This window comes from Opisthocomus hoazin, chromosome 3 (genome assembly GCF_030867145.1).
Source record: "Opisthocomus hoazin isolate bOpiHoa1 chromosome 3, bOpiHoa1.hap1, whole genome shotgun sequence".
Lineage (NCBI taxonomy): Eukaryota > Metazoa > Chordata > Aves > Opisthocomiformes > Opisthocomidae > Opisthocomus > Opisthocomus hoazin.
The window spans coordinates 14,254,160-14,393,965 of NC_134416.1; the positions used below are offsets into that span (position 1 = coordinate 14,254,160).

At 46.6% G+C, this 139,806-nt stretch overlaps 5 protein-coding genes across 14 annotated transcripts; 4 read left to right on the plus strand and 1 right to left on the minus strand.

Moving 5' to 3' along the window:
* Positions 1-2,068: 2,068 nt before the first annotated feature.
* On the plus strand, positions 2,069-26,211 carry FBXO32 (F-box protein 32). Its single transcript, XM_075415601.1, has 9 exons — positions 2,069-2,295; positions 4,898-5,010; positions 6,713-6,762; positions 7,419-7,511; positions 14,050-14,143; positions 15,023-15,207; positions 18,809-18,991; positions 20,170-20,313; positions 21,013-26,211. The coding sequence occupies exons 1-9, from the start codon at positions 2,174-2,176 to the stop codon at positions 21,100-21,102; spliced, it is 1,074 nt and encodes a 357-aa protein (XP_075271716.1). The 5' UTR covers positions 2,069-2,173; the 3' UTR covers positions 21,103-26,211.
* A 12,787-nt stretch (positions 26,212-38,998) lies between these two features.
* On the minus strand, positions 38,999-52,121 carry NTAQ1 (N-terminal glutamine amidase 1). 2 transcript variants are annotated; one of them, XM_075415602.1, is made up of 6 exons: positions 51,831-52,121; positions 51,409-51,508; positions 50,554-50,604; positions 48,550-48,698; positions 48,080-48,204; positions 38,999-39,300 (listed from the first exon to the last, which is right to left on the minus strand). In XM_075415602.1, the coding sequence occupies exons 1-6, from the start codon at positions 51,902-51,904 to the stop codon at positions 39,167-39,169; spliced, it is 633 nt and encodes a 210-aa protein (XP_075271717.1). In that variant the 5' UTR covers positions 51,905-52,121; the 3' UTR covers positions 38,999-39,166. The 2 variants fall into 2 exon arrangements, with proteins under 2 accessions (XP_075271717.1, XP_075271718.1); XM_075415603.1 differs by lacking the exon at positions 51,831-52,121 and having other exon boundaries at positions 51,465-51,823.
* Positions 52,122-52,452: 331 nt separating this feature from the next.
* ATAD2 (ATPase family AAA domain containing 2) lies at positions 52,453-85,873 on the plus strand. Its single transcript, XM_075415604.1, has 28 exons — positions 52,453-52,710; positions 57,055-57,197; positions 57,721-57,770; positions 59,183-59,336; positions 60,487-60,583; positions 61,592-61,664; positions 64,445-64,555; positions 65,003-65,111; positions 65,966-66,073; positions 66,978-67,086; positions 67,296-67,411; positions 68,395-68,569; positions 69,212-69,300; positions 69,638-69,797; positions 71,088-71,178; positions 71,614-71,928; positions 73,244-73,370; positions 74,729-74,912; positions 75,865-76,050; positions 77,348-77,483; positions 77,627-77,826; positions 79,094-79,253; positions 79,610-79,732; positions 79,830-79,992; positions 80,339-80,739; positions 81,553-81,677; positions 83,514-83,642; positions 84,393-85,873. Exons 1-28 carry the CDS (start codon positions 52,498-52,500, stop codon positions 84,432-84,434), a joined length of 4,089 nt encoding a protein of 1,362 aa, XP_075271719.1. The 5' UTR covers positions 52,453-52,497; the 3' UTR covers positions 84,435-85,873.
* Positions 85,874-86,973: 1,100 nt separating this feature from the next.
* Positions 86,974-115,067, plus strand: ZHX1 (zinc fingers and homeoboxes 1). Of its 9 annotated transcripts, none has more exons than XR_012763379.1 (4): positions 87,466-87,822; positions 87,919-88,024; positions 104,386-108,193; positions 114,206-115,067. XR_012763379.1 is itself a non-coding variant. In XM_075415608.1 (3 exons), the coding sequence occupies exon 3, from the start codon at positions 104,601-104,603 to the stop codon at positions 107,223-107,225; it is 2,625 nt and encodes an 874-aa protein (XP_075271723.1). In that variant the 5' UTR covers positions 86,974-87,091; positions 87,919-88,024; positions 104,386-104,600; the 3' UTR covers positions 107,226-115,067. The 9 variants fall into 9 exon arrangements, 5 of the variants coding, with proteins under 5 accessions (XP_075271723.1, XP_075271724.1, XP_075271722.1 ...); XR_012763381.1 differs by having other exon boundaries at positions 114,709-115,067; XR_012763380.1 differs by having other exon boundaries at positions 104,386-107,763.
* A 7,088-nt stretch (positions 115,068-122,155) lies between these two features.
* C3H8orf76 (chromosome 3 C8orf76 homolog) lies at positions 122,156-130,468 on the plus strand. Its single transcript, XM_075415611.1, has 6 exons — positions 122,156-122,322; positions 122,412-122,507; positions 125,215-125,358; positions 126,126-126,643; positions 128,941-129,073; positions 130,181-130,468. The coding sequence occupies exons 1-6, from the start codon at positions 122,209-122,211 to the stop codon at positions 130,382-130,384; spliced, it is 1,209 nt and encodes a 402-aa protein (XP_075271726.1). The 5' UTR covers positions 122,156-122,208; the 3' UTR covers positions 130,385-130,468.
* The last annotated feature ends 9,338 nt before the right edge of the window (positions 130,469-139,806 follow it).

Consider the following 139,806-nt stretch of genomic DNA (forward strand, 5'->3'; position numbering starts at 1 on the left):
CTCCGTGCCGACCACGGCCGCTGCGCCCGGCCGGTGGGAGTGGAGCAGCTCGGACGCGAGTGGGTCTGTTTTGGTCTCCGGGAAAGCGTCCGTGCTCCGGAGCAGCAGCTCCAGTTTCTATCTGCGCCACCGTTTCTAAAATGCCGGTGCCTGCGGCGGGACCAGCCCGCCTGACCCTGGCTCTGCACCCGCAAGAGCTTCACCCTTGGTTTTCTGTTGTTTTTTCAATCATAAAATTTTTTAGCTTGGGTTCAGGCTGCCCGACAGTGCCGATGGCAGCAGCTGTCCTGCCACACCGTGTTAAAATCTCCAGAAGCTTTACCACTCCCCGGTCATATCGGCGGCTCTTGCCAGCTCACAGTCTGACGCAGTGCTGCCAATCCGCCTGCCACAGACTGACAGTGGCTCCCTGGCTGCTCGTGGGGGTGTGACGGTGCTCGCAGGGCTTCGCACCATTCACGACAGCTTTTAAAAGAGATGGGACAGGTCAGTCCCTGCACCTGCCTTCTGTGGCACTCATTTCTCTCTCCACCCCCTTCTGCAGACCAGAACCTACCTGCACTTCAGAGCAATCCTCATTAGAGGGATGAAGGTATTTCCAGTGACATAGATCTGCCCGGCTTAGCCCAGTCGGCAGGGCAGGACGCGGGGATGGGCAGCCGCAGCCTTCTGGGGACAACCGAGCTGTGACACCATCAGGAGGTGGCCTCACCCCAAGCAGCTCCGTCGCTCCAGACCTGGTCCCCCCCGGGGTCTCCTGGCACGAGGAGGGCGGTGTCGCCTGCAGCAACTGGAGCGCTTGGTTTTATTAGGGTTTTTTCTGTTTTTTGAGGGTGAAGACGTAGCAGCGTTGCTCGCAAGTGCCAGATGTTACCGAGTGCCCCATGGCAGAGGTAGCGCAGCCGGGGAGCGGCTGGCGACGTGACCGGGGTTAGGGCAGCGCACCTCGGCCCGCAGCCAGCCACTCGCCATGTCTGTGCTCATCGGCCCTCGGCCCCGAGTGCTGGCCAGGCGAGGCCAATGGCCGCCCCAACCCCGCAGCCCGACGGCCACGCACCCCTCCCCCAGGACGGGAGCTTCCCTGGGGACGCCCCTCGTGCCCCGGCCCCGAGTGACAGCGAGCTGGCAGCAGGGACATCAGCGTACTGAGACACGGGCACGCACGCTGTGGTCCTCGTGCAAAGTGTCCTGTATTTACGAAATGAGCTATAGCGCATTCCTGGCTGGGAACGCAACACCTCAGCCTGGGCCTGAGTGCAAAAAAACCATGTTTTTAATATTCAATACATAAGAGCTTCTATAACACCTACCAGTGCATGCACTCAGTGAGCGACATTTATGTTATACATATTTTCATACATAATACTGCTTTATATATGTTTATCTGTCATGCATATTTACCTATATTTTAAAATAGCGTTAAATAGAAGAACATCATGCACGTAAAAGCACATGCATATAGAAAACACAGACATAAATCACGATATATGTGCATAAAACACTACACAGATATAAAATATATAGGAACCATACATTTAGAAAACATCCTATATATAATATTCTCTTTATATATCATGTTTTCTATATAAAACCACTTAAAACATTCTGTATGTTTTTACAACGCTATGTGTTCAGATTGTTTCTATTTGTAATATACAAATATCTAAGACGTGCTTGTGTCTTATAAGCATAAGCAAACATGCCTGTGTAAATATTTACATTATTTATACCGATGAATCGGCTATAGGAGCTGTGTCTGGAATTGAAGTGTGCATAAAATGTTGGTTTTATGGGGTTTTTTTATATTTAACATTTCCTATACACAACGCAAACGCACAGAAGTGCTTTTACGGGCCCTGTATAGAATCCCGCCTCGTGCCCAGGCCGTTTGACCGCGCACCCCGCAAACGGCCCACGCACCGGCTTCACGGCTGCCCACGCCACCTCACTGGCCCCGCCCCTCGGCCGCCTGGCCCCGCCTCAGGCCCCGCCCCGCGGAGGGCGGGCTCGGCGCCGATAAACACTGCCACGTGCGGCGCGGCGGGGGCGGGGGCGGGGCCAGCCCCGCGCTTCCGGCAACACGCCGCCCAGCCGCCGCATAAATAGCGCGGAGCCGCGCGGCGCCTGCAGCCCCGCCGCCGCCGCGCTCCGCTCCGCGCCATCTCATCCCGCCATGCCGTTCCTGGGGCAGGACTGGCGCTCGCCCGGGCAGAGCTGGGTGAAGACGGCCGACGGCTGGACGCGCTTCCTGGACGAGAAGAGCAGCGGCGGCGGCTACGTCGGCGACATCAGCAGGTACCGGCGGCTCGGTGCCGCCCCCGCCTCCAGGGGGCGCCGCGGCGCGGCCGTGTCCCCCCTCACCGCCCTTCCCCCGGCTCTGAGGGCGGCGGCCCGGAGCCCTGCATCCCTCCGGCCCGCCAGCCACGGCCCTGGCGCCAAGCTGGGCTGACCGGGCCGCCGGGCGACAGCGAAGGCCCCGGGGCGGCGGAGCGGGGCCTCGCGGGCGGGAGGCCTCGGCCTCGGCGCGGGTGCGGTGGCTCTGGGCGCGTCGAGACCGAGCTCTGCCCGCGGAGCTGCGCCTTGGTTTCGGCTGTGGGCGGGCGCGTTTGGGTTTGCTGCGGCCGATGTCTGCCCCTTGCCCTCTCCCACGAGAGCTGTGAGTAGAAATCAAGCTTAGAGCCCAGAGCATCTGGCCTGTAGGTAGGCGGGAGGCTGGCTGGCGGTGGAGTGATTGTGCTGGGAACGCTGAGCCTGGCATGGCTTTCTGTGTCCCTTTTCCCTTTAAAAAGTGAGAAGGTGACATACTGCCCTGGACTGAGGTCCTTGCGGTGCTGGGTCCCGCTGTCCGACTGTTCAACCTGTCAGGATGCCGTGGAGAAGCGTGTGGAAGCCTGGGGGTGCGTAAGGGAGGGAATAATGTGCCTCCCGTACGGGAATCCCTCGGCTGCTGCTGTTGTGAGGGCTGCAGGTGAGAGCTGTTCAGTGGGAAGTCAGCAGTCGGGGGTGTGCTGTTGGTGTGTGGGGTTTGAAGCAGATCTGTCTTGGGCTCGGATTCGGCCACAGCGTGGGACGTGTTAACCTGGCCCACCACTGATTTTGTGCAACCCTGATTAAAATATGAGCTTGAACATCTCAAAAATGCTTCTTCTGTACTGCCGTACTCCGTTCTCGGGTTTTGGTCCCCCTGGCAGAAAGCCGCGTGGCCAGGGGGAATGTGCAGCTGAGATGTTCTGCTCTCAGGTCTAGGTTCTCCTGAGCCAGATCCTGCTGGCTGAAGTGTCTGGTTCCCTGAGCTGTTGTTGCTGTGAGCGTTGCCTGCTGCTGCTCCCCCTCCATGGCGCTGTGAAGCCTACAGGAGCGGTGCCCTGCCAGGGGGGATGTGGAGCGGGAAGGGGGACCCAAGCCTTGTGGTGCCCTGCAGCAGAGGGAGGCTTCTTCCACCTCTAGGGCTGTGTGCGGGTGCCACACCAGAACACCCAGTTGGACCCTGCTGGAGGAGGTCTGGGTCCCTCACGAAGCTGAAGCTCTGAGGTGGCCGCTCAAATTCTGCGCCTGCTGGTGGCGTGGCCATGCTGACTGACAGCAAATGTCCCTCTCCTGGCTGTGGGCCTGAGCTGTGTATTGGTAGGGGCAAGACAAGGAGACTCGTCCTGCTGGCTGCATTCCTTTGCAGGAGCCAGTGCTGAGTAGCTGTTGGAGGTGTGAGTCGGTCTGCTGCTCGTGCTGGTTTTTTTGAGGCGAAACAGTGTAAACATAAGGTCTGTAGAGGAAGCAGCCTGGCTGTGTAAGGGTTCTCATGGCTGCTGCACAGGAAGCTTGCCTGGTGCTGCGAGCAGTGGCATGTTCGAGTGCCTGCAGCAGCTCCGGAGGTGTCCTGGACCCATGCTGCCACAGCAGCCGAGAGGTGTGGCGAGGTGCCTGGCACCCTTCTTTTAGACAGCCACTCTCCCATCCCTAGCCAGCTGCTAGAGCCATGGGAGTGGCTCTTGTTGTTCTGGATGCATCGCCTGTCTTCTCCGCAGCACCTGGGAGGCATCCCTGCAGCTCTGGGCAGCAGGCTGTGGGCAGGGGGGCCTCTGCCGAGAGCTGCTGGGGGCTGCTGCCTTCCTCTGCCAGCCCCGGGGGTCTGCGCCGCAGCCCTGTGCCTGCCCAGGGGCTGCTCAGTTTTGCATTGTGGCTCGGGCCTGCCGGTGTGCAGGTCTGCACAACGTGGAGATGTTGGTGCACAGGCTGTTTATAGACAGTCTTTCATTGCCCTCAAAGAAAATAAGGGGTTATAGCTGCCTTCACTAATAGTATAGTTACAGCAGAGCTCCAGGAAAAGCAGAGGATGGGCACCCTTGGACAAGAGATCCTAGCTGTTAATTTGTACAGTCACTACTATGTGGGGTTTGGAAAGCCACCAGCCAAGTCTGAATCTCAACTGAGCTCTTCCTGTAAGCTTGAAAGAATGTTTTGTAGGGATTCTTTTGTTAATAAATATTTTGAGTGCCTATATATGTCTTCAGAGATGTCTAAATATGTCCTTCCGTAGAAGTCTGACTGGCTCAGAGGAATCTACCACCTACAGTAGGAGGATGTAGTGTTATTTAAGGATAGAAACAGGTTAAAGGGAGGAGAAGAATACTGCCCAGCAGTGTCCCAGCGCCAGCTGTGGAATCTGTATTACCTGCTCCCAACTGTCATGGGTATCTTAGCACAGGGATGAGACACCAGAGGCTCATTTAAAAATACTGTTACTGGATGCAAAAGCTGCATGCAGACTTCTCAAGAGCAGCCTGCAAGGAGGCAGGTTTGGGGCTCACAGTGATAAACCTGTGTGTTTTCTCTCCTCGCAGGAAACAGTGTTTGGCAGACTGCAGAAATAAACAGAATCCTTACTTTGTGTTATTCACAGCTTTTGTAAAAAGGACGATCACAACAAAGAGAATCTCTTCAACAGCCTGAACTATGATATTGCTGCCAAGAAGAGAAAAAAAGACCTGCTGAATAACAAAGCCAAGACTCAATGTAAGATATCTATTTGGGCTTTTTAAAATAAAAGTTGCTGCAGGAGAATGGAAAATGCTTCATATCTATGGCTTTTGCACAGTGCATGAGGAGTCTTCCAGAGTGTCTTGAAGGGCTTTGCGCCTGTGTTTGACCTAAGTAGAGAACTTGGATGCAGTTTAATGTGAAGATTTATGCCCCTGTTAGTAATCCCTGCTCTGAGGAGTTGTGCTTGTAGTGTTCAGATTTTTGTCATTTGTGTTTGTCAGAAGGAGGGTAATTTTTTCCTATGGTACATTCAAATGAACCAGTTCCAGTTTTTTCCCCCCCTGTAGACTTCCTTGTGCACAACAGGCTAAATTTATTCTTCCTTCCATATGCATGTTGAGCACTAATCTACATTACTGGAGGCTAGAAGCCTGAATGTGAGCTTTGATCCTATCTCTGTGCGTGGAGTGCATGAAAAATGAAATGAGGTTTCAGCTTGCTGAAAACAATGGAAGGTTTGAAATCTTCCTGTATGCACAGCGAGCAGCCGGGGTCTCGAGTGGCAGGCACACTGTGGGAGGGCTCTGGGGAGCCTGCAGGGACAGCAAGGTCTGTGCTGGTCTGATGGCAAGATAGGTACTGGAGTTAGATGTGAAGGCTACAAATGTAAACATACACAGAGGAAATGAGTTACAATTCCCACACTACTATTAGCTCATTGTGCATCCCCCAGGATTTTGAAAACTGATGCCAAAAGTTGGCCCCTCGGTGCATTCGGTTTTCTGAACAAACAAATGTTGCCATGACAGTTTTTGGCTGGATTCTGTGTTGACCTACTATTTAAAAGGGCTTGATGCAGGGTCTACATGCCTGTAACTGAGACTGGGTTTGTCCTTGGGCTTGCAGTACCAGGCAGGAGTACATTGCTGCATCCTTGGGTGGAAAAAGACCCCAGGAGCACGATATTTCTTTTAAGGAAAGGAGTCTAGTAGGATGGGGAGAGGAATATTCCTTACTAGCTGTTGAATTGCTGGTGTGTGGTAGAAGTAGGGTCAAAAGCCTGTGGGAGAGGGATTGAGCAGTGTAACTGCTTACAGCGAAGGCTCTTCTGCAAACTGAGTTAGCAGCATGTGGTGGGTACAGAGAAGCTATTTGGGGAGTGGGACCACTCCCCTTTCTGAGGGGAGGGAGGGGCAATTAGAAATAGGAAAATTTTGGTCCCAGATAGGTTTTTCTTTTTAGCAAGTTAGCTGCAAGCACAAGCATGCTCCTTTGAGCCTGACCTCACTGCTGAAAGCTCTCTCCCACATGCCTGGTGTCTCATGACACTTTTACTCAACTTCAAATTTGACATTCAATCCCAAGCCTGTAACCAAGGTAATGAATAGTTAATAAAATCAATAACAACAAAACCTGGCTGTCAGCCACTCTTACTGTCTGGGACCAAAGAAGAGGAGGTGCTATGGTGTATCTGTGGCTGGCAGATTAAACATTTACAGTCTTGAGCTGTGTCACTGAAACAGAAGCTGTTCCTAAGGCTCAGGGCTGTGGTCTCAAATGAAGCAGTATGGAAACAAAGCAGCTCAGCAGGTTGCTAGTTTTGGTTTCAAGTGTGGTGGTGTAAACACAACATAACTTCATCTGTACTAAAAGGGCAGTTAGTTTGACGAGCAGAAGATATCCAGCCCTCTGCAAAGTGGAGGATTAACTGAGCAAAATGTCTTTGTCCAAACAGATTTCCACCAGGAGAAGTGGATTTATGTTCACAAGGGGAGCACAAAAGAGGTGAGTGCCTCCATAGGTTCTTTGTTCCCTTTCTACTGTTTTTTCCAAGCAGTGGAAGATCCTGTGCTGATATAAATCAGCAGAAGCTCTTAAGAGATAAGTGGAAGATCTGGCTTGTGGTTGGAATTTCAGTAATGATTTTAAGCCCTGATCAGGGAGCCAGGGCTTGCTGTACAAGGCTTTGTACATGTGTTTAAAATATGACTTGTTTGCTTCCCTCAGTTAAAAAAAAAAAAACCAGCCATTTTCAGACCAAGCCATAATACTGTTCTTGGCTCTTACCCAGCACAGTCCTAACATGGAAAATTATTGGCATTCAGTACAACAGCTTGCTTGCGCTCATGGAGAGAAGCGGCCGTACAAGACCACTCTGAACTCCCATGTATATTGAACCCCAGGAATGCGCAGCTTGTTCTCACCCATGAATTGAGCTTGGGTCACTCTTGGGAAACTACCATAACCTACACTGGGCCATGCCCACTCTTGATGTCAATGAGTGTGGCTCTGGGAGACAGGCCTGCTTCCTCTGGCTGTGAGCTGGTCCCATGATTTGTACCCATTGGCTTGCTAAATTGAGTTGCCCTGGGTCACGTCTTCCTTTTGCTGTCTGGACTCATGTCTGCCAAAACATGACCCAGACTGTTTTTTCTTCTCAGCGCCATGGTTACTGCACCTTGGGAGAAGCCTTCAACCGACTTGACTTCTCCAGTGCTATCCTGGACTCCAGGCGATTCAACTATGTCGTGAGGGTGAGTGAAAGGCCAGGGTTTATTTTGCTGTGGTGGTGGAGGCTTTGAACTGGGCACCAGTTGGGTGGTGGGAAGCACTTGTAAAGAGGTCCAAGCATGCAACTGAGGGTGTTGGGCCTTGCTGCATGAAGTAATTGATGGAACCTGTAAGTTCTCAGTTCAGCTTCTAAATGTGATTCCTGGGGCCCCAGAGGGAGCATGGGCTCTCTACAGAGGCCAAGGAGCAGGGGGGACCTCTGCACAGGAGGCTCCAGCTCCACGAGGGTTGTGGAGCTTTGTCTCCTTTTAAGTGATGGAGAGACTCTAAGGAGCTGAGTGTTCTGGGAATGAGGTGATGGGCTGAACCTCTTGAAGGCATTGATCTTAACTTCTCTGTTAAGGATCATGGTTGCTCTTAATCCTGTGTGACTGGCAGTGGTATCAGTGGGTGAAGCATCTGGTTAGTCCTGACACCATTAGTTGGTAGGAAGGAGTCATCAGCCATCAGCCCCAAGTTCCATGTGCTCTGGCTTTGCATAACAGATCAGGGCATCTCTTTTGGCTCTGAGTGGCCAATGGCAGTGGTAGTGGTTGGGGGAGCTACTGTCCTGAGAGATCTATGTTTATGGGCATGTGATCTGCAAATTGATCTCGAATTTCAGAATGGTTATCAAGGTTTGGAATTCAATAAGCTTAAAATCTGTTATTAACTTGAGGCTGTTTATAAACAGCTCCTTTTAACATCTTGTCAGCAGTTGGTCACTGATGAGGCACCAGCTGTTCAGGTTTTAGGTTGTGGAGCAAGCAGCATTGGTATTGCTTTCCCTTTGAGTCAAATGTCATGAAAAGTGTTTAAGAAATGATCTGAGCAGGTTCATCTTGGTTTGTTCACCTAGGTGAACATCTGTCATCTAGGTGACAGAGCCTGTGAAAATGTCTGTCACCCTGGGAAGGGTACAGACTTTGGGGGTGATCACCCACCTGCTGTGCAGAAAGGGCACTGGCAATCACTTGGATGTCCCACTGCAGGAGAGGTGGCAGGGAGCAGAGGTGCTGGAGGAGGCAAAGCAGGATACAAGTCTGTGGAAACTCGGGCTGTCCTAGCTCTGCTGGTCCTGGGACAACTTGTTTTCCTGGTTGTGGAGAAAAGGTGATTGCCAGCACTGAGCTGCTCAGTGTCTTCTGATAACTGGGTATCCACACACAGCTGACATCTTCAGGGGGAGTATTGTGGAAGGAATAGTGCTTGCCAAGGCTGTAACCCTTTAGTCAAATATAAGGGAGGAAGATAAAATAAAGCTTGTATTTGCTGCAGAGATCCCTTTGGCAGACTTTGTCTTACAACAACGAAGAACTCCACAGGACTGCTAAGCATGGCTTCAGGTCACACTATGCCACGTGATGGGCTTCTGTTCAGCCCAGTGTGATGGGTGTCTCATGGGTCTAAAGTGATTGAGCAGAAGTCCTATTAAATTTTTTGAAGAGCAAACTCAAATTTCAGTGAAGTTGATGTGGTCCGGTGGGGAGACTCTGGCTGACCTTCCCCTTTCTTCCTGTGAGGATTTCATAAGAGCATCCCAAATCTGCGGTGTACCTGAAATAGCAGTGTTCTGTATGGAAGTCGGCATGTATTCTTGTTTTGACAAATTACCTCTCTTCTAAGCTTTTAAGGGTAGTTTCCCAACCAGTAGTTTTAAGGATACTGCACTACTGAGAAGCATGAAGCTTTCTAATTGAGGCTGACTTGTGGTTTGGCAGATTAAAGAAGATATTAAACCTGGTACCATGGATCAAACACAAAACTGACTTCTTAAAATGAAGGGCTTGTATCGGCCAAGTCTCCGGTGGATAGTAGCTCGTAAAATGCCTTATGTGCCAGACCTACTCATGAAAAGCTCTGCCTAGATGTGGATCTTGTTTGTGGTCCTTCGCAAATCGCAGGCCTTCTAGAGCACACAGATGAGCAATCTGTCACATGGAAAATGCCTTGAACATTGGCAGGCAAAGCATTTTTCCCTTCCCTCCCTCTCCCTCTCTCCTTGTTCTCTTGAGTTCCACCCGTTGCTCGGGGTATCTGAGTAATGTCACACCACTTAGTTCATCAAGCAAGTGCTTTCCAAGGAGGGAAGTTTAGAGTTGGAGGTTGGGGGAGAATATGAGGATGTCTGTAGGGGAAGAACAGAGTAATAGCTGCAGGCTTGGGATTCTGCTGGCTACACCCAAATTTACCCTATAGAGAAGTAAGCTACATCACTGCTGATAGCAACATGAGCTTTCAGGCTGAGCATCAGCTTGCCTTTCTCAAAGTGTTCCTTTCTGAATTTCTGTGAACTTAACTGCTGCAGTGTTTTCAGTGCTAATTTTTTGTCACAGAAGTGTCTGCTGCTTAAGATATACCCAGACTAAGTTCTTGGAGTTCCTAATGGTGCACTGATAAATTGGGCACCTCCTGCAAGTGAGGTGGAGGTGTGAGCTGTAAGAAGCTTGGCAGGTATTTTTCATGGGCAAATACCATCAGCTGTAGCGAGTGAGTTGATGTAAACTGGAGGAAAACTTCTGCTTCAATCTTGTCTCGACAATCTGCTGGTATAGTGCTGGAAGTGCTAAGTGTAAGTATTGGTGCCATGTCTTGGTCCTTGCTGATCTTTCAAACTATAGCATCTTCTTGTGTGTTACAGGACAACGTTCCCTGTTTAGACCTAGTAAGCAAGTGTCGGACCCAGAGGACCCAAATGGTTCCTGGTCTTGAAGCAGCCCTGGTTTCTCTGGTCTGACAGATTTAATGAAAAGACTGGAAGTGTTCTGTAAGCGTAAGTAACACGAGCAGAGACAAAAGTGCCTGTAGCCCAGAAGTTGTTGGTTCTCCTTCGGGAACACTCTGTTCAGATGACAGTGAGGTTTTGCAGGCTGCTTCCTTCAGAAAGATTTGTCATATGATGGCTGTGTAGTCATGTCTCAAGGGAAGGTGCTGTTTCTGATCATAAAAGCTTAGGTCAGGTTAAGCTGCATGGGCACAGCTCTGCTGGAATAACAGTGTGCAGCCTGCTAAAGTAGTCTCTTAAATTTGTTTCTTAAGTTTTTATAGCAGTTAGCTCCAGGAGTCCTGGATTTATGCTGTGCTGAAAGAATATCAGCTCAATGCTGTCTCCTGGAGATCTGTCAGCACCTGCACTGTAAATTATTATAACTTGCCTTGCTCTTGCTCCCAGCCAAAAGCCAATGTGACATTTCAGCCACAGAAAGTGAAGGGCTGTGAGAGCAAGGGGGGGGTGCTGGAGGAGGAATTTTTCATTGCAATATGTTTCTCTAAGCAGTCCAGATGTGAGGAGCCACATCCCCAGCCAGGAGGAGCTTATGGATCCCCACAGGGTGCAGTCCAGCTTCCCTGTAGCTGGTTTGGGGTATTCAAAGGGGGATTTACACTTCAGTAGTTTGAGACTTCCGATTTCAATCATCACAAAGCATTTCCCTTTTTGAGGTAAGGTTACTGTCTCCTGCTTGGTGCAGCAGGGTTCCTGAGCATATTTTGGCTCTGTGTGCTGTAAGCCCCTAGCTGTGGGTTATTTGGGGTATGGATTGCCCACATACCCCAGTGCTGAACCCAGACAGCGGCAGAAGTGCCATCTGAGTGTAGCAGGGCTAAGCAGCGCTGCGCACAGGAGTCACGGGTGCAGAGTGGCGTGTTTTTGTGGCCCTGAAACAGGGGCCGTTGTTCCCTGCCACGTGGCACTGTTCTGTTTGTCTTTTGCCTTGTGCTGATGGGAGGAGGACCTGCTCTGCTCCTGGAGCAAGCGGCTCATTGCACCGACTGCTAGTGGGGTTTGAGCAGGAGCCCCATCATGCTGGTGGGGGAAGCAGGCAGATTATTGTCCTGCTGCAGAAGATGCTGCCTCCTGCAAGCTTTGCAGAGATCACTGAGTGTTTTTGAAAAGCAGGCCTTTTAAAATTGCTCTTAACCTTTCCCTGTGCACTCTCTCTTGCCATCTGTCCCCCTCAGTTGAGCGTGGGCTGGACTTAATGCAACCGCGTCACAACACATGCTTGCAGCTCTCCAGCCTTTTTACCCTACTCAGCATTAATCTGAATTCATCAGTCTGCTTTTAGTCTGTTATGCAAGTGACAACACTGATTTATTTTTTCATAATGCTGTAGACCCTGATTTTTCCAGTCTGTTAACTGAGACCACGCTCTGGGTCTGTGCCAACACTGAAAGACCCTCCATACACTGGAGCATGTGGGGCATGGGTGAACTGTATTGCTTACCTGTTCTTTTGTGTATTATATGAGCACAGAAGAATAAAAAATATCGTTTGATTTGGAGGGCCAGCAGTCCCTGGGGTGCGGAGTAGTCCTAGAAGCATTCACAACGTAGTTTTCGTATGGAATTTCATCCCATGTTTATTGCTGCAGGGGAAGGGAGGTGACATGTGATATCTGAGCTGGTTCACTCAACATAAATTGAACCTTGATAAGCACAGACAAGGCAAATTTAAATCTGTTCCTTTGGCTGAATTAATTTTGTACCCATTTAGCATTCTTCAAGCAGCTGAGATTTTTATCCTTGTTTCTCTGAAAAGAATGGCCTTGGCATCTAGCTCTTAGGGTATTGCATTACATGATGCTTATCACTGGGTGCATTTTGGTGTTTTCAGTAACGGGCACAACACCGCTGACACCCAGCCTGGAGCAAGCTGTCTCTGTGCTAGTTCCAGAACACTGCAGTCTGGAGACAGCAGTTGTTTATGCACAGAAGAGCGGATCTGGGTGCACGTGTGGTTAATGTACAGATGGAGTCTGGCAAATTGATCGCTGTAATCAAAGGTCTGAAGGCTAAATAGTTTAATGTAAGCAGAGTGTTAGACTGCTTTGGGACACTGATTTTTTTTTTTCCCTACTTATTTGTGCAGTATTTCAAAAAATGAAGAAAAGACTTTTTATAAAACTTCTCAAACATCTTGCAGACTGCCTTGTTTTTAAGAGTATCTAGTTATTGTGGTCTCAGCTTAGCTGCTACATCAAGAAGATCCACTGATGCCTGTGTACCAAATATCACCCAACTGTCCTGCATCTCTTGTTTCCCCCAAATGAGCCAAGAAAACAGGCAGCCTGCCCTTCACAGGAGTTAGCGCAGGTCTTTTTTCATCTTGTTTTCTTTCGGTCATGCGAGGTGCAAGACATTAATAGGATGTAAACTCAAAGCCATCTGATGATGGTGTGTTGGCCTGGAAATCAAACGGAAGAAGAGCTCGGTTACTCTAGGCGACTTCAGTGCTCTGAAGTGGCCGTCACATGCCAGCATCCCAGATGAGCAGGGCAGGCGAAGGGCTGCAGGAATACCTCTCCCTGAGCTCCCAGCTTCATGGCAAGCTGCCGGTGACTTTGTGGATACATTCCTGTCATTCTTATAGCGGGGCAAACAGTTCAGCTCATGACTTATCAAGTCTTGTCAAGAGCAGTCTTAGTTACTTGACACAAGTAGTTGCACCTTCTCTGGACTCTCTGCAGTGCCAGCAATGGGATACTGTAGCTGCAGGTGATAAAGGATTATTAAGCCAGTCATGTGGTAATGTGTTGATTGATTTGTAGCATAAAAGGTTTTTCCTTTCGTTTCTAAATTAAAACAGAAGGCTATGTACATCCAAAACAAATGGACTGACACGTGGATGGTCTGTGTATTTATATAATGCTGGGGGAAGGGAGGAAGGCTTGGAAGATCACCGGCCACATGTTCTGCAGAGCATGATCCATAGGAAACTTCCGCAGCTGTTCTCGTGGTGGTAGAGAGCTGGGGAGGAGAGGGCATCTTCCTGGTGGGAAGTGCTTCCTTTAGCAACTGCAGCCCAAATTCAGTGTTCAGCTTGTACATGAGTCAGGAGGTCAGTGGTGGGAAGCAAATCCTAATTGAAAGTAAAAGCAAGATTTCCATTAGGGAAGGTTAACAAGTAAACAGGGAAAGGTGGTTTGGTGTTGCCGCTGTAAGAGCTGAAGAGGGAAGGAAACCTTGGGGGAATCGGGGTTTGTTGGGGGGGAGGGTTTGTTTTTAATACAGTGCTTAACCTTTCTGCCGTGGCGACAGCACTCTGACAAAACCCAGGAGTTTGACGTAAATTGTGGAGTCTGATTCTCATTAATGCTCCATCAATAATGTCACCATCCAAACAGGCATTTGCTCGTGTTCCCTTATGACACTGCTTGTTTATGCCCCAGTGAAGGACGGTGACGCTGACTGTTTGTTGTTCCCTTGGTGTGAATAGAGGCTGTCAGGCTGAACACTGCTCTGTGGTTTCTCTGCATCTCTAAACCATGAAATCAAGTTTGGTTTTTTCTCACCATGAAGATCATTAGAATGCCTTTTTTCCACCCCTTTCGATGTGTGTTTAATTATTTGTCTTCTGCTCTGCTCCCCCTTTGCATTAGTTTGCTCTGTCGTTCTGTCTCCCTTTTATTTTCGAGCAGCAAACAAGTCTCTGGACTGTTTTGCTGTGTCACATGACCAGGAGTCAAGATTAGAAAGGTATCTCTGTGCTGTAAGGCTTGCAACTTCTATTTTTATCCACAGCTGTTGGAGCTGATAGCAAAGTCTCAGCTGACGTCACTGAGTGGCATTGCCCAGAAAAACTACATGAACATTTTGGAAAAAGTGGTGCAGAAAGGTAAGAAACGGAAACAGTGAGGGGGAGGAGGAGGAGTCTGATTTAATCTGGTGTACTCCGGGTGAACCACATCCTCAAGAACAGTCAGGCAATGCAAGATGGGTGAAGAGAGGCACTACTGCTTATTTCTGTAGTGCAGTTCCACTCTCCTTTCCCTCGGTGAAGGACTACGTGGGGGGGAGTGGGAAGAAATGTCTGTATTCTGGTAGGTATTTGAGAAGCAATTCCTCCTTCTCCAACTTTCCTCACTACCACCCCTTCTGCATCCCACCGAGTCCTATTTCTGACTGCACAAGAGATGGTGACTCCTGCCTCCAAGCCTGGCACATCTGCAGTTGTCAGTTTGCTGCATCATTGAGTGCTCCCACTGCTCCGGAGGAATGGAGAGCTCGAGAGGTGTCTTCACCTGCCAGGGGGGCTGAATTGTGGCTGAGATGTGGCATGTCCCTCTGATGCTTTAGCTCTGGCTGAAGCCTGGGAATTGAGAGGACCCTGTTAGTGCGTGTAGACATAATGAGAAAGGAGATCCTCGGCTGGCTCCCTGCCCATCAGCTGGGGTAGATGGGGAAGAGGTGCATGTAGATAACCTCTTGCATGTATCTGAGGGGAAAACTGGCTGGTTGCCAGCGGCTGGAAATGGGAAGTGCTGCAGAAAGGGCAGATACCTCATCTGCTTATCCTGGGAGGATCTCTTTCCATCTGCTGTCTAACCTGCTGTGCCTGGCTAATGTTTAAGTGCTTTCCTCTAAAAAGAAAAGCTCAGGCTGGCTCTCTTGGACTGTGAGGTAGTAGCAAATAACTTGACTTGCCTGAGAAACATGTAGATTCAGAAAAGGATTTGGGCAGTTCCCATTTTTAACCTTTTCTCTTCTTCCAAAGTCCTCGAAGATCAGCAGAACATCAGGCTAATACGGGAATTGCTGCAGACCCTCTACACATCCCTCTGCACGTTAGTTCAACGGGTCGGCAAGTCTGTCCTGGTTGGAAACATCAACATGTGGGTGCACAGGATGGAGAGTATTCTCCACTGGCAGCAGCAACTGAACAACATTCAGATCACCAGGGTAAGCACAAATCCTGAAAGCAAAAAATAAGGTGGCTGCTTCATGAAACCTTGTCATGTAGCAGCTCTCATTTGGGTGACTGCATCCCACTCTACTCCCAGTGCAAGCACAGAGTGCTGGGGAAGCACCTGGAGTTGCCAAAATAACTGGGTGCATTCCTAGCATTATGTGTGTCCCTTAATTCAAACTCAACGTACACAACCCAGGATCATGCTCACTGTTACTGGTCACAGACTGTGGCTTGACTCCTTAATGGCCGTGAACTGCTGTGCAAACAGAGCTGTGCAGGAAACCATCTTCTCTTGAGAGTCTCAACTTGGTCTTTCTCAGACTGAGAAATTGCCTTTAAACCTTGTTTTGTCAGATAGTTCAGCTTTTTAGATTTGTTTAATCTGTAATTTAAATGCAAATTTCTGAATAGCTGCATAACTTCATGTTTCCTGGCTGAAAATATTAGTGATTCTTCCAGTAGTCTGGAGCTGCCTGTTCAAGCCAGACCAGTCCTGCTTTCACAACATCTGTTTTTTTCAACAGCATCTGCAGGGATGGGGAAGATGTATTAGTTGATAAATTCCTATTTCCATGTGGGAATCGGATCTGAGCTTGCTGTGCTTCACAGAATTGCAGAAGGGTGGAGGCTGGAAGGGACCTCTTGAGATCATTTGGTCTAACCCTCCCCTGCTCAAGCAGCGGCACCTATGACCAGTTGCCCAGACCATGTCTAGACTTTTTTTTTCCCCACCTCAAATGGATACTTGCTCCATAGAAATGCGAAAGCTGTCCCCTGGTGCTGATCTCTGCGCTGGTGTGCCCCTTGTAGGACTTCTCTGCAGTGAGTTGGACTGTGAAATTCCCACTTGGGCAGACCAAGGCATGGCCCAAGGGAATATAAAGAGCACCTTTTTCCCTGGTGGGTTAACCAGACAGATGTTTGCAAAGGATTAAGCAAAGGGCCTGCTTTCATTGTTTTGCATGGCTGTATTCTCTGGGAACACCAGGAAACCATTTCTAGCTCTTCAGTCAGAGTAACACAGGCAACGGGATGCAGGAGATGATGAACTGTGGGAGGCAGGGAGTTTGAAGAGCTGGAAAAGCAGCAGTGCCTTATCTGATGGTGGTTGCTGCTCCACCTCTGCTGTCCCTCCTGTTGTCCAGCTCATGGGGTGGGCTGTAGCTCCCTTTACTGTGTAGGGGAGGCACTGGCCCAACTGTGGGGTGACTCCTGGGGCACAGCAGGTCTGCGAGCTGGGGAGTTGCCTTGTGCCTGGGCACTGCCAGGGTCAGCTCCAGCTGGGTATCTGCTGCCCCAAGGGCACCACAGGTCAGGACCTACCTCCTGCTGCTTGACTCAGTAGTACAACCTGCATTTTTCCCTCTACTTCATGGACTTACAAAACACAGACAAAAGCATTTTGAAAAACTCTGCCTATCCAGACAAAAGGGCAATAAAATATTGCTCATGAACAGAACTGCCTTCTATGCATACTTATGTGTAGGTTTGCAGACACTTTTCTGAAATAAATGTTGAACTTGCAAAGAAAAAAAATTCACACCAGGGGAGATGACTTCAGGGCAAGCTAGAACAAAACCAGCTGAGTTTAGAGGAAGGAAGAAAGAACAAGCTCAGCTCTGTGCAGCCAGTTGCTTACAGTGCACTGAGTGCTTCTGGTGGTTTTTTTTTTTGGGGGGGTATGCTGGAGATGCTTTAGTAAAAAACAACTCTGTCCAGAAAGTGACAGCACTCTGATTTGATCTGTTCTTTCTCCAAAAAAAGTAATGTTAGAAAAGTCCTGGAAAGGAGTTCTGAGGGAAAAGAAGTAGCAGATAAGTCTTTGGCCCTGACTCTGAAAACCTGTAAGGATTTGCTTGAGTCACACTGGTTGCTTCAGAATTTGGGATTTTTTTGACTCAAGAGCCTCTGAGCTTTGTCTTGCCTGTTGTGCCCTAGCAAAGCTTACATCTAGAGAGAGTGCAGGAGAATGCAAAAGGTGGGCTGGCAAGGGAGATCACCAGGAGGTGGTCCAAGGCTCCAGTGCATTCTTCCTACCCCAAAATATGACCTCAGTTTGCACTCATGGGCAGGAATACAGAGTCTGGACTTGTGGAAACATCTACTTGTAACCAGGCAGTGCGCTTACAGCTTCACTCTCAGCATGCAGCATTGAAGCTGTCATGGGAAGAAATGTCCTCTGGAGATGGCAGAGACAGGTCACTGCTTCTGGAGGGGTTGTTTCAGGCCTGTCTTGCTGGTGGAGATGGCCAAGAACTATGTCTTGGCTGAAAAGCTGTGGTCCTTGCCGGTACTGGGCAGTGCTGCTTAGGCTGGGCACTGAAGGGCGGATGGGAGCTGTTTGTGCACAGACATGCTTGTTGTGCCTGCAGAGTTTCACAGGCAGTGGGACAGCTGGAGATGGGACCATATGATTAAAAGCAGCCTCATGCAGTGTTCCCCTGCTGATGGTGGTCCGTGTGCTTCTTGTTTGAAATGGTTAATTGCTCTGCCAATTGCAAGATGAGTGCTGTGACTCTGTGACTTAAAATAGCAGCATCTCTGTGCAGGGTAAATGATAAACTTGGCACATCTGTCTAACATTGTTTCTTCTTTGGGGCCCAATCCTAAAAGCTGCTGTTTGCCTTAATAAGGCTGGGGCTGGTTTTGGAGCAGCCGGAGCCCAGGTTGTGGTCCTTGCTCCCATGTGTGCCTTGGATTTCCCCCATGTGCAGGACCTGCAGATCCATCACGGATGTGCCAGAGCTGTGCTGCCATGTGGACTTGCAAAACAGTCCCAGACCCCGTGTAGATCATGCAAAGGTGGATGGGAGGTGAAGGTGGCTTTTGGCTCTTCAAGCTAGGATGCGCTTTGGTGTGGCTGAACAGGCTGGAAAACTGTGGCTGCAGCTGATGGGAAAGGGGCAAGTTCTTCAAGCATTCACAGAGGGAAAATTAGCCTTGCCAGCAGTGACCTGGGAAGCCACGCAGGGAGAATCCTGCTGTGGATACTCATCAGCCTCTGCAGTGGTTACAGCAGGATCCTGTGACAATATAAGCTGAAACACATGGCAGAAGAGCATGAGATTCCCAGCAGCGTGTGTAACAGGAGGCTGAACTTGAGAAACAATGCCAGTGTCTCATGCTGGAGAGAGCTGGGTGGTTAATAGCTGATATCATGACATAGCCAATGTCCTGCTGTGGTGAAAGCTGGTGGTGGTGCTTCTGGGAGCAGAGTCTCACGAGTATGGATGTGGGGTGGGCAAGAATAGGAGAAGGAGGCTTGGACTAGATGACCCACAGAGGTCCCTTCCAACCCCTACCATTCTGTGATTCTGTGACCACACCTCTGCTTTGAACTACTGTTAATATAAATACACTACTGTAATACAAATACACATCCCCTTCCTTGAGGATATCTCAAACAACTGTTCTGGGGCAGAAAGTCAAATATCTCCATGTAAAATGTCTCCTTATTCAGAAGAGGGAGCTTATTATTGCTGCTTAATTTCTATGTGAAGAGCAATGCATATAGAGCAGTAACTCTGTTGCAAGCTAGAATTGCTTGGGTTTTCAGCTTCCTATGAGCTCCATTTTGTCTGTCTCTTCCAGCCTGCCTTTAAAGGAACCACTCTCACAGACCTGCCGTTGTGTTTACAACTGAACATCATGCAGCGACTGAGTGATGGGAGAGACCTGGTTAGCCTCGGTCAGGTGGCTCCTGACCTGCAAGTGCTTAGCGAAGACCGGCTGCTGTGGAAGAAACTCTGCCAGTACCACTTTACAGACAGACAGGTACAAGCAGGGATGCAAAGTGCCATTAGTTGTTGGTTGTAACCCATCAGCAAGTGAACAAACACGGGTAGGATGCTCTTACTTGACTGTCTCTGGATCTAAGGGCTGTGCCACAGGCTGAGAATACAGGCTGGCATGAGAATGGCTGTGAAGATGATTTACGTAGAGGGTTTTGCATGCCACAGCAATGATTCCTGAAATAGGAGCCTGAGGAATTAGTCATACGGTGAACTTCTTCAACCCTAATCTAGGTGGAAACAACTGCAAGTCATGCAGTTGCTCCTCGCCCCACGTGTGCGGGGAGAACGTGTAGGCAGGCTCCAGCAATCACCCTGATGTCCCAGGGACTGACGCTCTCGCAGAGAATCTCTGTGGATGCGGTCCATGAGTGATGAGTCGTACGTACTCTCTTGCCCTTTAGAGCAAGAAATCCCCTCTGAGCTGTTTCCGTGAGTGACAGGACTGTATGTGGAAAACAGCCCTGCCGCTACCCACACTGTACCTGTTAAAAATCTTTGGCAGGCTGGTAATCATCTGGGGTCTTCCAAACTTAAAAACCAACAAAAATCCCTCTCTCGGTTTATGGGTGAATGTCTGGGGTGTTTATACCAGACTTCTGCACTTCAGGGACCACGTGCCAGTTTCCTCTGCTGACTCGGCTTTATTTGCTCACTCTGGATCTGATTTTGGAAGTCACTCTGGGGAAGTTACTTCTATTAACAAGTATATTCAAACCCAGTCTCTGCAGCTGGTGAGCCCTAAGAGACAGACAGGTGTTTCCCAACCTGATGTGACAAATCACTGGCTCTTTCATTGGAGTCAATGAAAAGGCAAAATACTTCAGCTTCTGAAATTGTTAAATGCTTGCTGTCCCACCTGCCAGAAACACTGGCTAAAACAGTGTGAGATAGCTGCCAGGATTTCAGGCTTTCATACAGTAATATTCATGAAATGGAGACAGCTTGACCATGGTATTGGGCAAGGCTGTTGCCATCAGGATGCTGGTTATGGCTGGGTATTCAGAGCAGAAGTTTTCTTGATGTTACAAGGGAACAGTTACGGGACTGGCAAGGATGATAAGTATGTGAGGGAGAGGACAACAACAGGAGCTGAAGAAGAAAAGAAAAAAAAAAAACATTATTTGACTTGCTACAGTTCTGATAATTTTTTTCTTTCAGATTCGCAAACGGCTGATCTTATCCGACAAGGGACAGCTGGATTGGAAAAAGATGTACTTCAAGCTCATAAGGTGTTACCCACGGAAGGAGCAGTATGGTGACACACTGCAGCTGTGCAGGCACTGCCACATCCTCTCCTGGAAGGTACGAGGTGCTGGTGGGACAAACTCAGTTGTGGCACAAGCCACGGGGCACTCGGTGCTTCCTCTGATGGCAGCTGGTTTAGGGTGCTGCAGTTCCTTTGCCTGCACAACCTAGTGTTTTCCTATATCCTAATCCTCCCTCAACTATTAAGACCCTTTCTCCTCTGTGCTTCAAAGAGCCCATCTTCTCTGCACTGAATGAGAGTACTGGCCATCAAGGCCAGAGGGGAGGGAGACGGGCATCCCGTAGGGCTGCCTGCAGTAGATCATCTTAGTGCTGCCAGCAAGTCCTGCCGCCTGTCATGCGGAGGCAGAGGTCTTGGCAGCAGGATTAGCTGGAGTGACAGCTGATGGCTACAAAATCTGCTGGCCACTGTGGCAATATCCACAGCACGGCTTGGGAGTTAAACTCCTGTGGCTGGTGGTAGGCTTTAGCCTCTCCTCCTTCAGAGAAGGGAGGAAAAGAGTGAATTGGATCTTTGCTGGTTTTATTTCCCTTGACTTGTCAGTAGCCCCTAAAATCTGAAGCCCAGTTCTGAGCTGCCTGCTTTGACGAGAGTGGAAATGTTATTCTGGGCTCTGCTCTATCTGTTTGCGAGCGGGACGTCTGGCAGAGGGGCAGCGCTGAGCTGGCTGGTGGCTGGTGCTCTGGCACCCTCTACGCAGTCTCTCTAAATGGAGTTGTTTTCTCCTTTCCCAGGGCACTGATCACCCTTGCACAGCCAACAACCCGGAGACTTGCTCCACCTCTCTCTCGCCGCAAGACTTTATCAACTTGTTCAGGTTCTGAACTTGGGTCACCGCAGCTTACGCGATTCTTATGGGACACTTTATGCCACTGAGCTTGGACACTCCGTTTGTAAATAGTGTAAATATTCATGTTTGTTCAAAGCTCCTGAGTCAAGGAAGAAGAGGATCTTGGAGATATGAAAGGTGAAATCGCTCACTGGTGTGCAGCACTTAAGGAATACAGACTTCCGTAGGACTGGTGTATAAATGCAGCATGTTGTACAGAGTCCCTTTTTTATGATCAGAGTACGAGATACAGGGCAAACAACTTCATTTTTTTTTTTGTTTTTAGAAGTTAAAAATGAATTTGCCCCACAACCATGAGAACTCTTTGGTTTGTTTCTAATAGAGAGAAAGCAATATGAGGCTAGGACTGTTGAACTGTTTCTCCATCTGGTTTTATTTAGCATACATATTTATAAAGATTATGTTTTAAAAATATTTATGAAAAATATCCCTGTGACAAGTTTAATAATACTTTTACGTTTTTAAAAAGGAGACATTCTGAAATACTTAGCATATAACTCTAGCCTACTTGCAAAAGAGAATCGCACCATACCACTTTCTACCTCTAATAGATTGAGTACCTTTCAAACAAAAATCCACTGTACAATGTGAACTTTTGTATTTTGTACAATGATTTAAAGGGAAATTTTGTGATAGTAAGCATCTTTTCTTGTATTAATGCTTACCTCTTTCCATTAGTTTTCTTGCTCTACTCAGTGCTTGAATGCCTAGATGATAGGCACTGTATAAATACCTAAGATTTTACTCCATCCTCTTTTAATTTGTTGGGTTTATGAAAGACTAAGCAAAAGGGAAGAGAGAAGCCACAAGAATGAAGATTATCTAAAAGGGAGGAAGTTCTGTTATAAAAAAACAAAGGACTGGATTTAATCTCACAGTGTAAATTCATATCAGCTCCACTAGGTTAATTGCTCTGGTTGAAATCCCAAGTGAGGTTAGAATCTGGTTCTTCAAGCCTGTGTTTTTTCCTAGTTTTCCAACACATACACTGCTCTGCATTCCCACTGCTGTCAAGTGAATTCTGTCATCTTGGAGCTGGTAAAACATAGGGAGAACTGGGCCATTGAACACAGTGAAATGATGCAGTTTTTCCTCACTGGAAGACTGGCAGCATCGTGTTTAATTTGAGACTACTGAAGTTTAGGGTGATGAGCAAGACAGCGTGAAGAAGTAAGTCAGCATTTTCCTAACCGCGGCGGTCAGGACTGGGGCAAGCAAGGGGTTTCCAACATGGCACTTGACATCTTTGGTTATTTCTCTGTGCCAAGGATGTGGCAAAGACCCAGCCCAGTCCCTTCCGCTTCCAGTGCTGACCACCTATATGGGGTCTTCTAACGCTAGCCTAGAGCTACATTTTCAGTCCTGTGGAGTAAGCGGCCAAACTCCTAACTTCGCAGTGGCCATGATCTGGCTCACCGTCTCCTCTGTTGCATACAGGGCTTCACTTTCCCATACAGCGGACCTAGAAGAATCCAGCTCATGTGTAACAATTTGAAAACCTGCAGTGGAGAGTTTTTGCTGTTTGTCAGATTTCCTGTATAGCACTTTCTCTGTGCAGGATATAAGCAGGGTGCCTCGGAAGGGTAAATACCGAGTGGGTTGTGTGTGACTATGTACAAAGAATTGTGAGGAAGAGGAGTACTCAGGACAATTCAGGAAGAACTACTTGAGTTAATTATTGTTAAATATTCTGTTCCTTTTTTTACATTTTTATAACTGACTTTCAACACTTTTCTGCAGCTGTTTGTATTTTAAAAAATTGACAGTATTTGCATTTTTGCAAACTAAATCACTTTGCATACTCTTGTAAGAGATGCAAAAAGGGAAAAAAGCTGCCTCTAGACAGAGCAGTGAGGAAGCAGGGAGGAAGCCTGGGAAGGAGAAAACTGGGAAAATGCTGACAAGAACTGCCTTTCTCCTGCCTTCCAACAGCAGACCCAAGCTTTTGCTCTTCCAGATAGCTCTGTGAGCCTGTTCCATCCTTAGCCATGGCCTGGAGCTTGGCATCTGCCAGAGATGAGGAGAAACCATGTGCGGGATAGGGAGCTTTGTCTTGGTGTTGATGCCCCATCCATCAGTTTGACTGCCGGGGGAGGGCATAAGCCTGCTGGTTGTGTTCATGTCAACTGAAAGTGATTTAAAAGCTGTTACCTTGGAAAAATGAACTTGTGCTTGTTTGGGGGGATATTTGTGAGCGAGGGAGGCCAGTTTCTGGTTTCGTTCCCACGTTGATGGCAGTGGGTGGACGAGGCTAAAATCTGGCTTGGCGAATGAGAACATTAAGGACAGAAACCCGCAAGTGAAGTCAGTGAAGCATTGCCACTGTATTTGGAGATTCCTGTAGCTCCTTTTTTTGGCAGTGAGATGGCCTGTGCCCCTTGGCGCCTTCCGTTTCCAGCTCTGACTTGGGGTGGGTTTGGTTTGTAGTCTTGCCTCTGCCACCCATCGTGAGCCAACTGGTTGTGATGGGGAGGCAGCAGTATTTTGGTGTGAAAAAAAAGTCTGGATCCGTGCTTCGCAGATGACACTTATCTTCTATGAGATTGTGTCACTGGGTGAATTTTAAGCTCAGGTTTGAATCCGGCCTAGGGCATTCCCAGCACAGCAAGACAAAAAAATCCCAGTGTTGAGCTGCGATTCAGGAACGCCTCGGTTCTAGCCATAGCCTCTATCAGCCCTTCACTGGTCTTGAGCAAAGAGTTTATTCTGTGTCTTCTGCCCAGAGAGCATGAGTCACGCCGACAGCATACTTCACAGTGTGCAGCTGAGGCTCCTATTTATAAAGCCTACTTCAATTAGTGGTTTTATTATTTCTTAATATTGTGTAGATCTTAAAGGGTCAAAGTGCTGAAGATGATTTGTTAATACACAGAAACTCGTCTGTTGCTCGGGCAGGGTCCCAGGATATTGCTGTCAGTGTCCAAAGCAGCAGAAAACCAAGCAGCTACAGTACTGGACCACAAAACAGACTAAACAAAAAGAAACAGAAAAAGCCTCGTTCAGTCACTGCCTCAGCCATTACCGTCCTGCGACAGCAACTGTCAAATAAGAGCCTGATGTCTCCGGGAGACTGGTTGCTTCTCAAGTGGCTGGTGGTGGGAGATGTTGTGGCGAATGCAATACTCTTGTTTTGCATTTAAAATGAAATGCTGTGGCATCCAAACACCTTAGTCTAAAGGTTATAAACAAAGGGATCAGTATTTTAGCAGCGCAAAGGCACCTGCTTGGCTGAGGATGGCAGAGTAACAAGAGCAGCCGTGGTAATAGGGCCTTCCTGGCAGGATGGTGTGAGGCTGCTCTCGCGCAAAAAGGAGCTCTTTATTCTAGGACTGTTGTGGCAAAGCTGTCATGAAGGGAAAACAGGCTTTTACTTGTGTTTTGGAAACAGAATGGCATTTCACCTTCCAGTTAGTTGATGCATTCCCGTTAGAAATGCATCAGTTCTTCTAGGAGAGGAGCGGTTTTTCTCTCTTCGGGGTTTTCTCCTGCCAGCATCCAGAGAAATCTCATTATCTTCCAAGGATAGATTCCACACCAGTGCAACAGTGTGCAACGTGGTGCCGTGAAGAGGAAAAATAGATCCATGCAGGGGAGGAGCCTTAGGGAGGGAGAGATTCCGGAGATATTTGTTTCAGCTTTCTAGAAGAGGCAGGTATTTGGAGTTCGGTTTAACGTGATAGCCACTTCAAGAGGCACAATTTCAGCTGTACGTACCTTAAGCCATTTATACTAACTATGGTATGGTAAAGTTTGATCATAGAATGTGTGCACCTCCTCTTATATTGTTTGGGTTTCTTTTTTTTTTAATTGTGGGAGTTTCTAGATACTTTTATTTTGTACAGTGATTAGGAAAACTTGTATTGCTCTGAAGACATTGCTTTGTATGTAAACATTTAATTGCACCCTGCCACTTTCTGTATATGGGAATATCTTTTTTTATTATTTTTCTTTGTCCCCAGGTTTTGAACTGTTTGTGTTCCCATTTCTGTTTCACTTCAATTACTCTTGCAAAGCTATCACCTTGTAGAACATATGCAGGTACTGAACCAGCTTTTCCTGCCTAGAAAATTCCTTGGCTCTTAGTAGCTAAGATTTGATTTAGAGCAGGAACATTTCAAATGCTTTTATGTAGCTAATAAATCAGACGTGCTGTTTCACGCTTATCTCCTGCTCGGTACAGCAAACCAGCGTTGTCCTCTGGGGTTGTTCTTACAAACCCGTTGCACAGCTTCCCCATAGATCAGCACCTTGCCAAAAAGACATAGCTTTAAATTAAAATGCCACTCCTCCTAGCTGGCCTGTTTGTAGAAACATAGACCCCGCAGAGCTGATGGCTGATCAGGTTGATAAAAGCCTCCCTGTTACAAGGTTAGGGACTCTGCTTGTGCTGCTTTTCTCAGCTCATTGCTTACAATGGTGCTTGTTAAAGGCTCCGCAGACGTGGGCAGCCATCCCCACAGCTGTCAGCGTGCGGCTGCCCAGCTGCCCGAGTCTCTTCACCAGCGCTCGATTTCTACCCTGCGTCTTCCTCCAGTGATTTCGTTGGCAGCAAATCGGCTTTGCAGGATCTGGGCCTAGGGAGAGCAAATCCATCTTGTCCTTGACACATGCAGTCTCTAGTGCACTAATACCTTGAACACCTGCAAGATTCCCCCTCCGCTGACCAAGCAGTGCCTCAGGGCCACTGAGGGCATTTCTTTAGCCGTGATGTGCTGCACAGAATGCTAACCAGTCAGCTACCAAGAGAACATTTTAATTTGAAATAGCAAATATGCTCGTCTTTAGGAACTACTCTACAGTAATTATAAAGACCTACTTGTATATGGAAGAGAGTGTGTGTTCTGTTTTGCTTTTCCTTAAAGTTGTAACTAGAGATGATATGAAGTGAAAGGCATCCCTCGTATAGTAAGATTTCTGTTTAATATTATTGTGTGGTTAAAATCCTTCCATTATAAATTTGCACACTTCTTCCCTTGCATGTTCAACTCCAATTTTTACAGCTGTTCTGTGCAACCAGTAATGTATTTTTGTAAAACATTTTTGACACTGAATTGCAATAAATGTTCAAGCAATGCGAACCACAGAGCTGGTTGTCTGATTGCTTCCAAGTTGGTGACCTTACCAGCCTTGAGCTTCTGGTGGCTGTGAGCAGAGACTCTCCTGCAGGAACATCCAGAACTTGGGTTGTCGTGGCAGTAGATCACATGGAGAATACCCAGGAGAGAGCTGTTGCTTCCTTGTACCTCAAAGGAAAATGAGGTGAATGGAGCCCTCACTTCCAGCAAAAACAGTGCTCACGTGGAGCTTGTGCTGATGAATCCGTATCCTTCCCAAAGCACGGGGGTGTTTTTTGCCCCAGAAGCGATCACCAGTGCTTTCACTGGTCTGATAGCTTCAAGTCCAACTTGCAGCTTATGGAAATCTTGTTTTTTTCTGGACAAGTTATACAAGTGACTTTGCTTTTTATCTTTTTTCAGTTACAATTGTATCTGGTTAAGAGTTAGGACCACAACAGTCTGATCCGGGCTCCTGCTCAGAGGGAGTGCGAGTAGGAGCCCACTGAAGGGACTCCCAGTAAATTGGGGAAATGCAGCTGAAAAGGCAAATGAAATGTCTCTCAGGCCAGAACAGGAGACGTGACCTTGGTCAAACAGGATGACTTGCCTCAGAAAGCTATGCCAGCTATGAAAATAAACACAAAATGGAGATGCTTTGGTTTTAATTTCATTCACACTGTGATGTAAGGTATGTTTAAGTTGTTTCATAAGTCTTTTTGTAGTTATGCCATGCCTCAGGAATATAGTTAGAGGGTTGCACCCCCAGAAGCAAGTCTCTGGAAACATGGTACAGTCTACAAGGTCACCAGAGCCTCTTCCAGAAAGGGTAAGACAGCCATTTTCAAGATACATTTCTTGCTCAAACTTCCTTGAATAGTCTACTTATTTTAACAGACTAAATCGTTGAAGGGGAATACTTGATCCTTCTAAGAGTGCATTGGGTGGGTCTGTGAGGTCTGTCTATAATCCTTCCCATTTTCCTGGTACTGCCGCTAACGCCTCCGCCCTTTCAAGGGCACTGGGGATGGATGGTGCAGCAGCCTGAAGCATGGATAAGGGTCCTGCCTTGATCCATGACAACAAGTCACCCTCTAGAATTCCTTCAAGTGCCCTCACTGGCTGTCTTGGAGCCTAATAAAGAAGTAGAGTTCAGGCAAAAAGCATATTGAAAACTACTTGCACAACAAATGTTATGACTCAGCTTTGCTGCAACCTTCCCTCTTCCTCAGCTCTGCTGCTCTCCTTTACCAGGGACGTGGGGCGAACCCCAGTCAATCGCGTAGGGGGTTGCTTTATTTGTGACAAAACCTGAGCTGCTCCTGTCCTACAAATCGCAGAAATGGGAGCGTACTGTTTTCTAAAGGCTCCGTAAATAACTTGCGTGGGTTCAAAGGCCTTCCCTAAGCTGGAAAGATGCCAGTTCACCCCTCACAACTCTCGATGCGTAGTATGCTCTGCTTTTTAGTAGAAAACAAACAAACTAATGTCTTTTTAATATGTTTTCCTTGGATGGTTCCGGTCTGGGTCAGAAGAGGCCTTGAATGGAGGAGGCAGCGCCCACGGGTTTCGGGGCCAAGGTGGCAGGTCTGGCCCATGGCTGCCTTCGAGTGACTGCTGAAAACAGGCAGTGGGACAGGACAGGAGAGGAGAGACGAGAGGAGACAGCCACTCCCAGTTTCACGGGATAAATAAACAAACAGCCCTGCCACGTTCGTGTTTCTAGACGGAGAAATGCATCAGCACAGGAAACGCGAGTTCCTCTTCTTCATGGCATGCCATGAATTTTGACTTACTTTAACAGGGGTTTTGAGTGTTAAGCTTATTCAGACATATTTTTATTCGTAGAGTACATAAAAAAGCGTGTCTCTGTGGGCAATCTGTGATGGGGATGGTGGGTGACAAACGGTCAGCGACAGCCCAGAAGCTGCCTCGTTCCCCGCCTGCGCCCAGCACCGGGCTGCAGTGGGCTGCAGTTTTGTGTACCCCTTGCTCTTCCTCCATCTGCAAAACTCGCGTTACAGCCCAGAGACCTCTCTCTCTCCTTCCTCCCGCCCTGGTGCAGCAGCCCAGCCTGTGGGAAGTGTCAGAGGAGGCCATGCACCCGCAGGGCCATGGCTGGCTTCACCCAGGGCCGACATCCAACCCAGCCATGACGCAGCTTGAGCTGAGGAGCGTCCCGTTGGGTCTGGTTGTGACTGAACAGGCGTTTGAACACACTGGAGGGTTGGGACCTGACGCGCGGTGGCCTTGCCCTCCCAACGTGAGGTGCCTCTTGGTACCACAGCCATCGCTGGGGCACCTCCGCAGCTGGGCCTGGGGGACATTTTGTCTGTGGGTCTCCCACCAGAACCTGACCACGTTTCTCAACATGGGTTATCTCCTAAATGACTTTCTCCCGGTCTTTTTATAGCCCTCCCGCTGAAGTGGAATTTATTCTTTCTTTTCTGGATATAGCTGGAGGTGTAAATCCAGACGAGCATAACTGCTGGAGGGGGATCAGCCTGCCCGTAGCACGGCTCCGCAGCGCCTGCAGTGCCGCTGGTGTAGATAAAGCAGCGAGGCTCCTTTGAAAACCGCGGAAACTGAAGTCATTTCATTTGTTTTTTTCTTGCTTATAGACAATGAAATGGTTCTCCTTTAGAAGAGCTGGCTCCTGGCAGTAGGTAGAAACCTACAATCTTTCTCTCACCACACACTTTTCTATTTAAAGCCTCTATTTTTAACCCGATGGTGGGATTCAGGGTTAATGCTCGCTCGATCTGTGTCTAGACAGTTGTGAAAAACAGGAAATGAATGACATTATAGGACGGAAGGAGAATTTAACCTCTTCTCTCCTCGCTCACACATGTGGCTGGGGAAAATATGTTACAGCAGAGTATTCTGGAAAGTTTAAAGAAGCAGAAAAATAAGAAGGAAAAAAAAAAAGCTGGGTTTCCACAAGGCCTCGTGGGAATTATTTCACAGAAAATAATGAGCCGGACTCTGCCCTCAGCTACACCCAGGCAGTAACTCGTTTCCTCTAGTCCCTGCAGAAAAGCTGCATTTTATTATTCCCTGCTTATGCAGAACATTCAGAAGAAAGGAATAAAACCCACCCAAGCTCACTGGTTTCGCGCCCGCGGCAGCTGCAGGAGGGAAGCCTCCACGCGTTGTCCGTCCTGCGGCTCATGGAGCCGGGCAGGGCAGGTTCGTAATGCCCCAGGGAGTGACAGCACCTTGCAGCCCCCTCTCCTCGGGCTGCCCACAGCCTCAAGGTCTTTTTTTTTTAATGTTTACAAAGTTATTTATTCTTTACTTGAATTAGAGACCGCAAAAACACAGAACTCCCTCGCTTGGCCCTGCAGGGAAGTCAGAGCCCGGAGGCTCGCTGACCCCCGGTGATACCGCTCTGCCCACCGACACACAGGGTAAGACTCGGGAATTAAACGACTGGTGCAATGAAACCAGAGCGTGAATGAAGCCTGAACTAGTGCAGACAGCTGGTGTGCTCAGAAAGACCTGGAAAGCGGAGGCCTGGGTGCTCTTTACCCACTTGTCCTCCCTGCGCCCTGCAAAATGGCTGCTGTTTGGATGCAAAACCACCATGATCGGAAGCGGTACTGCAAGCATCTTCCATACTGCCGCCGAGCTCTGCTCAGGACCCCCAGTGTGTCCCCAGTCATTTATTTTCAAGCCTTTCTCAACCGCCCCTGGGTCCTGGGACAAGCCAGGAGCCCGGGGAGGCTGTAGAGGCACCGGACAAGTGCCCTGCTCCGCTGCGAAACCACCGTCCTGCCACCGATGGCTGCATCCCCCTGCCCATGGCTGCCTCTCCCGAGGATGCTGTGCGCCCCGGCACCCGATGCCGCTTGCCTCTGCCACAGTCCCGTCCCAGATGGGCACTGTCGCCAGGACCCCATTAACCTCGAGCACAACTTGCCTCCCTCCCCTGCAACTCTTCGCTGGAGCCCAACATTTACACTCGCCGCACACGCTGTCAGCTGGCCAGGAAAACCAACATCCCCGTGGCAGAGCAATGAAGCCTTCCCGGGGTGCTCCGCGCCGCTCAGCCCAGGCTCTGCCACTCCTGCCCTCCTGGGACCCCCACGGGCTTCGGTGGCTGCTGAGAGCATGGAGGAAAGCGATTAGGTCCTCCTCAGGGCTGCTTGTTTGCTTCATTTTGTCATAATTGCTTTTAAATTTGAAGGCACATGAATATGAAGTGTAGAAATCACTGGAATAATACTGTAGCTAATTTTATGGCATCTTCAGCACCATCCAAAATGAAAAAAAATCCCAAAAAAACACTCCTCCCACAATGGGGGAATCTAAATAAAGTTTTTTTAAGCATTACAATATTTGCCCGTGTAGCTGGCAATGGTTCCACTGCCAGTTTGTCTTCCTAAAGGAACCAAGCTTTGGCACAGCTTGTATCAGAAAAAAAAATAACATCTTTAAACATTTCCAAGGGAGGTATGGAATGGTGGGGATGATGAGAGTTAAAATCCCTAGGAGTGCGGTAAAATGTTGGCCTGAGAGCCTCAGAAAGGAAAGGGCCTTGACTGATCCCGATTCACTTGCCCGTGCTCGTGCCAGCGAGGGAGGGAGCGGAGCAGGAGCCCTCGCAGCCGGCCAGGCAGCAGCAGCCAAGGTGCGGGTGCTCCTCAGGAGGAGCCAGCTGCGACCGGGAGCGGTGAGGGTACAGTTTAACGCCGCCCGTTGCGAAGGCTGAGGTGAGCTTAGCAAAGCCGGGAGCCGATACCCAGTGCGAAACGTTGCGCTGTGAAGGGAGCTGCCGACATACGCGCGCACAGGGAGGCTCACAGACACGCGCGTGCGGACGTATGGTCACGCAGTTCATAAAAGCTGTCTTCAACAGCCTTGCTCTGCAGTGTAAGGAAGGTCAACAATTTTCTTGTCAGCAGCAGCTTTGCTTGGAGGAGAGGCTTTAGGACATGGCTCACCCTGCGGTGGGGAAGGAATGTTTCTGCATTAATCACGAACCTCTTTTCTTTTTTTCATGAATATATTCTGCCTGATGTAAGCATAGCCTGCTTGACAGTCTAACGCAGCCAGAAATTATGTTTGATTTACAGAGGACGTGGAAATCCAAATAGAAAAGGATACAGATATTCCAAGGCTCCTCATTTTCATCCCCCTCCATGAGCATGTTACCCCCGAAATGTCTTGGCATTGGAAGCTGATGGAGGAATCCCAAAGCTGTTGCTGGCCAGGGTGGGTTGCTGTGGTACCCTCTCAGGTATCTCGGGAAGCTGCTTTTACCTCCAGCCCATCCTCCTCAGGTTACCAGATGAACCGCATCAGCTGGGATCTTGCATCTCACTTAATATTTAATCAACCTTTGCCCTCATTTTCTTAAGTTGGCAGTGAAACCCTAGCTACCCCCGTGCCACAGCACAGCGGTATTTTATTACAGAAAGTTCAAAACAAAGCTTCCATTTGCTAATCCAGTTGTGCTAATGGCCGCACCGCCGGCGCTCCATAGATCATTCTCCAAACAGCGTGAAGCAGCGGCGAGAAGTAGCTATCGTGTTATTTAGGAGCAGGCTCTGCTGCGCCATGCGGGCAGGGCAGAGGACCTTACTGCGAGAGACGATGATGCCATCTCAGAGGAGACCAAGCGACAGTGAAGATGGCAACGCCTCTTTTGGACCCCACACGTGTGCTTTGGTCACGTGTCGGGCCTCGGATGTCCTCGATGCTGGACAAGCTCCACGTGTGGGTTTTTGCCGTGGACCCCACCTCCTAAGCCAGCGCAGTTACTCATTGAATGAGCACAAATAATCCTCGTTTCTGAGCATTTATATAAACCCAGCAAGCATCCTGGGTGGGGTGGTAATGTCCCGTCAGTTCCACCACTTACATTGCCAGTGCATGGAGCCAGCAACAGGGACATGGTGGCCCCTGGCAAGGGCTGGGGACCTGCGCCTGCGCGGGCAGGGCTGGGCTGAGCCGCTCCACAGCCGTGCGTTTCCGAGCGGCTCAAAGCAGCGAGGCCGCAGTGGGCATCGGCAGAAAGGTTTCGCTCGGGCTCTGCAGCCGTCAGGGAGGGCAACCGCCTCCGTGCACAGATCCGATCCCCGTGCGAAGTGTGAGCCTGGAGGGGCTGGCGAGCAGCGGCTGATGGGACCGAGCGTGGGCCCTCTCTGCTGGAAACCAAGCAGCAGTATCAAAAACACCCAATCTGTTTTTTTTTTATTATTTAGTAATTATCAGATCGGTTAAATGAGACCGAGGATTAAGGAAACAATCTTCCCAGCGCAACACCCCTGACAAATATGGCAGGTAGGGCGCTGCAAATCCCCTCCAAGCCCCTTCGTCCCAAGCTGCCACTGAGATCAAGGTGGGGGGATGCTGCACCCGTGCCCCCAGGCTGGAGAGAGCCAGGAGCCTGCTGCGCTTCCCAGCACCGCTGGCTGTGCATCCCAGGACCCAGCAACTCCATGGAACGATGCATTTGAAAACGACTCCTGGCCAAACACACACCTTAGCATATTATTAGGTATTTTTAGTACCTCTGGCAGGGCGGATCGCACTGCTTTCAGCTGCGCAAAGACAACTCTATGGACTTTGCTGCGCTGCACATTCGTACCAAGCTGGTAGAAGCTACTTGACTGAGTAGTTGTATTTACTTCACACACGACAAAAACACAAGCGCAGGTAAGTGCCAGCAGGACTCCTGACTTACAGCCGGCTGTATTTTCTTCCAAGGAGCATTACTTCACCTGATGACAGTTTGAATTGCTGGAGAAACAGAGTCACATTGTAAGGAAAAATTACTCTGAAAGTCACCTCCTCGATTTGCGATGCCTTTGTTTTTGCACTGGTATAAATATAACTGTGAGCATTTCATACAGCAAAGTGCTCTGTGATGAGTACAGCATAAATAGCCGAACGGATTACATGGGCTATAAACAAGGACTGGAAACCCTGCTTCACCCCAGCAGCTAGAAATGGTGGAAGAAGAGGGAGCTTTACAGCTAAATGGTTAAAAGCCGCCACAGAACGCTTTCTCGGGATGGCTCCAAGCGCGGAGCTGGTGCGCTGCCATTTCAGCCGCCAAGCTGAGACGGTGGGAAGCACGCCGCCACAATTGCACGCTAAGAAGAAGGGAAGGCTGAGATAACTACCATCTTCTTACTGTGTAGGCCATTTAAAAAAAAACAACAACATATAATGATTCCCACTTTATTGCAGTGTTTGGGTTCCAGATATAGCCCAGCACGGGAAGGCGGGCACGACACTGAGCCAGGCCAAATGAGATTTCCTGCTTTTAAGCAGCGCGATGTCAAGAATCCTGCTCGTTGGAAACCTCCTGCTCCTCTCTCTCTGCAGCAGTGCCAGGCACTCGAAATCAGCTTCAGGTGAACAACGCCACTTCGCTCGGACATTGTGAGTGACAGTTCACAGCTCAGGTCCTTTCAATGCTTATATTTATCGCTATGAAACAAAGCTCGGTACACCTCGTGCCTAGGAAGCGGCTTAGCTCACTCAGAAACTCAGGGACTTGCCAGAAGCCTTAGATAACTAAGTCTGATTTGTTCTAGCTGCCCTCAGTATCCAAGGTATTTCCTACTGTAAGTATAAGGAAACACTAAGGATACTTAAGCAACCATATTTGTTTATCTAAGGTCAAACTGGAGAGATTTTCCAGAACCGCTACTGCAGCTGCACTTCACTCGTTGAAAGGCAGCATTTGTACGGAGGGCTTCGCTTCTGACGCCACGATCACACACACAAACCTCCGCCGAGAGCCGAGCTCCACGGGGAAGGGCACACGCAGCTGCTGAGCAAACCTGAGCAGATGTCTCCAGCCACTCGCTCTCCGGGTATGTCCATCAACCTGGGCCTCAGCTGGGCCAGCTCCTGCACAAGGAGGAAGCCAGGAGGGAGAAGAAAATCACTGGCATTCCCTCCCTCAAGTGCAGCCCCACCAAGCCTGGAGCCATCGGCTCAGCTGGGTGACGTGTGAAGCGATGCTTTGCTGGTCCTCCCCTCTGGCAGTGTGGCTCGTGCCAGCCACGGGGGACAGCCACCACCCGGGCCACGGACGGTGTCGCAGTAACAGTTCTGCAAGGCACCCAGTGGGACCTAACTGTGACTGCTGCAGGGACACGGTGGGGTTTTCACACCTCCTGCCTGTTCCCTGCTACAGCTTCCTCAGGTCATTCAGCTCACCACCCACGTGCGCTGAAAAGGTGGGGGAAGAAAATATGGCACCGTAAAATAAAAAAATTTGGACCAAAGTTATTGTAACAAAAGAAAAGTGGACCCCAGAGATGGCCGTTTGACAACAGAGGTTTGGAGAGCAACGGTGGTTCAGCACATATGCGAGGCGCTGGTTGGTCAATGAGGGGTTGAGGAGAGGAGGCCACTGTTAAAATCTTTAACACCACACAGGTCAACATGTCCCAACCCCGGCTCTCATCCTGGAATCTGCTTCACAGAAATGCACCCCAGGGCCTCCCTGCAGCTTATTTAATAGTGCAGATCAGATTGCAGTGTCCTGGCTGCCTAAATTCAAGCCCCTGAAATCCATACATTGACAGCAAAGCAATTAGCCTGATAATCTACGGTGTCATGCACCCACTTCGGCAGGGATTGTGAATGCTGAACAGATCCCAAAAAATGGATAGGTGCTTTGACGATGCTCGCATATAGTCCTTGATGTGCAGGAGGGACTTGCACTGACTTCAGAGACTCAGGCAGTCAAGGGCAATACCTAACCCATGAGCTGCCACCTTGCAAGGTACGGATCACCTCTGCACTGCTGTTGGAATTATTTTTTAATAACTGTTACCAGCTACTGGCAGGGCCGAGCGTGCAGCGTGCAGCAGCGTGTCTCCGGCCCAGCGTCCCAACCCGCCCGTCCACCGAGTGCTGACTGCTCTCTCTGCTGGCCAGCTGAGAAATAGTATCTCCTCAAGAAAGACCCGGTCCCTTATGTTTGCAGAAATTCATCAACCAAGCAAATACATGTCAGAAATAGGGCCAGTTTTTTTCAAAAGTCCCAAAGAGGTCAATAAAAGAGGTTAGCTATTAAGTAAACTATATTATTAACTAAAAAGCAGCAGCAAAGAGGAGAAAAAGGCAGGCGAGACAGCGGTGTGCTACCTTACACTGCAGCTTACTGCATCAATAGCCTGACAGAGGTAAACGGAACTACCCGTGATAGGGCATCCCACCATTATGAGTTTACAGCCATCAGGATCTTGCCCTAACATGTCTGGAAGTGTTGGAGAATTTCCAGTGACCAACAGAAAGCAGAAGCTGGGAGACCCTGGGACTGTGAGTAACCGACCTGAGGGCAGGGGGGGTTTCTCCTCGCTTTGTTCAATGCCTGACTCAAGGGTGACCTAGTCCAAAAAGCCACCACACAAGGGCTCTCCACACATAAATGCTGTAATAAGAACCAGACAACAGAAAGGCTTCACTGTTGGAAGGGACACGGTAAAGAAGGCTGAAAGGGAATGGAAAGCTAAGCTGCACCAAGAAATCATCGGACTGAAAGTGCAAGTAAAAAGCACACCTTTGTGCTGGACACACTGGGACATCACCTGCACACAGGGAAGATTAAAAGTCTCCAGAGCTGTTGACAGCACGGAGTACGGATGACCACATGCCGATCCTGCTGCGCCTGTGTGCCCCAGCAAATCAGCCCTGAAGTAATGTCAAAACTTTCATATTATTTCATACCTCATAGCAGCAGGAGCCCTGCTCCCCTGCCTTGAGTGCGGCTCTCCCTGGAGCACCATTTCGGCTGGGGGGCTGCACTGGGCAGCCTGGAGCTGTACCCGAAGACCACCGAGTCATGCTCTGCTGCATGGTGTACCCCATACGTACGTATGCCCGTGGTAGAAAGTTGCTTGAATCTTAGGTGTTTAAACACTTCAGTGATCACAGAGCTGACAATTAGTGGTGTCTGGCAGTGAAGGTGCCTCCTCGCCATGAGCTCTGCAGTGGCAGTTCTTTGCTTCTACTTCTGACATGCGCTGCTTCTGCAGGACCTCGGCAAAGTGGCTCTCAACAAACTCTGCTTTTCTGCCTGCAACTTACTGTGGTGCTCAGTGAGGAAACCGCGGTGGTGGGGCCACCTCACGAGTCAGTCGGAGATGACAAAAGAAAGGTTAAACACAGCAAGTTCCCCAAAACAGCCCAGACGAGGGTTAATTGGAGAAAGGAGCAAAGAGGGGAGGAAATTCACTTAGTCCCTCTAATGCGAGCCAATCAGCATTTGAAAAAGGGCTGCTCTTTGCTAATTACGGTGAAGCAAGTAGCTCCTCCTTGTATTTGGGGCCCTAAATGAGCACTCGGTTGATTCCTGAACTCTGGCTTTCTGATAGCACACCTTCTGAAATGGTGACGAAATGCCACCAGGCTTGAAGGGCTACAGAGACAGCACCACAATATCAGCACCCTCAGCACCGAATGACATCGTTCTCCAGCATTTACCTATCCCTCTGGAATGACAATTTTTTAAAAGAGCTACAAAAATATTGTTAATTATAGAAGAACTATCATCACACACACCCAGCCTGCTACATGTAAAATTAAGCGTCTGTTCAGAATGATTAGAGAGAAAAAGTCATGTCTCCTCACTTTTTTTTTAAATTCTATATTCTGAAACATGGCTGTGACTGTTCTCCTTCTTAACAGCCTTGATCCTGAACCTAGATTAAACCAGGCAAATTCTTGTGTCTGAGCCTCACAAAAGGGAGTGTGGCATGGATTTCAGGCATAGGAAACCTGCTGTGGATGGCAGCTCAGTGTTTAAATCAAATGACATAGGTAGGGAGGGATGAGAACCTCGTGTTCTGCAACAACTTCCAGGGTCTGTTGAGCAATGCACAGAACTCTGTGTATATGAGATTCAGTCAGTTACCTGAAGGATAATAAGTGCTTAGCATAACCCATTCATCTCAAATGTGGATCTTCAAGTTGTCCGTTCTGCTACTAACATGGGCAGTGTGTGCGATGCCCTGGGCACCGGGTGAGCATCTATGTGGAGCCGAGCAGGCAAATTTCTGCTGCTGTGTACATTCACACCCAGTCTTGAGATCACTCAGAAATAGTAAGTAACAACATCTTCACTCACTCAAAGCACGCCTGCCACATGAGCGCTATGCCAGAAGAGCTGCCATTTCATCCAAACACCGATAAATCAGACCTTCTACACAAGTGTGTCTGGTTTAATCCAGAGCTGCACCTTCTCAGTAGAGCTCTGAGCAATAGTTTATCAGGAATCCAAAGTTCTACTATTTCAATCTCTTCTGGTGAAGCTGGTTCACAGACAGAAACCAGAGATCAACTCTCCCACTCTGCAGATGAGTGCCACAACAGCTGGCCTATCTGTAGTCCACGCTGGCACCCCAGGAATCCATGTGGCAGCAGCCCATCTGCAGAACCAACCAGCTGTGCTGCATCTGGCAACAGAAGGTCTAAGTTTCTACACTCCGCCAGCCATCATGACACAGAGAAAGAGATGTCTGGATGAAGTGAATCAATCCCACTGGTTCAATGGTCTGTCTCTGCTGTTAACGCGCCGAGTAAATTCTCTAGAACTGATGGGAGATACAGTAATAGAATACATATATAACAATACTCCTATGCAAGAGTCATATACATATAAGTATCTTTGAAGTTTTTGTATCTTTCTCTACTTACAAACAAAATTATCCCTTAATACTTCAGAGCGTTACTGCACTTTTCCTCACCAAGACTGAAGTCCATCACGAATGTTTGCTGTAGTCTCAGTCCCAGCAGGTTTCCAAGGCCTGCCTGGATAAAGCCCTGAGCAGCCTGGTCTGACCCGATTTGAACAGGAGATTGGACTAGAGACTGCCCGACCCTTCTAACCTGAATTATCCTACCCGCCTGTGATTCTATGGTATTCTAGTACGTGAAGTAGAACAGGTCCAAAATCAGAGAATTAAATACCCCATTCCAGCCTATTTCTGTAACCCCATGTTTAGGGCACTCTTCTAAGACATGGGAGACTTTGCTCCAAACCCCCGATCAGCGTGATGGCTTTCCCCCATTCGCCTGCAAGGACACAGCTTGATACCACCCCTCAGGAAATTCAGCAGCAAGCGACGCTGTATGGGGTAGGCTCTCTCATTCCCATCCCCCCAACCATATGTCCCTGCCGATTTCCTTATACCAGCAAGAGCAGCTGTCTGACCTCACGGCAAGCCAGTTCAAGGAGCTAAGAGGCAGAAAAAAGCCCCCACTTTCTGTCGGTTTAGCTTTCCTACCCTGGATTACCACGGGGCCAGACAAATGTCAAATGCAAGCACGTGGGTGCAGGTGAGCATGCACAGCCAGCGTAAGAAGCAAAAGCAACTGCATTTTCCAGCAACTGTCAGCACCAGAACAGTTTAACTGAAATGGCAGGCATTTAGTTCTCCCCTCGTACAGCACAGAAACCTAGACACTCACCTGGTTTTAGATAGTGCTTGGGAGTTCAAGAGTATACTGCTAAATATATGTTCCCTTTGTGGGTCTGGCCTTTAGGCTTCTGCAAAATAAGGCCTAATTGATAGTTAGTGGCTAAACTGAGATGCACTGTCTGTTTATATAAATGATAGAAACCATAACAAAGAAAAAAATATTGTATCTCACTTCTAAAATGTGGTGACATGTAGCAATTTGAGCTACACTGTTCAGTATTTTACGCATCTGTTACTCCAAAAGCTTTTCCTACAGCATGTAAATGCTCTTTTCAATTTGGGCACAGTAAATGGAAAAAAGTAATATGCTTGTGGTGGGATGTCTGCCTTTGATTTGACGTTAAAAACCACATTCATTCTTACATAATCAAAATAAAAGTTTTTATTCAGTTCACGATATTTCTGATTGGGTATCCTGTTTTCCCCAATACTTATTCCATGTACAGAAATGTAAACCATAAATACAACATAAAAGCAGCAAAATAAAACACACCCACTCAAAAGAGAAGAAGGGAGAACTTCCTTGTTCACTTCACTGTCCTTCCAAGGAACAGCTGTAATCAGTCTGTCTGCCAAACCGATGCACAAAGTCTGGAAGGGGGAACACTGAGCCCCATCCTACTTTGGGATCCATGCTGATGAAATCATCTAAGTTCATCTTGGAGTCTAAGAAAGGATCAGAAAAGGGAAATATTTAAGTTCGTAATGCAGCTTCTGTAGCACAGGTATACATCTATCGAAAAAATGCCCCCAAACCCCTCTTTGATAGTTCAGTTCAAAACAGCGAAGAGTTCATAGCACACTTGCTGAGCAGCAGTCTGGCAAGATTCTGCAAATTGTATTATCCTACGAAAACATCCACTCCCAGTCTCTGAAACGTTGCTTTTGACCCTGATCCCTCTCTCTGCCCATGGCAATAATCACCTTACCAGATCAGCAAGCATCCTTAGTCATTATAAACCAGTATGCATAGGAGAGAGTAAGATTTCTCCTGCAGCAGCAGCCTAGAAGGGTTGAGCAGCATCAGAGAATGAGTCCAAATAACCACAAACACAGGGAACTGCAATGCAACAGGTGCTCGTAGTCTTCTGACATTCACACAAATCTGATTACTCAAACGCAGGGGAAATATTATTCCCCTGTGAAATTCTGAACCAAATTCAACCGAGTCAGCTTTTGCACTGACTACAGAAGAACTGATCGGAGCAGCAGTCAGAACTGGAAGTTGCTTAGCATCTCTCAGATGCCATGAGCCCCTCGGCAAACCTACAATCTGTTATTCCCCAGATTACAGTATTTGCTCCGTATTTGCTTTCCCTCCAGCCCCGAACTTTGTCCTTGCTGCACACCAGCCCACTGCACGGCCAGAACACGCAGATCGGAGATAACCCGTCTGGGGTAACCCAGCCCACAGCCCAGAGGGATGCTGAGGCGAGGAAGGGCACAAACCTAGGCTGGGGGCAAACAGGGTTTTTTTTAAATCCTGAATCACTGAATAAAGTCAGAGGTGGAAACGGTTAACTGCCATAGTTCTGAGAGAAAAAGTAAGTGTGACTTACTGACAGAGTCTGATCTGCTCTGACCCCCGCAGGAGAGGCGGAAACCATTCTGTCCCATTCATGAGTCCTAGAGAGCTCAGTGCAAAGTGCTGGTGCGCAGCTTGGGGTTCAGGTGCCTTACACATACTTTTTCTGGAGCTTGCCTGATATAAGCTTTGCTGACTCAGAACCACACTGATCAGAGGTTTCTGATTCCTCAGCCTATTCAGCTCTGACTACAAACACCCGTGGGCCTGTTAGTTTATGTTCTCACTGATGATCTGTGCAAATAATTTTCTTAAATGCCCATTAAAAGAAAACCGGAAGAGAATGAGTTTAAACAACAGCGTGGAAGAGCCGCCGGATTTACTGCTATAGCTCTCCTGCTGTATTTAAGTACTTATTTTAACATGGATGATTCATTTGTGCATTTAAGGATTAAGAACTAAACAAGAGTAGGCTCTAATGAATGGATTAGAAAAGCCATAGGATAGAATTTGCTTCAGCTGAAAAAAGCTTGTGCAATTAGGCTTACCATTAAGGAGAGCGTAAGTGAGGAAGGGAAGACGATGTTCAGGAATCCCAGACCCGGCAGTCCCAGCCATAATCCAGCCCCCGAAGCCCTCTGCTCACACCACACCTGCACTACGGCATAGCTTTGCAGCTTGCCTAATCTCAGCTCTCACCACTTCCGAAGGCTGGCCCCTTATTATTGTTAACCTGTTTGGGCTCTGCACATTGAAAATCCTTACGTCCAGCCAAGCATCTTCCTGCTGCTGAAGTGAGTCTGGCAGAACAGGGCCAATTTCTGCCCGACCATGTGGGGATTTCAAATAGCACAAGCCCAGGAATTTGCTGTTGTAGCTCAAGAACAATTAGTAGCAGGTAACAGCTCTTGCTTGCTGGTAGACCGGTAAGTCTGTTTTCCAATTCCCAACTTACCTTTTCCTCCCAAATGCTTTTGTTTTAAAATTAATGTGATTCTTCATATAGTTTAAGGTTTGAAAGATAAACAATTCCCTGCTTTGTGTGCAGTGAGCACAGTAGAACAATAATTTCATAAAACTGTTCTGTGAATGCTAAAGAAGCCCACTGGGGATTTTTCCAGTAGAGTTACAAACATAGCAACTGTTGTTAGCAACATGGAATTTGCTGTCACAATGTCTGTAGGAAGTGAAATATTCTCTTAAATTCAGAAGGATTGTGGCAGAGCATAACACAGTTCATCAGAGAAGTTTAATGAAAGGAAAAATTCACAGAAGTGAAGAACAGATGGTCTAAGAACCGGTCAGTAGATGGCACTGAAGCAGTACGAGAGCGATCCATAGGAAAAAACATAGTGAGACCTCTCCTCATGTGCTGTATCTGAACGCCATGTACACCACGCTAGACCTTACAGCTTTAGGAAACAGCTCGGCAAAAACGCATACTTTATATAATCTTTATACAAGGTCAAGTGCAGCATAATTTTTTTTATATATATATTTACATTACACATGCAGTCCTCCTCAGGTGCTGTGGCTGTCACAGTAGCCTGCAGAGCCAATGCCTCCTCTTTGACCAAACCCACTTTGTAACACACGCACACTGTCAGTGAGACCTAGCTGGCGCATTCTGGGATTCTTGCATAATTTTCTTTTTTTCAGTCAAGTCTGACACTTTTGCCCTGAGCAGGGATGAAATAAAAGGCCACGCACTATCAGAGGGCACTGTTAGCCACAATACTTGTGGCTTCTGCCAACAGTAGGTCAAAAGCAGTGTTTCACCCAAGCCTCGGCATGGCTCACAGACCTTGCACTAACTCTGCGTCACGACAGCTGCCGAAGCGCTGCTGGAAGTCAGCAAGCCTGAAGCAAAGCCTCCAAGATCAGTTCTGCTGCTGTCTAACCTCCGGGGCACCTAAAATACTTTAAAAGTTGGGCTCTTCACAGACTTGCATAGGCATCCACTCAGATCCCCCTCCCTTGCCTGAGCAGGCAGAGGGCTTTTTGCAGGTAGAGTTGGAAAGGCCGTTACCACGCTCAGCTGGATGGTGCTGTCCCCACAGCTGAGACGTAACTGACCCTGTAAACCACCCTGGTCCATCTTAGCACAAAACAAAGCTCATCATCTCAAAATATCTTCCACAGTAAGCAGTGTACATTCAATAAGCCATTCACAGTATTTAAATACTCCTATACTTAGTTGTACCTTTATAGCCTCTATCCTGACTTGATCCTTTACTTCCACAAAAGCTCATGAAGTAAGGACCAAACTTGACAGACTGGAGCTCTACTCTCAAATGAGAGGAGCAGAAGGTTCCCATGAAGTGCATACCAGTTACTTCTATCCCTATCAGTGCTTTCCTTTTTGCTTTCACTAGGATCCTACCACCACCTCAGAGCGGAGATACAGAAAGAAACTGCAGACATCTGCCTGGCCTCTGTCTAGCAACTTGCCTGTTACATTGATGTGTTACACACAGTGCCTCCACAATTTCTCAGCTGTCCTACTCATGCTCTTCAAAACAAGAACAAAAAAATAAAACCCCACCATTTGTGGCTAACAGGGATTTTAATAATAGTAATAAAAATAACAAAAAGCCTTTACAAATCAATCCTGCCAGTGTGCTACCAAACACCTAGAGAGAACTGAAATTCAAACGAATGCTTATCAGTGTTAGAGCTGATGCTAACAGTCGCATATAAGCCGTAAGACCATCTGTTCTGAGTAATTTCGAAATGCACTGTGCAAGCTGTACTGTACACAGGCCGGCAGTAAGGAGGGCTGATCTCATCAGCAGTCATAAAACTAAGCAGAATGAGACCTCATTAATCTGTGGAAAGAAGACTTAAAAAACCCTAGGCTGGGCTCACCAGCCCGAGAATGATGAATCTGTGCCCCAAATAGCATCATCTTAATTTTCATTATTTGAACAAAACACCAGATTCGCCCTTGTTTTCCTTCAACAGGAGGCCATTGGCAACCAGGAGGGACCAGGGGAATCTGCTGCAGCTCAGGTACGTGCTTTGCAGCAGAGCTGCTCTGCGGACAGGGCTGGGTGAGAAAGCACCATGCACCCAGGTAGGTTCGCCAGCACACACAGCAGCAGAGCAGAACAGAGGCCAGAGCAACGCCAGTGAGAAACATAGAGGCCTAGCTCTGGGAAACGGCTAGAGCACAGCCAGCTGCAAAAGGCTAATGCTTAGCACATGAGTTCTGATGAGATACAGAGGAGACTGAGGTTTTTCTGTTTAGTTGGTCAGTTTGTGGTTGTTTGGTTTAAAAAAAAAAAACAACAAAAAAAAAACCACCCTTAATGTTCTCTTTATAAAAAAAAAATAATCACCTAGATGAAGATCAGTGACAAGTGGTGTCCCTCAGGGGTCTGTGCTGGGACCAGAACTGTTTAATACCTTCATCAATGACATACACAGCGAGAGCAAGTGCCCCCTCTGCAAGTCTGCAGATGACACCAAGCTGAATGGTGCAGCTGACACACCAGAAGGACGGGATGCCATCCAGAGGGACCTGGACAAGCTGGAGAGGCGGGCCCATGTGAACTTCATGAAGTTCAGTAAGCCCAAATGCAGGGTCCTGCACATGGGTCAGGGCAACGTCCACTATCAATACAGGCTGGGGGATGAAGGGACTGAGAGCAGCCCTGCCAAGAAGGGCTTGGGGGTGTCAGTTGACAAGAAGCTCAACGTGACCCAGCTATGTGCGCTTGCAGCCTAGAAGGCCAACCATATCCTGGGCTGCATCAAAAGCAGCATGGCCAGCAGGTCAAGGGAGGGGATTCTGCCACTCTGCTCTGCTCTGGTGAGACCTCACCTGGAGTCCTGCGTCCAGTTCTGGAGCCCTCAGCATAGCAAAGACATGGACCTGCTGGAGCGGGTCCAGAGGAAGCCCACAAATATTATCAGAGGGATGGAGCACCTCTCTTACGAGGAAAGGTTGAAAGAGTTGGGGCTGTTCAGCCTGGAGAAGAGGAGGCTTCAGAGACACCTTAGAGCAGCCTGCCAGTACCTGAAGGGGCCTGCAAGAAGGCTGGAGAGGGACTTTTTACAAGGGCATGGAGTGATAGGACAAGGGGTAATGGCTCTAAGCTGAAAATGGGAGATTTAGATTAGCTACAAGGAAGAAGTATTTTACTCTGAGGGTGGTGAAACTGTGTTCCAGGGTTGCCCAGAGAGGTGGTAGATACCCCATCCCTGGAAACATCCTTGGTTGTATAGATGGGGCTCTGAGCAACCTGGTCCAGTTGAAGATGTCCCTGCTCACTGCAGAGGCTTGGACTAGATGACCTCTAAAGGTCCCTTCCAGCCCAAACTACTCTATGATTCCAGCTTCAATTATTTTAAGCATGGACTGAAATTTATGACTCAAGATAAGCTCATTTTAGAAGGTCTATTTTGCAACCCCACGAGCAGCACAAATAGTTTAAGAATTATTCCTTTTGAGCTAGTAGTAGGAAAAAACATGCTTAATTGCTCACCGATCGAGATTTCTCAACTCAATTCCAAAAGTAATTTCATGGTCATTAAACATTTCCTGATACACTTCAAAAAAACGATCACTGGTCCCAGTATCCTTGTCCTAGCTTCACTTTGGGTAATGACATTATCCTATTCAGCTTACATCTGACTTAGATACCACAGAATTTTCTTTTCCGAAGTGTCATATTCAGGCTTAACAGCTGCTCTGCTCTGGAAGAGGCAGTATTTTAGAGCAAACACTCCTGTCTTTTTAAGTTTACTAAAGCTTCAAAACCAAGTGGGATAAGAAGAGTAGTGTATATAAATGTAACCAATATGCTTTAACAATAGCAAACTGTATCAACACAACAGTACCGGAGTGCTGATTATATTTAAATACCAAGAGTTCATGGGCACGTTTCTTTTTAACGGCACAATGCCCATACATTAAAAAAAGACTAATACATTTTAATCATTTTTTCAGTCTTCAAACATTTAATATCAAAGACATATAGCAAACAATTAATATAAAAACCTTGTATGCTTTTGTAATATGTTATGTTTATTATATGTTATGTTTACTATTATGTTTATTATATGTTTATGTAATATCTTCTCAAGTGTTTAGGAATTTGGCTACTGTACATGACAGCAAAATAATAATTATAATAATAATAAACAATGTTCTGAGCTAGATGTGCCTCACAAAGAAATTGATACTAAAACAATATGTGGTCAATTCTGTTAGCCATTAACATGAAATGTGTATGCAATTTAATCTTACACAAACACTAACACAGAAAGCAGGGTACTTTAGTGAAACACCAGGGAGAAAACACTTATCTGCAGTTTGGCAGGCAGTGAACGTTAATACCCCAGGCTCTTTTACAACAACAAAAGGTCTGCCACCCAGTTTTCCATCAACTTTAAACTAAGGTGCTTTTGTGCCTGATAAAACTGTGCTGAGACATTACTTTACCAGTCTCTTAAAGGAAGAGAATTACCAGTTCCACTTGTTGACAGCAATACTGTCTAAACCTGCATGCTAGCCTGCAGGACACGTGCTCATCTACGGAACTGCTCCACTGAAACACAGGACTTAGATGCATTCAAAAGTTCAAGCACGCGCTTCCTCCACAACAGTTAAACCCAAACTCCTCACTGACTCACAGCACCAACACTGCAGCGCTTACTACTGCAAGGTATCTCGAGTGAATACAGGGAAGACAAAAAAATAAAGCTGAAGAAACTGGTACTGAATGAAAGACAACTTGAACTAGACTACCTAGATCTGATAGTCTATTCCTGTTCTGACCCAGATCTTGAAGCTACCCAGTGAGTGACCTTCCACTGTCACTGGGTGCAGGGTAACCAGCTTCTTTCATCTGCAACATTCGGCCAACCAACCAGGAGCACAGAACTGGAACACTGTGTACAGCCTGGTGCTCCTCAGCACAAAAAACACTGACATGGTGGAGTGAGCCCAGAAGAGGAACATCAAGTTGTTCGGGGTGGGAGAACACGATATTCAAGGAGAGGCTAAGAGAACTGGGCCTGTTCAGTCTTAAACAGAAAAGATCAAGGGGAGACCTGCCCAGAGGACACAAGGAAGACTGAAACAGAGCCTTCTTGGAAGAGCCTGGTGCCAAGACAAGACGCAGAACAAGCAAAGTGGAACATGGGAAATTCTCATTACATATTAAGGATTATTTTTTTTTTTTAAAACCATGACACTGGTCAAATATTAGAACAGACTGCCCCGAAAGGTGGTGGAATCTCCACTCCTCGGGGTGTTCAAGACTAGACTGAGCCTTAAGTAACCCCTGTTTTGAGCAGGTGTTGGACTGGATGACCTACGGATGTTTCTTTCAGCATGGCAAGGTACAGAGCAAAGAAATAAAGAGCAGAGGAATGACGATCTACGTATCTTTCACCATCTACCAACATCACAGAGACAATCTGGAGGTCGGCTGAGACCATGTGGCTGCTGCTCATCAGCGAGGCCAAGCTCAGCCAAGCACGACAGGTAAAGGGAGAGTTACAGGGTCTGCAGCTACAGAGTGATTCACTACAGCTGGAGGTACATGTACACATCTGCAACTGCCGAGTCATTCTGTAACTTACTATCCACAAATAACATTTTCTACTTTTGATCTGAGTAGAATTTTTTCACCTTCCTGGTCTGGCCTAATCTAGATTCCTCACACTTCCATCAGCCCTCAACAAGAGAGCTAATTTCTACAGGCAAAAAGTCCTCAGCACCTAGGAGGCTCCAGCTAACAGCAAACCGTGAACTGCAGTTCAGGCATCCTCCACTCCCTTTGTATAAAACTTTACTGGAGATAAGGGCCAAGACATACAATTTAAGGTGCTTCATAACCTGGATCATCTAGAAAACACCTAAAGCTTCACAATGAAGACTACATCTATGCTCCTGCCCACGTTCGTAATTCATTTCTACTCCAGTGTGAAACACCAAGATTCCTTAGAAGCCAAAGCAGAGACTGAGAATTAACTTCCCAGCAACTTAAAACCACAATCAACTTGGACCTAAACACAAAACGTGTTTCTTTGACCTTGCCTTCTCCAACATAAACACACAGCAGTACTGCATTATTTAAAAAAAAGGCAACAAAACCAAGCATGCAGAGCAGTAACATGAAAACCCTTTCAAAGAGAAACTTCACCATGCTCTTCTCCATCTGGGAAGAAAATGAGTGAACAAAACAAACACATGGCAAATGTTAGTCAGCTTGCCAAACACAGGACTAGGATAAGCTGAAGTGCTGTGTGATAAGAATGGTTTAAGCAGCTCTGTAGAACAGAAGAAAGAGATGGCAAGTCTTTACTTCTCTCTGCTTGGCCCCCAGGCTATTACCTAGACTATCACTTAAAAGAGGCTTAAGGCTTGGGGAAAAATTTGCTGACTTTCCAGATTGCCTTAACGTGCCCTCAGGTCCATTCACCTGGCAGCAAAACCTCAAACACCTCGTGCAGGCAAACCCAACACGCTGAGCAGAGCCTGAAAACTTCCCCCTGTCAAAACAGCCAGCTCTGGCAGGATGGGACCTGCCAGCTGAAGTGTAGTATAAGCAGAGTGTTCAAAATTCACTTTGTGACCCCGAAGCAAGTTATTTGGCCTCTTCGCTTCAGCTCCCCGCTGTAATCAGAGCACAGTATTACTTATCTCTCATTCTCTGCTCAGCTTATGAAGATCAGTAATTAATGTTTGGTAACAATAAATGCCAGGAGGCATGCTAGACTTTACATGTTCAGAAAAGGAAGTGCCAAATGCTTCAGAGACATTTTTTTTTTTCTCCCCATAGGAAATAATAAGCTAGCTGGATGTGCTTCTGGACACATGTTAAGGAGACATATTTATTTCTTGTGTGCATCTTGGACCATGCCTTTCAACACTGTCAGCAGGAAACAGGAGCTCTTGCAGCTTACCTGCAGTTTCAATGCACGGGTATGAAGGAGGAGGTTTCTGCCATTTCCCATTTGCATCTTTCATATGAGATCTGTCTGAAGCAAATGTCTTCAGGTACAAATCTGCTTGAATCATTCTGATTTTCCTAAATCAAACAAAATTCTATCAAAACATGTATGTATGCAATACCACATTAGTCACTTAGAACAAGAACAACTTCCCTTCCTCCCATCAAGGAGCATTAATTTCATTAAATACATAAATCAGCAATATCATGCCAAGCAGCTGAAACAATTAACAAGACACTACAATAGTAAAGAAAATGGCCTTTGATGACTAAGGCAAACAGCTTTAGAAAAATAACACAGTGCATTTATTTATTTTACCAGAGTATAGCAAAAAAACCTCTGTGACCACGCATCCACAAAGACAACTTCAACTTTGATTTCATGAAATTAACACCCATGGTCTTTATATTTTATGTCACCACCTGTGAAATTCTGGACGAAGGCTGTCATCCAACCTAAAGGTCTCCACACTGTACATGTCAAAAGGACACGGAAACGGCAACACTGTGTCAAGATCATAAATGAAGTTCTGCTCCCCGCTGGAAACATGAAGTAGGATAACATGATAGTCCTGGGAAGAAAGGTAATTGCCATTAGTTAAACAGCTGCTCACCAGAAAGCAGCAAAGGGAGTGAAAAAAAATGCTTCCTAAAAGCAGAAGCTACAGATCCTTTCTTTAAATCATGCTTTCTGTCCTTGAAGTACTAAGCCTGCAACATTTCTGGCACTATTACTCCTAAGAAAACAGCACATCTCTTTCATGTCCCACACCAAAGCACAAATATTGAGCAGGATAAGCATTTTTGTCTTAGACCCTGTCCTAAATAAAAAGTTGACAGCAATATATGATGATAGGTAAACATTATCTAGTGATGTCTTCTAAGAGATGTCGCACCTGTTGCAGTAACATGGTTTGTGAATTTGAGTACTGGGTGTTTAGCTGCCAGAAGCTCCCAAATAAGCATACAACTGAAAAGGCAGCAGACGGCCCAGATCAAGAGGGCTGCAGGAGTACGGCGAATTCCTGTAGTAGCTCTTGAAGTTGGGAAAACACACCTATGGTACTACATCACACTTTTTCAAGCTAACTATTTTGTCTTGACACTTGAGTTAGAGGAGCAGTTTTGCTCCTTAACTTGTAAGATATGTAGGTGTGGTGGAGGTTTGGAGGTGCTGCAGTTACTTATGTCAGATGGCAGGTACATCTGTTTTCAAAAATTAAACTGAAGGTAGCTGCTAACAGCTTAAAGCTTACATTAAATCCACTCAAAAAAAGAGTTTGAAGCACTGTTTTTCGACATTTTTCAATATTAAACAAAACCACAAAGGGACTGGAATGAAAAAGATCTTGGGCAAGCTATTTTGCCAGATCAATATACATGTATAACTGTGTGCAACAATATTTAGAGGAATCTGTTACAGTGTGTAACTACAGACTTTACATATCTTACAATCCACTGAAACACATGAAATCCACATTCTGTGGTGGCCTTTCCTGACTCTTCTCTTCCTTTTTAGACCATCTTCGTAACAGTCAGATCTCTTTTTAAAACTAAACCTTTTTTTGTACTACAAATAAACTGGCATTTTGGGAGAGAATGAATGATTTGGAAATCACAGAATGACAGAAATTTGCAGATTATTTTGCAGAATTTCAGAAACACAAATTGCCACAAGAAATGGAGATACTTAAATAAACAGATAAATGCCAGGTAACTGAAACTGTAATGATACATTATTTGAAAGGAATTCTGTAGTGGCAAGTTACTGAATTGCATTAACTGATCAAACAACACTCCAATGCCACCATTTATGGTTCGGTTTAATTGCTGACACCTGAATACTTGTATTTTTCTATCCTCTGTCAGGCCTACAGGGGTATTGTCATCCATCTACTTCTTAGAAGTACAGATATCTACTTAAAATTCTACAAAGCTGGTAGCCTCAACAATATCCGCATAATAATTTTCACAAATCTGTCACTCTCCCCAATGTTAAGGTTTGTCACCTGTAGATTTTACTGACTGCCTCGCTGTTAATTTACTGTAAATGTTAAAAAGGAGCATCAGATTTAGGCTCTTTCACAAATCTGTTATAAGAGAATAACAAATATTAATACAAAACTATACAATGGTTGAGGTTGGAAGGAGGCCATTTGGTCCAACCCCCTGCTCAAGCAGGGCCGTCTAGAGCCAACTAATCAGGACCATGTCCAGATGGCTTTTCAATCTCTCTAAGGACGGAGACTCCACAACCTCTCTGAGCAACCTGCTCCAGCGTTCCATCACCCTCACAGTGAGAAAGTGTTTTTTCACATTCAGATGGAACACTGTTACAGTGAAGACAGCTGATGCTGCCCATGTCTGATCCCACAGCTATCAACTACAGAAGCAAGCACTCAAAATTACTGAGAACAGAACACTTACCCAGACAACAGGCTCATCTCCAGGTCCCAATTTCTGCTTCCAGAGTGGAATCTGAAAGTTATAAGCAAATATATACGAAGTGAATAAAACCTCTGAGATTAATATAAATTAATTTGGGGATAATTAGTTAGTTCTTTGCTAACATATCCACTTCATCAGCTTACACCTGTGCTGCAGTCAGAAAGTTTTCTCCAGTTTCTATCTTCCAGGAGCATGAAGTTGGAGATACTATTCTAGATAATGCAATACAACCATTTTCCTACCCTGACAGATTACAGGGAATCACAGAATCATGGACTGGTAGCAGTTGGAAGGGACCTCTGTGGGTCATCTAGTCCAACCCCCCTGCTGAAGCAGGGTCACCTACAGCAGGCTGCACAGGACCCTGTCCAGGAGGGTCTTGAATATCTCCAGAGAAGGGGACTCCACAACCTCCCTGGGCAGCCTGTTCCAGTGCTCTGTCACCCTCAGAGGGAAGAAGTTCTTCCTCGTGTTCAGACAGAACTTCCTGTGCCTCAGTTTGTGCCCGTTGGCCCTTGTCCTGTCTCTGGGCACCACTGAAAAGAGCTTGGCCCCATCCTCCTGACACCCACCCTTCAGATATTTATAAGCATTTATGAGGTCCCCTCTCAGCCTTTTCTTCTCCAGGCTAAAAGAATTCCCCTCACAGCTCACGCGGACACCATGCCTCTTCCCACGGCCCGAACGCATCAACCAACCGAGCGATCCGGCGCGGCGGGGTCTGCACGCCCCCGCGCCGCAGGGAGCTGCCGGAGGGGTCGGGCTGCAGGCCCAGGCCCAGGCCCACCTGCGCCCAGAGGCCGGAGTCCCTCCGCGGCCGCCTCGCCCACTCACCGTCCTCCTGTCGTTGGATATGAAAACCGCATAGAACTCCTCTAGCGGGTACTGACCCTGGCTCCTGATGTACTCGCAAAGTTTCCAAACGTTTTCTTCACTGCAAAACACGGGAATTGGTTCATCTTCGCCCACCCCCAGCTTCATTTTCAGTGACCACCAGCGAGCCGGGCGGCGACGCCCGCCGGACACCGCCCGGCCCGAACCCCGCCCGCGGCCGGGGGCTCTCCAGCTCGCACCCCCGCTTCGGACGAGCCCCTGGGCCCAGGCACAGGCCGACACGACCCGCCACGACCGCGCACGGCTCCCGCCGCCTCGGACACCGCGTCACGGGCACCGGGGAGGGGGGAGCGGCCCTCACGGCCCCCGCCTCACGGGAACGGGGAGGGGGTTGGCCCCTCACGGCCCCCGACCGCCCTCACCAGTAGCAGCTGGTGTAGGCGCAGGCGGGGCGGGGCGGAACCGCCGTCTCGTAGGCGGCCGCCGGCCGCGCCATGGCCGGCCTGGGAAAGAGGGAGGAAGGGCGGCGCAGGAAGTGCCGGGCGCGGCGGGAGCCACCGGCTACGCCTTCCCCAAGGAAACGCGGCAGCGCGGCGGGGCCGCCATCCCGGCTCCGCTCAGGAGCGCGCAGGGCTGCGGGGAGCGCGGCCGCTCTGGCCCGGGGATCCCCGGGACGAGAGGCAGCCCAGGAGCGCGGCCCCTTTAAGCGGCGACCCCGCCCCCTGCCGGCAGGAAGTGGCGGAGGGGCGGGCGCCGCCGAGCCAATCCCCCGCCGGCCAAACAACCGGTTCCAACTTTTACGCGCCAAAAATATCGAACGGCCTCAGCGCGACGCGTGTCCCTCCGCAGCCCGGGCCGGGACTATCTTCCGGAGGGAACAGGGGCTGCGGGGAGTAGCGGGGCGGAGCGCGCGCCGCCGGTTTCCCGCGGGGGGCGGGGCGGCGGCGCCCCGGCGGCCCTCGGGGCAGGCGGGAGGGAGGCGGGCGGCGCGGGCGGAGGGATCCGCGGGAAGGGCGGTGCGCGGGCTGCGGCGGCGGAACCGCCCCCTCCCCGTTCGTCATCCCCCGGTACGTTCCGTTCCGCTCCGCCATGGTGGTCCTGCGGAGCGGCGCCGCCCGGCCCGCCGGCCCCGCGGCCCGCGACAGCCGCCGACGACGCCCCCCCGCCCTCTTCGACCTGACCGACTCCAGCTCCGAGTTCATCTCCTTGGAGCCCTCCGCGCTCAGCAGCCGCCGCGGCTGGACCCACTCCGGGGCCGCCAGCGCCGCGGGGGCCCGGGGCGCCCGGAGGACGGGCGAGGCCGTGAGTACCGGGCCGGGGGGCTGCGGGGCGGGGGGCGCCGGGCCCGGCCTCCGGGAGGGGACGGAAGCGGGTGCCAACGGGGAGGGGGGGGTGGAAGCCAGAAAAAGTCGAGTGTTTTCTGTTTCTCTGTTTCCCCTTCCCCGTTTATCTGGACTAAATCAGTTTCATAAGAAGTCACATTGAAAAGGTCTGAGAGACCGCTTGGCTTTAGTTGCGGTGACGCTGGTGGGGCGAGCGCTCGCTGCTTGGGTGCTAAAAACGCCAAAAACCCACGCCGGGCCCCCAGGCTGGCGCCCCGTGGCCAGGCGTGCCCCCCGGAGAAGCGCAGCTCTGCCCGGGGACCGGGACCGGTTTGCGCTTTGTCAAGGCACTGAGGCGCCTAACCCAAAATGGCAGAAGTTCTGCTTGACGCTTTTTGAGAATTTTAATCTGCCCTGGGGGAAAGGAGACGACTTGGGAGACGGTGAAGGACGTCGAGCAGTCCGCGTCTCCCTGTTGCAGCCGTAATAACCCAGCCGCTTCGCTTTGGGACGTTCGTGGTTTTTAACGTAGCCTTCCGAAGCCGCAGCTCCGCTCTCTCCACGTCGGGCTCTCCTCCGCCGGGTCCCCTGCGGGACCGTGAGGAGTAACGGCGGAGCAGCTCCAGCTCAGAAGGGGTCTGCTCCTCGCAGCGGACCCTCTTTGCCTCCAGCAGAACTCTTTCAGGATTTTCGAGTTGTTGTGGATTAATACCATTTTATGTTATTTCAAGACTGCTGAACTAAGAAGGAAGAGATCCGTGGGGTGCGGGGGCTGGGTGTTTTTTTTTTCTTTGCAAACAGTCATGGAATCTGCTTGAAGGTCACTGCTTTGCGAAGTCCGCGCTGGAAACGGTTGCCGGAGGCTGCAAGGGAGTCCAGCTGCACGCGGGGGAAGGCTGTGCAAAGTCGGGCAGATAACGCACCTGGCATGTGTGGAGAGCAGGAATCAGGAAACTAAATATCAACTTTGAACTGAAACCAAACCAGAGTCATCATTATGAAACTGGTTATAAGGTTCCTCTTTGTTTTGGTTTCTTCCCCCCCCCCCCCCCTTTTTGCAGACCTTTCCCATGCCTTCAGGCATGGAGTCATTCTTACTTCATCTGTAGGATGGCCGGGCTCTGCTCAAGTGTTCTGACTGCAGAGGCCTTGCAGGACTGCCCTAGGTGACGGAGGTGGTGGTGCTGGCTGCATCTGCAAGTCCTAATACCTCTTTCCTAACTTATTGACGTGAAAGGACTTGGCAGTGGCAGCTTTTGCCTTTTTTTTTTTTTTTTTTTTTTTTACATCAGCAAGCCGTTTATTCAGCTTCTTTCATCCGTAGAGAGCATACAGCAGAAAGTCTAAGGTAAACCACCACCTGATGGGTTTATCTGCTTCCACGTTTCCAGTCCCAAGGAGTCCCATGGCAGACCCGAAGTGGCTGCTGTTCCCTTGGAAGCTGTGTGTCTGCAGGTCTATAGCCCTCCTGTAATTCCTCAGGCTGAACAGGATTGTTGTCTTGCACCCTGTATTTGAGGGCAGCGTGCTCCAGAGTTCCCTTTTTGTCTGGGCAAAGTGGAAACGGGTGCTTTCCCAGGCTGAGCCTTCAGGACTCGTCTGTGTAGGGACCTCAGCATCAGAGCTCACAGCCTTGTTGCCAGAGCACATTTATCTGTTCTGATAGTGCTTCAACACAGAGTTACTTCCCCAGAGATACCAGATAGCTAAACACAGTTTTTGTGAAAAGACTTTTTATAAACGATTGCTTATCGCTTCCTGTAGCATGAGAAAAGTAACAAAATATGAAATGCTTTCAGAATTTGAAATACTTTACAAATTCTTTCACACAGTTGCCTTATCTTTCCTGTTTGCCCATTTGCTTCAACTGAGTTTCGCTTCCTCAGTGTGTTGTGTTTCAGCCTGATAGGGTTGATGAACGTTAGTTACTCTTGTTCTGCTGGCAGCTTGCTGGAGTTAACCTGGTGGTTCTTGGTGCCGACCATCTCACCCAACTGGGATGCCTTCCTGAGAGTGGAGGACAGTCAGAGTTTGCAATATACATTGTTACTGCTTTGCCCGTGTCCTAATTTGAGACAGGATTAAGGTAAAAAGACAGTACAGAGGATAACGAACATCACAAGTATTGTATTGTGAAGATTGCATAAAAAAATACATTAAAGAAAGCAAATGAGTGCACAAGTATACATAGAAAGATTTCCCAGTTGCTGTACTTTTTTTTTTTTTTCCTAACATCTGTGCTGACACTCTCTGTTTATTCTTCTTTCAGTCTGGGATTTGGCCCAGAGATTTGTGAAGCGTGTTATTGCAGTAATCTTTTAACTGATACGGCAAACCTTTAAGGTTTGTCCCAAGGAATATTTATTTACATCTAGATCAATGAAGAAAAATATCCAAAGCAGCAGTTAAAACTTGTGTATCTTGGAGTTTAAGCAAGCTCAGTCTTCCAGAGCTGCTCCCAGCTTTGGAGGAGTAATTTCACAAGCGATCACGTATTTAGAAATAAAGACTCTTTCTTGAAAAGCCGTCCTCATTTGAAAGTGCTGTACGTTCTGTGTGGCCGTGTCTGGCAGCCGTACGAACCGCACAGATGGCCTGATGCTGCTTCCTCGCTGCCTGGTGGGGATGAAGACCCATTAGCAGGAGAATACGCACGCGCAGATGCGTATATGTAATGTGGATCCCTGTAGTGTTTGGTCTCGGGCACCCAGCGCCTCTGGAGCTGCCCCGATGCCTGCGTGTCCCCAGGGGCTGGCAGCCGGCTGGGCAGGCCCCAGAGGTGCACGACCCCCCTTCTTTACGCAGATTAGCCTTTAACGACATAACCGAATGTCATGGGTAGTTCCCAGGCATGCCTGTGGATTCTGTAGCATGATATATAAGCCACAGGCATACCAGCTGTAGGAATACTATGAGTATGTTCTCAGGTGAGAGAACTTCATTACTTCTTGGTCTAGGGTTGTTTTTTTTTTCTCATTGTGTCAGTGACAAACGCTGAAAGTATTGGTTTAAGTTTTTATATGCTCTTGTGTGTGAGTGTGCACAAAACCCTGCCTTTTTCAAATAAGCCTAGGGCTCTGTCAAACTAAAAATTAAGTTGAAAGGCTTTCCGTTACGATTTCTTTCTTAAACCTTTGAGAGTAAAAATGTGAAAGGTGACTCTGACGGACCAGGCTGCCTCTCATTAAGCTTTACGTCTCGTTACATCCATCTGTGCTGGATTCAAGAACCAGAAAATGCCTTGAGGAGTTTCATTGCGGATGCCCTGATTCAGAAGCCAGCTGTGGGAAGCACCTCGTGAGGCCTTGCTCCACCAGCCCGGAGAACTGCGGGAAGGGAGGTGGTCGTCAAAACAAGCGACGAAGGAGAGGTGATGGAGATTCTCGTCGTGCAACAAGCCTGTCTTACTGCGACAAGCTGTCCGGTGAACACTGGGAACGGCTTGTTCGAGGTTGTCTGGAGAGAAGACCGGGATTGCCCAGCTCTGTGGCTCGGGGCTGACACTTCAGCTCTCGCTGCGCAGCCCTGCAAGGGCCTTGCGTGTTCATCATCGCCCTCCTGTAGCGACCTTCTTCATGCTTCTGTCGTTGTCTCCCTCAGCTACGAATGGGAGTACCTCTTGGTAAAGTTAATGTCAAGAAGTAAAAGAATCTGGTCTGTTCTCTGCCCTTTTCAGTGCGAGATGTAGTTTGGCGTATTCTTAATGAAACTTTGGGTTGTAAACTGAACCAGCCCCCCTCTCATGGTCATCACAGCTTTCCTCCCATACTAAAAGTGAGAGTACACATCCTCCTTGCAGAAATGCCAATGTGAGCAAGATCAACAGCCATAAAAACATGTGTCTTGAGTCCCTTCGGCTTCCCGCGGATAAATGCCGTCCTCCGAATGAATTCTTTTAATGTCCCTCTGAATGCAGTCATAAATGGAACAGAGATAGGAGAAAAACTCTCTGAACTACATTTTAATCCCAGGATGTGCAAGGTCAAGCTTGACTGCTCCTCTGAACCAATTTTTAAACAAAAGGTTTTGGTTTTTTTTCAGGAAATGCTAAGTTTATATGAAAGGCTTTGTCACAACAACTTTTTCAGAGGATATTAAGCTGAAGTTGTCTAGAAGAAAAGCGTGGCGGGGGGAGCTTTAGCTTTGAAAGCCGTTTGGTTTTTTTTCCTGAGTTACTTCGTGGTGCAGAAGTGGTTCAGGGCTTACCTGCCGTTAGTTTCACCATTGTTGAGTCAGGAGAGTAAATTTGCCTCAATGAGGCAGAATTTCCTTCTTAGCTCAGCATACATGGTTCAGATAAATATGTTCTTATTTCTTTTCCTAGGAATTTTCCTCTGGCAAAATTGAATGTTTCAATGGACACTGTTTAAGATCAATGAGAAAAAACATGCCACCCAGTTCAGACTCTAGCTTTGACAAAAGCATGGAAATATTAAGTGAAAATGTCAATCGAAGACACTTTACAAGGTATTTCTAAGTGTTTGATCTCTGTTGGATTTATAGAATGAAAAGTGAAAGCATGCACAATGAGTCACATTGTGATAAATCTGCAGCTAAAAATCTGCAGGGGAATATGATTGTGTTAATGTCAATACTAGTGTCTTGGAACTAGAATCACTCTTCATAGTAAAAATCTTGTGCTTGTATAAAAAACATGCATCTTTTCCCAACTGCTTTGAGATCTCTCCACCACTTTGGGTACCGAGATACTACTTGCCCTGTTGAGACTTCAAGATACGCAGGTTGGGGAATGTCTGCCCTTAGAAAACTTTGTGCATGTGGTACGCAGCAGACTTAGGATCTGAACCAAACCAAAGAGGGCTTTGTTGTCTCCAGGCTTTTCTTGGGATGACCTGGAGCACCAGGTTGTAAACTTGGTGAAGTTTCCAGCCTTAAGGGGGAACTATGCAATGCAATACAGTATGATGCAATATAATACTTCTGTACAAGAATTATTTTCTCCTTTCCTCTGTCCTCTTTCTTAATGTAGGCAGTTGGCAAAGCTGAAATCAGGCCAGAAAAAAGAAGACTATAAAGAAGGTAAGTGGTGGTAATTCCTTAGGGATTGCCTTTTTAACCTGGTTTCTGAGAAGGGTTGTGTTTGGTCACTCTGCGTTTAACTTGGCCCCCAAAACTGCTGAACTCATCAGCCAAAATCAGCTGAAGTGGTGAGAACAGAGAATCTTCACAAAGGTAGTGAATTTCCCGCAAGTTTTATGAAAAGAGGTAGGTGCGAATAGGAGGATAGGCTATTAATTCCTTGCAGGCTTGAGGAGAGTGCAGTGTGAGTTCTAGCCTGCTCGTAAGCACTAGAAAACCTGCTCCTTAGGTCGGGTTTCGTCGTGACATGGATTTTCTGGAGTGTGCAGGACACAACGTAATTGAAAATGTTTTTTTGGAAACAGGAGGTGATACTGCAGCATTATAAATTACATTGTGTGTGAGCTAAAAGGTAATTCAGTCGTGAGATGCGCAGAGGCTGGGGAGGTGTCGCGGGAGTTCGGTGGCTTGCCTTGGAGCCGAATCGCCGTGCACAGTACGCAGGCAGGCTTGGGGCTGCAGGGCTGCTTGCTGTGGGCCAGGAAAACCCATTCATTCCTGGTTCCAGGCAGCATCCTGCCAGCCACGGGCTGGACGCGGGAAGGGGCCTGAAACGCAGCTTGTGTCCAGTAATTCAAGTCCTAATTGCACAATGTAAATCGTTACTTACTGAGGTCAAACTTAGCATCATCGTTAGTGATGATGAGATCAAAGCATAGCTGCATTTATACTCACGCAGTGACTATCTACTACTTTCTTAGGGGCCTGTCAATATTTTTAATGATAGTGCAAGTAGCAAACCCATGGCAAAGGATGCCGAGTGGTAAATACGGGGCAGATCTTTTCTTAAAAGCAGGCAGGCGTTTGAGTTCTTTGGTGTTTGGAAGTTTGTCTTGAAGCGTTTCTTAGCTTCTAGACCTTAAGTTGAATGCTGTGGTTGTGACAATAACTTCTAATTCAGTATTTAAAGAAAAAATTCTTGCAGCAGCCTTCCAGTACCTGAAAGGGACCTATAGGAAGGATGGAAAGGGACTTTTCACAAGGGTGTATAGTGATAGGACAAGGGGGAACAGCTCTAAACTAAAAGGGAGCAGATTTACATTAGATACTAGGAAGAAATTCTTCACCATGAAGGTGGTGAAACACTGCCCAGAGAAGCTGTGGATGCCCCCTCCCTGACAGTGTTCCAGGCCAGGTTGGATGGAGCTCTGAGCAGCCTGGTCAAGTGGAAGATGTCCCTGCTCATGGCAGGGGGAATGGGACTAGATGACCTTTAAGGTCCCTTCCAACCCAAACCACTCGATGATTCCATGATCCACTGCAAATTTTTTTACATTTTACTAGAGCAATGGTGAAATAAGGCAGTAACATATTTTCAGTCTCAAAATACTTTATATATTAATCCCTTTTAGTCACCAGAATATTGAAGACCAGAGCTGATGCAAAAGCTGCAGAACAAGTCCATGAAGAAAATGGAGATCTGGAGGTCCGCCGAAGCTGCAGACTTCGACGAAGTCGTTACAGCACTACAAATGAATCTGTTTTGTTCGACAAACTTATAACAAAGTAAGTGGGTTTTTTCATTATCTTGCAAAGGTACTAAAATGAGCTTTATTAGCAAGCTGTTGTGCTTTCCTCTTCTTCCAGTGCAGGTATGTCCCATAATTCTTGGTAAGATATTGATTCGTGTAAGGTGTGGGCCTTGATACTTTGCAGTGAAGCTGTTTAAGCTGTGTTTTGGAAATAGATGCTTGTGGCTGTGTAAGACTCCCAGGTCTGAGAGTGTGTGCAGGGGGAAAGTACGTGGAAGGTACTTCATGTCTAACCAGTTTGGGTACAGCCAATGTTTAAATTTGCCACGGGTGTCTTCGTTTTGGGATTGCCAGTTGCAGAGAGATCTTCATGCTAGAGCATCTTTGATGTATGGGTTTGGTGGGTTTATGTGTTGTCTTGTGAACCAAAACAATCACTTGATGTTGTGGCTTTCGGTAGATTTAATTTGCCCTCGAAATCAATTTTCTTAGCATCAGAAGCACCATCATTTTTAATTAGCTTTCCTTCCATGCTTACAAATGTTTTCATACCTCTCGGTTGAGTGAAGATACTGAGGAGAGTTGGATAGAGCCAAAGTGAAGTAGTCCAGTGTTTCTGCCTGTCTGTCCATGGCTTAATTCTCTTTGTAAGGACCAAACTGACATTGTTTTCTGAAAGATTTGCAAAGTGTAACCGGAGTGGGATGTTTTTCCAGCATATATAGTCATGGGAAATCAATGTGAAACTTATGGTTAAGAGAAGAATCAGCACCCTGTTGTCTGAGTAAGGCTGTGAACTAAAAATGGCTGAATGCTATCATGCAGATCAACCTAAGAGCTGCCGTAATTTCTTTCTGTTGTCTTACTAGGATCTTCAGAATTCTTATTTTTGTCCTACTTAAATAGATTTTTTTTTTTTTTTTTTTTTTACTGTGCTCACCGAGAGGGACAATAAATATGAAAATAGTGTAGTTTTGCAAATCCTCAAACGCTTGTTCTTAAATCTATAAGAAAATCAACATTTGACCTAATTTTTAAGTGGTGTCTAAAAACTTGGCCAAGTGTTAAGGGCTCTTGCTTTGTGCGTACTGTATTAAAATGTCATACAGATTATGTGTACTGTTTTAAATGGGGTTTTTTGTACTTGCCTATCTTTGCTCTTACATGTCAACTTTTTATCTTAGTACTGCAGAAGCAGTCTTGCAAAAAATGGATGACATGGAGAAGATGCGTAGACGCCAAATGATGGAAGACCTTGGGGTGTTCCATGATGCAGAAGAAGTAAATACTAATTTATTTTACTATTTTTGTATAAATAGTGTATTTCATATAGGGAAGTTATTTAGTTGTAATTTTAATTTAGCTGACATAACTTCTTCCAAAGAATAGCGTAGTCTAAAATAACATTTATTTTTGATCTCTAACTATAATTTAACATCTTACTAGCATGGTCATGCCACAGATGTGCCCTAAGGGTGGAGGAACTTTCTTCTTCAAAAGACCTGAAATAGCAGTTAGATGCTGAAATGCATGTCTTACACTATGCTCTCTGAATTGCATTATGATTTTTGAATGGACGCTGTATGCAAGCAGCTGTCTCTGGGCTTGGGTTTTCACTTCAAATCTTACTGAAAACTGAATTCATTGATGTCTAGTTTATGTATGTTTATTCTTGTGCAAGCTTTGCCTGTGAGCTTAAGTAGTCCTCTGTCCCTAGAGGAACTTACATTAAAGTTATATACAGCAACCAGATTTCCTCTGTTGTAGCATTGCTGTATTAAACTATGCTACTGTCCTTTTGAATGACAGGGCACTTTGTTTTTTTAAACATCTTCATAGCCTGTTTTCATAGTTCTTTTGTTTAGATCTGCATTTTTTTTTAATTTTTTTTTTAAATGAAAACAGAATTGTCCATAGCAGTTTATATATCATCTCTCAAGTGCCTCTGTGTTTTGTTTTGTGTTTGTTTTTTTTTTTGTCTGGTAGGAATTGCTTTTTCCTGGTTTCTCTGACACTGTTACATTATTAACCTGTGATTAATTGATGCACTCAGTTTTATATCCGGACAAGTATTTAGCTATCACATGCACTAAATCCTGTTTTAGAGCAGAAATCCTTGTTACTAATCATGGGTGCCAGAATAATGTTCCTGATCTCTCCTCCTGTACCTTAATTTAATCTTTTGTGTATATTGGAGTGTCTTGATGATGTTACTATATAGGCACCAAATATGCCTGTGTCAGGTTTTGTGCAGATTGGTAACTGATCTTTCTTGTTTCTTTTAATTAGGAAAACCTCGATATCTACTCCCGAGGACAGAACGAAATCCAAAGAGCTGACAAAGAAATAGCTGATAATCAAGGTAGCCTTATAGGTTAGTTCTGTTTAAGCTCTAGCCAAAAGCCTTGTCACAAGCTAAACTAGGGGGTATTTTTCTTCTCTTAAAAAAATGCGTCTTGCTCTTGACATTACAAGCCATAGACATGGACTCCAGGACTGTACTGTAGTGAGCTCAGAACAGCTATTCAGAGGGGGAAAAAAAAAAAACAAACAGTGCTTTGCCAAAACGCTACAGCAGATGGCTGTAGACAGGTGGGAATACAAAGAAATGGATGAAATTTCTTGAAATTACTCGAGACGGAGAAAGAGTGACCTCGCTGCCGCAGGAGCGCGACAGTTTTCACGGCTTTGAGCAGCACAGCAAGGTTTTTCGGGAAAGAAGGGAAGCTGCCAGATGTGTGTGGAAGGCTCCTCCCGAGCGTGAAGATCAGCAGGGGAGAGGACAGCATTGCTCATTTTTGTGTTCAGCAGGTAGTTGGTGGATGCTGCTGTCCGGGCCTCGGCTTAGGAGCTGCCATCCTGGTGCTCAGTGGGAAATAACATGAGAAATAAGGTTCAACTGTAAAAGGCCACGTTAACTTTCTGTTTGAAATGAGGGGGGGAGACTTGAAGTTTTTGAGGAGAATGATAGTTGTGATTAAGGCAGGCAGTCCAGCGATCCTTGTAGGAGCTTTCTGGATGGAACGGAATGAGCCAGGACCATACTTAAGGACAGAAAAGGATGTGGGCTACCCCCAGGGCCACCAGCCTGTCCAAGTCCTGTCTGCAGAAGCCCAGAGGAGCACAGGGGTGCACAATGGCAGGCGGGAGCAGAAACCCAAGGACTTGGCTGCTCCTCCTTGATCCACCTTGCCCGGGCCACTGCCAGGGCTGTCCCAGCAGAGCCACCAGCCCCAGTGTCCAGGCGTGAAACCCATCTGGATGGGTCATGGGGACCAGCTCCCCAGATCACTTTTGGGCTAAGGGCTTCCTGCCTGGGGGTGGGACATAGGGTGGGATGCGGGGGAAGAGCAGTTCCCACAGGGCTTATTATAGGATCTTTAGGGCAGGAACCAAAGGTGGGACAAGGGGAGGGATTTAGGTGATTTTGGGAGGAACAAGAGTGGGAAAATAGAGGGGCAAGGGGATAAAAAGGGCCAGTCGCATGTAAAATAGTTTGCTGCTTAGTACGCTTGACTGTGCCCTGCACTTGACTGTGCCCTGCGCCTGGTCACCTGTCGGACCATCAGAACTTGAATGAGAGATGATTTACACAACACCCAGGGAGGACAGTATCTTGTACATGTTACACCGACTGGGGAAGATTTGACCACTGCCAACGGAGACCTACAAAAAGGTTCAAGCTAGACATCCAGGTGTTAGTGAGCGCTGGGGTGATCTTGTTCCTCATCACAAACAGGCCAGAGAACAGTTCGTGGCCTGTTGTTAGTTCAGACCTCCTCGCAGAGCAGCGAGAGGACATGTGGAGCTGCAGGAGAAGTCCAGCGAGAGGCTGACCTACAGAAAACTACGGTAGAGCAAGGCATTAACAGGAAGAAACAGATCAAGGGTGCCAAGGGCATTTGGCTGATAAGGGACTCCATCATTTGTAGATCTGGGCAGGAGAATATCAACTCAAGGCTTTAAGAAGAGCAGCTTTGATACAAGGCATGGGCAGTCTATACGGGGAGCCATATGGCTTGGTTCAAGTGTGTGGATCTCAGGGTGCTGGGCAGGAGAGACTTGTAGAAAGTAATTATACATAATATGTTGAATGGGAAAGAAGAATATGGGGCAATTCATTTGTGATCAAAGTGAAAACTCCAATTTTAAATTGGGGAAAAAACCTAAAATATACTTTTATGATGAAAAGCATGTCAGGAAGGAGTGAGGAGAGTGTGTCAGTGTTGGTGTAAAGAAGGAGAGTGAAGCAAGGGGAGGGACTAGAGGAGCAGACAAGTAGAGTAGTTTGTGCCTTCGTGACAAAAGTGTTGGAGTACTAAGGGCTGGGGGTGTCAGTGATGCCAAAATCATTTCTCAGTTTTCCAAGTGCTGTCTGTATCTTGTGTAACTTGTCACAGTGCTTTCTGAATGCAAGATCTTTTGGAGGGAATAAAAAAAGGGTAGTGCTTTCCAAGGAATAAAATATACTTCATTTCAGTGAGCAAGTAGGTGAACAGAGCATGTACATTGCTCCCCTGGTGTCCAGCTATTAATGTGAGAGGTTGTTATTAAGAACCTGCTAGATAATTATACTCTTGTTTTTTTGCATTTTTACCATCTTTCTTGAAAAAAATCTTGAAGTTACAGAATCTAGTGGCATAAACTGTATTAATTTGACGGTATTTGCTGATTGGGGAAGTTCAAACCTGTGCCTTGCCCGTTCCTGCTCACGTAATCTGTGGCAGAGCTAGGACTTGGAGCTAGATTGCCACGCTTAGTCTTACCACTATAGAGTATTAAAAATGTTTCCTTGAAACGCTTTCTCAAAATAACAAGAAATGACTTTCTGAAATAGTGGTTTTCACAGAAGCTGCATCTTAGCTGAGCAAGATGACAGAGTTGTTGTTATTAGGACTGATGAGAAGTCACCCAGCAATTCCAGCAAGGACAGAACAATATCTAGATGTGTGCTTCTCTGTGTTTTATAATTTCTGGAACATGTCTTGCATAAATTGGTCTTCACGTTTTGCAGGTTTTCAGATCTGTTGTGTCATTAACATGAAGGTAGTAGTAAAACCTGTAGGCATCTGTGTAGTGCATTTTAAATTTAATATAATTTGCAACAGTACTAAACCAGCTTCACGATATGTTGATGTACAGTAGTTTCATCAGAAGAAAGTGAAGATAAAGATGACGATGTGGAAGACACTCGAAAGCGTTACTACTTTCGACAGAGGAAAGCTGTTGAGCGCTATCAAGCTCCACTGGAAAGTAGGTTATATGCACAGTTTCTCTTAAAAGCTGATTTTGTACATAAAGATATATACATATACTAAACTTCTATTTGAAATTGCTTGCCTTCGTTCTGCAAGTAAATTTTATTAAATGCGTGTATCCTGTGCACATTGTATTTCTTTGCCGTTTGGCATACTTATTGTTGTTTTTCAGTAAAGAAATGACCAGTGTATCCTTGAAAGAACAGTAATTAAACAGACTTGATAATCTTACTCTTGTGGTTTTCAGTGCTCCTTCAAAAGCAGGTGTGTGTGTTTTCACTTCTGTGCACTGATTCAAAAAAAATCCCGCCCCCCCCAGTCACTTGAATCTTCCACTGGAACTGTGGATGGGTGAAACACATCACGTTTTCTGCCCCTTTCATTATCCTGCTTTCTCTGAAAGTTGTTTGCAACATTATTCTGAATTCTTTGCTTTCAACAGAACCAAGACAACGTAAGATATTTTTTTCGAGCCGGTCTTCCCCTGTCAGACAGAGATACTCCTTTAGAAGTGCTCAGTCACAAGGCTCATGCTGCAGAAATACCGGCAGGTTGGTGTGTGGTTTCGCATCTATCAACAGCGCTGTCAGTCCCGTTACTGAGTAACGCTTTCAGGGGGTTTGGGGTTGGTGGTCATTCCAGATGAAGAGTGCGATTATTGCTGTGGTAGTCTGAGGGTCTAAAGAAAACAAATACTAAGGGCGGGGGGCGGGGGGAAGGCAATACTTTTTGTTAGCCAATAGATTTTTGAAAAAGCAGTAATTGTGGTCACTGATAAGGTGATGATGGAGGTTGTGGCTGAGATTGTGTAACTGAAGTTCTTTTGCTCTGGAATTGAAGCCAGAATGTCCCTCTGAAAAATCTGACACTACTTAATCTTGAAGGATACAAATGATTTCTTAAGACTGGAGACAATTTAGTTAGAGGGAGAGCCTGTGTGGAAGTTCTAATGGATTTTTTTTTTTTTTAATCACTCAAATACGGATTCTGGTTTCTCTTTGGAACCAGTTAATGTTTATGTATGAATCCGTAAACAAGACAAATGCTAAAAGAAATTCTAAATTATAAATTGCAGTAGTAATGACAAAGGGGTTTTGGATGCTGTAAGCAGTTAGAGCATGGAGAATGCCGTCTCTTGCTAGCTGTGAGCACTTTCTTTAGCATCCTTGAAAGCAGACAGTTACGGAAGGAGGAAGGGATTTTGAAGCCAAATTTTTATATGAGTTTAAAAGGCTTATGTTTCACAGAGTGGATACATAACTCTGAGTGAAACTGTATTTTTGTGTGTGTGTGAGAGGGAGGGATGGGACAAAATGAGTAGGTTTTTTATGAAATTTGTTGGGAAATAATGAAGCGTTCTGCCTTCCTAAGAAAAATTAAATTTTGTTTGTTTAAATGTTTGCAGACGGAGACACGCAGTCCACAACAGTGACTCTACATCCTCTTCCTCATCTGATGATGAAGAGCATTTTGAGAGGCGCAGGAAGCGCAGCCATAGCAGAGCTTTGAGAAGGTTCATGAAAATGGAGAACAGGGGAGGGAGGGGTCTACCTGGGAGGAGTTTGCATCTGCCTAACCCTGAAGTGTTACTCTCTTGTACGCTTTCTAAATTGTGGCAATATTTAATCATACCTTTTGGCACTGACAGCTGTAACTGCACTCTCTAAAACTGGATTTTTAGAATTGATTGTTGATCAGCAGTTTGATTTGTAAGTGGGAATAGGGGGAGGAAAACTTTTATGTAATTTTTTAATGTGAAATTGTACTGCTCCTGTGCTTTACAGTAGTTTGTTCAGAAAGAAGACCACCATAACAGAAAATGTTATAGAGGAAATGATGGAGGTTTTGTTACTTAACAAATGCTCTAGAAAAAGTATTTTGATAACAGACTAACAAATAAGCTTTCAGCTTGATGTCTCTGATGTGTGTCCCGTGGCACACAAACCCCAGAGTCCTCAGGATGCACCAGCAGTGATTGGCAGCCTGTACGATGTTAATCTGCATGAAATAAGTATCCACTTGGGCTGTAACTTTTTGAATGTAGGAGCAAAAAATCTTTAAAAGATGTTGGTGTGTTTTGGGGGGGGTTCTTCCATCACGCAAATCAATGTCAGTTCACAGTCTCCGCATCCGGAATAACTTGTTCTAAGCTTGCATTCATGCGTGTGCTGTGTTGACTAGCATGGATATTTGTGTTAAAATCATTAACTCAGTTTAATGTCTGGAGCGCCCATTTTCCTTTATTTACTCATGGACATTAAATGCAAAAGAGTTTGAAGGTATATTTAACTATTTAGGAAGTTTATGCTCATTTATAAGGTCTTCTGCATTCCCTTGCCATGATGATGAAAACAAAAATCTTCTAGCTGCACCTGAAGTTAGAAAGTGCCTTTCTCTTTGTCCTTAATTCAAATCAGGTGTCTTCCACTTAACTTTGGGGAAGATGAGTTAAAGGGAATTCACAAGGATCGAATGAAAATCGGAGCAAGTCTGGCTGATGTTGATCCAATGCAAATAGATTGTTCGGTAAGTATTTCTAGTTCATTGTGTCAGTGTTGGTGAAAGCCTTCAGTAGCGTGCTGCCTACAGATGCCTTGGTTTACAGTTTTCTGTGGAGCAATTTGAAAATTGCCCAGGACATTTCCTTTGTGCTGACAGATAATTTCTGATGGAACCTTATCGAGGTTGCAGCTTGCTTTAACTTATCAAATGTGTTCTGTTGGATTTATCTTTAGGTACGATTTGATGGTGTGGGTGGTCTTTCTGACCACATTTCAGCTTTAAAAGAGATGGTCGTTTTTCCATTGCTTTACCCAGAAGTCTTTGAGAGATTCAAAATTCAGCCTCCAAGGTAACAAAGATTGTTTAAACCTGAAAATTCTAATTGGAATTATCTCCTGGTAGTCAACTGTAATTTGTTTCTTTGAAGTCCACTTGGCTCTCCCACCAACTCTGTTTTTGAAGTGCGGAAGTATCAGTTTTCCAATGGATAGGACTTGCAACTAGAACCTTGTAGTGTTTGTTGTGCTTGGGTTAAGTAAGAATCGGTCTGCTCCTTACCCAGCTAAACTCATTGTGCATTATGAAATGCAATTATTAGAGATTTAATTGTTGACTTTATAGGTTTTTGATCAGCAAAACTCAATCATGGTATATTGAAATACAACTTTAATTTCTTTGCTTTCAGTAACGTTAAAAGTATTACAAATAACAAAATGAAATCTGTGTTTTGCTCCGTTATTCATTGAAATGCTCTTTGAAACAGCAGTGTATTGGCTTTTCCAGTTTATGGCTATATTTATCTGGAAATGCAGAATACCTTCCCAGCTTTAGAATTCCCCAGAAACCAAATCCAGTAACTTAAAGCTTTTCAAGGGAGAATTAAATGCTTCGCTATCAAATCTTGCCTTCTGTGAACACAAGAATGAATGTGCAGTGTCTCGCTGAAGAGTAAACTGCTGATTCGCACGTTAGCCCAGTCTCAGATTCTGTGCTGACGTTTGTTCTTGTTTGGCTCCGCGGTGCTGTAACCACCCCTGTTAGTTTGTCAGCAGCTCTGAAAGGGTCCTTCTGGGATACTGTGATCTTTTCTCGAGGTTTTCTACATCTGCGTTGTCCTCTGTACTCTTTTTGTTTGCTGCCTTCTTGAATTGTGTAGGAACACAAAACCTCCATCTGTTTTGACTTTTCTCACACTTGAGCTGCTACCACTGTCTAATGCATGAAGTGCTTCGGTTAGGAGAGAAGAGTTGGGTCTTTTAGGGGTGGAGGTAGTAAGAGCTACTTTTCCACCAGGCTTTTTTCATAGGTGAATCTTTTTTCTTTCAATTGCAGAGGCTGTCTATTCCATGGTCCACCAGGGACTGGAAAGACACTGGTTGCTCGTGCACTTGCTAATGAATGTAGCCAAGGTGCCAGGAGAATAGCCTTTTTTATGAGAAAAGGTGCCGACTGCCTGAGTAAATGGGTGGGAGAATCTGAACGACAGCTTCGTTTATTATTTGATCAGGTAAGGCCAAAATGCGCTGTGTGTTCTGTCCAAGTTGTAACTGTCATTTTCTGTGGTCAGTGTTTCTAAGGAGAGCTCACTCATTTTTTGTGTTTCGCCAGTTCTTTTCACTGAAACGGGATTGTCAGTGTTTTGTTTTTCAGTGGGTTCTTAGGGGCTTGAAATCTCAAGATGTATTGTGAAAGGTTAATAAAACAAATGAGAGAACCTCGCAAAGCAACCCCCTCCCCCAGCCTCAAAAAAAAAAAAAAAAAAAACCCAACAATACAGCCACAAAAAAGGCTGCAGGAGGCAGGAGATCGTGGCTTTAGATCAGAGGGAAACAGATGCAGGCTGAAAGCATGGTCGTTTGAATTCAGAATGGAAGGTTGCTTCCAGAAGCTTAAGTCCCGGCTCTGTTTTCGGCGGTTGCCAAATAGCTGTAAGAACTGCTGTGATTTGTTCCCTGTCACCCCGTCTCGGCAGGCTGACATAGGCTGCTGTCTTGTGTTACTCATGCCACTTACTCCATTAACTCAGTGAGTAGAGATCCCCAATGCTAGTGTGAAAAATCTAGCGCTCCAACCATAATGTTTTCCATGCATTTTCTCTTTAAAATGGTGCTGTTTTACTTGTGTCGATATTCCTGGGTTTTCCTTCTAGGCCTACCAGATGCGACCTTCCATTATTTTCTTTGATGAGATAGATGGTCTTGCTCCAGTGCGGTCCAGTAAACAAGACCAAATTCACAGGTAGTACATTTTTTGTATCTACACAGAAGCTGCTTGATCTTTGTGAAAAGAAGCCCACAACCTATTTAGCTTAATGTGACCCATTTGTTTATCCTGAAAACTAGTAACTCAGTGCTACTAAATGTCAGATTATTTTTAAGCAATAATTGAAAACAATTCACTAAGCTGGATAACAGCATGCGGTCTGTGTTACTTTGTCTGTTTTTTTGAAGTGCTAAAATGAGTATTTCACTAACCAGCATCTCATCAATAAAAGCTTGTCATTTTTGAGAGATCACTGGAGAAGGTCATGTGTAGAACGTAACAAAATTTACTAAACTAGTAATTTTTCTTTTAGCTCTATTGTATCAACACTTCTGGCACTTATGGATGGCTTAGACAGCAGAGGAGAGATTGTGGTAATCGGAGCCACCAACAGACTGGATTCTGTAGATCCAGCTTTGCGAAGACCCGGACGCTTTGATCGAGAGTTCCTCTTCAGCTTGCCGAATAAAGAGGTCAGAACTTCAACTCAGCCTTAATGCTGAGGTGGCAAAGTCCATCTTTATGATAGAAGTACCTGACAATGCAGTATCACGGAGCAGTTAAAGTCAAAATCAGTGTTGCACAACTTGGGTGAAGGAGGGCTATCTGGAGAGACTGTGTTGTACTGTGGAGGGCAGATCTGGTACTGAGTATGTAGGATTCAGCTGATTTCAATAGGGAGTTGGTTTTATAATTAGTTTTGGTTTCACTGGGACCAGCCAGGAAAATGGGATGTTGCTAGTCCCTGAAATGTGTAAGTAAGGATGCATGTCTGAATTAGCTATCAAGTACTGCAATCTCATCTTGAAAATGAAAGACATGGTGTGTGCACAAGAATTCCTTTCTGCTGACAAAAAACTCTTCTTAAGGCTGGTGCTGGAGTGAATTAAAATTTTTTCATTCCCCAAGTGGTTCATGTTTGCTTCCTTATTTCATCCACTTAGGCACTTTGCTCCTGAAGTGCCTTTGCTCTCAGTTCTTGGTTTGTGAACAGATAGTAGATGTACCTGCGTTGGATTGTTCCCAGGCTGGGTATCCTGGGAGACACCTACACGTATTTTCGGATCTGACCTTCTCACTGGCACTTACTAACAGGGAGTTGGACAAGGATGTGGTACACTGCCCAGGTGCAGGGTTTGGGAAGCTTCTAGTGCAATGGCGACAGCTAAGCAATGAAAAAATACGTATCAAGCAACCAAAAAATATTGGGGGGGGAAGATACTGTGCGAAACTGGAACCCTGTTTTTGTGGTTTTTCTCTGGCTGTCACTGATACTTGTTTTACTACTGCTTTTTGGGGAAAGGATAAAATGCTTGTTGGGTTGAAGGCCAGTAGAAGTGCACCAAAGAGTGTATTTAACACAAACATTTGTCTCTGGCTTTTATCTGGTTTCCGGGGCAGGAGAGGAGGTGCCATGAAACAGATGTACTAGTGTGATTCCCTCCTGGGGAAGAATTCTAGAAATCTGCAATAATTAATCTCTGTAGCAGGAAATACTTCAGTGAAAGTCTTAAGATCAGAGAAATTTGAGAGAATTTTCTGTGATGAAAAATCGCTGTTTGCAGAGAAGTTTTTTACTACAGTTTTTTTTCCTCAGGGTCATTAGGTTTGATACTTGTGGAAACTAACTTTTTATGGAAGCTATAAATGCCTTTTATTTGGCTGCAGGCCCCCGGGAGAAAAGTTTAATGTAACAAGTTGAGAATTGCTGGATTTTAAGAGAAATCTTAGGACAAACTCCAATGCAACCATTTTGTTTCCAGGCTAGAAAAGAGATTTTCAAGATTCACACACGAGACTGGACCCCTAAACCATTGGACATGTTTCTTGAAGAGCTAGCTGAAAAATGCGTTGGTAAGTTGGAAAACCAGGTGAGTTGCTGCGCGTGACTGAGTCCTTGGGAACCTGAGCTTCTACCGGGCAGTCCTCGAGCTCTTGTGCCTTGCTGCAGGGCGAGGCAGTGAGGCAGCTGGCTCGCCTTGGGGGCAGACAAAGTCAGATGCTTCTTTTCTTTTAATTTTCTTTGTCTCTCAGAACATTGAATGGATTTTGGGCATCTTCCTCAGGAGCAGAGCTTTGATTAGGAGGCTGCTTCCAAGGTGCTGGGCCTCAGGCTGCGAGCCCCGTAACAGAACTTCTCTGCAGTGCAGTAACCCTGTCAGTTCTCTCTGAACCTGTTAATTTGTGGCTGCATACAAAATCTTTCAGTGTTGCACTTGGGCAGCCTTGGCCTTGACTTCTGTGTTGCCTGAGACCAACGTAACATTTGATTCTTGTTTTGTTTATTAGGATACTGTGGCGCTGATATTAAATCCTTGTGTGCTGAGGCTGTCTTGTGTGCTTTGCGCCGGCGCTATCCTCAGATCTACCAAAGTAGTGAGAAACTGCAGTTAGATGTCGCTTCTATTGAAATAACAGCGAAGGATTTTGTCGTGGCGATGCAGAAGACTGTTCCAGCTTCACAGAGGGCTGTGGCTTCACCTGGGCGAGCGCTACCACCTATGTCAAAACCACTGCTGGAAAACACACTAGCAGGAATTTTAGAAGCCTTGCAGAGAGTATTTCCCCATGCAGAGCTTGCGCTAGAGAAGAACCAACAGCAAGGTAGAACAGTAACATCCACTTCTTTAAACTTCTGCCAGAGCAAAAACTTCCGACTGGTGCAACTGACATACACAAACCTCTCAGCCGCGATGACAGTAGAATTCTATCATGTGCCTGTGCACGCCTTTATTTCAGGAATACTGTGCGTAGTTTTTATGCTGGATTCTACACTGAAGGGCTGGATGGGAGCTGTGCATGACTCGCAAAAAGCAGTAGAGAAGGATGCGTTCTGTACTAGAGCACCCTGTTTCTGACAGCAGCTAAGATGTATCATTTGTAGAGAGGGATTTAAGGCTTCATGTATGAGGCACCTCCTTGAAAATAACTACTTAAATGGGGGGGTGAAGGGCATTTTCCCAGGAATGCTTCTAATTCCTGTCTGAAGAATGTCAGGACCACAATACAAATGTAAATGGTTTAAGCTAAATACTGTTCTAGCTATCATGATTTTTAACCACATTCTCGTCATATAAATGTTCGTGGATCACACTGTGCACTTGCATATGAGCTCCGAATGTTTTAGTAGTGTGTACTTTGGGGCTTGGCTTGCATAGCACATGTGAGTTCACGCTCCTAACTGCGTCAGCCTGGATCGGGTTTAGTCTGTCTGTTGGTGAGAGCAAATGAATTGTTCAACTCACTCCACTCATGATTAATGGAGATCCCTGAGGAGTTATGATGCTGATCCCTTGAGAATATCCTACCAGCGTTAACCGCAGTAGAGCTGGGAGATAGGTTCGTGTTGGTAAAAGAGAGGCAGAAATCCACCAACAAAATAAAAGCAGAGAGGCCGGCGGATTGGTAATTGCGTCCGCTCTCTGTTGTCCGCCTTCCGTTATCTCCCTGTCCGGTGATCTTTGAGGAGCCTTGTTTAGAAGATGGGTTGGTCTGTACATTCTGACTCTCCAGTCCCAGACAAATGGAAGTCTGCGGCCATCACGTTCACTTAATTCCCCCACTTCCAGTGGGTGAACCTGCTCCAGAAGGAAGTGGCCTTGTTGGGTTTTTCAGGTGTCTAGGAACTACAGACATTGTCCCCAGTCATTTTTTTTCTAAGGAAAAATCCTCCCAAGTTTTCACCACCAGAGAGATACACCTTAAGCAAATCACGGGATGTAGGACAGCTTTGTAGAGACTTGTGCAATCTCCTTAGATCTGTGGTAGGATGAACTCTTCAGAAAACAGCAATCAACGTGTGCCCTCAAATGAAGAACTACAAGCTAAGGGGTTTCCAGCACCGCCTGAGAAGCTGTATTAATGCAGGAGCCAGATACAGACTATTCAGGAAAGTTAACAAACCTCTCTTGTCTTTCAGACAGTTTAAATGATGTTTTAAGAAATGGTGCAGTTGACAGTGATGAGGAATCACCATCAATCTTTGAAGACCAGGCAACACATCAAGTGCCTGGTACACAGCAGAAAAAATTCCTCAATTTCAGCAGGTAAATGTTTGTCAGCTGTATGTTTACATTTTAAAGATGGCTGGGTCTGAAAACAGTTCTGGTGTGAGGGGTGGTAGCTGAAGGAGTAAAATGTGTGTGTGTTGATCACTATTTGTAAGAAGTAAGTGTGGAGATCCAGCTGGGTGCTGACGTTCTAACGGAGTACGCGGCCATAATCCATCCAACTAAATGGCCCCAGCCCTCTCCTCCTAAGTCAGAGTGGTCCACAGACTATTCAGACATGTCGATTTAATCCATGGTATTCCTTGAAAGACTCAAGACTAAAGAAATGTGCTGTCTGTCCTTTTAACAATAAAACCTGTATGGATTTGTGTAGCCATCTTTTGCCCTTCTGCCTCCCAAGATTGTTGAAGCATTCGTGAATTCTGTAGCAGAAACAAAATAGAGAAATGGTTTGTTAAAACAGTGTGAGAAAAACTTAAACCGTGTCTGTGGTTTGTGCCTTTAGCCTACTAAGTTGATGTTAATCTTTTGACATTTTACTGTGGAAGTCGTATAAGCCAAGGGTTGAAGAAACAGAATGTTGCGATCACTGTTTGGTCAGTTATTTTTCTCAATATCTATTGCTGTGCTGTCCAGAAAATCTTCTGACGTGCTGAGCTCGGTTAGGTCTGTAGGATCTTGGGTTTCAGCCAGCAAAGGTCCAACAGTGTTTATTGTGGTGGAAGAAACAAGTGCTCTTCACAAATGCGCTTCATGCTAGTAAAGCAAGATGACTAGGAAATTAATACATGATTCAAAGATTAAGCAGTTAGAATTTCTGACTGAATAAATATAAATCTTATACGTATTTAGCGTACTGCTGTAATTTAATAAATCCATTTGTGTACTTCTTCAGATACAGCGAACGTGTTTCAGTGCCCACGGCGTTTTTTCTCTAGAAATGTTCTTCTGCTCCTTCCTTCCCACTAGCTCCAGTACCTATGGCCAAATTTCAGCTACACTTGACAGGCGTAGAGATCTCACAGTTACTTAAACTCACGACCTACTGTACGGGCGGTGAAGAGATCCAGATTGGTGTGTGCTGAGAGAGAGTTGTTATTCTTTCCCATCTCAGGCTACTGAGCAGTTGTGTGTGTGTTTAGCTGGACAATCCCCCTGTGTGATTTAAGAGCTGTTACTTAACCCAGGCAGGATTTCTTAGGGGAGGTATGGTACAAGTTTGTAACAAAACGGGCTTTGATAGTCGTCTTGATCACAGACCAGCTTACTATTTGCTGGAATATGGAGAGTATTTAAATATATAGATAGATAGATACGAAAAAAATTTTAACATCTGTGTGCCTATTCATCACTTCCACTTCATTTTGCGACGTACTTTCTTGTTGTTGTTCTAGAAACGCTTATTACCAGCCAACGTCCTGCAGGCCACGGTTCTTACTAGTTGGAGAGGCAGGATATGGGCAAGCTTCTCATCTGGCACCTGCAGTAATTCATGCCCTGGAAAAGTTCCCAGTTTATACGCTAGACCTATCCATTTTGTTTGCTAGCACCACATTACCAGAAGAAACATGTGCACAGGTATCTTTTTTTCTCTCTTTAATCTCATGGGATGAATGAACTGTCTGTAAAGTAAGGAGAATTCATTGTTCATAGAGTTGGCCTGGTTTGAGTGTGCTGTTAGGTTTAGTTCTGAGAATCCTCTTATCTTCTAGACGGAATGATACCCAGTAAGGTAAGGATGCTTTACATGCCCATTTTTTCCATTCCAAATTAAACGGTGAGGATGCTGCTAGCAGCTCAGGAAGCTGGGAGGTGCTGCTGATAAACCGCTCTTCATGGGCAAGAAATTCTGCCCATCTCGGTGGGATCCAGAAGGTTGTTTTCATTGCTTTTTAAGCCTCTGTGCTCCCAGTAGATGGCTGTGCATCAGCCTGACTGCGGGTCATGCACTTTTTGTAGCCTTCTTTTTTGTTGTATTTCTAAGGCAATCAAGGTTCTGGGGAAAAGAAGTGTTTCTTATCTGAAAAATGTACAGCTTGTATTGTATTGCTGCAGTATATGCAGTAAATGCATTAAAACTCATGGACCTTTTGTACACTGGTGTGTTTTCTTAACTAGGAAAAGGAAATAGAAGCAGAATTAGTGCCATCTTCTTTTTTACTTTTAGGCAGGAAATGCATTTCACTGGGTGGCATCACTGTATTCAAATATTTTGACCTTAGTAGCAGTATTTGAGAGCTGTACAAGTAAGGACAGACACATTACATGGCTGGATACTCATTTTGTCACATAGAGGAATAATCCCTTTTCTGTTATGTGATGCGGTCACGTAACTACCACGTCTACGTCTTGCTGAAGGGTCAGTCTTGTCCTTTCAGGCAGACCACCACACCGGCCAAGTTGTGAGGCTGTCTGGGAGTTATCTTACTCCTAAGCAGTTTTGAAACCAGGCAGAGATTCAGGTCTGACCGATACGTAGCTCCTGTTCCACATGGTTTAGTGTTCTGATCCAAGCTTTCATTTTTCCCAGTTGATGCGAGACGCTCAAAGAATGACACCAAGTATAATTTATATCCCCCATATTCATTTGTGGTGGGAGGCTGTTGGAGTTGCACTGAAAGCTACTTTTATGACACTACTGCAGAACATTCCGACATTTGCTCCAGTTTTGCTGCTTGCAACATCTGATGTGTGTCACGCAGATCTCCCAAAAGAGGTATTTCTGTCAATACTTTTCTTTTTTATTCAATTTTTTGTTAATGGATAAATCCTTTAAGCATTGGAGTATGGTGCACTCTTAAGCAAATTCATGCTGTTATTACTCAAGCACCCTCCCCAGGTCTCTGAAAATTTCCTTAGACAAAACAGTGCAGAAAGCGTTTGTCTACAGTGTCTTCTGAGTAAAGAGATTGGCTGACCAAACTTTCTCCCCTTCTCACACCATCATGCTTAAGAGACAAATGTCTAAATTGACTTCAGACAGTAATTGCAGTGACTTCAAGGTGGTTAGGTATGTACTTAGTCAAGAATATACGGTGCTTGAAATGGAAAGGGAAAAAGCTATTTTGACTGAAAACATTGTTTCTGAAAAGTGAAAGATATTTTTATTGTAGTGGTACGGTGGTCAGGTTGTTAATGATGGAATGGAATTTCAGAGTTGAATTCTTCACTAAAAACTTCTATTTCTTTCTTCATATAGGTGAAAGCAGTACAAATTAGAAAGCCGAATTCCAAGTTCTGTTGAAGTAACTTGGAAATGAATTTTTAGTTGTATTCCTTAACAAAATTCAGTAAGAGTACATGCTTAGCTTTCTCGACCTCTGAGAGTGCGCATCAAAGGCAGGCGTTCAAAATGGGAATATTCTGCTCTGATTATTTTGTCTCAGTTAGTGGGAAGGCAGGGGGAGTTTACCTAGATGTGTTTATCATCAAAGGCTTTGAAAGGGCTGAACTTTCTGCAGAAGTTTTTATACTGCTAATAAATGCCTTCTCAACTAAGTATTGGAATTCCTTCCAGACTTGATGGTAGTAGAGATTGAAAAATGGGAGTAAAACTTGGAAGTATGCAACTTCAGACACATCATTTTAAGTAATTAATTTAAAAAAGAAAAAACAAACCCCAAACCAAAAAAAAACACCTTACCAAAAGGCCCTGGCACTTGTTTGAAGCCTGCCTCTTCCCTCTGTAGTTGCCATAACGATTGAAACTAAAGGACAGCGAGGCAGGTAAACACAAAATAAGCAGTCTTGGAGGTGGTGACTGTCACCACTTCATCAGTGTATCATATGGTCCCTTCCCAGAGTTGTGTGTTCTCTTGAGGTGTTCCTTTGAGAAGAGATTTTAATTCACCATGCTAACAATGTGGCCTTTTAAGGCCAAGAAGATAACTGTTCACAGTTTGTCTTATCCAGATGATTATTCAGCTTAACGTAGAAAGATACTGATCTTTTTGGAATACAATATGAATTTGTGTGGCCTTATATCTGAAATACATTTTCACCTCATGCTTTAGATAAAAGAATTGTTTATTAATGATTATGGAGAAGTGTTCAAAATCCAGTTGCCTACCAAGGAAGAAAGAAGAATGTTTTTTGAGGACGTCATTATCAATCAAGCTGCTAAAAGTCCTGTGTCAAAAAGCAACGCAGGTGAGGGTATTCCACGTATAAATCTTTGCTAATTGTGAGTTAACAGCTAGAAAGTACATGCTTTGGTGGTAATCTTCTATCAATACTTTTCCATATGCTTGTATCTGAGTACTGTAAGTTGACTAAAAGTTTCTGATTAATAGAAGCTTGGCGGACGTTGGAAGTACTGCCTGCAGCACCGCCGCCTAAGCCTCCACAGCTGACAGAGGAAGAAATAAAGCGGCTGGAGGAGCAGGAGGAGGATACTCTGCGTGAACTGCGGATTTTCTTAAGGGATGTGACTCACAGGCTTGCCGTTGACAGGCGTTTCAGAGCATTTACGAAGCCTGTTGACCCAGAGGAGGTAACTTAGTGTTCATCTGTAATACCATTTTAGCTGTCTGTGTTCATAATTTCTCTCTGTATTTCTCAGTGTTTGTGTGCTCTTTATAGGAAGGTTTATCTTTGCTTTTAGGACCGTACTATTCTGATTTTTCAAGAAGCAGGAAGTGAATTTTGCTTTTACTTTTGCTAACTCCTTGAGGCTCTCAAGCGTCAGTTATGTGAGCGTTCACGGAAAGCCCCGTATTCCTTCTAAAATGTCTTTAGCGCTTTAGAATATTTCAGGTGGAAGGGACCTACAACAATCCTCTAGCACAACTGCCAGTTAGACCAAAGGCCAGCACGGTTTGCTCATGAAAGGATTTTCTATGTAGGCACGTTGCAGCACTGAAAAGCACAGAGATCTCTGTCTTTATAATTATAAACAGTATCTATAGGAGTGTTTTAATAAAACCGAATGCTCTTTAATTGACTGTCAGTAGTTTCTGTGAGAACAGGAGTAGAGCAGCAGTTTTAAAACTAAATTTTAAGATTCCGTTCTCTGTGTTGTCTCAGGCTCCTCAGCATTAGATCAGCGGTGAGGGCTGTGTGGTTTCTTCTTCCTCCCATGCACTTCTTCGGTCTCTTTTTCTCATTCGATTTATTGAATAGGTCGAAGCCAGGGGCGTGTAGTTCAAAGTCAGCTCCAATTTTAGTCCAGCTTTGTGTTTCAGGCAAAGGGCTGTTCCCCTAAGCATCCACTGACTTGTCTTTCCCTTTACTTGTAGCTTCTGAGATAGGAATAGTCAAAACAAACACAGATGTCCTCATCTAAACTAGTCATTAGGGTCCTTTCATGGTCTGAGTGGAGAAATTGGTACCTCTGGGTCCAGTTACTTCATTCTAAAGTAGACACTCAGGACGGATACTTCAAAGGTGCAATGCCTGCAGCCTTTTTCTTGCTGCCAACAACAAAGAGAATCTCGGGTGACTTTACCAAGAAAGGTTTCTTTGCTGTGATTTTCTGAAGTGAAGTGAAATGAATCCGACTCTGGGTGCCTGTTCCCTTCTCTGCCCCACACGTACTTCTGACTTCCCTGCTTCTTTTCTTCCCTCCTCTTGTGTTCCATCTCTTGAAAGACACCTGAAAGAGCCCTTCTGTTTTCAAGAAACTGATTAATTTCCGCATCTTTGGGTGTGTCAGAAATATCTGGGGTTTTTAAGAAGTCCTTTACTTGACTTTATTAAAATAATTCATTTTAGTAGCTACTGTGTGAAATCTCTGAGCACCACGTATATTTCATTTGTAGGTACCCGATTATGAGTCAGTTATTAAACAGCCCATGGACCTTTCGACAGTTCTGTCTAAGATTGACTTGCACCAATACCAAACCGCAGGAGATTTTCTAAAAGACGTCGATCTAATCTGTAGCAATGCTCTAGAGTACAACCCAGATAAAGATCCTGGAGGTGAGGATATGTTTTTATCCCTAATCTGGAGAAAATTAAATGTGTCAGTTGATAAATGTCATCTGTGGCCAGTACACTTGGGATTAGATCATTTTAAACATACACAGAGAGCATTTCTTCCCAGGTTGTAAATATTGTAGCATTAAACTGCTTGGGCATGAAATTGGGATAGAAGTGTTGATAAGTAACTAATGCTTTTGCTTTAGTAATTAACTTCTATGTTGTTATGCTGAAAATACTCATTGGGATGACCTTTCAGCATCTACCTACGAAAAGAGCAAAATGTTTCTCAGTAATCAAAATAAAGGATTTCACTGGCTGGTAGAAAATACTCAGTTCCGACTGTAAAATTTCAGATCGTCTCATTAGGCACAAAGCTTGCACTTTGCGCGATACTGCATACGCCATAGTGAGGGAAGAAATGGATGAAGACTTTGAACAGCGCTGTAAAGAAATCAAAGAATCTCGTCTGAAAAGAGGTGTGTTTTTTGACCCTGAGGATTTTCAGACTTGTCTCGGTATGTTGTAACCAACAGTGCAAGACCCAGTTCTGTGCTATCTGTTCTTTCTTGCAAGGTTGCACCTCTTCCAAGTATGCTCCATCTTACTACCATGTCATGCCCAAGCAGAACTCTGTTCCTGAGTGTACGAAAACAGACCCGAAGTGTAAGGAAAAAATGAAGATAACGAAGATGCCAGCAGCGCCTGTAGATTCCAGTACACCCCGTGCTAACGGCAAGTTGCGTTTTTATTCAGACTTCCTTGGAGAAGGTGCGAAAGTCACTGAGAACTCCTCTGTTCTTGTGACACAACAGGTTTCTGTGATGCCTGGTTCTTCATGCCAGAGGCATTACATTTTGTTAATTTGCTTCAAAATGTGAGGTAAAGCCAGAGGCGATTCATTCAATATGGTTATGAAGTTCAAGTGCCGTGGTTGGTTTACGTTGTGAGACCCTGGCCTTGATGGCCTAGCTGACTTTTAAAGGCTTCTAAATTGCTACCATAGATGAGGATGCTGGATTTTGAAGGAAGAACTGTTTTCGTAATGTTATGGCTTACTTTTTCTGATATCTCTTTGTAGATAGGTCAAAAAGAAAACGCAGAATGAACAAAAGATCTGCAGGTATTGCAGCAAAGAAGAAGAATTTTCAGTTCAATAAAGAGAATAAAGTTCCGGAAGACCAAAATGAAGCCGAGAGTGATGAAGAGCCTTCAGAAAAACATGTTTCTAACACCGGTTTCACTGAAGGTGGGTCCACACAGGATTCTTCTATGGAAGAAAATGAAAACGTCCTTCAAGAACGACAGAAAAATGGGAAGGAAAATAAATCTGGGGCTGAAAATGAGAGAAGGTTAGTTGTGTTTGTGGCGAAATCGGCTTCTGAAAAGAAGAGTGTCGTGCTTCCTGAACATTCCGAGCGAAGAAAGGAGAGTGAAATGCTGGATTGCCAAATAGCAGAAAGTTCTGCAGACGGAGATTCAAATGGTAGGCGAAAGGTCAAATAGGTCATTTGGCTCCTTTTTCTCCATGAGGAAGATTACACTGCTTGTTAGGTTTTAACCGCCTTCAGTCGCATTCTGGTATTGCTGTTGGCTCTCTCTAAAATCGGCACCCGGTGTTTCTTGCATAATGGTGCTGCCCCTCTCGTTATGCTAGCCAAACTCCTGTTTTTCTGCAGCTGCTGGTTTTTTGGATCTGAAGTTTGTTGGTCAGATGGTACCTAACTGAAAAACAATTGTTGGCTTTCTTTTGTTGTGTGAGTATCTTCCCACTAGCGAGCAGCGTAAGGTGAAAAGTTGTACTTCAAGCAGTGTGGGTCCAGAGTGCCCTGTGGAATAGGAGACTTATGTCCTCATGGTTGCAGTCGGGGTCCTGTGCAGCCTGCTGTAGGTGACCCTGCTTTGGCAGGGGGGTTGGACTAGATGACCCACAGAGGTCCCTTCCAACCCCGAACATTCTGTGATTCTGTGATAGGATGTGTTTCCTAACCGAAATGACCTTGGAGTTTTACCATGCAGTGCTGTAATGGCAACGTGACTGTCTTTTTTTTTTTTTTTCCTCCTGGTTTTGCCCTGCCTTTTTCTCTGGTGGGTTTTCTTCTGTGTCCGAGTTTGGAATTTTTATGGAGCAGTGACTTTTACCAGAAAGAAAGTACAAGTCGGGGATTTCTCAGTGGAAAAAAATGGTCTCTGATTGTCATTGCAGAGAGAGAGATTGCATTCCAGGTGCAGAATACTTCACTGATGCTGTATTGCAGAGAAACAAAAATCCCTGCCTAAGAACTGTGTGTCATTCCAGATTCGTTGGTACACTGTGTGGCTCAGGCGAGACATTCTTGGATGGAAGAGCAACAGGTGATGGGTGTCGAGAAAGCAAAGGGAATTCTCACCCAGCCAGTGATTGTGGATTACTGTGAGCTCAAAGTAAGTATCATTTCAATTTTGTTAATACTGAAGAAGAACGTTCTCTTGCTACATGGACAGTTGTAAATGAAGTCAGTTGTTAACCAATGCCAGTTAAAACAATGTATGGGAAGGATATAGACCTTGTGCAATAAGTCAGCCTGTAGCGGCCTATGACTGTTGTGTTTCCACACCTGGTGTAGACTGCTGTTCTTGCTTTTGGAGAACTAAATTTGAGGAGACTGGGTTGTCTTCCGGATTGTTAATTTAGAAGGGCTTGTTGAATTTTAAAATAGCCCACTGACAACCTACTAGTCCTAGTACTGTTATTAATGTCGTGACAGTTTTTATGATGGATTTGGGGGTTTGGGTTGGGTTTTGTGTGTTTTCATTTATTGGGAACCTGAAAAGTACCTTTATTTCTAGCAGTGGTGACTTCAACTCTGAAGTTAGCAGGATAAAATACTACTATCTACTTTTCTGAAATTCTTTCAGAATCCAGTGTTAGAATTTTGCATTGGAGAAATGGTATGGTAGAGCTCGTATATGTGTTTCAGCTTATTTAGCTTTCAGCTATGAGCAGAGCTACAGTCACGAAACGCGTCTTTTAGAAACCTTTGTTCATTAACATGGGTGCCGTTGGAACTAGCTGCTCGTACCACACAGCCTCTTTGGAACTTGCCTGCAGTGAATAAGCTAGGTGAACCTTCAAAATGGAGCTGCTTGGGGTTTTTTGGGGGGCGGGGGGGGGGTGTTTTTTTGTTTCTTTGCTTGGCAGTAGGACTAGAATTTTAGGAACACAGAGAAGAGCATGCGGTTGTCTGTGTGGCAGCAGTTAGAACTAGTTTCACGCGGGACGTTGACCATACACCTCTGTCACACCCTGCCTTTTCTGTTTGCAGCAGCTGAACGCACACTGCGTGTTTTGTGTGCGTCTTAACCTGCATGTTGTGTGGAATGAAGCTGAGGGGAATACTCAGGTTCTGTGCTGGTTGATCTGAGGGAGGCAGAGTTTGATGACAGGCAGTGGCAAGGCAGTAATATTTTCCTTTGGAGTGGCTGCTCTCTTGAGCTACGTCTTTACAGCCTCACACAACACGCAGACACTGAACAGCGGCCGCAGTGGAAGAAGGTGGTGCCGCTGGCTTGTTGGGGTTGCTTTCCCAGAGGCAATCCCATTCACACCTTTGGGAACAGAAAGGACTGTGTAAGAGCTGGTGATCTGCTACAGGCAGAGCCACTTTGCTGGTTTATCCAGGTTAAAGGTAGGAGGTGACTGATCCAGCTGTGCTTCCCGACCTGCCTCAGCCCCTTGGGCGGTGCGTTCTGCCAGCAGAGCTGCAGGCACAGGACGTGCTCGGCTCCTGGGGAACGGGGAGCACCCAAGGATGCTTCCGTTTCCAGCCGGCACAGCTGTAGCTAGAGGATGTGTAGCCTCCCTCCCAAAGATCCATTTTACGGTGCCCTGCGTTGCAGCAGCAGTGACTCTAACGAAATTCAACAGTGGCTTTGCTGTGGCAGCGACTCTACAACAAAGTGGGTTGTGTCCTTGCCTGCTGTTCTGGCAGCAATTGATTCGCAGTGACGATCGTTGATGTGATTGATTAGTAATGAAATATTGTCTGCAATTTAAGCCATCCTTTTCTCTGAAGTATGAAAAATGAACGCATTTTCTCCAGTTACATCTTGTGAGAGATTTAATCTGTTCTCTGAACTGTCACTCCTATTTTAACAATATAAGAAAGTAGGATGTCACTTGTGTTGTACTGTTATTGTTTAGCTTCTGAAAACATGAAGAGCTTGTTCAAAGGATCCTGTGCTATTCTAAACTTGCAGTTTCCATTTTTTTTTCTTCAGCAACTGCTGCATTTTGTCACTGTGACAACAAAGAACTTCAATATATTTCAGTTGGAAAGACTGTATGCTATTCTCAGTCAGTGCATTTACCGCCATCGGGAAGATTACGACAAAACCGAATTGGTGAAGGTAAATTTTTTTTGTCTTCTAGCCCTTTCTATCACTGTGACGCATGTGTGTGTTACGGGTATGTACTTGTGTGCTCCGGACGTCATGCCTATGTAGCACTACTCTGTACTGCTCAGGTGCCTGTGTTTCGAGACTTTTTCATTTCAGTCTGGAAGAAATTGATCCATATTGCAAAACCATGCTGATTTAATGCTGATGAGTCAAATGCTCAGATCTCTTCCTGTAACAGAGGATTTCTGAGTTGTCAGAACTCGGCAGAAATCTTCCAGAGGCACCCGTGGTCCCAGTCAGGCATTCCCAGTACTGAGGTGATTTAGATGGATTGGATCTTCAGCCTTCCGCTTCAGGATCCTCAGATCCTTGACTGCGCAAGTCAGTCAGGGGCAAGCTCTACCGTACGAAGAGAGAGACTTTAACAAGTCCTTATTCAATGCAGAAAACAGAATTTCCAGCTTTTAGCTGTGGCTTTTCAGGAACTGTCTCCTCTTTCTAATTGGTGAAGCCACTGCTGATACAGATCCCTACGCTCCCTCTGGCCTGCTCTCTAGTTTGGATGCATAAGGATGCGTTTGAAGCTAGAGAGACGCTGGAAGGACAGACACTGTGCTGGTGGTGGGAGCACATGTATTTGCTAAATACTTCTAACAGTTGTATGTATGTACAGATTCTCTATTCTTTTGATGAAGAAATAAACAGGGTGCTTGAGCTTTTCTTCACGCTGACTGCTGGTTTGTCTTTTTTTCTTACTAGGAAATGAAGAAAGAAATTGCAGCCTTCACTCACACTCAGTGATACTTGATTTCAGCAGACTTCAACTCTGGAATGTTTTCTTTTCGTTACACACCGTTTGTTATCTGCAGAATTCAATAGATTACTTCTACATATATATTTATACAGATACTAAATATATCTTAAAATTTATTAAGAAAGCTGAAGTCCTTTGTTTGCATTTATTTGATATTTTTGTGCTATAGCTAGATACATATTTTTATGTGACATCCCGCTATGATTGCCTTTGGAATGCTGCAGACCTGAACATCTCCCAGACATTTCAGTGCTTCTCTTTAGAAGAAAACGATGGAAATCTTGATGAACTTTTATCATTGTTTTTCAGCTTGTGGCGATACATTTTTCTGAAGTGGTCTGTGGTGCTGGACAGTCCACTGCATATTAAATAAAAGTTTTCAACCAATCTCGTTTAGGCGTGTGAAAAGTAAATGCTTTAGAAACCTCTTCATGCAGTTCAGAGGTAATTTCTTTTAATGACCTGGTAGCACCTCAGGTGGCTTTCATAGAATCCACCATCTCAAGATGAGATCTCGGAGAAACCCTTTTTCCACAAACAGAAGAGCTTTTGCGATGGCATATGGTTGCCCGTCAAAGCAACCGGACTTGAAACAAAGCGAGACTGACTGCTGTAACTTTCTGAGGTAAAGCCGAGTCTTGCTTGTAATGGTGACAATCTTCTTGATGCTGGAGGATCGCGTTTGAATATAAATTGTGAGTTGCAGGTCCGGTGGCTTGTAGCAGAGTGCAACTGTAAATAGTTTTCTAGTGACCAGGAGAGAATTCTGTCTATTACATGAAAGGGAATATATTGTTGGTGATAAATATATTTAAGTAAAAGCAAAGCAGTACCCTGTTTTGAAGATGTCTGTATGCCTCTTGAGCAGGGAAATTTTCTCAGTTAATTTGACAGCTTTTTTGAAAAAATTGATAACAGCATAGGCAAAGTTTAATTTTATGAGAATCAAATTTTCTTTCAGTTGCCATAAACTGTGTGGCAGGATCCATGGCTGTTGCGTTAGGCCACCTCACATACGCAAGGTGCGGTGACACTGAATGCCAAACTGTGCAATCCCTCCGTGTGGGCTTGGTTTCTGAGGTGTGTTTCCATTTTCTTTGTTTCTGCTTTGTGTGTTTGTCCAAACATTTGTATACTGTGCAGAATTTTTTCTTCTCTCTGTATGGTTTGGATGTGTATTAATAAAAAAGTAATCACCTTTTTTTTATTTTAATGAAGAGAATTATTTTGATCGTTAAGAACCTTAACAACCAGCATGAGCCTGAAGGCTTTAAAACAAGAACTGTCTGGGAGCAGCTTGCCCCACTCTTGGTGTATTGGTGATATGGCAAGCACAGGAAGAAGAAAAATTACATTGCAAATGTACGTTTTAATGTATGTTGGAAAGGTAATAAAGGAATTAAATGTCATTTTTTTCTTCACTTGATCTTGGCTGTTGTCACTCGTTTCAGGACATGTGGTTTAGCAGGCAGGGTGGTGTTGGGTTGGCGGTTGGACTTGGTGATGTTAGAGGTCTTTTCCAGCCTTGATGACTCTGTGATCTGCAGCGGGGCGGTTTGCTGACCGTGCTCCCCAAGGTCACAGTTGGAGAAGCTGAACCAGAGCGACAGCGTGGGGACGAGGAGCCAGAACCGCTCCTGGGATCCAAACTTCTGCTCCTCAAAGCTTTGATCAGACTCCTTCCTGGCACCAGTCTCGACAGGAGACTGTACCTATACAGGTTTTTTTTAAATTATTTTATAATTGTGTAAACCTTGATCTTCCATGAGCAAGCATTAACTGTGAACCCTGAACGGTTCCCACAAGCACCATCTTTGTTTTCTTAAGAAAAATAATCCTCATTTAGTGTCTGGACCAAACCTGGCCAACAATGCTGAAAGCAGCAGTGAGCAGAAGCACAGCATTTTTGACAAGTACGCAGCAGGAGCCAACACGAAACACTGGCTGGACTATCTCTGTACGTGCGAAGGGAAGAGGTCCCCTCTCTCCGAGTTCTGTAACTACACGAAAACAGAGGGCGTCTGTGGGGTTTTTTTCCCCTCAGAGCCGCCCCTTCAGCGTTCGCTGGCCACCGGTGCGGGGCTCCGGCGGCGATGCCCCCCTCAGCGACAGCCCGGGCCGCCTCAGGGAAGGAGCCTCGGGGCCGGGGCCGAGCTCAAGACCCGCCGGGGAGCGCGGCGGGAGGGTCCAGCACGGAGGCGAAGTTCGCCGGCAGCGGAGTGGGCTGCGAGGGCGCCGCCGGCACCTACCGCCCGCCGCCCCGTTCCTCCCCTCCGCAGCCGCTCCCTAAGGGCGAGGAGCCGCCGGCGAGCGCGGGGCCAGCCTCCGCGGCCCGCTGCCGCCTCGGCGGGGCAGGTCCGCCCTCCGGCGGGGGTCCGCCGCCTGACGGGCGGGGCGGCGGAGCGGCTCCTCCCCCGCTCCCGCTCCCTGCCAGGGAGGCCGAGGCCCCGGCCGCCGCTGCCCGGCCTCCCCGCGCACCCGCCCCGGGGCAGCGAGGCGCCGGGAGGATGCGAGTGGGCGCCGCGGGCGGCGGCGAGGCGAGGGCCCGGGCGGCCGGCGGCGTTGGGAGTTCCCGGCTCAGCCGCCGCCCCCCCGCCCCACAAGAAGTGCAGTAGTTTGTGAAACGCAAGATGGCGGCGCGGCCGTGAGCGAAGGCGGCCGGCGGGCGGGCGGAGGGGGGGGGCGAGGCGGAGCGGCGCCCTCAGGTAGGGGCTCGCGCCTCCCGCCGCCGGCGCGGGCGGGGAGGGGAGGGGAGGGAGGGGGCTCTCGGCGCCGGGAGGGCGAGTCCTCGGGGAGGCGTGCCGCCCGCCCGCCCCCGCGTCCCCCCGGGCAGCGGCCAGGTGCTCTCCCGGCGGGGCCGGGGCAGCGCCTCTCCCCGGGGCGAGGGCGGCTCCTGGCCGACGGGGGCGGGCGGGCCGAGCCGGGCCCGGCGGGGTGGGCGCGGTGGGCCGGCCGCGCCCCGCCCGCCTCCCTATTGTCTGGCGGCGGCCGGGGGGGAGCTGGGGGCGGACACTTTGGCGCGGGCTGCTGCGTGCCCCCGGGCCCGGAACCCCTCGCAGCTGCGGACCGTCCGTCCCCCTCCCTCCCCTCCTCCTTCCCCGTCCGTCCGTGCCTCCTCCGCGCCCGCTGCGGAGCCGGGAGCCGGTGCGCGGCTCCGCTCGGCGCCGGGCGGGGGAAGATCCCTCCGACTCCGGTTCCCCCGCCGGGAAGGGCGCTCGAGAAGTTCGGTCCCGGCGCGCCCCGGGGGAGCGGGCGGGTTCCGGCCCGGTGCCGGCGCTCGGGCCGCCGGAGGGGCGAGCTGAGGGCGGCCGGCGAGCCATGGAGTTCTGGCCCCGGAGCGGTCTCGCCTCCCGTGGCGCGGCGGAGCGGCGCGGGGTACGGGCGGGCGGGGCTGGGGACGCGCCTGGGTTCCTCCGGGGGGTGCCCGGGGTCTCGGGGCGCGCTCTGACGCTGGGCTCTCCCCTGGGTCAGGGCATGCGGCGCTGGAGACCGGCACCGGCCGCGCTGAGCCCCGCCATGGAGGCGGTGCTGGGTCGCTGAGAGCGCTCCGAGGGTCTGCGGCAGCGACCGCTCTCCGGTAGGTGCCGGGGCTGGGTTTCGGGGCGGCGTGGGCAGGTCGGGCGGGAGGACGGAGAAGGTGACTGTGGGCGCGGCGTCCTGCGGAGAGGCGAAGGCTGAGGCGGCTCTGGGCTGGGAGCCGGAGCCGGGGCCGCTGGCTCTGCAGCCGGAGGGGTCCGGAGGGTGCGGGGGGTCAGAGCGCGCGCGAGCCTCCTGAGAAATAAAAAGCGGCTTTTGCTGTGAGACTTGGAGGTGAAAACAAACGCTCCCCGAAAGGTAGGAATGAGAGGGGAGTTTTGACGGCTGTGCTGTGGGGTTTGACCAGTCTGGTTTCAGGGGCTGCCCTGAACTGGGACTGCGGGGAGCGAGCAGGCAGTGTGTAGAAAACCCGCTTGTTGCTGTCCGCAGGCGTTGCCAGCAAGGCAGTCTGTTCCGCTTGTGTGGTGAAATGAATTCCCCTGAGCCCATCAGAAGTAGATGCCGTTTTTTATAACTGGAATGATTTGCTTCTAACTAGCTTTGCTAGGGTGAAAAGCCCTCTGCTATCGCATTTGGGTAGCGCATATGTATACCGTGGCTGTCCCCGAACTTGTCTTGGTAAAGCCCGGCAGCCTGAGGCAGAGCTTTTCTCTGGGTGAGAGACGCTTTCCTACCCTGGTAATGTTTCTGGGGACTCTGCTGGGCGATTTGCTCCCTTGCAACACCCTGGATGACCTGGGCGTGCTTTAGCTGGCTCCCGTGTCCTGATGTCCAGGCTTGACTGCTGTCATTTATCACTGTTGGTTATGACTGGAATGGACAAGATTTCTCACCGCGTACCAGTACGTGGTTGGAGGCTGTTAGAGCTGTGTGTTGAACAGGTCTGCCTTCTGCAGATTTCTCGGTCCTGAAGAATTTCTGTCAAACAGTGGACTTTGTGCAGTTGTTGGGATTGCTTTTGTTCCTGATGTACCGAAAAGAGTGTTCTTGTGTCTTTCGCTTCGCTGAGCAGTCTGTAGCGTTTCACTGAAGCTCATGGCTATCCCTGAGCTTTCCCCCTGGTTTTCCCGCCTTGGTTTATATGTAGTCTGAGGGAAAGGATTACGTTTTGGTCAACGTTTTCATCTAGTTATGATTAATGTTGGTGACCCTTTTGTTTGGATGTGACTTCAGAAGAGTCTTACTTAGAAAATTGTCCTCTGAAGTCAGATTCTTCCCTCAAGTTTGAGTTCAGGATTTTTTCCAGCTTTCTGAAACTGGACCTTTAAAGCCCCAAGAACATGGAAATGAGATTGAATTATATTTGCATGGAATAAATATACCCAAGGCGCAATCAGTTGTAGCTAAGTGATGGCTGATCTTTGTTGTGGTGATCAGTTCCTCTTTACCTGTCCAGCTGAGGTCAGTCAAGAATTCCACAGTGTCAAACGCAGTATTTTTATGTTTTTGAATTGTTAGAAATCCTGAGGCTGTGGCAAAACTAAAAGAATGATCTTTTCGTTGTCTGTTGTGTGTGATAACAGTTTTTGGGGTCGTGGAGTGGGGGAAGGTTCTGAAAATTTCCAGCTCAGTGCACGGAGGTGGTGGTCTCTTCTGTGTGTTAATGGTCAATACTCCCTCTCCTTGCGCTTTAGATGTGAGCTCATTGATCCATAAATTCCCGAGATGGTTTGCCTCCGAGTTGTCAGTGACTTGTAAACAAGTGATGCCATTTTTCATATAGTACCCTTTCCCCTTTTTTGTGTGTTTACTTGCAATTTCCTAAATAGTGGGCAAGTAGCATCACCTCTGCTGAATATGTACCCTCAAGAATACAATTTTCTGTTGTTACTACTTAAGTTTCTAACCTTGTCAGATTAGGCATTAAACCAGCTTCTTTCTTCAGGCTGTCGAAGGGTTGTGATTGCTTATGTTTTCAGCATCATTAATTCCAATTTATTGTCTCTATTCCAATTTACCTTCTCTCCTTTTTTCTTTCTTTTTTTGATTTTTTTTTTTCTGGCTAGTTCAGGACCTTCACAAATATTCAAACCACTTTGCTGCTGCATAAGCAGTTGTTTCTTTTTTTGTGGAGGTGGAAACCACCGAAAATGATACATTTCCTTATCCTGTACCAGCCAGATGGCATTTCATAATGGTGTGCCTTGCATCACTTGAACGGATGGTTCATTTCCAGTTCTGTTGCCTTTCTATCAAGGAACTGGAAAGAACTTCAGAAGGTCCATTCAGGTCTTTTTCGTATCCTTCTGCGTGTGCCTAACGGGTCTAAAGGAACTCAGTATATTAAAAAATGATCCGAGGGCTGGAACACCTCTCCTGTGAGGAAAGGCTGAGAGAGCTAAGGGCTGTGCAGCCTGGAGAAGAGAAGGCTCTGAGGAGACCTTAGTACAGCCCAGAAATTCTTTACTGTGAGGGTGGTGAGGCCCTGGCACAGGTTGCCCAGAGAAGCTGTGGCTGCCCCCTCCCTGGCAGTGTTCAAGGCCAGGTTGGACGGGGCTTTGGCCAACCTGGTCTGGTGGGAAGTGTCCCTGCCCTTGGCAGGGGGGTTGCAATGAGATGATCTGTGAAGTCGCTCCTGAGCCAAATCATTCTGTGATTCTATGACTTGCAAAGAACAGGCTTCAAATTGTGTTTGGATCCATTGAAGAAAGTGAGTGTGGTATTTTAGGTTCACTCTGTGCAACTTGGCCCTTCCACAGTGGCATTTTGCAGTCTGTTGCTCACCTGCCTTGTCCGTTGGGCTCCCTAGGAGTTGAAGGAATCGAACACGATGCCAGGGGACCGACAGTTAGAAGGCGTTGCTGGAGGAAGCCTTGAAGGCTGGCAATTTTGCTTAAACAGTGGGCAGACAGAACTGTGTAATGAGGCGTGCCTAACACCAGCCCTCGCTCTTTGGCAAAGCCAGCATCGTTCTGTGAGGGCTGTGCGTGCCAAATTCACCCCCCAGAGAGGAGGACAGAAATGAGCTTTTGAACTTCCTAATGGTTGTGGTGGAAGTTCCACGTGTTCAGCACCCTGACCCTTCAAAGCATGCTGTGAGCCATATATGTTGGATGGGCAGTAGCCGTTAGCTTACAGTGAATACTGTGAATTAGGCAATCGTTTGATATAGGTTTTAAGGCTTGTTTTCTTGTTCAAAGGTTAGGTGTGATTATTTTAACATTTTCTGACATTACAACGGTGCTAGGAACTTCATAGATGGAAATGCACGTTTGTATAGTCTGAGGCAGTCTTGGTAGAGGTCTCAGCTTGGCTTTCCTGAAAATTGAGATGTATTAGCCTAATCAAAACGTGGTACTAAAGTGATTGCCCTCCTCCCTGTGTACAGTGGAAAGACGGGCTTCGTATGTCAAAATGCTGTTGATTTGAAAACTCTCCTACTGGCTCTATGCATGGGTGTAAGGCTCTGTTTTGGTCATTAGATCAAAATGAGATACAGGTATGTTGTATGTTTTAAAAAGAGTAAAAGGGACATAATGGGGAAGGAGTTGGGGAAAAAGTTATTACTGCCTGGCATGTTGAAGACTGGTGGTTGAACCTCAGTTACAGCTGTGTGCTTCTTCCGAAAGTCCAGATTCCTAGTTAATCTTTAAAATACTTTCAAAGTAGAAAAATACCGCCTTTTTATACACAGGTGAGCTGCCTTCAGCAGTGTGAGTTGGAGCTGAGAGTGCACTGCAGATCAGAGCTGTATCAGGAGTAGGTAGGCACTTGGCAGCCATTGCCAGGTGAGCTAGATGGAGCAAGGTGCGAAAACTCAGGGGGTTCTGTTTCTCCGTAGGATTCTCAGCAAGATGAAACGTGTTTGTAGCTTTGGTGAAATTTTTGGAGCATTCAGCACTGCACAACATCCAGCCTTGTTTGTGATGATGAATGCTTATGGCTCTCTGTCCTCCAGACTTCTCAGTGGGGATCTGGACTGACAAAAGGTTCACCATACTTGGGGCGTCGTGTGAGGTCAAGTTTTTTGTGCATGGATCAGTGTGAGGAATTGGTGTGTGTACAAGATCCCTGCTGGCATTGTAGGTTCCTGTTTAGATAGGATGCAGACCCATACAACTTCACTCCTTGTATCTTGTTAGTATATTTCAGGTTTGACTTCTTAATAAGTTTTACTGATGTTTGTTGGAGAAGTTTGTGGGTGAGTAGAGAACTAGGTTTTTTATTTCATTAAAAGAAAGAAGATGGAAGGAGACTTTTTATTATTTGGTGAGATTATTGCAACTTTGGGTGTTTTTTCTTACAGTCCACAAACATTCATTTTAAATCTGATTCTTGACAAGTAGTGCCTTTTTTTTTTCTTTTATTTCGCTAGTTCTTTGGTTCCTCCAGGAGAAAAATAAGGTCTTGTTAATACCAGCTGTTTGTTTCTTTTGGGGAAAGGAGGGAAGTAGTAAGGCAAAAGGAGTAATATTGAAGTAAAGTAAGTCTACTCTTTGCACACATAGTAAAGTCACATGTGCACATCCTTTAAAATGCATATATTAATCATCATACATAGTGTTCAGAGAGGGAGAAATTTTATGCTACTGAATACACTGAAATTTTACTTCAGAATCCTTTGCTTCGACAGCTTTTCAGTATGTTAATATTTGCATGAAGGATGACAGTGCGAACACCGTACCCTGTGGTCACACATGCTTACTGACGAAGAGCAAGCAGTACTTTTACTGCGGTTTAAGCCAAATGCATATGGGCACGAGCTAGTTCTAAGGGCAGAATTTGCGGGTCTGTGCTCCTTTATACCAGCGAATGTCCTATTTTTGGATGTAATCCTCACCAAATCACTATCTGTGAATTACTGAAGAGGAGCCCTCTTCCTTACCGGGCAGTGTTGAAGTCCAGATGCTGCAGAGACCTGACTGGAGAGAGAGACGGGCTGAGGGTGAGAGCTGATCGGAGGACTGGGACTAAAGATTGCTTTGCACCAGGGTCAGCTTCTCTGCACCGCTGTGTGTGGAAGGGTTCAGTCGTTTCCACTCTAAGCAGTGAAATAAAAAGCTCAGTCAGCCATTTCATCTTGAGATACCCCGCCCTCCAAAACAAATATTAAAAAGAAAATGTAGGTTTTGGCCCTTGCATATCCCAGTGATTTCCACTGATTAAGCTGATGCTTGTAGTTGGGATCTAGAAAGGCCATGTTTTGCAAAATGTAAATATCTTTTAATTCAGTGGAGGAAGTTACAAGATTTGTATAGTCCCTTTGGTGTTTTATTTAACCCAATAACTGCTTGAGAGGGAAAGAGTCTGTTTAGTTTGCCTTTGTCCTAGATTCGGTTTTAATATCTAATGTTTAAATGAAGGGGGGTTGATCTTTATTCTTAATGATTCATGCTGCCTCAAAGCACAGTGGTTTCTAGTTGTGTGCTGCCTTTCCCACTGGGGGATGCAAACAAAAGAACAATAATTTCAGACTCCTCCTTCAGTTTCCAAGAGAACCTTAGCTGCTCAGGGATAGCTTTGAATTTTAAAAGCATTTTTCTTCCAAATTATGTATTGATTGCACATAAAATAGCAGTGCTGTAATACGCAATTTAAAACAAATGCAGGATGGTGCTCATTTGCTTTTAATGCTGTTTTTTCCAGCAGAAAAACAAAAAGTGGATTCTGTTCCCATAAACCAGTCTTGCAAAATCCTTACAAACATTTATTAGTCTAGACACAAAATATTCTCACCCGGCCTCTGCTTCATGATGGTAAAAAAAAAAAAAAGGCAAGCTAATATTGTACTTGGCTGTCAAAAAAGGGAAAGAAGGAAAAAGAAAAACAAGGCAGCTTGCCCCAGGCTAGTGAACCAGTAACATTTTGCTGGGGCTGCCTACAACAACAGATGCATCTTGTTCCCATGAGGTTTCCAGGCCTGCCTATTCTCTTATGCTAAACTTGGACACTCTCGTAAACATTCTCTTTGAGTACCACACCCCAGTCATATCCTGGGCTCTTTTAATTTGGTTGATTTAATAATGACATGAGACGTAGTTGTCTTGCCTCTCCTTACCAGTCTTTGTATTCTCCTGTCTCTCTCCAGATACCATTTAACTAATGTATTAATTCAAAAGGAATCTTTATATATGGGAACTGGAGTAATGGATAGAAATCAGAACGGTTTAAAATAGGTGATCTAATCACAGTTTAAATCTGCATGTAGGGAACCTTGATTTAAATTATTTCTTCTGATCTTGATTTGCATTTGTGCTTTTGATAACTTGCATAGATGGCTAATGAGTCTCATCGTTTGTTATCGTGGTAGTTTGCAGTGTTTTGTTTTGTAAAGGGATTAAATTATATCGGTGAGTATTTTATTTTATCAGCCCTTTAACTCAACATGCACTCAGAGTATTAATTCTTTTTGTCATTTTCTTAGAAAACAGTGGATTACGCGTGTTGTGTTTTTCAGCTAATGATTAGTTCCTGTTATTCCCGATTTATGTCAAACTGCATTTCATTGGAAATTAAAATTTAATTAAAAATACCCCTAAACAGCATAACATGTCTGTATTATTAAACTACTGTAAATCAGTAAAATATGTAAGAATACATTTATCCAAGCATGACTGTTTTTTTTAATCCTATGGATATATGAGACAAAATATGATACTTCTTTATACTTACTAGATAAAATTTATTGTTTCTGTGCTGACGTATCCATGTCTGTTAAGATTTTAGCCCTGGCAGAGCTCGTGCTCAAACATGAATTTGAGATCTTGCACAAAAAACAACCTGTCCATCTTTTTCAGCTTTGAGGCAGGACACTTCTGTCATTCAGCAAAGAATGCGTATCTTCACTCAGTGCAGGTGTCTGCAAAGTGTGTGTCTGTGTATAAGGTTAGTCACTGACTGCTACTAATTCAGTGTTTTCACCAAGAATTTCCCACTTTGTTAACTAAGACAACTTGCTTCTAAAGAAAAGTAATTACATGAACTATAACTGTCCAGTTTAATACTGATTTTTTTTTTTTTCTCGGTACTTTTATCCCATTAAGAAGAACTTACCTGTTTACAGTCAGAACAGTATTTGAGGCAGTCATCGGTGCTGCTGATGAGGATGACTGGTTTAATGTTGGTAAATTAGATAGGTGTTACTCATATGAGGGAATATGTTCTTGGAACACTAATGGGAATTCACAAAGTGTTTATGACTAAAACTGATTTTGACTTTCCTACTCCAGATAATAGGAGGGTTAAACAAAATACTGAGTCTTCTCTTCCTCCCCTGCCCCAACTCTGATGCTGTCCTGTTTTGGTCTGTGTAATTGTTTTTAGGCTTTTCTCTTGTTTCTTAAATGTGTGTTTATCAACACATACGGTATTTTTAAATAAAATTCTACTGCCCTTTAAATCAGTGAGAGTATGATTTTGACCCTGGGATAGTTATGTAGCTTTAAACTACCTATATATTTTAAAACAGAGCAGATGCATTTTTTGATGGTGTTGAATGCAGAAAAGGAGGCAGCCCCTCATCGGTTCATTTTGAGCACAGTGTGTTAGTTAACAGCGTACTTTCCACTCAAATCCTGTTGTACTAATTTTCCACCGTTATACTAGCACGTGAGAGATGAAAAGTGAAACCGGGTAGTCTGTTTTCGGCAATCCTCTCTCCCACTTCCCTGCCAGGATGAAGCATCAGAGGTTTGTGTTTCTCCTGCAAGAGCTGCTGATGTGACAGGCAGCTCCAGCAGAGCAGGGCAGAAGGTGCAGCCTCCGGCTCGCCCCGGCTGGTGGTTCCCAAACTGGGGGTTGTCCTCTCGAGCAGGGCTCTGAGCTGTGAGGAGTGGTCACTTCTCTGGTGGAAAGTAAGTCACGGAGGTGAGGTTTCCAGTCCAAGTTTCGGGCATCAGCCTGGGTGACAGAGGAGCAGGGAACCAGTCTGGTGGCAAACTTGATGCTTCTTGCTGGGTTGCGTTGCAGCTGCATTGAAGGCCTCCGTTTAGGTGAGCTGTGTGGGGCAGCGTCAGGCTGTTGCTGGGCTCCTGGTCAGGCAGCACTTGTGAAGTAGAACACGCTCAACATGGTAACTGCAAGCCTCTGGCTCCCTGGGCCGTGGGATACGTGTTCTGGCCTGCTGACTCTAAGACTCTTCATTACTCTGTGATAACTTGAGTACACAGTCATCCCTCTGACTCCTGCAGGTGACCATACTTTGAGATTCAGCTTTTTATTCCGCATGTTATACTTGGAAGGCTCTGTAGTCCCCTGTCTTTGACCTTTTTTGTCACTGGACTGATTGGCAGTAAACGATGTTTATCCACTCCGTGAATGCATGATGGCGGGGGGGAGAGGGGGGATCAGTCTTTGTCGCATGCAGAATAAGACATTATCTCCCACAGAAATCAGCGGGAGGATCCGAGTCGTACAGTACAGTACTCAGCAGGGGGGTGGAGTCAGGTCACTGTTGCAAATAAAAATGCTTTGCTTTTTGCAAAGGTTAACTTGGTACTCAGTGGTATTTTATGAGATAGTTGAGACCTGCAGCGAGCGTTTATTCAGCCAGCGTGGGCCACCCTCCTTCCTTTTAGTTATAAGCAGAAACATCCCAAAATGCTGGGGAGAAAAATTATAGTAGAAGGGACTTTGGGAGATCATCTAGTCCAGCCTCCTGCTCAAAGCAAAGTTAACCGTGAGGATACAGGGTCTCACCAAGTTTTGAAAACTTACAAGGGTGGAAATTCCTTAAAAGTTCCCAGCAGATCTCCGCAACCTCTCCAGACAGTTGGTTGCAGTCCCTTGCGAGCGGTGAGATGCTCCAAAAGTGACATTCGTCTGTAGCAGACCAAGAGTCTGTTGGTGTTGCAGTGAGAGGCAGGTAAACCTGAGCTAGCTTGACAGTCTCACCTGGTCCTGGCAGCAGTTTAGTGCTGCACTGGGAATACTGGCACTTAAAGGCAGTGACCAAGTACCCTGAATACGGAGAGGAAAACTTAGACGTTGTATTTGTTTTGTGAAAGTGCTGCTGTGTGGCCAGCATTGGTTGGATCACGTCAGAGAATAACATCCTGAAAAACTCATGTAAGATCAGCTGTGCTTGCAAGCATGACCACAAAATTTTTCTGCATCTCTCTAGTACGGAGGAGTCTGTCAGTGGGGACTGGGTGAATTCTTGGTTTTGTCTGTCCTTAGTTCATGTGATTCAGCTTATAACTGTAAAGCTGTGACATGACCGTGCAAGCGTTCTGGAGCCACATTAAAAAAATAAAAAACTTTTAAAATATCGGCTCCAAAGTCACATTTTCTTACTTCCTAAGTGGAGAAGCAAATCACGTGGCAAAGAAAATAAAGGACTTCTTATGCATTCTGCACTCCTTGACCTTCTCACAAGGTGGAGGCAGACCTAAGAGGCTGGAGGAGGCTTTAAGGAGGGTGTGGGGTGGGAAGCAGGTGGTTCCAGGGCATGCAGAAGAGGTTCTGAGGAAGCATGTGTGAGCAGAAGCCCATGCTGGCCTGAGTGATAGAGGGGGCTCTTAAGGAGTAGTTGCAGCCTTGATAATGTGCCTTGAAGTCTTCACCCTGACGTGCGCTAACCTAGGCCCACGCAGTAGAACTGGTAATTTTTTTTGCTTTTCAAGTGACACTCCAAATGCTTGTTTTTTCCTCATTCATAAAACACTGGCTTATAAAAACACTGGGTTTACACACATTTCTTTCAAGTATTTTGGGATCCTTTACAAGTTACTTAAATTACTGGTCTGTATCCTGGTGTGTGCAGGTCTGCGTGTACATGTGGAGCATGCAGCAGTGTGTGTTAGTGTCACCTGGTGAGTCCATTGTAAGTCCCTGTTTTCAGTTTCTTATGATTGTTGAAATGAGAATTTCTCACACATTGTTTCTGTTTGGAGACTGCTTTTGTTCTCTGTTCATTGATCTTTGGGGAACATTCAGCTGGTTCAAGAGCAAAATTAACAGGGAGGAGGGAAGCAAGCAGGGAGAGAGAAGCAATCTCGATGTAAAAGCTGTATTAACTTTTTTTTCTGAACAGCTCTGTGCCTCAGGGATTTGACATAGGGACTTGAAATTTGGCAAGGATCTAGCCCTGAGGTCTGAGAAATGCATTCTGCTGTTTAAAAAAAAAAAAAAAAAAAATTTGGCAGAGTTATGAGTCATAGTGTATCACCACCTTAGAGTAGGTAGAATTTGCAGGATGTTTCTTTACTTGCTCTCGATCATAAGTTTATGTCCATCGTGCGCACTTGCAGGCTGCTTTAAACCACCTGTATTAAGTGGATTCTCCTCTTCTATCTCTCTAGGGTATTGTATTGGCGTGAATCAGTGTAGTCCTTCAATTGCTGCTGCTTCTTGCGCTCCTGCAAATGCCCCTGGCCTAGCAGGAGCCTTGGGAGCTGGTAAGCCCTGAGACCTAGTCGCACTTGTTGAGGGGTAGAGAGCTCCTAAGACTGTTAATTGCTGTGGAGAAGTTATTTTGCTGCGGTGACAAGCAAATATTAATGAAAGCAGATAGCAGCCGATTTGAAATCTGGTTTCCAATGTGACGAGGGCGCGTACAGTTAGTTGCAGTCAGTGGAGGAGGGGAGGAGGAGAAGGAGACAATCTGTGCTGAGCTGTGTCACCTTTAAAAGCGCGGGGGTTCCTGCATAGCACGAGGGATGATTAGAGAATGAGTCGGGCTATCTGGTGAAGGAGACCATCTGTAGGACTGCTGCTTCGGTCTCTGAAGAAGCTGAAAGGTGTCTGGGGACACAAACTCGGGGAAGCGAAAGGAAGGTCTTGTACTTCCAGCACTAGACTAGGGCCTGGGAAAATGAAGGTCTCTAGAAATCTTTTCACTGGGGGGAAAAAAAATGCAGATTCAAGTCGAAAGGAACATTTTGTGAAATCATGTCTGTGCCAGATTGTTTCGTTTTAAAGAAGGAAATACCAGGGGAATAAAACCTTTTGTTTTTCATGTTTTAAGGAGAAACTTTTTTTGATAAACCATTTCTTAAATGAATCCTTTTTTACTGTTCTGTTTTTTTTAAAAGCCTGTATGAAACATTTTGGGGGTTGAATTAAATGTTTATTCACCCCAAAATGCATTTAAAAATCTTTCATATTAGTAATTGATTTCTTCCTGCTTTCCTTTTTCTATGTAACAGCACAGCAAGCAAAACAAAACAGAGCTGTAACTATGCGAAAAAAAAGTATCCCTAACTGCTGACATTGATAAGCATTTACATAAGTCTCATACTCACTTTCAGTGCAGAGATGTCTGATGTTGAAAGTACTGAGGGCTAACAGTTTGAATTGAACACTTTAGAGGTCAAAAAAGAAAGACCTGTCTGTGTGAGGTTTAGCTGCCAAGGTGACCGGATCGCGTAGAAAAGACACGCTTTTGTGACTGAGGAGCAGAGACACGCAGCATGTATGTTAAAGGTATTTCTTCATCAGTGCACCCGTGATTACTAAGTACTTGTCCGGTTTGATCGGTAGCTTCTATATGATCAGACATAAAAACTGGGTATGGCTGTGTGTGTCAAAAGCAGTGGCACAAGTTACTGCGCTCACTGTAGAGGTGCCTGGAGGGTATCTTGTAACAGAGAACGATAATCTAGGTCACTTAGTGGTCACTTCTGGCCTGAAATTCTGGAAATCTACTTTGATCTGCCTGTTACCTGTTAAAGCCAGTGGGGATAGGAGGTAACCGAGAAACTCCAGTTGCCTGTCCTGTGGCAGGCTCCTTTCAGCCTCCGCCGGGCTCCGTGTCTGCTTTGCAGTGCTCCAGTCCGGGTCTGGCTTCGGCGTGCCCCGAAGCTGCGTGTGGGCAGGCAGCATAGCAGCTTTTGGTTCGTGCCTCCCTCGCCGCAAGTTGTGATGCGGCAAGGACCCAAAACGTGCCCTTATCTCTGCAGCACACGTGAAGTCCTGCTGACGCCAGTTTGAGAAGTTTCACTCCTGTGTTGGATTAGAACTGGACCTCATTTTAAACCGGGAATCAAATGTGAATCTTGCAGGATTTAGATAGAGATTTGGCTTTATTTTGGAGTCGTAAGCAGCAATGCCCTTGAACTTCTCAGATAATGAACAACTGAAGAAAACAGCACTATAAAAGAAAGTCCTTCACCCTTCTCGCGGAGAGGCAGCACAGATCAGAGCAGATTAGCCTATAGGGAGCTCTGCACAGAATAGTTTTTGACATGGATACATCTACTCTGAATAAATGGTAATAGTTAGGAGGAGGATAAACAAAAGTTCAGCAACTGCGTATTGTCGTGGATTAATCAGATGCTATATGGAGAAGACAGAACGTTTTCTGTGTTCAGAGAGATCATAGGCAATTTGTAATCAAGGTGATCTTAAAAGTTGAAGCAGTTTCTACTGCATCACCTTCTCCTGAGCCACCCTGTTTGTGCATATTCTTAAAATCACATTACATGGGTTTGGATTTTTTGTTGGCATGCTTTTCCTGCATGCTGGATGGAAGGGTCATACAGCAAGCAGGGAAAAAAGCCTTTTCATAAAGCATGCAACCTGAACAGACAGTGAACATTTTCTGTATAGTCATTTATTTTCTTGCTGTATCAGCTACTCCTGTTTGGGGGAGCGAAGGAAGAGGTGGGTAAAAATTTGTGCTACAAACGGGTTCTTCTACGTGTGCCTTCTGCTGTCAAACCTTTGTCTTTTCCTGCTTAAACTGTAGTCAAAGGGGCAGAAGGTTCCTTCCTGCATTTAGAAAATATTTATAGAAGTCTTTATCCAAAACTACTATAGAGGCAAATTTAAATGTTGAATTCCACTCTGTAATAAATCTGTCTTAATATAATTATTAATGAATTGGGGTTATTAACTGTTTATGGTCCGTTTCTGAAGAGCAGTGTCCTGAGCAATTGCCTGCTCAAAGATAAAATAGAAGATCCTGGACCTTCAAAAAAGTATACCTGCACTTACTTTTTTATGTTCCTGGAAAAATAGCTGTTTCTTGGGCTGGTTTTGGTAGGAATGTCAATTGGATGAAAATCCAAAGTAAAATTACAGAAGGAGATTGCAGTGATGAATGTCTTGAGAGATGAGAAGTGCAACTAATTGAAAGTTTTTCTCAGATTCTTTCACTGAAAAATGCTGCTTTTGACATAAAGCAAACACCTGGAATATTTCATTACAAACCAGACTGCGTAATATGGTGCCAATTTTAACAGCGAGGGGTAAAAATACAGTCCAGATAAGCCCAGAAAATTTCAAACAATACTAAGCCATGTATTTGACCCTAAGGTATGTAGGGGACAAGCCAAAGCAATCTCTGAACCATTAGTGATGATCTTCAGGAATTCGTGGAGTGTGGGGGGAGGTCTCAGCGGACTTGAGACAGGCAAACATAGTACCTAGTCTTGAATGAGGGAGAGGCGTGAGCAGAGGAGGAGGACACGCAGGGAATCACAGATTGATTAATGGGATCTTCATTCCCAGGATGACACAGGAAGAATTTACTAAAAATCAGTCTATAGGAATCTGTAGAATTGTAACAAGATTCTTAAGAAGGTGGATTTGTCAAAACCAAACTACGTCAAGCCAATCTGATTTCAGTTTTTGCTGGAGTAATTGGCCTGCTGGACCAGGATGTTGCAAAGCTTACTGAAGTCAAGGTACACGGCAAGGTCCCACATGCATTCCTGTGAGCACTACAGGAGAGGTGTTCTAGAGGAACTGAAGTACAAGGGTGACGCATAATTGGTTTGATAAACTACTTTGAGTGTTGAGTTTTCACAATCCCTTGGTAAACTGAGAGAACATGTCAAGCGGGGTGCTACAGATGGAATAATCCCCTGAGTGCCGAGGAGGAGGGAATGAAGGTTTCTGTGAAGTCTGTAGAGGAAAGAACGCTGGGAAGGGTTGCAAGCATCTCGCTTTGTTGAGATTTTAGTGAATGCTGTCGTAGCTCTTTGTAGCCCCCAGTTAAACAGGATTTTGAAATCACAGCATCCTTTAAAGAAGAGCCTTACATGTAGTCAGAAGAGCATAGGTGCAGGTTTCTTTTTCAGAGGCCTGCTTGTATCAAAGAAACGTGTTGCTCCGTTGGTAAGCAGTGGAGGGGTAGGATAATCTGCCTGTGCACTGTGAGCGAAACCGACCCACAGCACGCAGAGGTGTGTGTGATGCAGAGATTTAGCTGAAAGGCTGTAGGTGATGCAGTTGCACGTGGCCCTGTAGGCTTACAGGAAAGAACACTGATTTGTTGTACAGGTTTCCCATTTTGCTCATTATCTCCAGCCTTATCTCGAGCATACAACACTGCATTGTCAGGTCAAACGTTGCTTTTACTTGTGCCCTGTGCTGTTGCAGAACGGGACCCTCAGCACGCCCTTACACTTGCTCGGGCTGCACTGCCTGTGGATCCTGTGTGCTGCGCTAGGGATGAGGCACTCGCTTCTCCAACTGCAACTTCAGTCAGCAAAACTAGCTGTGAAGTAGCTTTTGAAAATGGGCATTTGTGGCATTTCTGAAATTTTACTCAAGATCACAGAAAGATTAGGTAATACCGCCCAGCTCTTCCCCAAGAGCATTGCTTAACACTGAATCTTGGCAGTTGTCTGTCTTTTGTCGAGAGTCCTCCAGCCCCACAGAGAAGCAGTACGGTTAATAAGGCTCTACCTCTCCTCCCTCAGGACACAGAGACAAATGGATCCGCTTAGCTTTGCTTCATGGTTCTCTTGCTGCGAAGATAAATGAGATGGCCTGCAATACGTACTTTGTATATACATTAAAATAAATATCTTGTATGCTTCTGTGCAGTTTTACAGACTGCCAGCATTAACTTGTGGAAGAATGGCATCTTTCAGCTCCAGTACTGTTAGAGAATTGTCATCCTGGAATGATGGTACCTAAGATTTATTGAGCATTGTTAGTGTCCTTAATGCCGTGTAACCGTATCCTTGGCATAAAAAGCCTATCATGTCAGGCTGTGCACGTTGAATGTAGGCACAAAAGTACAGCAGAGGGTGACTGTTAGAAGCATTAGGGGAGGATTTTTATGAAGTGAGGTGAGGCATGCAGTTTCAGAAACAGCTTATGGAGCAGGACTGGGTGGCAGCTATGGATGAACACATTTGTCTTTTGCCTAAAGAAAAAATACGAAGCTAAAAATTATTTACCTTCCTTCCTATCCACAGCCTCAGCCCTCCCATAATCAAAAAAAGAAAGAATCATCTTATCATACAGTGAAAAATACTATTTCTTTTCCCCTTCACATTTCTTGTAACTGCTTTTCTTCCTTTTACACTGGTCTTTTTTCTTAAAGACTTTGTAATGAGCAAAGCTGGCTTTCTGTTTTTAACCTGTTAGATGCTGTTCACTTTCTGAACCTTCTGAAACAGCTACTGAGTATTCCCCTTGAACTTGAGCATGCTCCCATGTGGGGAAGTAGATGACATTCCACTGTCTAAAAAGCCATGTACCTATGGGATTTCTGGTATGAGAAATCAGTGTCTGATGTTATTTAAAGACTAAAACTATTACAGAGTTTATAACTCTCTGCAGAAGTTTGTACATCGTTTCCAACAGACTAGCTGTGGTCCCTGTGGGATAAAATTCACTCCGGTCTATGCTATTTAAAATTATAGTTATTCTCTGAATTTCTGTAGGCTTCAACTTTATTTGGTGGTAGTTTTCTTTGGTGGTAGTTTTTCTTAGAAATGGACAAGGAATTCTAAACAGAATACATAATTTTGTTTGGCTTGTGCTTATATCAGTCTTTAATGCTTTTTCTCTCTGGTACAGTTCACACAATCAATCATATCCCTGTTAATGCATAGAGGCATGAAAACAGCTTTTAGTTAATTGCCATGTGCAAGCAATCAACTTTGATTGGTTTGGGATTGGTCTTCAACTGGAGAATGACATTTGGGGAGCTAGGAGGAAAAGATCTTTTGTCTGTCAGAGTGCCTTAAAAAGGCATTGTTTTGCCTGTTTTCAGACTTGGGAGAAAGGCCCTGCACATGCTCACGCTCGCATATATAATGCAATAGAAAAACACTCTAAACCTGCCTTTTCTGGGACCCTTCACAACCTCTGACTTGAGCTCACAGGGCAGTTGAGAGAAGTTGTCATAGCTGAGACAAAGCAGTCCAAAGGCAAGACTGCAAAAATTATGTAGGACAATTGACCTCAGCATTGCGCCAGGAAGGCGGCTTCTGAAGAAAGGGAAACGGTCAGAAAGTTACCTGGTTTACACTGTTCTGTGTTTTGTGCCGTTCACTGTGCTGACATGAACTAAAATTTAAGCCTGTAATAGGTGGACTGGATTTTGCCTGTTTTAACTTGGCTTTGAGTATCTCTTCTTGGAATGGGTCTGCTGGTTTCAGGGGATGAACAGTGGCAGACTGAACCCCAAAGGATTGCATCACCTTAAGCCGTGACATGTAGCAGAATAGAAGTTACGCTTTAAATTGAACTAACTCCACTGTCTCCTCTTTGCTGCAGGTGGTGGATGTGGACTTTACAGCAGTGTGTCTCAACATCTCATCCTCAACTATCTATTTTTAATGATTGCACTACAAAAGAAAAGCTGCTAATGGGATAAATGTTGAGACTTTACAAATACTGACTTGAAGTACCGAAAGCCATTATTATTGATCAAGAAGAGCTTGAAGCTAAGTCTGTATCTGACCAGTCAGTATCATTTTCACATAACAGGCATGGCAAGTAAACGAAAATCAACAACACCGTGCATGGTCTTAGCCAACGAGCAGGATCTGGATCTAGAAATGGTATCAGACTTGGAGGAAGGACCACCTGTACTTGCGCCAGCAGATAACCCTACAGCAGAGAGCGTAACAAGTGATGAGGATGTTCATGAGTACGTGGATTCAGACAATCAGAAAAATACGAATAAAGTAGAAGGTGGTTACGAGTGTAAATACTGTACTTTTCAGACACCAGATCTCAATATGTTTACTTTTCACGTGGATTCAGAACATCCCAACGTAGTATTAAATTCGTCCTACGTTTGTGTAGAATGCAATTTCCTTACCAAAAGATACGATGCGCTCTCAGAACACAATTTGAAGTACCATCCTGGAGAGGAGAATTTTAAATTAACCATGGTGAAACGTAATAATCAGACAATCTTTGAGCAAACAGTAAACGATCTCACTTTTGATGGGAGTTTTGTTAGAGAAGAAAATGCTGAACAGGCCGACTCTTCTGACGTCCCCTCATCAGGGATCTCGATTAGCAAAACTCCTATTATGAAAATGATGAAAAACAAAACTGAGACTAAACGTATCGCTGTTTTCCACAATGTAGTTGATGACATTCCTGGTGAAGAAAAGGGAACTGAAAATGAGCCAAACTCCGAAGAAGCAGTAGAAAACCCAGCACCGGCAGTTTCCGAGTCAAAAGCAAGCCATTCAGTTGTTTGCAGTGCAGCAGATGTGGCTAGCGCGGTAGTGCATCCAGCACCAGTGCTTCAGCCTGGGGTGGCACAAGTTATAACAGCTGTTACGGCTCCGCAGAACTCCAACCTGATTCCAAAAGTCCTAATACCTGTAAACAGCATTCCAGCCTATAATAGTGCTTTGGATAACAATCCGCTTTTGCTGAACACCTACAACAAATTCCCATATCCAACCATGTCGGAAATCACTGTTCTTTCCACTCAAGCTAAGTACACAGAGGAACAGATTAAAATATGGTTTTCTGCCCAGCGTCTGAAACACGGTGTGAGCTGGACACCGGAGGAAGTGGAGGAAGCAAGGAGGAAACAATTTAATGGCACCGTGCATACTGTGCCACAGACAATTACCGTTATCCCAGCACACATTTCCGCCGCTAGCAATGGTTTACCTTCAATTTTACAGACATGCCAAATAGTTGGTCAGCCAGGACTTGTTCTCACTCAAGTTGCAGGTGCAAATACGTTACCAGTAACAGCCCCAATAGCTTTGACTGTAGCAGGGGTCCCAAACCAAACACAATTACAGAAGAGTCAGATTCACACTGCTCAGCCTGTTGCAGAAACCAAACAAGTAGCTGCCGTTCCAGCCCCTCAGCCTATCAAAAATGAATCTGCGCTGATGAATCCCGACTCTTTCGGCATCAGAGCAAAAAAAACTAAGGAACAACTGGCAGAATTGAAAGTCAGCTACCTTAAAAATCAGTTTCCTCAAGATTCAGAAATTGTTAGACTTATGAAAATAACGGGCCTGACTAAAGGAGAGATCAAAAAGTGGTTCAGCGATACACGCTACAATCAGAGGAACTCAAAGAATAATCACGGGATTCATCTCAACAGTGATTCATGTGCCACCATTGTTATTGATTCAAGCGATGAAATGAATGAGTCCCCAACGGGAGTCGCTCCACAGAGCAAGTCATCGTGGAGTGCTTTCCCTGATTTCACCCCGCAGAAATTCAAAGAGAAGACTGCTGAACAGCTGCAAGTCCTCCAGGCAAGTTTTCTTAATAACCCTATCCTCACTGATGAAGAAATGAACAGGTTAAGAGCCCAAACCAAACTGACCAGGAGAGAGATTGATGCCTGGTTCACAGAAAGAAGGAAATCAAATGCCTTAAAGGAAGAGGGAGCTGACTTGAATGAGAGCAATGCCTGCAGCTCAAAAGAAGAGGCTGGAGAAACGTCTGTGGGAGATGGAGCAGCAGGAGCAAAATCAGGGTGTTCCGCTTCAAGCAAAATAAGCAAAAAATCACCGGAGCAGTTGCACATGCTTAAAAGTTCTTTTGTCCGTACTCAGTGGCCATCTCCACAAGAGTACAACAAGCTGGCAGAAGAAACTGGGCTCCCAAGATCAGAAATTGTGAGCTGGTTTGGAGATACTCGCTATGCCTGGAAAAATGGTGGACTGAAGTGGTATTATTATTACCAGAGCGCCAACGCAAACAGTCTGAACGGCCAAGGCTTTGCAAGGAAGAGAGGGAGAGGAAGACCAAAAGGGAGGGGGAGAGGGAGGCCTCGGGGGAGGCCTCGGGGCAGCAAGAGGTTAAATTGCTGGGACAGAGGTGTGTCTGTCATAAAATTCAAAACTGGAACAGCAATCCTGAAGGACTACTATATGAAGCACAAATTCCTTAATGAGCAAGACCTCGATGAACTGGTAGCCAAATCTCACATGGGATATGAGCAGGTCAGAGAGTGGTTTGCAGAAAGGCAGAGAAGGTTAGAACTTGGAATAGAGCTGTTTGATGAGAATGAGGAGGAAGACGAAATGCTGGAAGATCAGGAAGATGAGGAAGAAACAGATGATAGTGATACTTGGGAACCCCCCCGACATGTTAAGCGTAAACTTTCAAAATCAGACTGATGTGCAATTTGAGAGTTGGGGGCCAAAAAACCTATGAATTAGGTTTGATGCTATGGTGAAGAGCCAAATGATTTTTCATGGCCTTCGGTTTAGCAAGCACCTGCTTAGCATCTTCCTTCCACCTAAAAGAACATGGGCAAGATGCTTCCTGTGCAGGCAACAACTGTTTGCTTCCTTGCTACAAGAGGTGGACATCCTCAGGCCTAGCCTAGGACATGGGGTTGTGAATCAGATGCAGTTCAGCTCCTCCTCTTCCACGTTACCGATGGGAAGGTTCACGTTAATCATTCACATGACTGCTTCTCAATATTTAATTGCCTTATGTGTTTAATTCCAAAAAAATACAGACACTTTTTTTTTTCATTGATGTAGGAGAACATTGCCTGCTCATGAAGGAGGAAAATACAAAAACCTAAGATGTCTTTTGCAAACATCGCTTCACCTGAAAGGTTTCAAGGCCTGGGTTTGTTTCTTAAGGAAAGAGTTCGAAACAAAAGAGACGGGGAAAAGTGTGACAAAGGAATCGGTGAACCTAGGGGTGAGGATTGCTTGGTTTAAGAAAATGAGGTGATAGTGGCACCTTTTGCATATCTAAAGAGTGTTTTGGGTTTACAGAACTTGTGCTGAAATGTTTCTTGTTGATAATTATGAGCTAACTGAAGGAGTCTAATGCTAGAAAATGCTTTTCATTACATTTAATCCGTGTATCCTACATCAGTTTAATTTAAATGCCTGACAGACTTGATGCAGTTTTTAGCTTGTGCATTCTTTCTTTTGCTGGAAATGGTAAGAAAAGTATGTATATTTCTAGCTAAAAAGAACAATTTCTTGAAATCTTACACTGAATTTTAAGGTGAACGTGAGGCAGAAACTGCCTAGAAGTCATTCAGAGTTGCCTAGGAGTTTGTAAGAATACACCGATACAGAGACGAAGAGTGTCTTCAGGTGCTAGTAAGGAAGGTTTTCAAGTAAGTTGTGGCAATGACATGATGTTTAATTTTCAAAAAAAAATTAAGTTATATGGCTTTTGGATGCTTAGGAATGGTAAACATCCTAGTGTTCAATTGTGCTTCAGCGATAGCCCAGTTGAATGGTTTGTGTGCAGATCGAACTTAAATTCATCCGAATGGAATGAGCTCGCCTCTGTGCCAATTGTTCTTAGGGCTGCTGGGTGAATGCACTTATTTTTAGAGGTGGTTTGATCTACCTGAACTAAACTCCAGAAATAGTTTCATCTGATAGGAAACATCTACATCTCGAGTAAGTGTCATAAAAATAGAGGGGGGGAACCATTTAAGACATTGAAATCATAGCAGAGTCTGAATTACCAACTTAAAAACAATGGGCCAAATTCATGAAGTTAGTTTAGGCAGATGTCTGGCATACTAGAGAACTAGTACTCCAAGGAAGAGCCGTTTGTCGCCTTGCTGTTGTCGGTCTGCATTTTTTAGGGAGAAGTTACTTTATATTTAGATGTCAAAAGATGATGATTAATTGGTGGTGCTGTCGCCAGCATTGTCTGCTTTTACACTGACACTAATGAAAAGGACACTCGCAATCTCCCTTGGCACATCTGTCAGCATCTTCTCTGTAGGCTTCTGCATCTGATGACCAATGAGAGGCAGATTAGGGTAGAGAAAATGTGTCCTAATGTTTCTACATTTCCAAAAACCTAATCTGGAATTACTCTTTCTTTCTCACTGTGATAACTGTCAAAAGGCCAAGAAAGTCCTTTTAGTCATGATTTTCTGAAGCAGAGGAGTCTGTGTTAAATCTGTTTTTCATACGTGATTGTGGGTGAAACCCAAGCCAAAGCAAGAAAGGGAATAACATCTGACAAAAAAAGTTTTGTTAGCTCACCTTCCTCTTTGGATGCTTGTAGCTGTCCTTCTGCTCCCAGATTGAACAGGCTGCCTGAGCTGCAGGAGGATGTTCTGCCTGAAAGCCGTTTACTAGCGTGAGCTCTTCTGACTGTTTGAGATTGCACCTCACCGATTCGAGTCTTGGAAGCCAGGGAACAGTTTCCCTGCCATTGCTGGAAAGAAAAAAGGCAAAGTGGCCAGCAGTGCTAGAGAGGACTAGCCAAGAATCCCTCGGTTTAACTTTGGGGTGGGGGAGAAGCAAAACTGCGTTGTCAGCGTATTTCCTTGGAGTGCTTATGAAGCAAAACTGCGTTGTCAGCGTATTTCCTTGGAGTGCTTATGACTCTGGCTGTGAGGTGGTGCAAGAGAGCTCAGGATCTGTCCTTTTCAGCTTTGGCTGCTGCATGTGGTTGGGGGGTGTTCCGATGTGGCTTGTGATGATGGTATGGATGAGGCTGTTGCAGATGCCAGCAGATAAGGCTTGTGTTAGCTTCAAGCTCCACCGGGAATACAGGGTCAAAAATCAGTGCTTGCTGAGTGGGAAAGGACAAGGCTAGTAGGGAAGGAGATGCTATTTTTAAGTTTCCAAAAATATTAAATCCTTAAAATCCTTGGGAATATGCAAGCAAAATCTGGAGTTGCCTTAATCCTTAAGGTTGACCCAGAATTAATATTCTTTCGGGGGGGGGGAACAAACCACAACCCCACCCAAGCAACCTCCCCAAATATCTCCGTTTTTTGTTAGCAGGGACTGCATTTAGGTTACCATTAAATTTGACCTTCTTTAAAAGATAGTAAAAAATAAAGATCCAAGTTAATTATATGATTAAACTGGGAAATTTTCCATTTTGGCAGTGTTCTGTTAAATAACACTCAGCTACAATGGTAGGCCTTAGCACATCTGGTCTGAAAAACACAGGAAGAGGAAATACATTGTTTATCAAACTAAATATAGTTGGATTGGACATCTTCTTTCAGTAAAACAGTCAGACATGGTGGTTGATGTATACTGGGCCAGATTTTCAGTTGCTGTAAATATTACAGTTCCATGTATTTCACTGGTTATTATAGTATTTACGGCCCATTGAGGAGCACCATCTCTTCGCAGAATATAAAATTTAAATTAAACCATGTGCTGCGGACCAGCTGACAAGAGATGCTGAGTATCTGTATTTCCTCTGGGCTGCGTGCACATTGTTAGCCTTTCAGTTGTGCCAAGGATGACAAAAATCTGGGTGGGTTTAGCCTGAAGGCAGCAGTTGTATGCATTCATTATTGCTCATAATCTGTCTGTCATTTCTGTTTGAGCAAACAGAGTCCATTAATTACCAGTTCATTTCGTATTTACAGCATGTGCATATTTGCACTGCATACTGGGAGCCTCCTTCCAGAGGCCTCCCGCATCAGGACTGGTAGGAGGAGCATTGGAAAGAGCTGTCAGTGTGCTGGTCTGTTTCATCCATGAGTTGTGGTCGTGGCTGGTGGGAAGTGAGAGCTACTGGTACCAGCGGTTTAGCCCAGATTCTCCTTTGCTAGGTGCCCAAGGCACTCTGTATGGTCACCTGAAAGAAACAGAGATCACCTGGTGGGTGGAGAGGACGTGGTGCCTTCTCATTCTGCCACTTACATATGGGAAACTTCCTGAGCTTCAGCACATCAGCAAGTGTCTTAATTTATGACAACTCTGAGCATTGCTGTGCTCGTCAGCAGTGCACCCCTGCAGCCCGGCTCCCACTTGTGGCTTATGCACACCTGCAAGATGTTTTGGAAGCTGCTTGGACTGAGCTACATTGGCAGTGGGGAGGGAAGGGGCAAGAAAGTACCACTGCCCTGGGGTGGGTGTCCATGTGGGGTTTTGTTGATTTCCCTGCTCAGTGGAGAACTGCGTGTAGGTGAGCCTGGTGTATGTCTTCTGTGTTTCTGTGGAGCTTTGCCTCTTAGGTTTGAGCTAGTTGGGAGCCAGGCTTCAGTGATTGTCATTGTCAGGGAGACAGAAGAGCTCTTTGATCTTGCTGAGATCTTACCTCTGGGTGGCTGGTTTGTTCTCAGTCTTTGCTGTTCCTTTAGAGCTAAGGTAGAGCTTTCCTCTTCGTCTGCTGTTTCTGCCAGGAGCTCTTGATCTGATGACGCTAGTTACTGCTGTCTCTGCAATTTAGCTAAAGAGGGAGTAAAGATAATCCTGTGCCAGAATGGAGAGGGAGAGGGGCTAAAAGAAAGCAAGCAGTGTCACAGCCAGGTGAGGCATTCACCGTCCCTGTATCGTGCTGCTTCATGGCGTGTTTTGCTCTTGCTTCCGAGTACAACGAAAGAGCACGGTTCCATCTTAAACAGTGCTGTCTTCCCAGTACCAACCTCTCGATGACCCCAAGGTTAGCGTTTGTTGTAAAAAGAAAGTCAGACCTGTTCCTCCCTGGAGGTTTGAATGAACTAACAGAGTGCTGGCTTGTAAGTGGAAGGAAGGGAAAATGTAGAAGCTTAAAGGCTCTTGACTTTCGATTGCCCTTCAGAATTCGCTGACCGAAAGGCTGATAAGCAAAACAAGCTCTACTCTTGCTGTTCTGACAGAACAAGTAAAGTATTGCAGTCACTCATTTTCAGCACATAGAAACCTCTGCTTTGTTTTGAAAGCAAAGGAGAGGAAAGATATCTAGTACCTCATGATTGGAATTTAGTAGATTAATACACTATAGTAAATGAGGCCATTCACTTTTTTAACCTTGTCCAGTACTATTTTAAAAACTGTTTTTCTGTGATGTTATATACCATGTGGGGTCTGGCTGTAACTTTGATTTTTGGGCAGGAAACTCTTGCAGTGTCCGCACATGACATTAATTCCTCTAATGGATGATTTGCTGACTTTGGGCAAAAGCCTGTTTTCTTCCTGCTCGCCAAGGAACTCTTGAGGCAGGCAAATGCACTCCCTTCTCCTCTGCAGAGCAGCGAAAGCATTTCTGGAGCCCGTACAAAGTGATTCATGGCCTTATGCAGTCCCCGTAGGCCAGAAAGCCCAAAGATGCGAACGCTCTCTTCCTCCTCCGTTTTCCTCTGAAATGAGAGCACAGCGGTAACTCTGACAACTTGTCTCTGGCTGCTGAGTAACCGAGCTGTAGTTTTAAGGTGGGGAGCATTTTCCCTTTTGCACTTAAGAGAGTACTGTGTATTCAGGCTGGATATCAGTATTTGCTTCTGTAAATATGACAGTATCGATTTGTGTCCCCGACCTGACTCCCGTATCTGTCTATATTCATATCTCCCAAGGAGAGAAGATAATCTTTAAACTTCTGTAATACTAACTATCCCTGCCCTAACCTGAATGCACAAAGATAGAGTGCAGTGAAATATAGCTACTTTCTTTGATTTAATTTATTTTTTCTTGGAAAATAATTTTGCCTACATTCAGTAGTAATGAAGAGATAGTATCAATGATCAGAGAGCAGTAAAACTGTTGAGCGTTGTTCATGATGCCTGGGACGGTCGTGTAAATTAGAGATGGGAAGGGCTAGTAGAGGGCTCGGTTCCCTGCGCTGAACAGTGCTGGGTTACACCCGTGTTCTCCATCAAGCTTGTGATATCCTAGGATAAGTAGATTTACCAAGTAGCATGACACAGTGGGTCAAGTTACTTGAGGTTTGGTGATGTATTAAAATTCTATAGGAAAAGTTTAAAACGAAAGTTGTAACAAAGTGGAAAATCCCCTCAATAGCTACTTATACACACAATAGCTCAAATTTCTGTGTCATTTGCCCACTTTTAAAAAGGGAGATTTTGAAGCACTGGTGGGTTACAGCCAGTATTTTCAAGTTTAATGATCTGAGCTTTTGGGGGGTTTTCTCCTTCTGCGGTGAAGAGCATCTGCACTTTTTCAGTGGATAGTCATTGCAAAAATGACTTACGCAGCATTGCAAAATGTAGAGTGGTGACTGAGGGTCCCATAGCACTTTTCATGCATTAAGGCGAGATTTGTCTGACTGCATGCTGATGTCTGCATCTGAGCAGGACACCGTAGCTAGTCAGTGTACCTAACGAGTGTGAGCCAGCTTGTCCCAGATGCCTGGCGGTGGTCAGATGAGCGGCACCCTGAACCCCGTTGGCTGTTACCCCAGGCTCGCTGGTGGCCGCAGACACAACAGACATCTGAAGTCAGGCGAGATGGATCTCCGCCTGGGAGCGTGCTGGCTGGGTTACAGCACTGATCCTTGTGTTGTGGTTAGCAACGGTACTTACCTCTGCTTCCGACTTGACGCTTGTTGGGAAGAGAGAGGCTGCCTTCTTTTTGTGTTTTCTTTTTTGCCTTTTTTTTTTTCTTTTATTCTAGAACAGGTGGCACTACAGTGGTGGATAAAGTAACTGATTCTTGGTTATAATACTGTGGCATAAAAATGATTTGGGGTTTCTCAAGCATTTTAGAGATAACGTTACTATATGAACATTGGACTCTGCATAACTCAGAATGTGTTACGACACATAATACTTGTGTCCCAGTTGATGAAAGTATTTCCTTATGCTTATTCAATGCTAGATACCTATCACAAAACCTTCCCTAAAGAATCTGCTAGAATGACACAAGATTCAAGTCTTCATCATCTGTGATACGAAAAGATCAACCACAAGAGCTCCGTTATGATTTCAAAATGTTCCCCCTGCCTCCAGTTCCAGCTTACAAAAGTGTTCCCAATTCTTCATCATTGGCTATCTGCATGTATGCTTACAGTCTGTACAGAAATGCACTAAAAGGAGTTGCCCTACCTGGGAAGGCTTTATATTGTATAGGAAGCGTGGCACTAGGTACTGCTCTTCATGTGCACAGGAGAGTTAGCAAGTGTCGATCTCGTTTACAGAAATGATGGCGCTTTGCAATTTTCTATAATGTATTGCAATATATTTAAATGTCCTGTTTGACATGTGAAATGAAATTAAGTTAATGCATTGTTATGTATTTGAAGTATGAGGAAGACGATTCACTAACGACCAGCAAGGTTTTTAGAAGGTGTCCAGTACGTAGCCGTCTGTGTGATGTCTGGTGTATGTGATGTTACAGGAAGCAACAATACTGTCCCTGTTCAGAATGAAGAGTTTTTTTTGAATGATGCAATAGCTTACAGTGTCTTTCCTTTGTAGCTGCCCAGTGTGGTGAAGGGGAAGCAATTCTTGAAAAAGTTCAAGATAACTGGTTAACTGTGAATGGGCCTAATCTTTCGTGAAACCAAGAAAATTTTTGGACACACACAGGACTTGAATGCTCAAAAGGATTGGAACTTAGTGTTGTGCCAAAGTTAAACTACTGCAGTTGGCAGAAGTTCTGCACTGTAAATAGAAGACTGGTTAAAAAACAGCTTGTAAAAAAAAAATAAATCAAATTTTAATACACTACGTTTTTATTCTGATACATGATGGAAACATTCTGTTTTAGACCTTTTTTGAAGAGGCTTCAGTGACCACTAGATTTTGTCCTCTTATATTTTGTTTGGCCTAATACTATATGTTCTAGTAAGATGGGCTTTATTGCCTATGTTCTTTGATATGTGATTAAGCTTATAGCTTTGAGTGACCAAACATTTTACAGAGTAAAAGTTCTTAGAAACAGTATAACGTAACTGATATTTCTGTGTCTTATTTATCAGGCTCTACACAAACCTGGAAAGTTGTGCTGGACTTGTACAACTCGTATATGGGAACGCAGCATACTTCTGGATATTACAAACCTAAGCCTTTGTGGCAGTCGGGATCTTGTCTTTGGATTTATTTTTGTTATTTTTTTGAGGCAAAGAGACGAATGGATGCTGCTGTAAAATATTTGTAATATTGCCATTATTGCTTTCTGTAGCAATTACTGCTTTTGCTTCAACAGATAAAATAAATCGGAGATAGAAAAATTCTAAAAGATGCTGGTAGAAGAAAGGATCATGTGGGAACTTCTGAAAATAAACTTTGTACCAAAAATTTGAAAACACAAATAGTGGAATAAATGTCTCCTTACTGAGTGCGTGTGGTTTTAAGAGGTGCTGTGGAAACCAGGAACCATGTCTGTATGAAAATGTCACAAAACAGATATTCTCAAATGTCTTTTTCTCCTGTCACACAATACTGAATTTCACCCGTTCCTCAGATGCATTGAATTTGGAGGATGGGCTTGGTTGCACAGCCAGCGCGAGGGCAGCTTCACACGCGTGTCGGTACAGCTGCTTGTGGCTGAACGGTTCTGCGGTGTCAGCAGGCCAGGGACGTTCACGTGATTTTTCTCATTAAGGCAGATGCTCTTTTTATTATCGCATTTAAAATATTGGGGGTGGGAAGACTAGGGGCGAGTGGGAACCACCTCCCTGCTCAGGTCCGTGTCAGTCAGCTGTCACGCTTTGTGGATGCTTTTAACACGTGCCTTTTCCTCGGAGAGGAAGGGTCTGAGGTGAGCACTTTCTGTTGAGCTCTGCGTCTCTCTGGCAAGCCTGACGCGCTGTTGCAGAAGCTCCCAATCTTGCATCGGCGTGACGCATCGCACCCGTCTGCTTCAGCTGTCGGGCTGCAACCTGAGGGGCTCGAGACCTGGCCTTCCTGGCGGGACCTGGAGATGTGTCCCTGCCTGAAAGATGTTCAGGATGATAAAATTGTTCCTGTGCTGTAGCTTACGTCAGTCCCGAAAAATGACATCCCTAGCTGAAGTAGTGACCTACGCACAGGCCTGGAGATGAGCGCCAGTAGTCAGTACAGCTTGGTGCTTGGCCAAATAGTTTTACTCGGTTCAATGAAAAAAAGGAGGGGAAAGAAAGAATGCTTATTCAAGAATCCATCAGCTAACGAGGGAGTTATGAAGAGCCCTGGATTATGCACGCAGTCACCTTTTTTTAAACAGTTACCTTTTTTGTTTGCTGTGTTACCAGTAATTCCAAAATGCTGCAATTCAGTCGATATTTTCACAAGGGACCAGCTGGCCTTGTGGGTTGTTTCCCCTCTCCCAGCCTCCTCAGCCCCTTCCATCTTCCATTTGTTTTCATAACAATACTGTCAACTACTATTTTTGAGAACTTAAAATTCCAAGCCACTTTGTGCACTGCCTTATTTTTCTTTTTATGCCAGAAAGTCCCCTCTAGAATGGTGTTAAATTGCTCCCTGTGGGCTTGGCATTGCTTTGAATTACTGCCGGTGGTGGTCTTCAGTCTGTTGGATGCTGGTTTCTAGCATTTTTGGTTGTTAAATGACTTGTTGCACTTCAAATACTGTAAAATGAAACTTTTGAATATATGTTTCTACTGCTATAATGTTGAATTATTAGCATTGTGACTAATTCCTCTCCCCTTTGTGTTTCTTTACAGGCTCAGTGCTGAGCTGATGTTCATTACCTTAAAATATTTATTTGGTAGAAGAAAGAAAAGACGGAAAAAGGGAATGAAATTGTGTGTCGCACCTAGTTGATTTGTGTCTTTGGGTGACAATAAAGGTCAGTGTTGGCAGTAATTCTCCTCTTAGTGATTTTCAGTTTTCCTAAATGAAAGCCAAATAGGAAAAAAAATAATTGCAGTGAAGCCTGTCTTAAGGGACTAATGTGGAAGAGGGCCCACAAAATAGCCTCTAATAATGATGTGTTCTGAACCAAAGGAGATGGTACAAATAATATTGCAATTGTAGCTGCTCTCAGTCCTGCAGTTTCTTTCCAGCGGCTGGCCAGAGCCTCCAGGAGAAGTCCAGCTCCAAGGACTTCTGTGCAAGCATCGCACCTGGCACCCACGGAGTACGGAAACAGTGAAGCCCACAGAAGCCCTGGGATGGAAGCAGGTCATCATTCTTCCTAGTTACACCACGAAGTTAAAAACTGCATCGCTGATGTATGTTTTGTGGTGTTCTTTCCTCTAAATTCATTTCACTTGCAATGATTTGGGGAAGGAAGCAATTGTGGGCAACGTCCGTTCTTGAGTTCTGCATTTTGTTTGCATTTGTTCATTGAGCAGTGCTTTCCCTCTGCTTCGTCTCACGCTTTCTGTGGGCATTAATACTTGTATGAGGCAAATACGAAGCCATAGCAGCTAAATTTAATAGCAGTTTCCACTGGTCCTTTTCCAGCGGTGCAAAAGCTGCATGGGAAACAAGGCACTGGAGAATCAACAAACAGTTTGGTTGTTTCCCTTGTGGAGGCAACCTCCCCTGCCAGCCGCCGTATGGAAAAGGAGAGCGGGACTGGAAAAGCCCACGAGTTGTGAGGGTCATTCAAGGGCAGTCCCGAAGCCCTGGGGATATTTCTTCAACGTAGCATATTTTTTTCTCATTCTTTAGATTTGTTTCTCTTTGTTCCTGCAAGACAGCAATATTGTAGGAAGTCAGATCAGTTTAACGGATGGTATCACAATAAGAGGTCTACCGCAGCCAGGGCTGCCTAAGTGGTGTCCGAGGGGAGTTGCCACCAGCGTTACATAGTCCTGAAAACTGCAGTAGTAAAGTTTTAACCTAGAGAGGTAACGAATCCGCTGTGGTCTCCACGGCCTGGTTTCATCACAAGTAGCAATTAAGCAACAAGTGTAACTGTAGCCAAGGGAAGTTAATGAGTTTTCAGAAAAACTGATAAAACTGAAAAAAGGGCATAGAAGGAGGCATACAAACTTCACTGTGCCGAACAGCGAGTCTGTTGGGGTTTTTTTCCAGTTAGAGCAGTAGATCAGAGCTACGACCCTTTGCCGTGACTTCTGCTCCAGCTTGGATCCGCAGAGCGTCAGGGCACAACCTCGGTGCTTGTACTACATGGCTGAGTGAAGCAGTTCAGTGACGTGACTCGCATCGGCACCAGACATGTGCAGGCTTGCAAGGGAAGATCACTGCTTCAGGATTCTCCCGGGCACCTGATCACCACCTTCCTTCTGCCTTTCCAGACAGCTTTTTTCCTCTTCTCTTTTCAACAGCGTTCTGGTCAAACCCAAGGGCGTGCTCATTCTGTTCGTCATTTATCGTGCTAGACAGAAAATAGTTGCAAAACCCATTAATAGCTGAACACATCTGTGCGTAGTGCGCCCTTTTGGCAATAATGACTTGATGAAGTTTTGTGAGGCACGAGGGGGAAGGATTATGGCCGAGTTAATATGGCTTGCCGGGGATTTGAAGGGTTGCGCTCTCTTAAGGTAGAACAGGCAAATGAACCATCTTTTGGGGGATGTGTCCTCTCCTGTCTGTCCTAAGGACCCCTAAAAAGCTTTTGGCTTCTGCTAACAACAAACAATTCTTACTCTTTGATTTCCGTGGTGCACGACCCCTCACCTGCTCAGTTACTTTTGTTGTGTCTTACTGTAGGGTGGCTTGATAATTTACAAAGAAGCCAGATTTCATAGGTTTACCCTACTGGAGAGATGAGAAGGCAAAAGGAGACTCCCTGCCTGGTGGACTCAGTGTCTGGTTGGAGCAGTGCTGCTGCTCTGGCTGTGTCCGCCTCCCCAGTCACCTCGTCCTGCCTGGTTTTTTTTGCCTGATGCCCTTCCTCTGCTCCACTGCTGGCGTCTGTGCTCTCCGGTTGATAACTGCCCTGGTTTCAATATAGCCTCCTCCTTCTGTAGTGCGTGAGGGTCCCAGAGCACCTTCCCGCTTTAGGAGTAAGGAGCCATTTTAGTTCCCACATTTGCCTTTGCTCAGTCCTGGTTTTACAGATCTGGGTTTAGCAAACGCAGCTTCCCTTTGGTCACATTTGGCTGAACTGGTTTTAAGCTAGCTCGAGATGGATGGAGGTTTCTCCCGATTCCACCAGCAGTTCTTTAAGATGTACCGAGTTTGAGACAAGTATTCTTTTCCTGACGTTTGGGTCAGTAGCTTCTGGGAGCTTTGGCTCAGGGGGGTCAATCTTTTGCAGATCTCAGTCTGACCACTCACTGTTCAAGGAGGGTCGCTCTTGAGCTCTGCAGCTGCATCTCGAGCCATCGTAGTAAGATTTGCTCATCTGAGCTCGTCAGAGCTTTAACCGCAGTCTTGTTTGCAGTTTCTAGGAGTGATAACCTCTGTGTGCCCCTCGCCATGAAATGATGTTATTTGTATTATCCTCCCGCCTTAGTCATGGACAATATCCCCTTATGTGTGACACCCTGCAAAGAGGATGAAAGATGGTCTCTGCTATAAAGAACTTGCAATCTAAATAAAAGGCAAGAGACAAGGACACAGCGAGACAATGTCAGCCGATAAAGAGCTGCTCCTCTTTTCATCAGCATGTTCAGGGAAGAGCCAGTGTTATGACTGTCAGCAAACTAATCTTCCCTCAAGGTATGAATATTTCACAGTGTCTGGAAGAAACCACTTAACAATTCAGGAGCCACCCATCGTTTGAGGAATGCTGCCTGTGGGCCTTACTGCCCTCCTCACTGCAGGCAGCTCTTGCTTTGAGGAGGGAGCTAGTCTCTCTCCTGCCGTCTTCCAAGGGCAGCTCCATTCCAGCATATTTTAATGAAGTTATAAACCATGTGAGAGCTGCATTATTTCTTAGCAGACTTGTGTGGGTAGTGCCTACTGAGACAGGGCCCTGGTTGCCGACCGAGGTTTCTTTTTTCTGCTGTGTGTGCTTGATGGTCTCTGAAACCTTTGTGGTGTGCCTTCTCCCGGCACAAGAGTGGCCAGGCTGTGGTGAGGACCCATGGAGGCTATTACAATAAATTAAAGGAACACTGGGGGAGAATTCATCTGAATTAATTTTGCCTCAGAGTAGACTGGAAAGCAGGGAGAAGAAGGGCTGTTGGGATCTAGACAAGCTCCGTCTGCCACGCTATATTTTCTTTTCCCGGCCAAGAGGCTCAGGCAGTAGGGCAGCACGACAAATTCCTGCCCATCGCCTGAGCTGTCTTCACCGCCCAGGCTTTCTCTGGGCTCACCTGACTGCAAGATGAAGCACGCCAGCCTGCCTCCCATTCACCGGGGCTGACGCTGGGTCACAGCACCTCACCGCCGGCGTAACGAGGCACGCTCGTGTGAACAGCTACAACGGCTTTGCTGATGCGCAGGAACTTGCTCGCCGACTGCAACTTACTGGAGCCCGTTTGTTTTATTGGTCCGATATTCGTGTGCCGAGCCGGTGGTTTAGGCTGGCGCTGGAGCAAGACTTCGGCTGCCGTTAGGAAGAGACCCATCTACGGCTTGTTTTTATCCCTGGAGCTGCCCACACAGAGCAGCTGCAGCAGCGCAGGCCCTTGGAGGGCTGGTGTATCTCTGAGCCCCCTCAAAGCTGCCCCTTTCAGAGACGACGTTTTCCCCTGCGTGAAGCCAAGGCTAACAGCAGCACGGCAAATCATGCCACACAAACTCGGGCAAACAGCTTTACTTATGTACAGTGGGAATTTGTGCTCTGGCAGCTACACTGACGGCTCGGGTCTTGGGGAAGAAATTGAGCAAAACTCCAGTGCTGACAAGGCAAAGGAATTTCCTAAAGTTGCATATTTTTTTTCTTTCTGTAACTAATACACAAGGAGCCTTTCAAATGTGTTAGGAGAGGTGGGGGAAGGGGAGAACCTGGCAAGGGAGGAAGGAAGAAAGAAGAGAGGCAATATTCCGCCCGTGACTTCTGGCTGAAACCACGCAGTCAGCTGCTCGGCCCCCCGGGTGGTGCTCGGGAATTGCTGCTCTCCTGTCGCTGATTTACCAGACACAGGCATGTTCTGCGTTGCAACACAAAGCCTCTGCAGACCGTGTTGGTGTCTTCGGAGGCAACGATGGCTGAAACCCCCAGAAACCCCCAGCCCTGGAGGACTCCGCAATCCAAGCTGGCAGCCAACCGGCTGCTCTGGGATTTGCCCCTGGCAGCGCTGTGTTCTTTGTATTTTACTTTGAGCTGGGGCCACATTTCACTTTGATTACTCATGTTTCTTGTTTGGTTTTTCTACTTTTTGATTTGTTCTTAATCATCTTGCTGGATTTTCGTGCTTTACTCATTAGAGCGGTGTGTTGCAGCGTGACCAGCAGTCCTGGAGCAGTGGGAACGGTAACACGCGCGTCCAGTGTATGTGAGGAGAAGTGCAGACGCTGTGAACGGTCCAGACACTTGTGCAGACCTCCGCAGCCCGGCTCCTGCCCGCTCTGCCTCAGTTCTGCGGGAGCTCATCGCACTGCTCTGCGGGCAGGAGGAGGCCAGGTGGTTTTGGTGTGTGCGTACAAGCAGCTCTGACTGCGCTCACCTACCTTGACGCTTGCAACTAGAAGACTGAAGCACGTCAAGCGAACTCCAGATTCTCTCCAGACTCACTTGCTAAGCAGTTTCCTGTCTTCAGGAAGGCTTGTTTGCCAAACAGCAAGTTTAAAAGCAAATTAAACATCAACCCCCTTTTATTTTCTGATCAAATCTATCTGCCAGAGTTGAGTTCCTACCCAGGGATTTATGCCAGCTGATGCTACATCCAGTCATGGCTATGCCAGTATGGAAGGGTATTTTGAGCACGTATCCACTTAGGAATAAAAAAAAACAACCCAGAAGCTGTATTTTACACGTCTACTAGAAGGAAACCTTTACTATTATCTATACGAGCGGTGCTTTGGCCTCAAAGCCAAGAGACGGGTTCATTAGTGCATTTTTCAGGTGAAGGAAGTACAAGGATGACTTTTCAGCTCGCCTTCTCCAAACCTGTGATTAACTGGGACAAAATGGACCTTCCTGGATGAACGGACCGGCACGGCGGAGAGTGGAGACAGCGCTGCAGTACGTTTGTCATTCAGCCTGTGTACAGGCACGTCGTGAGGCAGGGCGCGCCCCTGGGGAGGCTGCGGCTTCCCCTCGTGCCCCAGAGCCGGCTTGACGAAGCTCTCGCATCGGTCGTCGCCTTCTCCCGTCCCGCTTTCCCGTGGCACAGTGTAGGGGGCTCTGGGAGGTCCTGGCACCGAAAGCCCGAGATTTCACACGTTTCCTCGCCTGCCCCGGGGCAGAACCGAGCTGAAACGGGGCAGTCACCGACGCGCGCACCCACCCCGGCCCAGGCGTCCAGCCCAGGCGCCGACAGAGCCGCCCGGTGGCGGCGCGGGGCCGAGGCCTGCCCGGGGAGCCCGACCCAGGCACCCGGCGGGCCGGGCCGCGGCGGTCGGGACTACAGCTCCCGGCGGGCCGCGCGCCGCCCCGCCTAAGATGTCGGCTGCCGCCCGCCTGCCTTGCGGGCCGCGCCGCCCCTGACTCGCTGCGCCTCCCCGGGATGGAGCCGGCGCCGGGCTGGCAGTTCGAGGACTCCCTCTTCGCCCCGAGCCGGGAGCGGGGCCCGGGCGGCGGGGCCGGGCCGCCCCGCGGGGCGAAGCACTGCGAGCCCGGCGTGAGGAGCTGGGGGCGGTGGGCGGGCCGGGCGGGAGCGGGCGGTGGGGCGGCCCGGGCCCCCCTGACGGGTCCGCGCTGTGCCCGCAGTGGTTCGGCGGCGCGGCGGACGGCGGGGACGGCGCCGGCGGGCTGACGGCCAGCAAGTTCCGGGCGGACTGGGCCTACCGGCGGCGGGACCTCGAGGTACGCCATGCCGGGGCGGCGGCTCCTCGGTGAGCCGGGCCGGGTTGGCGGCCGTGGGGGCCGCGGCGTGCGGGTGTCCCTGCTCCTGCGAGCCGCCGCGTCCCTCGGAGGCTGTGGGGTGGCGGGCAGCCGCCTGGCTGCTGCTGCTGGCCTGGCCCGGGGCTTCCCCGCTGCGGTGGGAGCCGGCTGTGGCTGGGCTGCCGGCGGTGCGTGAGGGCCTCGCCGTTACCTGTCCCGCCGCTGCCGCCTCCCCTCGGCTGGGGCTGGCTCTGCCTGCGGGGAGCAGTCCTGCTCCCCGATCTCCTGCTGCCTGGTGCAGCCCCAGGGCCTGTCCTCGCTGCCTGCTTGCTGAGCCACCCTCACAGAATCACAGCGTTCACAAGGTCGGCAAAGACCTCTAAGATCACCAAGTCCAACCACCCGCCCAACACCACCCTGCCTGCTAAACCATATCCCAAAGTGCCACGTCTACACGTTTTTTAAACACCTTCAGGGATGGTGAATGCACCACCTTCCCGGGCAGCCGGTTCCAATGCCTGGCCACTCTCTCAGTAAAGAAATTTTTCCTGATATCCAGTCTGAACATCCCCTGATGCTACTTGAGGCCATTGCCTCTCGTCCTATCACTAGTCACCTGGGAGAAGAGACCAACACCCGCCTCACTACAACCTCCTTTCAGGTAGTTGTAGAGAGCAATAAGGTCCCCCCTCAGCCTCCTGTTCTCCAGACTGAACAGACCCAGCTCCCTCAGCCGCTCCTCATAACACTTGTTCTCCAGACCCCTCACCAGCCTCGTTGCCCTTCTCTGGACACGCTCCAGCACCTCAGTGTCCCTGTAGTGAGGGGCCCAAAACTGAACACAGCACTCCAGGTGCGGCCTCACCAGTGCCGAGTACCAGGGCACGATCATTTTCCTGATCACCGATGCTCTCTTGCTGCTGTAGTCCTCTTTGCAGGACCCGGTCTGTTGTTACCTGGTTTGCTGGTGGCAGTCAGCCGCTTCTGCTCCGGTTTCAGCTGTGATGAAGGTGCTTGTTCCAGGCTATGCTTTGCGTTACAGGCTCCCTGATTTAAAAGCCCCCAGGCCGACTTCTGATTCCACTCCATTCGCCTTGCCCATTGGGTTTGTGGGTCTTTTATTACCTCAGCTGGCACTGAGTTCTGCTTTGTGGTGTTACTCCAGCGCTGCTGTTGCCTTGTCTATACCCAACAGATGCTTTCCGCCCTCAGCTGAGACACCCCGAAGGGGTTCGTGAAAGCGTGCTGAGAAGAGAGCTGCCTCCGGCTGTGGTCAGGCACAGCTGCTGACCCTCCGGAAGAGCAGACCGCGCCTTGCTGTGCGCTGTGGAGCCTCTCAGAGGAAATGACACCCCCTTAGATCTGCTAGTGGAGCAGGTCATTGCCTCCTAACCCTTCTCTGTCACAGTGACCCATATTAAAAATGTGTAGTCTTCTGTCTTACTGCGAGCCTGGGTCACTGTGACAGAACCAGAACTAGACTGCACCTGAAATTACAGATTTGAGAGCACCGACCTTAGAAAAGGGGCTGGAAATAACTAAGTGGGGGTAGCAATCTCGTCACTCACTGTGAGTACTTTTTTACGTCAGCCTAGGCCACTTGGTAGGAAATGCCAAGGACAAGCTGTGCCCGTTTTTCGGATATAGATGGCTGCAGAGTCTGCCTGGGAGTCGTAATGCCTGACCCTTGCCAGCTTGTATCGCTGTGTCACAGAACAAGGAGCAGAGGGGTGTCCTGCAGACCTCCTCTGATCCACTTTCACCAGTGGCTGCTGCACTCACTGAACGGAGGGGAGCTCCCTCATTTGCTTGAGAAGGAATGCGAACTTAACAGCAGGGGAGAAAAATATTTCAGCCATTTTGCTAGGAAGTATTTAGGGTGTGTCGCTTGGAAGCCCTTTCTGTTAGAACCATTAAAGTTTGCAAGGAATAATGAAATATTCATTTTGAGAGATGGGAGAATGAGTGCTGCTCATTAGTCTTGTGGTCTGAGCACTCATACGGAGAGGGAGGAACCAAAATTCCAGTCTTAGCTTCACTGAATACTTAATTTAATGTATTTAAATGTTAATTGGAGTCCTGATGAGTGCCCTGAGCATTCAGCTACAGAAGTATTGCTCATTCTTGGCTTTTTCCTTAGCCCAATTAATATTTAATTACTTCATGCAAATTAGAACCACCCTACAGGAGCGATGGAGGTTCGCCTTCCTTGTGGTATTCTCCAACTTGCTGATTGCTCATATGAGGTGAGGTACTTGCAGGGTCAAACCTTCCCGTGGAGAGCATCGTGGGTTTGAAAGAAGGTCCCCCAGTTTTTGGATGAGTGCTCTGATCGTTGAGCTAGGGGAAAGACACCTCGTGTCACACGTTGTCCAGTCGGTAGGTGATCCCTTCTGGGTCAGGCCTCGTGGGGGAGAGGTGGGCAGATGCGTGGTGAATCCTGCCAGGGCTTAAACACGAGCTGGGGTTGTGGTTGCACATCGCTGTCTGGATGTGGCTGTGTGGCACTGGGGCCCTCGTGCGCTGCTGGCAGAGGTTGGTAGCTGAGTCCGGAGAAATGAAAATGTGGACTTCAGCTTCTGCATTCCCTTTGTGACTGTGGTCATCACCAGAACATACTGTCAGGCTTACCTTCAAATGAAAATCTCTCACTGTTTTGTTTGGCTTTTCTTTTTGTCGACACCGCTAGAAGGCCCTGTGTGAATACTCGAACTGCTTACTGCTCTTACCTCCCAGTAACATTGCAATGAGACGGGATGTCCAGGAGGGCCAGGCTCGGTGTCTGTCTCGCCTCGGAAGGCACAAGGAGGCTCTGGATATTGCAGAGAAAATGGTGAATAACGCAGTCTTTCTTCTGAGCTTTGAACATGAAAATATTGCCGGTAGTTCTTTTATACGGACCATTTTCTGGAAAAATAGTCTTCGTGTGTATAATCCTTCAGGATGTTCACTGCTCCGAGTATTTGGTAAACAGAGGGTAACTGTCACTGCAGATGTAATCACTCTGTAGAAATCAGAACGCCCTGTACCACAACGAGCTCCCTGTGTGGAGAGGCTGGTTGTCCTGGAAGGGACTAAATATCATGCTCTGCCAGGCAGAATTAATGTAATGTAATAGGAATAAGAAAGGGGATAAATGAGTGCTTAAATCTTTCCACTATAAAAGTGACATTTCAAAACTCCCTTTTATTTCCATATACTCGCTGCCAAACTGCCACCAACAAGAGTATCTAACCACAAATTGAGTTTTTCCCGTAAAGGAAAAAGTCCAGAGGCTCCGATGTCTGCTAGAATTTTACTGTTGCTGTTTATTTTGTAGAAAAGGTGTTTATACCACAAACAAGTGCAGCTGTATAAAACTTTGAAGGCAAATAAACAAATGACTGCATTCGGGGCCTTCCTGCCTTTCCGAGACAGCCAGAGGGAATGCTGTCAGCGTGATCGTGCATGATCTGTATCACGTATCATTTAAAAGCACCGTTTTGCACAATCCAAAAACTAGTGATATTTGTGTGTCATTATGCAGGGGGACATTTTGTTAGGCTCTGAAGGATGGCTCTGTTCCACTCCTGGTTTTAATCTGTTATCTTTTGTTTCTAGAGAAGCGGCGCTACTAACACAGATCACTTAACGACGGTTCTCAACCTGCAGTTTGCCATTTACCAGGGTCTGGAAGACGTAGGGAAAAAGGTGGTGTGTCTGCAGCAACTGATCTGCTTACATCCTTTCAACCCTTGGTACTGGAAGTTACTTGCTGAAGCTTACATGAGCCTTTTACAGAGTGTGTCTCCGTCAGTCGTTCGGGAAACAAACCTGAATCAGTCCGAGGAGGTTAGTGTTAGTGACAGTAGTTTCAAAACATCAGCTGGAAGAGAGAGTGATTTGCAGCCTCACAGATGGGACGGGCAGAAAGAAGGCCCTGGGTCCAGCCTTGCTGCAGAGACAGAGAGGCAGAACGCTGTGACTTGTAGGAGCAGCCCAGCTGGAACAGAATTCCTCCGCACTCCGGAAGAACCGGAAAGGACGGGTGAAGGGAAGCGTACAGCCTCCGACTCCTGGGAGCAGAACATGTCAAAGAAAGTTGGGATAAAGGCATGTGCCTCGTTTATCAGAGCAAGGTAACTAAACGTATTCTTAGAGTAATGTTAACTTCTCCCAGCCAAGAACAATTTAAAGCATATTTTTCCCAGCCTTAGTATTTTCAGTTTACATTTTCAATTTAAACGTTAGTTTCAGCGTTGGCAGCGCTAACTTAGGAGCACCCTGCTGTTGCTGCGGATCTAAAAAGCAAAATCCACTGGCAGGGTAGCTGTGGACAACCTAAATCTGAGTGGAAAGAGTAAACCGGTGTCATGCACTGTTGAGAAGTAAGGCATTTTTTAATGACCTCATTATGTGAATCTTTTCAAGTAATTATATACAACAGCCCATTAGAGTATGGCTGTTTCCGGGGCTGGTATTAAAGCTGCAGCAGCAGCAGCAGTGCCCCAGAGGGAAGGCCAGCCAGCCTGCCTTCTGTGGGTGCCACCTGCCTTACTTGCTTGAAGCCTCATGCTTGAGCAAAAATGTATTTTATAATAATACCCCAATCTGCATAATGGGTGAGGTTGAAAAATGAACTCTGACAGGTGATTGACAGGGCTGCATTAAAAGGCTCTTTCCTTTTCTTCCCTCTCTTCCTAAAACTCTTGCATACAACAAAAATCCCCAAAACATAATTTCTCAAAGGGATCATTGGGAACTGTTTCTGTTAGAGTAGTTTTGGATTTCCGCCCCCCCCTTGCCTCTCAGTAATGTGTTAGTCACCAAACATACTTAAAGCCATTTTATAAACTTCCAAAAATGTTTACAGAGAACACTTCATAACTGCGCTGTTAGAGCAAGATTTAAGAAACCTTAAAAAAGATGTAGTAGCTTTTAACTGTACTCAGACTGAGAGATGATGACTGTAATTGCTACTTGGGAGAGGTTAATAGATTTAGTACTGATATTGAGTATTAAAGCTAGATTTGTAATAAAATAATGTGTGTTGCTTGTTTCGGTGTGTATGGTTCAGCATCGAGACAGTTGTAAATTGTGGGATTTCCTTGCGGGGCTGCACGGTTTCACCGTGTGTTCCTGTGGTTTGTGTTTGCAGGGGCGCTTGGCCAGGGTGAGCTTCTCCCCTGCCAGGGGCTTAGGCATTAGGTGGGTTGTCTGCTATTTGCAGGTCTGTTGGGTTTTAAGTGAGATGTGGATGTTGCATGAACATATGTGCAGGGTAAATTGCACCTGGAGAAGGGATGTTGGTGTGGCTTTTTGTAGGAAATAAGGTTCTGTGTTAAAGCATCGTGAACAATTGACTCGTCTAGTTTGTCAGAAAAAAAAAAAGAAGAAATGGTTTTGTTTAGTTTTCATTCTTTCTTACATTACATTGATGCATGTTTTGAAACAAAAATCCTTTTACAAATTAAAAATACTTCTAACTTTTACTTTGAATTTTTCAGTAAAAACTTTACTGAATTTACAAATGGTTTGTTGGCTCAGACTTGTAGATTTTGGTGTTTATAATGCTCAGATGAAAACTTTCATCTAAGATCTTAAGTCTTCTCTTCGTAAAAACACACAACTTTATTATAACACCTGCCTCATTTAGCTTTGGTAAATGCGATAAAGAAACTTGTTGTTGTTCTTGATGCATAAAGTTTGAATTAAACGTAGTTTCAGCAGCGATACTACTAAGTCCCAGTGGTCCCTGGGTTGAACACACTTAGATGCTTCCCCTGCGGAGGTGTTTTGCAGCCCTTGTGCGAGGCGGGCTCTGGAACCTGCCGCTGCTCCCTCTGGTCGAGCAGCTGGCGATGGGCTCCCTCTCTGACGCGAAGCCACGCTGCGAGCACAGCGTCTGACCTGCTCCGAGCCGCGGCGGTGACTTCTGGGGCACTGCCTTGAACGTAAAACTGTGATGGAAGATTTTAGAACATATTCCAGGAGAGGATGTTTGGTATTTGTCTAAACCCCCCAAATTTCTAGCTTTTCAGGTTAGAATCACTGCCATAGGCAGCAACGCGCTGCTGCCTCGTTAGGCTGTAAGAAGGCTGTGGGACGCCTGAGGTACTGCAGCTCATGCCAGCGGATCCGAGCTTCGCTGTTGAGCTGCGAGACGAATACGTGGGGGAAAAACGCTTGTGCAAAGCAGCCACAGCTACTTGGCGAGTTGTTGTTCAACAGTTCTTCTGCGTACTGCTGTCACAGCACGGCTGTACCGCACCCGTGGTGCATTGATACGGATGCGTTAATTTCTTTGCAGTTCTTGCCGTTGGCAAAAGTCAGGGAGAAGAGCTGTTCTGAAAGCGTTGTATTTTGTTTGGGTTTAGGTTTGCTGACTGACTCTTCTGCCAGCTGGGCCTTTATTTAACTGCCTTTTTCATTTCAGGCTTTTACTTCAGCTTACCCAGGTGCAACAGTCGTCCTTTGCTCTGGAGAATAACGTGAGAGCTCAAAAAGACATCGACGACAAAGTGGCACGGCTCAGTTTCAGTGACAGCTCCTTGCTGTGGATGACCAAGGTGAGGGGGCGTTTCGCTGTGTGCAGGTTCTCAGCCGTACGAAGGCTGGCTGAGGTACCCGGGCCAGCTCAGGCACAGAGTCCCGTCAGCGTGACACTCCCCGGAGCTCGTTAACTCTGCCAGGAAGCGAGGTCGATTAGCTGGGGCGGGTTGCCCTGGTAGCGTGCTGTCTGGGAGTGACAGCCGTTCCCGTGTCGCGCTGGGCTGTGCCACGTGGCGTGTCGCTGGGCCGCTGAGATGCTCCTTTCGGGAATGCTCGGGGGTGTTGGGTTTCTCCTGGGACTTGTATCTGCAGATACATCATCGCTGTGCATTTCCCGGGGTGCAGATTGTATCTCGGGAATTTCAGATGCCATAGAGTGAATCACGAGTATGAAATGGAAGTGGAGATCACTTTGATGGCCGCAGCAGTGTTAAACACTTCCAGAAAAAAGTATTAAACATCTTCAGAAAAAAACAGAGATGTCCTTTAACACAATTTCTTCCTTCTGTTTGATGTACTGGGTTCTAGTTTTAAAGAAACACAAAGGAGGAGAGTAACCTCGCATGACTGTATTCATAGAGATTAAACATTTTGAGTGCTGCCTGTAGAGATCCTGACGTTCATGTTGGGGAGCGGGAGGAAGCCAGCGAGGTTCCAGCGTTGCTGTGGGTGCTGCCGCTGTCGGTTAGCGAGAGCCCAGCCGCTGCCGGGCAGCCTGGAGGGATCTCCTCCATCAGAGGGCAGCAGCTTGCAGGCCATCTCAGGGTTGGGAAGGTTGGGAAAAGAACTCCTGTGCTCGCCTCGCTCGGTGGGACAGCCCCGGGAGGAGATCGGGGTGCTGGTGCCGCGGCGAGGTGAGCTCTCGGTGCGGAGCTGGGCGGGGATTTCCCCGCCATCCCCCCGTGCCGGTGCAGCCAGAGGCTGGGCAGCGTTGTGCGGACGGGGAGCTCGGGCTGGCGCTGCTCCCTGCTCGCAGATGACTCCAGCGTGACTTGGAAACTTCTGGACGGTGGGTCGTTCATGTGGCAAGGGCTTTTCTGGTAAAGACCGGTGGTGAATGTCGTATCTGCTGTTTTCTCTGCAAGTGATTTTCTTGTTTCCCGTCTTTCTTACTCTGTTTGCAGGTTATGGGGCAGGATCTGATACCAGAAAAGCTAAAAGAGGAATCGCAGGGTGAGGTGAAGTGCATAGGCGCGTCAGCGCTGTCGTCATTGGTAGCTGCAGCAGCTGGAGAATTTGAAATCAAATGGTTCGGTGATCTCCAAGATGATTTATGCTGCTGGGACAGAGAGTTCTATTCAGATCTACATCTCCCACCTGTAACTTAAAGATTTTATTGTATTTATTCTCTTATCTCCAAGTGATTATGGAATGATACATACAATAAAGTTCGTATTACATTTTTTTAAGAATTCTTGTTGTGTGTCTTTTAAGAATACATATAAATCTGTGCATTTAAACTCTTAACATCTCATCATTTTCTTTGTTCACCGATTTGTTTGTATTTAAAACAATAAGGAATCCAGTATAAAACCGAGCTTTCCGTTCAGCTTTCAGAGGTCGCTTTCCATCATAAACCTCACTGTGCTGTGCCTGAAGCACCTGTGATTTTCTGGGGCCTGGGTGCCGGTGGGATGGAAGGTTTCCTTTGTGATACCCAGTTTGAAAGTTTCTTGGTATCAGTTTCTATGTTGTTGCATTTAGACACATGGAATTAACCATTCTCTTAATTGATTTTTTAAATATTTCTGGATTAATTGACATCAGAGTGATTTCCTGTTCAGAGCTAGATAGGTAGAAATCTTAAATACACTTATGCTGAGAAATTGTCAACAAGAATAATACTATGTTTTAGAAAAAAATGTAAATGGTAAATATTTAACTTGGAGCTGGAAGGAGATTTTCTTCAGAGCGAAGTATTTTTTGCAGGCGTGGAACTAGCTGTAGTCTTGTCTTCAGTGTGCTAAGAGGAGGGAGGAGAAAAACTGTCGAGGTGGTCTGTATGTACTGAAGAGGGTTTAGTCAGATCATCTCCTTTGTAAAACCCTGTGAAGAAGGAGATCTTTGCTGTGAAAACTGGCAGTGGTGTTTCTGCGTCACACAGCTCCCCACGTTACGCTTCCCATTGCTAATGACACCCCTTTGTGTTACGTGCTTTGGGCTCCCATGGAAAAAGGCAGAGATTATCCTGTAGTTTCTTTTCCTGGAAATAATTTACATTTGAGGCTAACAAGGTGTGCTCTTCCCCCATCTTCTCCTAAACCGTGGGGCTTAAACTCTTTGCAGCTTCTTGTAAAAGTGTTCTTTAATGGATATAGTTTAAAAGCAGGAATCTCTTAGACATAATTTGCTGTGACTTTTCTTCATGTTTTCCTGTGTTTTCTTTGTGAAGTACTAAAGAGTGCTGAAACTAAGTAACTCACAATTGAATGGTAATTCAGCGTGTGCGAACGCACTTTGTATCTGCTGCTGCTAGGTGAATTTTAAAGCTTTGAGATGCTGGTTAGGGAACCTGTCCCTGGTGTAGCCCTCTGCTAAGCTGATGTGAAACCTCTCCAGAAAAATGGAATATCGCCTTCAGCCATGTCAAATTATCTTTGATAGTTTGGTGACTTAATGCGATTAAAGCACTTCCCGGTCAGCTCGTTATGAAAGGTGATGGCTCGGCAAAGTGTACTTGGGTAAGCATTAATGCGCTCAGAATGGGTTGCAGAATACTTGGCTTAGTCATGCGTGTGCTTTGCTAGGTGGAAATTTTTGCGTGCGTGGGTAGAGCCCTGCATTTGGGCGGCAGTGAAGCCTGCCGGAAGGGCTGGGGAAGCTTTTAAGACTAACTGGTGTCAGAAGTTTTCAGCAGAGACTGTCCATAGTGTGCTGGAAATTAATTGCAGTGCTGGCATCAGCAGTAGCGTATCTTACAGCAGGCATAGCAAACAGGGAGACCTTGATGCCAAATATGTCAGAAAAAAACCCTGGAGCAGAGGGTTCTCCCAGTTTTTACTTAAACTCACAGTCATGAGTAGCCACGTCCAAAGGCTGTGACTTGTTTTGCCACAGCCCCGGAGCAGGTCCAGTAGTCAGGACACCAGAACACGGCTTTGGTAGAACCGGGTCGGTACAGACACTTCACGGGAACTCGCCAAGTGATTGGGCTCTGCTGTTCGGAAGGTGCAGACAGCTTTGGAGCTGTTCTAGCAGCAATTTTAAAACTTGCCAAATGTTTTCGTGTTGTGGCTGGGCTGTCCAAAACCCACCGTGGCTGGCCAAGGTGGTGCAGAGAGCTGCTGGTGCGCCTGGAGATGGTTTGGCTTGAGGTTGTCCTGAGACTGGCAGCCCAGCAGTTAACTCCCCGCTGGCTCCGGGAGTGGAAGGCAAGCGGTCGTTCTTCAGAACAGGCAGAGTTTTCTCAAACATAACAATAAAGCAGAAATGTTGGGTTTAACTCCTGCAAAGGAAACGATGTGAATGTTGTTCCGAGCGTGTCTCGTGGTTACTGTTCCACATAACCAGAGTTTATTGCACTGGGGCCGTGAAATACTCCTTTGTCCCGCTTGTGCCTGGCTATCTCTCATCTCAGCTACTTCGATTCCTCCTTTTTTGGCCCGCTCCTCGCTTTTTTGGCATGCCACTTCTAACTCTAGTTTTCTGTTTCTGATCATATCTCGCAAGGGGCTTTGCGTGTCCACCTTGCATTTGAATGCCTCATCGTTGCTGCTGCGTTCTGCCTGTAGGAGATTTCTTCATGGTCTGGCTCTTACAGTGTTATTATTGGTATCAGTACATGCACCAGCACTCCACGCTGAGTTAAACAGCAAATTTTAGTGTTGCAAACTGCGAGTGAGAAGCCGTTAACAGTTGCTGAGGTTTGATTTTTGTTATTTTAACACTTGCTCATGTTACAGACGCTTTGGGAAGGACCCGCTGACCCTGGTTCCGATGCTTCTGGAGTGATGGCTGTGTACAGACGCAGTCTCATTGCATGTCTTAACGCTATGGAGTGTTTGGATAGCGCCGGCTTTGGGGTGAGGGGAGATGTCGGTGCTGGAACTGGTGACATTAACACAGTTTTCTCCATCACAGAATCACAGAATGGTTTGGGTTGGAGGGGACCTTACAGATCATCCAGTTCCAGCCCCCTGCCACGGGCAGGGACACCTCCCACCAGACCAGGCTGCTCAAAGCCCCGTCCAGCTTGGCCTTGGACACTGCCAGGGAGGGGGCAGCCACAGCTTCTCTGGGCAACCTGTGCCAAGGCCTCACCACCCTCACAGTAAACAGTTTCTTTCTTTAATCTAAATCTGCCCTCTTTCAGTTTAAAGCCATTGCCCCCTGTCCTGTCGCTGTGTGGTGGGTTGACCTTGGCTGGCTGGTAGGTGCCTGCCCAGCCACTCTGTTGCTCCTCCTCCTCAGCATGCTGGGGGGGGGAGAAAATGAAATGAAAAAAAAAAGAACGTGTGGGTTGAGACAAAAGCAGTGTAAGAAAGAAAAAGCAAAAGCTGCATGTGGAAGCAAATGAAAACAAACAAAAATACTTATTCTCTACTTTACAGCAGCAGGCAATGTCATTGTAAAAAGCAATCATCTCAAGACTTTTCACATATTCCTTGTGAGGAATCAAGAGTTGTAACACTGGGTCCTACTTGTCCTCCCAGCCACGAGCCACCTTCATTGCTGGCAATAAAAAGGGGGTCTCAGGGAGTGCACACTGCTGCTGCCTCCTCTCCGCTGCCTGCAAACAAACAGGAAGAAAAGAAAAATGCAAGCAAATCCATTTTGATGACAAGCTGGTGACCTGGGTGGGACTCTGCCGGTTCCCAACCTGCTGAGTGTGGCGACGGCATCCAGCACGGCTGGGACTGGGTGAGTTCACCCGGTTGTCCTTGCGGGATCCGCATTCCCAGGGAAGGTTCGAAACCGGGGGCAGCACGAGTCATGGGGCTTCCACGGGTGAGGGGAAACGGGGTGGAAGTTCTGGGGAACCAGCAGAAAATTTATGGTACCTCAGGGCTTGGTAAAGCTCGAACTGTAGTTCTCTGCTGGGATGAGTGGCCAGCTGGAACTCAGGAGGGGACACCCACCGGGCGCTGGGACTTGGGAGGGGACACTCTCTGGGCGCTGGGTCTTGGGAGGGGATACCCTCCGAGCACTGGGACTCGGGAGGGGACAGTCTCTGGGCACTGGGGCTTGGAAGGGGACACTGTAATCGATGGCCTTGCTGGACTTGTCAAATGCAAGACGAAAGACAAACTCAGACTGAGGCGTCTCTCGACTGAGGTGTCAAGAGCCGAAGAGCTAACTAAGGGACTAATTAACTGGTCCTTATCAGACAAAAGTAAGGGGGGATAGCCCATCACTGTAAACCCAGTGATCTGTGGGGCGCCGCGGAGGCTGCGCAGCCAGAGATTGCTTTAGAGATTGCTTCGGATAAAGCACAGATGGCCCCCAGAAGAGCACACCAAGATGCCCGCTCCGAAGGCTGTCACACTGCTGAATCCCGCTTCTGATGGCACGACATTCCATGCCAAGAGCCAATGGATACACAATAATTGACTTAGTCCCACCTCGCAAAAAGATTTCCAAACATATAAAAACTGGCACTTGAAAACTCTCTTTGGGAGGAAGAGCCAAGCGAGAACTTCACCTGACGGACGGGTCGACGGGCCTGAACCTCTCTTCCCTCCCCAGGAAGAGACGCCTTTTTGGTAAGCGTCGCACCTCTGACTTTGTCAGACGTATCCCCGGGAACACATTGTTAACTAAAGCGCTAAACTATTACTTTGAGCTCAGCTTTTGCAGACAGTGCATTTATCAACAGCAATCCCAAATCTGTGATACCTGTCGCGTGAATAAATTACCTATGGTTTCAACTTTGTGAAACTGTTTCAGTGAAAGTCCTTGGAGGGGCTCTGACAGGCACGTTGAATCTGAGAAGTGTCTGCACACTTAACCCTTTAGACATAAACCATTGACCAAGTCTGGGACCAGGAGTTGATCCAGCCACACCTAGACTCTCCTCTGAGAGAGAGAGTTTAGAAAGCAAGGGGGTCTTCTCTGAACGTCGTGACTCAACGGGAGTGCTCTCCTTTTGCCACTTATCAGACTCCCCTTACCCCCCCCTTAACGCGACAGACACTCTCCAGGCACTGGGACTCGGCAGGGGACACTTGCTACGAGTAAGCCGACCTTCCTGCCTCGTACATGACCCAGCAAAGGGCAGACCTGCCTCACAGGGTAAGTCCCCGCTGGCTGCTCCCCATCACAGCACAAGCTGCAGTTGCTTCCTGGCCGGTTCCGGGGATGGCGGTGCGGCTGGCAGGCCCGGCGAGGGTCGCGGAGGGGGCTGCACAGGAGCACAGCGTGCAGTGGCCCAGGGAGGAGGAAAGCCTGACGCTCTTTGTTTTCTAGGAGGAGCAGGGAGGGCAGAGCGGAGCACTGACTTTCTCAGAAAAAAAGCAGCCTGTGGAAGAAGTGGTGGGTGAAATGCTCCCAAGGGGCACGAGCACCAAGCGCAGGGGATGTCCTCGAGCGTGGGCTCCGCTGGGTGCTTTGCGTGAGCTGCGCAGGCGTGCACGTACGGTGTGCCCCGTCAGCAGTCGTGCAGCCAGGCGTTGGGCTTCGTGCTCGGAAGCGCTGCAGTGGGCGACACTGGCAGGGCCCCAGCAGAAGCATCCCTGAGCCAGAAGACCTGCGGGGCTGGTCTCAGCTAGGGGAGGGACACGGGGACACCCTGACCAAGCCCAGCGCATTCACTCAGGTGACTTCAGGGTGCGAACACCGTGGCAGCTCTGGGTTCGAGGTGCCCCACAAACATCCTTCCCTGGCGCGCGAGCTATGCCTGTGCGGGCGGTCCCTTGGGCCACGGCACGTGCTGTTTCGCTTCGTCTCCGGAAGGCATCTCTGGATGGCTGCAGACCATCGGGCACCTGATGAACACTCCAGTGCCACCGCCCACCCAAAAGTCCGCGCGTGAAATCGTTTCCTCAGCAGAGGGATGGAGAAAGAGGAGCTCTGCTGGCACAGGACCAGGAGAAGGAAGCCTCACAGAAGGCAGCTGAGGAGCTCCAGGCCCAAGTGGCTGCAGATGACAAGGGCTTGTTTTATGTGAGCAGCCTCAGCCCAAGGTGTGAGGAGTTAGAAGTGCAGCTTCTGGACATGACGGATGAAAACACAGGCTGGCTGAAGAAAATTCTTGCCTCCGTGGGCAGATGCGCTGGGCAGAAGAGATTCAAGCTGAAAACGCTGACCTGAAGGGGCAACAGACGGGAGAAGCAGAGGAGCACAATTCTGCCATCCAAGCCATAAGCTGTCTTGAAACCCAGCTGGAAGCTGCAGAGCGCAGACTGAAAGCCATGAGAGACATGACAGAAAGTGCTCAGAGAGAAATGAAAAGGCACCACGGAGAAGCCAGGCCACTGTTTCGAGCCCAGGAGAGTGAACCAGAGAATTGGTTTCAGAGCCCCTCAGCGTTAGCCTGGGGAGAGGACAGTCCTGGGTCCTGCCTTCTTTCAGAGGAGGACCCCGCATGTCAGACAGAAGAACCAGAAGCGGACAGAGTCCGTCATCCTGCCATCTCTGGGACGAGCCCTGGGAAAGCTTCAAGCATCCATGGCTTGATGCTGCTGACCTCTTTTTGATGGTCCCAGTGAGCAGCCTGAACTAGAGCTTCCCCTAACTGCGGGACGGTACGTTTATGTCTTTGGACAGGTGGGTGAAGACGGTTGGTGTTCTGGTTTTGGCTGCAGCCACCAACAACAGCGCCACGCACCCACCCCTCCCCCCGCCGGGGTGCGGAGGAGAATGGAAAGAAAGAGGCAGAAACCGGTGGGTCGGGATAAGGGCAGTTTAACAGAACAGCAAACAGAGGGAACAGCAACAACAACGATACAGAAAAGGAGAAAACACAACACGAACCGCACGACCCAGAGAGCTGCTCTCCTGGACTGGACCGGCGCCCACGCTCCCAAGCCGTGAGTGAGTTCCCGCCGCCCCCCCCACCGGAACCCAGCGTGACGGCACATGGTATGGAATACCCGGCTCTGTTTGGCCAGGTGGGGGTTGGGTCAGCCCACCCGGCTGTGCCCCTTCCTGGATTCTGGTGAAAATTAACCCTGTCCTGGCCGAACCCAGGACAGTTGGTCTGTGGGAGAACTGGTGGACAGCACAAGAGGATTCATCTCCTCTAATTTTGCCACAGAAGATTCAGATGATGGGCTGGAAAACAAGAACTGGAATGATCCTCATTATATTTTCGGTTGTACTTTTTGTGGACTTGTAGATATTTGTAGAATGGGGGGACCTTTGAAGGGCAGCAAAGCCCGGATGGGGCCCTGGGGCACTCTGGAGGGTAATTAGGGGCCTTTGCAGGGTGTGTCCCCAGAGCTGGATGCAGGACTCCAGGTGAGGTCTCACCAGAGCGGAGCAGAGAGGCAGAATCACCTCCCTCGACCTGCTGGCCACGCTTCTCTTGATGCAGACCAGGATACAGTTGGCCTTCTGGGCTGTGAGCACACACTGTCAGGTCATGTCCAGCTTTTCTTCCACCAGTACCTCTAAGTCCTTCTCAACCAGGCTGCTCTCAATCCCTTCATCCCCCAGTCTGTACTGATAGCAGGGGTTGCCCCAGCCCAGGTGAGGACCTTGCACTTGGACTTGTTGAATGTCACGTGGTTCTCATGGGCCCTGTCCCCCAGCTTGTCCAGGTCCCTCTGGATGGCATCCCCTACATCAAGTGAATCAACTGCGCTGCTCAACTTGGTGTCATCCACAAACTTGCTGAGGGTGCATTGCATGGTAGCTGTGTTAATATTTTAGCCCTTCTGCTGCAGCAGAGCGACGAGGTATGTCAGCAGTCTGCCATGACCTTCCTGACAGGTTGTTTCTGTAGCTGCCTGTAACCATACATTCCCCTCGTCGCTGAATGATCAAGCTTGTGGGGACCTGCTAACATTTTTTGGCACAACTCATTGCTGAAATTGTAAACTCTGATTGTTTTCCATCGAAAGCGAAAAGCCATTCATTTGATGTTCAAGTTCAGCCATCATCTGAACTAGCACAAGCTCTATCCCTGCTCCAGGGGTGAAGTCAGTTCTTCCTAACTCGCAGTCCTCCTGCTGGGTTATTAGCTTATCCCTTATCTGCTTTACATTAGCTGGGTTCTCCAACACCTCTGCAGGAAAACTGTCTTGCCCCACAAAGATGAGAAGCGCTCTTTCATGGATTTCATGGGTCATGGCCTGAGGAAACGAAGGCTTCAGAGGCAGTGGTCTGCAAACTTCCCCCCATATTCCCCTCTGTCCCACCGTCAGTAGGGCCACAATGGGATCAGGGAACTGAAACAAATTTAGAAGAATGATCTTATGCAGGCTGCGGGCACACATATGTTTAATTCTGTTCTAGCTGATTTCAGAAGAAACAAAATGTGTTTCCTCTTCACCCCAACTCTGGCTGCATGGAACGCATTTAGCTTTTGCAAGAGAAGAGAGTAAGGTGCCCAAGTCAAGACAACACGAAGAAACAAAATGATTCTCAAAGGGATTGTAATGAAAGTCTTCTCTTTTATTTGAGTGGTTGCCATATTTAGATAATTAAGTAGAATCATCATAGGAATGAAAATCAACTTTCCCTTCTTCCCAAGGAATCAAAAAAATCTTCTATGTACAGAATTTACAATTATATGCAATAGTTTATTGTTATTCTGTACTCCAAAATCTGATATCACAGGTAAAAATGTCCACACGGCAGCTAGCACAGGCTGTCTCCATCCTGCACCTTTCATGATTTTCTGTAAACTTTACCCCTATACTTTCAAAATCATAGAATTGCAGAATCACAGGTTGGAAAAGACCTCTAAGATCATCAAGTCCAACCATCAAATGATTGTTGTTCCAAGAATGAGAAACCTTCCTCACCTGAGCTCTTGCTGCTGCATACAATTTTCATCATCCACAGCCTAAATAATCAAACTGTTTTCCCTTCTGAGCGGGTGGGAAGTCAGGCAAAATGGGCCAGATGTGCAGATGTGTTTAGGTTTCTGTTTTTTGTTGGAGTCAGATGAGAGATGATAGAAAGCAGGTGTAAAAAAATAATCTACTGAGAACTGAATAGATGTTGGGCATCTAGTAACTTGGGGATTTGGATGGCAATCCTTTGTTTCATGACTTATCTTACTTTTTTTTGTCTTTCACTTACAAAAGCTTCCATTATTCTCATGGATTATTTGGCAGAAAGTTTTTCTGCTTTTGGTTCAAGCTGCAGAACCTCTGTAACTCCCTCTGCATTCAATGGGCACTACCGATACTCAGTTTCTCTTTAAAAATTAGAAACCTTGAAGAACTATGAAATAAAGCATCATTATCTCTAACTTAACGTTCAATCAAATGACCACGGAGAGGATTTCTAAGATCCATGAGCTATTAAATGAATTGCAGCTCAGTCCTGGTGTGTTCCTAGTAGGACTTTGCTTCTTTATCCAGCTTCATTTTCCAGTCGGAATCTACCTGGCTGCTCTGCAATGAGGAAAACTGCTCTGAGCTGGTGGGGTTGGGTTGGAGGGTTGCAACAGAGCGTGCTGGAACACACCCGTGTTGCTAATGAGTGGAAGTGAGCACGGCTGCAAGGCGTCCTCCGTGTTTCTAATGAGTGGAAGTGAGCACACGGCAGCTGCAAGGCGTTCTCCGTAACCTGAATTGTCGGTCCATGTCGTGGTTAGCAGGGCCCTTCCTAGAAACCCCGCGAACAGGCGTCCTTGCTG

What these genes read in the sequence shown, in the direction of transcription:
- FBXO32 (XM_075415601.1), top strand. Translation starts at nt 2,174, where the DNA reads ATGCCGTTCCTGGGGCAGGACTGGCGCTCGCCCGGGCAGAGCTGGGTG. An exon ending in TACGTCGGCGACATCAGCAG is followed by an intron (nt 2,296 to 4,897) that starts GTACCGGCGGCT and finishes TGTTATTCACAG; the next exon opens with CTTTTGTAAAAAGGACGATC. An exon ending in ACAACATTCAGATCACCAGG is followed by an intron (nt 15,208 to 18,808) that starts GTAAGCACAAAT and finishes TGTCTCTTCCAG; the next exon opens with CCTGCCTTTAAAGGAACCAC.
- NTAQ1 (XM_075415602.1), bottom strand. Translation starts at nt 51,904, where the DNA reads ATGGCGCGGCCGGCGGCCGCCTACGAGACGGCGGTTCCGCCCCGCCCC. An exon ending in GAGATGAGCCTGTTGTCTGG is followed by an intron (nt 48,699 to 50,553) that starts GTAAGTGTTCTG and finishes CTTTCTTCCCAG; the next exon opens with GACTATCATGTTATCCTACT. An exon ending in CCCGTGCATTGAAACTGCAG is followed by an intron (nt 39,301 to 48,079) that starts GTAAGCTGCAAG and finishes ATCCTTTCTTAG; the next exon opens with ACTCCAAGATGAACTTAGAT.
- ATAD2 (XM_075415604.1), top strand. Translation starts at nt 52,498, where the DNA reads ATGGTGGTCCTGCGGAGCGGCGCCGCCCGGCCCGCCGGCCCCGCGGCC. An exon ending in AAACAAGACCAAATTCACAG is followed by an intron (nt 69,301 to 69,637) that starts GTAGTACATTTT and finishes TTTTTCTTTTAG; the next exon opens with CTCTATTGTATCAACACTTC. An exon ending in ACAAAACCGAATTGGTGAAG is followed by an intron (nt 83,643 to 84,392) that starts GTAAATTTTTTT and finishes TTTTCTTACTAG; the next exon opens with GAAATGAAGAAAGAAATTGC.
- ZHX1 (XM_075415609.1), top strand. Translation starts at nt 104,601, where the DNA reads ATGGCAAGTAAACGAAAATCAACAACACCGTGCATGGTCTTAGCCAAC.
- C3H8orf76 (XM_075415611.1), top strand. Translation starts at nt 122,209, where the DNA reads ATGGAGCCGGCGCCGGGCTGGCAGTTCGAGGACTCCCTCTTCGCCCCG. An exon ending in TGGATATTGCAGAGAAAATG is followed by an intron (nt 125,359 to 126,125) that starts GTGAATAACGCA and finishes TTTTGTTTCTAG; the next exon opens with AGAAGCGGCGCTACTAACAC. An exon ending in GCCTCGTTTATCAGAGCAAG is followed by an intron (nt 126,644 to 128,940) that starts GTAACTAAACGT and finishes TTTTCATTTCAG; the next exon opens with GCTTTTACTTCAGCTTACCC.